The sequence below is a fragment of the Adiantum capillus-veneris genome, chromosome 30 (assembly GCF_014529385.1).
Source record: "Adiantum capillus-veneris isolate H3 chromosome 30, ASM1452938v2, whole genome shotgun sequence".
NCBI lineage: Eukaryota > Viridiplantae > Streptophyta > Polypodiopsida > Polypodiales > Pteridaceae > Adiantum > Adiantum capillus-veneris.
The window spans coordinates 37,649,751-37,786,943 of record NC_140960.1 but is presented as its reverse complement, the minus strand read 5'-3'; the positions used below and the strand labels follow the sequence as shown (position 1 = coordinate 37,786,943).

The 137,193-nt window shown below is 42.3% G+C and overlaps 2 protein-coding genes across 2 annotated transcripts; both read left to right on the top strand.

Moving 5' to 3' along the window:
• The first annotated feature begins 23,733 nt into the window (after positions 1-23,733).
• On the top strand, positions 23,734-70,694 carry LOC147417817 (Pyridoxamine 5'-phosphate oxidase family protein). The gene is made up of 7 exons (XM_086507567.1): positions 23,734-23,969; positions 24,048-24,097; positions 24,171-24,228; positions 24,318-24,350; positions 41,493-41,588; positions 70,063-70,227; positions 70,309-70,694. Exons 1-7 carry the CDS (start codon positions 23,880-23,882, stop codon positions 70,423-70,425), a joined length of 609 nt encoding a protein of 202 aa, XP_086363693.1. The 5' UTR covers positions 23,734-23,879; the 3' UTR covers positions 70,426-70,694.
• LOC147417818 (uncharacterized) lies at positions 66,189-66,867 on the top strand. Its single transcript, XM_086507568.1, has one exon. It carries the CDS (start codon positions 66,189-66,191, stop codon positions 66,705-66,707), a length of 519 nt encoding a protein of 172 aa, XP_086363694.1. The 3' UTR covers positions 66,708-66,867.
• Positions 70,695-137,193: the final 66,499 nt, after the last annotated feature.

Here is a 137,193-nt window from a genome sequence, read left to right as displayed (position 1 = left end):
CACATAGTCAATGGCAACGATAATATATCGATATTAAGTGCTACGAGATGCCGACTAATTGAGCCTACAAAGTCCAACCCCCATTTTTCAAATGGTTGAGTCACTTTAACAGGATGTAAGTACATCTGATCCTTTCGTTGTGCGATCTTGTAACATTGGCATTCATCACATCCTTTTGCAAAAAGTGATGCATCTTTGAATAAGGTAGGCCGCCAATAGCATGATTGCAACACCTTTGTAGCTGTTAGTTTCCCTGAGAAATGTCCTCCAGCTATACCCATGTAGGCTTTTTGCAGTATGTATAAATACTCTTCCTCACGGACACAACGTCTAAGAATATCATCCTTCCCTAGCCTGTAGAGAGTTCCCGCAATGAGAGAATAAGGTTCACATTCTTTTAACAATTTTCAATCTATGTCCTTACGAAGCTCTTTGGGTGGAAAACCATTAACTAGAAAGTTCACAATCTTCTCACTCCATTCAGGTATGGTTTCGATTAGGAATAGAGAAGTATCGGGCAATTCATCATCAATTGTAGTAGGGGCTTCACCATTGGGTATCCGAGACAAATGATCTGCCATGACATGTCTTTTACCAAGTCTCACCACAACAGTAAAATCAAACTCAAGGAGAATTAACAACCATCGTGTAATTCTTCCCGTGGAACAAGGTTTATTTACTAGATACAACAAGGCTTGATGATCAACATAGAAAACAAACTTGTTGGCTAGAAGGTAGTAGCAAAATTTCTTCACTGCATAAATCATACCTAAACCTTCTTGCTCTATAGTGGTGTAGTTTCTCTCGGCATCATTCAATTGACGACTTGCAAAGCTAAGGGGGTAGTCCAATTTATGTTCTCTTGGTTGAGCTAGAACACAATGAATAGCAAAGTTTGACGCATCAAGATGCACATGGAAAATTACATTCCAATCGGGAACTCGTAGAATAGGAGCGCTAGTCAAGGTCTTTTTTAATGACTCATAAGCATGGTCACACTCCACGGTCTAGTGGAACTCAATAAGAAGCTTGTACAAATGACGAGCTATCTCGGCAAAGTTTAAAATAAATCGTCGGTAATAACCAACATGGCCCGTGAACCTTTGAATTCCTTTATAGTTTGTAGGTGGTGGCAATTCAGCAATGGCTTTCATTCTGCTCTCATCTATGGAAATCCCATTTTTGGACACTATATGCCCTAGAATGACTCCATGTTTAACCCAAAATTGGCATTCGAAAGGGTTTAAGGAGATGCGATACAATCTGCACTTCTCAAACACTTTTCATAAGCATGATAGATATTCTTTCTAAGAGGAATGAACACAAAGGTCATCTAAGAAAGCTTCACAAAACTCCCTCAAATATTCTCTAAAAGCAGTGTTTATTAATCTTTGAAAGGTAGCGGGGGCATTGGTTAAGCCAAAAGCCATAACACGAAATGCAAACACTCCAAATTCGGTTATAAAGGCTTTTTTAGCTGGGTCCTTGAGCGCAATTGTGATTCGATTGTAGCCAGAGTATCCATCTGAAAAGCTATAAGCTTCCTTCCCTGCAACTCTTTCAAGCACATGTTCTGAAATGGCAAGGGGTAATGGTCCCTCCTAGTGGCGGCATTGACCTTCTTGAGATCCATGCACACTCAGAGTTTCCCATTCTTTTTTGGCACAATCACAATTGGAGACACCCATTCTGAGTGCTCAATAGGGTATATGGATCCACATTTCACAAGCTTTTCAATCTCTTCTTGAACGATCTTTGTATATTTAGAATGCATTGGGTAGGGTCGTTGCTGAACTGGTTTAGCCATGCTATTCATGGGGATTGTGTGTTGCACCACAGAAGGTGGAACACCTTTTATATCATGGTATGTCCAAGCAAATATATCCTTGAATTCCTTGAGAAGTTCCTTAAGTACACCACTCCTCAGTTTCCATCAGATCTTGGGCAATGAAAACAGGTTTGGACTCTTCTCCTGGGTCTGCTAACTTTATTTCCTCAACTATCATTAGAACATCATAGACTCCATTGCTTCCATCAATAGGTTTTCTTTGAGGTTTTGTATACACAACCTTATGTTCCTCTGTGGTGTAGGATTTGAAATGTTTAGGTGCAGGATGTAAGTCTGTGGGGTCCTGTTGTTCTGTGGACTGTGATTTCACTTTCGATTCCTTTTGTTGTTGAGCTAACTCTCGATTTTGTCGTCTTCTTACGGTATGGCTCAACTTTGGCCTCTCTGTAGCCTCTAGTTGTGCGATGTCAATGGGTTGTGGACTACATCACATAACGCTATGAAGGTATTCACCCCAGTTATCTTCCAACTTTCGAGGAGCATCACATGCCCCTATATAATTAAGCCATTCTGCGGTAGATTTCTTTTCGTTTATTCTAGCATGCACATTTTCTTGATATCGTCACCTCTTATATTTATTACTCTTCTTATTTAATTTTTTATTATGGCCGATCTCTAGTGAAGAGTCACTAGACGAATCGCTACTTGTGTCTTCTGCTCCCTTGGATAGATTATCATCTAGGGTACCATTGGGACTTGAATGGTTTGTCCCCATATTTGCACTAAGATTTAACTCAGATTCTTTGTCCTCAGAGTCATTTTCAATTGATGATTCTGACCCCAAATCGTGTGGGCTATAGTCTTGTGAGGTGCTACTAGTTCCAATGCCAGTCAGACCTTCATCTTGTAGGTCATCAGAAGCTATATGCATTGCTTCTAGCATATTTATGGGTGCGAGTGGTGGCATTTCATGCCCCTCATGTGTTACCCAGGTCATCCCCTTGTTTCCCCAAGTGTCTATGGTTGCTACTAGGTGGACCCAATCTACATTGTCTGACTCAGTCATTCCAGGTAGTACGTCCATATAAGGAGAATCTTCCCCAACATCAGTGTCCACTTTACACGTGTAACAATACTGCAATGGGGCCAAGTGAATTATGGTGTCAAATCTATGATCAATTATAAATCTATTTCCTAGAGGATGTGCTCCACCAATTACAAGATCCACTCGAATGACAGAATCTTGGAACTGCAAGTAGACATGGTTTTTAGACCATTCATGCACCATTTTCGTTTCCCTCATGAAAGGACGTCCTAAGATCATCTCATATGCCATAGTGTGCTTGGAGAAATCCATAACAATAAAGGTAGTTCTTATTTTATGATTAAAGACCTTGATCTTGAGATCTTCTAGAATCCCAATAGGTTTTACAATAGACCCATTGGCCATCTTTACTACTATGGTTGTGGTTCCAAGGTGAGGTCTTTCCATAGTTTCCCATCAATTTTTAGTCACAATGCTAACCCCAGCGCCACCATCAAGGATTCCCTTCACAGTTAATCCCTTGGCAGTGATTGGTATGGTTGCATTGGATTCATCTCCCTCAAAGTATTGTCCCAACTTGTTAAACATGTATTTCTACAATAGGGTTCTCATCTAGGTTGGGTTGTGGATCTAAGTGTTCCTCCTCTATTGGCATCTCCCTAACTCCATCCATTTGTGCAAATTGTGGTATCCTGACCTTCAGTTCTCCACTGAGGAAAGCTCAAAGAGCTAAGAATACCTCAGGGTCTCCATATAGTTTGGACATGATGGTGGTTCTAACCTCTGAAGCCATGAAATCCATCAATTTGGCAATATTTAAGGACACCTTTTGGGCTTCAGTCCCTTGACGTGGGGAAGATGGGATCTCCATTTCTTCGATAGGGTCAGATAGTCCCTCTGTAAACATTCTTTCCAACAGGAAGTGAGTACGCCCACTTTCCTATGACTTTAAGTCACTTTCTTCATGGATGACACTAGGTATGGCTAGGGGTCTATGGACTTTCTGAGGTTGTTGTTGCGTAGGGAACACTGTGTCTGTAATCTGGATCTGCCTAGGTGCTGGATCTAGATCCCTTTGGGTATATTCTACCAAACTCCTTGATTGCTTGACCGGCTCGATCTCCTCTGTAGGGTTTGGATAAGTTCCTATCTTCTTATTGGATCCTGGCCATTGTGGCTCATGAGACGATCTTCCTTGTTGGTTTCTTTCCTAGTGGTCGTTTTGATCTCCATGGTTTCACCTGAATAAGAATCCTCTTCAACGTCGTTCACATATACGTGGTCGTCACCAGTCCCTATGTTAGTCTTTGAACTGGGGTTTGACTTCGCTGCTTTTTGTGATCTCTTCCTTCATGTTTTCTTCTTCAAAGATTGGGCAATTGATGCTGTGTCTCTTTCTTCAAGAATATAATTTTGTTTTTGGAGCATCGATCATGTGAGTATGTTTACTGGTACCACATGTGTACTTTGTGATGGCTCCTTGGTAACCTCAATCAAGTTTAATGGCGTGATCTTTGGTGCATTTGGATTATTTGGACATTGGGCAATCAAATGATCTATGCCACATCGATTACACATGGGTATCGGCATTGTAGACGTGCTCGCTTGATTGGTTTGCATTAGTGCGGCGTTCTTTTGTAGCCTAATAGGACACTCGGCCACATGATGTGGACCTCCACACTCATAGCATTGAATAGGTGGTCCCTTGGCAGTGTAATTGATATTTTTGCCTCTTGCAGTAAGAGCAGTTACTTGATAAACAAGTAGCTACTTGATATTTTGGCCTCTTGCAGCAAGAGAAGCTACTTGATAAACAAGTTTGACTTGTCTCTAATAGTCCTCCATGTAGTATTGTGCACTTTCTTCAAGCGCATCAATCCCATAGGCAATATTAGGGTCTATATCTTCCTCATAGCCTTCCAAACAAGCAATAGATGAATCACAACCCACTTGATTCACAGAAGTGATTCTCCGATGTGGTGGTTGCGGTCCTAGCACTGGAGGTGGTAAGGGTGTTGTTTGAACAACATTTTGGGCCCTAGGGATCATATGTTGTGACGTTTGTTCAAGAGGTGGAGCCGGTATCAATGTAGGCACTCGAGGTGTGTATGTCCATGCTAAAGTTGGCCTATTGGCCATCGCGCACTTAAATACTATGCAATCCTTAGCTTGATGAACATACCTCCCACAGGCATTGCAATTCCCATTGAATTTCACTTTAAAAGTAGGGTATTCACTGGTACTATGCGGACCATAGCATACTGAGCACCATTGTTGCTCCCTTCTTGGATACATATGATTGTTTTGCGGAGCACGATTGTCTCTAAGACTCTCTTGAATGGCCTTGGTGAGATCTGCTAAAGTCATCTCATATATCTTTGGCTCCTTAGCAATAGGCTTTAGGGCCATTGGCTGATGCCCCGATGCTTGCGAGCTAATAGATTTGGGCTCAACAGACACTCTTTTTTCTTGAATCATTAAATTATCCTCCGATTGGATCACATTGGTGGTGATACCTCTAATGACTAGGCCATTGTAGATATCCTCATTTCGTAATCTCCTAATGAATCTATCAAGCAATTGATTATTATTGTAGCGCTCATTTGGATCACAACGAGAATTCAAATGCTTCAAGTGACTAATAAAGTCTCTCACCGACTCTCCTTCCTCTCGTTGGGCTTTCTGGAGTTGAGAGGCTACACCCCAAAGCACTCCCTCTCGTATGTATTCTTTCAAGAACAGTCTCCTAAGAGTAGGGTAAATCGTTTTTTCTTCCACCCTTAGGGTTCTATACCAATCCCTTGCCTTCCCACTTAAGGTTAGGCTTAAAGCATTACTCTTATGTAGGTCATCGTGTTCTCCTAGAGAATCGCATATCTGTTCACACACTTTGATATGCTTTCTCACATCCATGACTCCACTAAGATTTTGTGTGAGCTTGGCTATTTGTACTGCCTTACTTCTAGGTTCTCTATCAGGCCTGTTATGCATATTCTCAGCAATAGATCGACCGATAGCTTGAGCAAATGTTGCCAAGTCACCTAAGTGAGCAGGCACCGTGGGTGAAGGCGCTCCAGAGACTACATGTGGAGTAGGTATTGGCATTGGGCTTGGCGCATAGGAAGCCCTTGGGTTCCACGTTTGATACGGTGTTATGCCATGTGGCAGCCCAAAGTTCATATGTGTGGCCCTAAGCATAGCAGACGTCGGATGTGACATGATAATGCTAGCTAGTATGGTCCCATGGAAATAAGAGCTTGGGTGTTGTGGTTGTGGAGCATAGATTGTTGAAGCAATGGGAGGGGTAGGAACTACATGAGTGCGAGGACTCATTGGTGCATACAATTGATACACACTTGTAGGGGCTGTTGTCGGCATTGAGCTACCATGTAGCGGTGCTTTACTAACAAATGAGGTCCATGGTGTATTTTTTGGCATGCCCATCATTGGGGTAGGCATGGTAGCAATGGTGTCATCAAGGGAAAGATGAGCTAGACTTGGAAAAGTAAAGCTATCACTTGTGGGATCAAATTTCACTGAGACCCCTTGCGAAACAACATGTGGAGGATCCTTCAGACTTACCGAGGGAGTTTCCATTTGTGATAAGGTTGGTTGTTTAGCCTTCCATGTATCCAAGAATCTCGTGAGGCCTATTGAAGGCATGTGGATCCCCTTGTTCTGTCTCTCTAGCTCAATAAACCTATGGATGACTTCACAAACTCTTTGTTGTTGATCCTCCACACTAGTAGCACCCGTTGTGGATTGTAGGACATCTAACCAACCCACATGATAGGTGTGACATGTGTATAGGTCGGTTAGAGTTTTCGTTTGTAGTTTGTACTCCTAGTTCTCATTTAAGAATGCTCCATCTAGGATTGAGGTGCTAGGGGTGTCCTTTGAACTAGATGCAATGTGGCTCTCTATGGGTTGACCCTTAGTAGTTGCTTATTCAGGAGCACTCGATTGCTCTCCTAGCAAGGATATTGACATAGGGGCTTTCGCTTTTAACTCTCTTTGTTGTTCCACCTTGCGTAAGCTCTTGATTTCCTTTTCCCTAGCTGCAATGATATATTGCTCAACCTCTTGCACTTCAGCAAGGCTTCTACCATCAGGTAATATAACCTCGAAGGGGAATAGCTCTGAAGAGTCAGGGGGTGCAGTGCATGGAGTATTCACATGCACATTCTCTAAGAGCATGGAGTCTACGTTGGTCATGAATGGCGAATTTACTTTCCTACCCCCTCATTTACATCGTTAGCTCCATGTTCCAAGCGAGTGGCTCTACTAAAGGTTTCCTTCAAGCAGCTAAGCACTCTCGGCCCGGACTGTGGGCCCATGGCATGCATGTTGGGTTCCCGCTGAGGGCCTAGAGCCTAAGGTAGAGGAATAATGAGTGCGCGCGTAAACGGAGACACTCTCGATGTGCTCTTTCTCTAGCACACAACCAGAGCGTGGGTGCATGTGACCTCGACACTCTAGAGGTGTTGGTGAGCGCCCGTGAAGGCCGCTCACCTAGTTTTTTAGGTATTTACAACCCAATTTTTTGTATTTTTGGTCCCTTTTCTAACCTATTCACATAATATTGCGTGCGATAGCTCAAAACGAGTGCCTTGGCTAGAGGAACATATCGTGCTTTATAGCCCCCAATTTGGTTACATACAACCCTCGGAATCCTAAAACTAATATTTTCCTAGGTAGGGAGAGGACTAGAATTAGTAAGTCCAAAGGGTGAATGTGAAGAGGATGGTGGAGGACTTGAGGAACTTGTTCCACATGCCCTCATTCCTTCTTGTGGGGGTAGGGTATATATATAAGAGTGAGTCTAGTATTTATCATAAGCCTGAGGACTGAGGCCTGGGCATGGGCTTGGGGAAATGATCTAGATCCCGATCCTAATTTTCGTAGAGCACACTCACGTCTCATGCTTAAATATATTTTATTTTTTTAATTTTTTTGGGCGATCGCCGCGCGCACGCAGTTTCAGTGGCCTTTTTGGGACACACACACATACTACACTTTACCTACTCTCACTACAAGAGGTTGTGTGCTCTTGTGATGCTGTTAGCGACGGAAATACACTGGGTTTTTATAACCCCCGGCGTCGCTAAAACCGTCGCTAATAGCGTCGCTACGAGAGCGTCGCTATATGCGTCGCTATGACCGTCGCTATATAGCGACGGTTATAACGACGTTTACACAGAAGTCTATAGCGACACTCATAGCGACGTTACAGAGCCATAAATAACGACGGTTATAGCGACGCCAGAGAGAAATTTTTTTTGGTGACAGGGCATTGAATGCCCTGCCACCCATCAACCATATTGTACTTGATTCACTTTTTTAAAAAAGTGCAAGGATAGATAATAGACCCAAAATAGTCACCCACAAGACGCATTGTTTGCAAAATTGACAAGCGTAAAATTGACAATTGTACACATCATAGGCAAAATGAATTGATTGGCAAATGTAATAATGACAATTGTACAACATCATAGGCATAAAGAATTGATTGGCAAAATGAAGTGCGGTGACAAATGTAATAATATACATGGTTCAAAAAGACGTATAAAATCCGTCTCATGATACATAAGCTATGAGAAACCCTAAACTAATGCTATCTAGCTACGGCTAAACTGACGTCGTCTAGTCAGACGTCTCATCGTGTCCAAGCGGTGTATCTGTCGGATTCTGCAAAAAAAGACAATAAGACAGCTTTCAGTAAGTATAAACATATAACGACATTTATAAAACAATACAAAAAATAGAAAAGAGTAAACCCTAATACTAACCATGCCGCCGCGAGAACTGAGAATGTCCATCAGGGCGTTTAAGCCCTTCCTGCCTGCGTACTCGCGCTCGTACGGTGTGGGATCACGTCCTGTCATCGACCACTATCAAAACATACAAAGATTTCATTATGTTAGAATTAAAAAACTCATAAACCCTAAACTATCGAACATAAAGAGCAATGCGAAAACACTTACAAAATCGGCCTCAAATGATGCCCATCCACCGCTCCCCAAGTGGTGCGAGCTCCCTGCCTCTACTCGCGCTCTGGCTGCATCCTTTTGTTGCTTCCACTTGTCGGGATTCTCGCGCGCTGCTTTCTTCGCATTCTTCCAATCTTCTTTGGCCAGCCAATCTGGCCTATTCCACCCATGCTTGATTGCTTTTTGCACTTCGGAACGCTTGTGTTTGTAGTATTCGCGCATTCGAATCTTCATCAGGTCTTCATTGAAGCGCCGATCCCGTGTTGGAACGAGAAACTCATCATGAAGTATGCTAATGACTCTGTTTTTTAAATCACTTGGTACTTCACTCCATTTGTTTAGTATGTAGTGTCTAAACAGCTGAGAGCAAAGACCACGCATGCGCGAGATCACCTTCTTGCCGTCATCATCCATGATGATGCCGCCGCTGAAGTCGACGGAGTAAGGCAAGCCCTCTGGCCGGTGACGCGTGAACCCGGGTGTCCCGGCAGGGGTCTCTAGCGGCGTGTCGATGGGGGTACGGATGTCAGGTGTCTCCACCGGCGTCTGGGCCCCGAAGCGAGGAGTGTCGAGTGGGGTGGCTCCAGGCGGAGTAGGTAGAGGTGTGTAGCTGCTAGGAACAGTCAGCCGCGCAAAACCTGGCGTAGATGGCGATGCTGTGGCTGGTGTGGGGACGGGCAAAGAAGGGGAGGGTAAAGAGCCTCGTCGAACACGAGGCGGTGTGGAGGCATCGGCGGCGGAATCCCCACAACAACCGCCACCACCACCACTCGAGCGCCGGTGTCCAGACGAGTCGGAGCGCGCCGAATGCTCCGCAAGAGAGGGAGATGCGGATGGAGTAGGAACGCGCGATGATGCGCCAGAGCGATGACGCTCCACGTACTACTGTCTCTGCTGCGGTGACAAAGAAGAAAGAAACTCCTCATCATCCATACCTGCATTAAACACACGAATATTTAAACTTAATATTGAATGAATAGAGTAGACAATGACGCAAAGACCATTAAATACAACGACGTAATGACGCATATAAATACAATGACGCAATGAATTGAGTGATAGAAGAGGCAAGTCGAAAACTCAGAATTTTCAATCAAAAGATGTGAGCGCGAGTAGAAAAGAGCTTAGAGAGCCAGAGCTTTTACAACACGGAGCAAAATTGTTCAAATACAATATTTGTGGCTTTAAGAGATCTCTCTCTCATCCTCGCATAACTTCCTATATCTATATAGAGCTCTCCGTTTAAACACATATCCTCTGTTTCATTTTATAGCTCCTCTGCATGCACCCCATATAGAGTAGTAGCATCTTGATGCTCGTCTGGCACCACCGTAGCGGCTTCTGATTGAGCATCTTCTCTGATCTCCTCCATTGATGCCGTTGTGATTGGCACATGGTAGCCTTCATACGTCCTTGCACTACGAGGGGCTACCTCTATGACGTACCACCAGTTTGATGTAGACTTTGTAGGATGAAATATTACCTGCCAGAGCCACATAACTTACATGAGAGCTTTCAAGCACATAACTTGTAAAAGGGGGATGTTAACTATTTACATACTTACTTGTTCACAATGCTCGGGTAGTACGAAAGTGTCTCTTAGGTCAGTCCATTTCTTAGTAGAATCCACCTCAAGAAAACCAGATTCTCCTCTACGCACAGTAGCGTTGCGACCCTCCATGATTATCTTGAACCATTGCACGTCGAACAAGTCGACAAAAAATCCTCTGTAATCGATCCTCAAAATCTCTTGTAGCGTGCCGAAGTAAGTGAGTTCCGCCACCACTGGATCTGCATCAGAGGAACGTCGTCGACTAGACTGTTCAAATTTTGCCATGATTCCACAATCTTGAGTAAAACGCTTTTTGTCGATCTGTTCCACCCTAAAATGTCGACCTTTACACCATGCTGCTGTGTATGACTTATACTACAACGAACAAAGATTATGAGTGGCCGTTCAAACGTTTAGAAATAAAGTCACTAGCTAGTCGTACATTGCAAACTTACCTTGGTCGCGCAACCCCGAGAGTACTCCCACTCTTCCTCAGTCACTTCGTCACCGCATTGTTGTGCGCTTTTCAATTGGTTGTGCAACCATCTTAAGCTCATGAATGTTGGTAGGCTCTCCAGAACCGTCGGATAGTGCATCGGTGGTCGTCTTCCCTGTCTCCACTCGATTCGTGCCCTTTGTCGCTCTTGCTTTGCATCCTCATATTGTGAAATCCACTTTTGCATCACTGGATTGTGAAGCATGCAAAATCGATTGATTTTAGCCTCTAGATCTTCCGTCATCTTCTTCTCAACACCAAGATTGCACATGACAATCCCAAATATGCGCTCATCATCTATGGTTCGCCATAGCATGTCCCGGGCTTTATCAAATCCGTCTAGCCACTCTCCAATGTACACTAGGGACTCTGATACCAACCAACCTTCTGCCATGCTACCCTCCGGACGTGCCTTTTGACGCACATATCCCTTAAGCGTTTTCATGAAACGTTCTAAGAAGAACATCCATCTGGAATGAACTGTGCCAGCTATTTCCACCTCATCAACTATGTCAACAAGAAGATGCACCTGAATGGTTAGCATGGTAGTAGGAAAATGTTTCTCAAACATGCACACAAGCTCCGCAGCATTTAGTTTGGCGAATGGTATGGAGTCTACGTTGATCTCCTTTTGTGAGATCCATTGCACCAGCTTTGCAAGTTTGTAGATTGTGTTACGGATGTCGAGAGACAAACATCCCTGAATGGCAACCGGTAAAATAAACTGTAAAGTATGAGCAGCAATGATATTAAAGTCCACATTTTATGCAATGATATTAAAGTCCACTATGAACGTACCTGACACATTTTATGCCAATCGTGTGACTTCAAACCGGTAAGCTTTCCTTCTTTAGTAAAACACGTTCGGAGCGAGTGCATTACGCCAAAGGGGGTCCGCAAAGATCGAATGGTCTCTTTTACTTTGCGTTCTTGGGCTCCTGTGAAAATCCATGGTGCTTTAGGGAGTTTTATCGATCCATCAGACGCTGTTTGCGGCCAGTATTGCTCCATACGATCCACATTTCTAAGGTCAACTCTGGCTCCCAAAGTATCTTTCTTGCCAGTCAGCTGGTCCCATAGTAGATTACCCACATTCTTGAATATGTGCATTGGATCGAGCAAGTGATTGATCATGAGTCGGGGCCAGTATGGTAACTCGTACCATAGAGATAGTCTCTTCATCCCTGGAGGCAATCCGTCATCGCACATCTCCTTCTGCTCTAACCATGCTTGTGCAGACATCCTTGGTGGCTCTCTTCCCAAAAAGCCATCGCGTAACACATGATTCTCTGGAAGATACGCTTGATGACCTTCGTAGATTTGCTTCTTCAGTGAGGGCGCCCTACGTGCATTCAGTTTAGGTCCACATGTGACACATGCTCTGTATCCGCTTGTTTGAAGCCCTGCATGTATCCACATGATAGTAGATCAACTATGGGAAAAAACAAGATTTACAGTGTCTGAGTGAGGAGTGTCAATAGATCACCTGAGCATTCTGTTAGCCCGGGATAGTCATGCATGGTCCACATTAGAATGCCTCTGATCAAAGCATTCCGTCGTCTTGTGTGTCGGCTCATATCCACCACCTCTATGCCAATCCACAATTGTTGTAGCTCTTCCAATAGTGGACGAAGATACACATCCATATTCTCCACTTTATATCGCCCTGGCACAATCAAGCTTAGCCATAGGTGCCCCTTCTTCGTAGTCAACCACAGGGGAATGTTGTAGTTGACGATGACAACGGGCATACACTGTAAGATGTTGATCTTTGACCAAATGGATTTACGCCATCCATAGCCAGGCCTAAGCGCAAATTTCGAGCTTCCCTGGCAAAATCCGACCATGTTCCATCTATATGTTTCTAGGCTAAGCAATCTGCAGGAATTCGTAGCACACCATCCGAAGATTTATTCTCCTCATGCCATGATGCTAGGGCGGCCATGGACTTACATTCGAAGAAATGCTTCATGCGAGGAAGCAGAGGAAAATGTCGCAAAACCTTTTGTGGAATTTTTGTCCCGTGGAGATCTACTCGATATCTTTCGGAATCACATTTCGGACACTTCTCCATGTCTATGTATTCCCCTCTGAAAAGAATGAAGTCATTAGGACAAGCGTGGATAGAATTGTAATCCGTTTCGCAAAATCTTTCTTGCTTCATCTCGGGAATCTGGCATCACATTGTCAGCTGGTAGTATGTGCTATTTAAGCAATCTACACAACATAAAAATACGATACAGTCGTGTAAAAATCTATCAGATCATTATACATTTAGAGTTTTATTAGAGTAAACTAATTGTAATAGATCACCTGAAAAGCGTTGTGACGCTAGTGTCACTCCATCCAAACTTTGCCTGCATGTTGAGAAGAACCAGGAGTGCTTTCAATCTAGACATACATGCTCCATTATACAATGGCGTATCGGCTTCACTTTTCATATCATCATAGATAAGCCTTTCTGAATCCATGATCGTCTCGATCATTTCATCAATCTCGGGCTCAAACATTGCCTCGTTGGGAATGTGCTCTGCATGATCATCCCCCGAGCTGTCAGAGGCTACATCTTGTGGCCTCACATATGCTGCTTGACCAAAGCGCCTGCGAACACGTCTATTGGGTTGCAAGATTGCTGCTTGTTGGCCAGCGTCAGAGTCCGACGAGTTATAATTGGCAACAACTTGATCTATAATAGATGGATCGAACTCGCCAAATTCGCGAACGTGCTGCAAAGAAACACGTCTTGTTCGTCGCACAGCATGCTTGCATTGATTACAAGGACATAAGACCCTCGTTGAGAGATAGGTGTTTCGGTTGGACGGTCCCACATCCTCGTCACTACTCATAATGAGGATAAAAAGAACTAAACTAACAGGGATTATAAGAACCTTAAAACTGATTTAACACATAATTTTTCACATAACTCGGCAAGAGTTGGCATTCTCATCACTAAAGATGTGAGAGTTAACTTTCGGCGGTGACGCTGCCTCATCTCCATCCACATCTGACAACAACAATTTGCCCTTTGGACCGTTCTTGCTCTTGTTACTAACTTTGAAGTTGCTGTTGAATGACTAGAGGTTGTCTAGATGGTCATTGTCGGGGATGTAGTGACTCTTGCTGCCCTGAAGATCCACCTTCTTCCCTATCTTTTGAAGACATTTCACCAGTACTTTTGGATTGACGGAGCCCACCATGAGTGAAGGCAGCAATACCCTATATTCCATTGAGGGCTTTCTTCACCCGCTTCATGCAGGCATCGTAGTCTATGGAGACCTAAATCTAATCTAATATAACGTAAATCTAAATCTAGCGTAAATAAACGTAAATCTAACTAAAAATAAACCTAAATCTAATCTAATTTAACTTAAATAAACCTAAATCTAATTTAACGTAAGTCTACATCTAACCTAATCTTTAACGTCTTTTAGGATAGTTTCCTACGACGTTATAACTCTCTTCTTCTTGTGTGTGTGCGCGTGTGTGGATGTGTGTGACAATAAAAAGAGATAAATGGTATAACCTTTCTATCACCCATGCCAAGTATGATAGATTGGTTATGCCATTCCCCTCTTGAATAATAGGTCTTGAGTTCAACTCCTCGTCGGCTAGATCTTTAGGTCTTTTAATTTTAATTAGTTTCCTACGACGTTAAATTAGTTTCTCTCTCTTTCTCTCTCAATATGTGTGCGTTTTTTTGTTTATGCATGTTTTCTCTCTCTTTTCCTCTCTAAATGTGTGCGTTTTTTGTTTATGCATGTTCTCTCTCTCTTTTCCTCTCTCAATGTGTGCGTTTTTTGTTTATGCATGCTCTCTCTCTCTTTTCCTCTCTCAATGTGTGTGTGCATTCTTTGTTTATGTATGTGTGTGTGCGTTTTTGTTTATGTTTGTACTCTCTCTCTCTCTCTCTCTCTCTCTCTCTCTCTCTCTCTCTCAAAAACACTATGTGTGTGTGTATGTGTGTGTGTGAGAGAGAGAGAGAGGGAGAGAGAAAGAGGGGAAGGGAACATGAGAGTGAGGAGAGGGAAGGAGCATACCTGGCTCTCCTTCCTCTCCTCGTGTGTGTGTGTGTGTGTGGAGAAGAAAGAGAGAGAGAGAGAGAGGGAGAGGGAGAGCGTTACCTGCTCCTTGCTTGAGGGCGCCGAAAAACTCAGATCTGAGATCTGAGTTTTTGGGCGCTCTCTGTTATTTTTTTTAGCCTAGCCGGCGTCGCTATGAGCGTCGCAAATTTACTTGTAAATTTTGCGACGCTCATAGCGACGTCGGGAAATTTTTTTTTGAACGTCGCTAATATGAATAGCCTCTTGTAGTGTCTCCTAACTAACCTAACCTTATCTCCTCTACTCTGATAACTAAGCTTAACTACTCTGCTAACTACTAACTGACAATGAAGCTACCTACTATGCTAGTTACTTACTCATTCACTAGCTAACACACTAACTACTAACCGTGCAAATAAAAAAACTATGTAAAAACAGACATTGGCATAAAACACTCATTCACTACTAACATACTAACTACTAACTGTGCAAAAGATTATGTGCAAGGAGACATTGGTAGAAAATAGAGATTATGCAGGAAATAAAAACTTGCAAAAAATAACTTCTTCTTCTCTCTCTTCCTTCCTAACACAAACACTCATAGAAGAAGCACAAAGCGCTTCTTGACCTTAGGGATATCTGCTTTTTGTTTTTTTGTTCCATCAAGTGATGGAGGTGCTTGAAAGAAAATCGAGTACTAGCTTAGAAGGAAAGCTTTGACAATATTCTTCAGTGTTGAACACGAGATGAGGGATCATAATGAGTTGATTTTGAGGCTTTAGAATGAGTTGATGTTGATGTTTCATCTTGAACTTTGGCTTCATCTCGAATGCACAAGGCATTAAGGTATGTAAGTGTTGAGGTCAAACGACTTCATCAACATCATTTTCCCCATTTTGACCTTGACATGAGCATGTATACTCAATTGCAAGACTATGAAAAAAGTAAGGATAGAAGAGCATAAGATAAACCAATAATGACCATTTCATTGTCGCCATAAGCCAAGAAAGCATTGTCAATCGCCATTAGGTTGGAATCGTGTAGTGAAAGAGTAGTGCCATCATTGACCACATCTTCATTCTAGTTATATTGAGTCTCAAAAGTGCGGCACGAGGTTGAGTTCCGATTGTGAGCGAGGCGGCTATGGCGGGCAGCGCACAACGTGCATGGTGCAAGGAGCGGGCATTGACGTGCGCGCACACGCACACGCACACACACACACACACACATAGAGAGAGAGAGAGAGAGAGAGAGAGAGAGAGAGAGAGAGAGAGAGAGAGAGAGAGAGAGAGACTTGGTCAGCCGACGAGTAGAGAGAAAGAGTGAGAGTGGGTCTCTGACGTGGCGGGCACTTAAGCGAGTAGAGAGAGAGAGAGAGAGAGAGAGAGAGAGAGAGAGAGAGAGAGAGAGAGAGAGAGAGAGAGAGGGAGAGAGAGAGAGAGACCACTGGCCCTGCGGAGCGGAAGAGAGCCGGCTCAGAGCCCATGTGCACAGAGAGTGGGATAGAGTAGTGGATGTGAGGGAACTGTGTGTGTGGCGCTCACTGGTGATGGCGGGGGCCGTCACCCTTGGACGAAATAGAGAGAGAGAGAGGGAGAGCACCCACATGCGGTGCTGTCGTGGGCGGGTCCAGCAGAAGAGAGAAGGGCCATGAGTGGCGGGGCTTGCAGGCGACGAGGGAGAGAGCAAGTGGTGCTGATGCCTTGCACGCTAGCAACGAGAGAAGTGGGAGAAGGAGCGTGCGCCAGTTTAGCGTAGGTGGGGTCGGGTTTGTCACAGGCCAGAGAGAGAAAGTGAGAGAAAGGGCATGTGTGTGTGTGTGTGTGTGTGCGGGCATTGATTGCGGGAGGGCGTGTGTGTGTGTGTGTGTGTGGTCCAATAAAACAAAGAGAGATTGAAGGCTTTTGTCGGGCAGTGAATGAAGAGAGAGAAAGAAAGTGAGTCTATCTTCAACGTTGGCAAAGAAAGTGTGTGTGAGAGAGAGAAGCAGAACTATCTTCGGCGTTGGCAGAGAAAGTGGGAGAGAGAAAAAGAGTTGGGTGGGGATGAGAGAAGGTATCCTAGTCGCACTCAAGATGGCTATAGGAGGCTTTTTTTCTTTTTAAAATTTTTAAACCTTAATTCACCGTAAGGGAGTGTTCTCACGGAAACAAAACTTCACAGTCGATTTTTGCTTAGAAAAGCCTGAAATTTGTCCATTGAGTCCGCACGATCACCAAAAAAATTGTTGGAGCCCTAAGCTGATTCAAATGGCCAAACCAACGTGGCCCTAAGCCGATTGAAAGAGGTCAACCCTAAGCGGATTTACACGACCAAATCTATGAGTCCAAACCACATGTGATTAATCTTAAGCAAGTAGCCTCAAGTGGCTAGCCCTAAGCGGATTGAGATGGCAAAAACCAACCCGGCCCTAAGCAAGTTTAGAGTGGCCAACCCTAAGAGGCTTACATGGCCAACTCTAAGCTGCCAAACCATAAGCGGTGAACCCTAGGTGGCTAGCCCCAAGTAGACCGGTTTAGACCGGCCAACCCTAAGTGACTTCACATGGCCAACTGTAAGCGGTCATACCCTAAACAACTTCAATTAGCCATAAGCAAACTGAGCTTAGCCAAACCAGGGCGGCCCTATGCTGATTTAGAGCAACCAACCCTAAGCGATTCTATACGACAAACACTAAGTAGCCAAACCCTAAGCGGCTAGCACTAAGAGAACTAAAACGGACAAAACCAACCTAGCCTTAAGCCGGTTTAGAGCGGCCAACCCTAAGTGGGTTCAGTCAACCAACTCTAAGCAGCCAAACCACGGTTAACCCTAAGTGGCTAACCATAAGCAGTCTAAAACGACTAAACCAATGTGACCTTAAGTGGCTAACCTTAAGTGTCTTTAGTCCTAACTCTAAGTGGTTAGCTCTAAGAAAATTGAATTGACCAAATCAACATGCCTATAGTCTTACAAGCAGCGGGTTTACAGTATGGGTTTACATTGAACGGTCCAACCTAATCACCTCTATACGGTCAATCTTATGCCACTACAAATGATCAACCCTAAATGTCTTCAAATGGTCAACCATAAGATGCACTAAATGATGATAAATGTTTTCAAAATGCATTGCACACATGCGATGCACAAAAAACGGTTTACCTTAAGCTAAATCATTTTGAACTTAATATTTAATGAAATAAAAAACACGATACAATATACATCTCATCACAAAAATACAAAAAAAACTCAATGCACCCAAAAAAACTAAAAAGCATAAACAAAATAAAACGTACCTCGTAGTTTAGAGATCAAGAAGTACAAAGATGAGAGCCTGATGAGGGCACCAAGTTGACACCACAAAACCATGCAAGTACAAAGCCACAACAAAAACATAATTTCACATCGAACATTTTCAACGAGCGAGGAAGAGCAAGAGAAAGTGAATTGTTGCTTGCAAAGAAAAGATCGCCGCAATCACCAAAAACGAGGATCATTGCAATCATGAACGTAGCCAACATTGGAGTTATGTACCCTCTTTTCACCTACAATGTGTTTGTGAATGATACATATGTGCAAACATGAAAGGGATATAGGAGGTGGAGGATAGGGCATATATTGGAGAGCGTACGAGAGAGAGAGAGAGAGAGAGAGAGAGAGAGAGAGAGAGAGAGTGGGGGGGGGGAGGGATGATACACACAATGTGTTTGTGAATGATACATGTTAAGAGACAGATCGAACGGACGCCCACATGGTCGGACACATAGCCGGACACCACGTTTGTAGTCAATTATTTTGCCGAGCTAGTGTAGTGATACTCTGCGTAAATCCTGATTAGAGAGTAGCTGGTCAATTCCTAGAGTTGTAATGCTATCATGATATTTGTAAAGGTCCATGTGAGTCGGTCAATGGCCATTTAGAATGCCCTAGGTATAAATGTCAATAAAAAGGAGGCTTATCTTCAGAAGAAGAAAGAGCTCTGCTGTACGTACGTTCAAGCTACGGAGTTGCTCCAACTTGTAATCAACTTTCTTAACGGTTGGGTAATCAATTTTTAATTCCAAAACTTGCATTGTGTTCCTCTCTCATTGCTCTTTAATTCAAGTGTAAGCATTGTCAGTTTTGATGTGGTTTGCGACTATGCGTCTGTGAGCTATAATTGCAGATTTGAATGCTTAAATCATTGTTTTTAGTCGTTTTGACCATAGGCGAGTGTTCTTAGACCATAAGGCAACCTTTTTGGACTGATCTGTTGCAGTTTTCAGGACCTTTTTCATGATGGATCGTGATTTTGGTACCTTGTCAAATTGTAACCAGACTTGGTAGGATAGTGCCCCTAGGTGTCCTAGACCTCCTCCTAAAGTTTCGTTGCACTTCGAGTCCATTCGAGTGCCGAAATGGCATGATGACCTAGAGTTGTGAGAAAGAACATAGACAAATTTCCTTGATCATTGAGTGTTGGTTTGCTTGTAGAGTTGTTGCGTTTGCTTGTTAAGGTTCACTTCTTGAGATTGACAATCTCAAAGAGTCTCCGTGCCCCATCCGAGTCACTTCCCTGAGTATTGACATTATGTTAGTACCAAAAAGCTATGTTGCAGATGTCTGTCGCGACGACCAGCTAACATTGGCGCCGTTGCTGGGGATATGATCCTTAGATGGTGAGTGACCTAGTGCGTATTTAAAGTGTTCTTATTCGAAGATTTGTCTCTCCATTCCATTTACACTTTAGCAGTGAAGCAGCTAGACACGGGGTTTAGTACTTGATAAAGTCTAGAAGTCGAGGACTTGCTAGATCTATTCTTGAGAAGTAAAGAGGGTTGTGAATGAGATAGCCAAAAGCATTTCATTCTTTGATTTTTTCACTACTTTCAGAGTGCTGTTCCATTTTCTGTTTCGACTTTATTTTGTACCGTCCTGTTTGTTTTTGTTTCATGTTTCATTTCGGTACTAAGGAGTAGGGTAAGTAGAAACTACCACCATTAAATTTGGGCTAAAAAATTGAGGGAAAAAAGGGTGAAAACCATATTTTGGCCGGAATGACCATAACTGTGAAATTCTAAAAATTTGATCATAGAGACCTCAAAAGTGACGTAAATTTAAAAATTTGTGGATCAAAGGCATCAACATACTCTCTAGAAACAATCTGGAAAGTTTGGCGAGAATCTGCGGAGGAACATGGATCACAGTCCATGCAGAGACCAAATTTGCAAAAAAGTGACTAGTTAGATTGAGCATCAATGGGATATTTCTCTGATCAAGGTTTCTTCAAAGAAAAACTCAAAAATCACATCAGAATTGATTGTTAGGGCAAAGGCAACAAAAACAGGGATTCATACACAAAATTGGGTAAATCTTGAGATTTTGGGATCCAAATTCAAAAAGGGGTGAGATTTGGCTTCTACAAGGAATAGAGAATGTACAGAACAAAATTCATGAAAAAATGATGTCAAACATGGATCACGATCCATGTACCTTTTGACATTTGGGACTGAAATTTGACAAGTACATCCCTGATAACTAGTGGAACAACTTTACCAAAAGGGACCATAGCAAAAAACTCAAAAAAGTTGATTAAAACAAAAAAAATATGCCAAATAGCCAAAAATCGTAGGACAAACAGAACAACTTGCTTTTGACTGACAAAAACTAGTCCAAATCCAAAACTTTTGATACCATAGCATCTATTAATCATGCTGAATCTGGTACCAAGAGAAGTCAATTTGGGATCCAAACATGGATCTCGATCCATGTACCCATAGTGACAGTTTGACTTGAAACTTTCCAGACTAGTAGTGCATACACAAGGAAACATGTCCCCAAGTCCATTTTTGGGAAAAATTGAGCAAATTTGGGTCAAAAGGGAGCAAAACAGGTGACAAACTAAAAAATGCAATGCAGATCTTGTACTGGGCATTTGACCTCTCAAACCAAGTCCAAATCCAAAAAGATTTGAGATTTAGTTATGGACATAGTCAGGAACAAACTCCTAAGAGATCAAATCCAGATGTGGTTGAACATGGATCATGATCCATGTACCTCAACTCCTAAGAGATCAAGTCCAGATGTGGATGAACGTAGCCAACATTGGAGTTATGTACCCTCTTTTCACCTACAATGTGTTTGTGAATGATACATATGTGCAAACATGAAAGGGATATAGGAGGTGGAGGATAAGGCATATATTGGAGGGAGAGAGAGAGAGAGAGAGAGAGAGAGAGAGAGAGAGAGAGAGAGAGAGATTGAGATTTTACTTTTAGTAGAGTGGATCCATCCATGCCACGTCTATGGAGCAATGTGGAAGATGAACGTAAGGTGTCTCATACACTGCAAGGCAAAGGAAAGCAATCTACTATGATGGACTCAAAGTATGAAGCAAATTGTGAATACATTTTGTATAAACAATGCATAGGTCATGTAAAAGTGATTGATTCAATGTGTTGAATCAAGGAATCAAAGGGAAGTAGATTGACAAGCATACAAGAGAGCAGCTCGAGCAAGAGGAGCAAGGCGGATCACCTTTCTACCCAAGCTTGCATATCTTCCAAAGGAGTGGACCATTGAGTGATTACATGATGAGATGGAACGTTAAGAATGTGAGAACGGTACACCAATTTATTTGGAAGAATGGGAGTATGCAAGCGGATGTCTACCAAGGGTAAACTTTCAACATTTTTCTATTCTACATGTGGGTTAATAGTTTCTTTATTAAAATTTGTAGTGATTTTTGTCCCCTTGTAGTTCACATCGTATAATGATATGTGGTCATGTGGAAGTCACTTCCGTATAGACCACATTGATGCATGAAAAAGCACTCAAGATAATGGTGTTATTACTAGATTTGAGAGTGCAATGGAAGAATATTGTGGTGTCTTGACAAATATAATGAAGATTGGCTACCAAACATTCCATGTTCTTGCAATGGATATGAAATGATTGAAAGAGCCTATATCTTGAGGTGAAGAAGCAAATGTGAGTAGGCACACAAGTGGAACAATTGCTATCTCTACATGTAGCTGGGAGGGAGAGAAGGGCTTACTCATTTTGCCATAACATTGCGAGCATGTATGATAATGTTTATTAGATAAGTTTCATTCTAGTTTAACCATGTTGATTGTTTGTGTATATGTGCAAATGATGTTTTCCATCTTGATTGCAATGATATCAGCTGGTGGTATATAATTGAAGCTTCACTTTGTGAAAAAGCTATCTATGAAAATCAAGACATCGAACCCATGGTGGGGCTGGTGGTTCTCGAAGAGTAAGATGAAGAGGAAAGAGAAGTTCTAGGAGAAGAGCAAAGAGATGATGAAGCTGAAGGCCTAGAAGATGAGGAAAGAGAAGAGGAGTTACACACGGGGTGATTGTCAGTGTAATTAAAATTGACCACTTATCTCAACAAAGTATACTTGTCAACAAATTGGAGGAAATGATGGATACCTTGGAGGATGACACTATCCAATGCAATGAGGATAGCAATGACAATGGCTCAAGCGAGACTATGGGTTTTTTCATTGGTCTCATGTCAATGGGCATTGAATTAGACCATGATGCTTGTAGGGATCTTTGTAATGATTCTATTGAGATTTAATGTAATCACAAACAAACCATTAATGTTCAACGTGCCCTCTTATGACAATAGCACTATGAATTTGTTGTGTTTTGTTATTTTGCTCATGCTTTGTGGTATTTGTGCACCGTGCACCCTACACATAGGGTTTTTAAGTCTATATGTCAAGTGCTATGACATACTTGCAAACATTGGAAGCAAATTTCAATTCTCGGGAAATTGGCTTTTTTTTTGTAAAGTTGCTACAATCACAAAGCATGATAGTCATGCGGATAGATACAATGAAATTGTATAAGAGACGATGATGGAGATCACAATATATATGATCGACACGATGGTGAAGACTGTGGTAGACATGATCGACATGAGAGAAGGTATAACAAACGAAGAGACCATGACAAAGAAGATGAATATAGAAGGGATCAAAGCCACGAGAGTAATGATAAAATATAACTCATGTAGTAGGAGCAGCGTAGGACTATGACCGACACAGTAGAAATGATCGACACGGTGATGGAGATAACGGAATACATGATGGACATGTGAGAAGGTACGAAAGAAGAAGATACCATGATAGAGAAGATGTCTATAAAGAGATCTTAGCCACAAGGATAATGATCAAAGAACTCACAAAGACCATGATGATCGTATGAATAGATACAATGTATATGCTGGAAGTGATGACAAAACAGGTCACATAGGACTTTCTGGAATTATCATCATAGAGGAGGATGAAATGAGGATGAAAAATGGCTCTTAAGTACGAGTTACGTACCTGCCACACTCGTGGGTGCTCATGAGAAGTACCATTTTGCAGGAGAATCATCATGATGCCACTATTTGTGAAAATTTGAAGGTAATAAATTCCTCCCAATGCATTGCAAATTCAAAAGGAAAGTGACCCTCTAATACCGAAGGCCTTGAGCATGCGTGCAGGGGAAGGGCACCTTCCCTACAATTTATAATATCAAGGTGAAGACGGTGCCACCTCTCCATCATGCGTATGTTGGGTTTTTCTTTTTCTTTTTGATGGGCACGACATATGAGTATGGAATGCAAGACTATATTGGCACCCTTTTTCCTTGTCATTATTATTATAGACATATCTTGACCTCTAAATTTCCATTCTTGAAAGTTTGAATGATTGATATGTATATATGCACTTTGGGATCAATTTTTGACACAAAATACAGGTTCCATTGGAGCATATTGGCTAGTGCTTTACTTCATAAATGTGATTTGAACTGAACTTTTCTCTACACTAGTTTGAAGCAACTGTCTTTGCCAAACTTCAAGCTGGTGGAAGAGTGCCAAGTGTAGCTTTCGCTGTTCTCTTGTATATAGATATAGCTAGACAAGTGCATTTGAGTATACAACGGGAGGACATCGCCGAGTGGCGCCATGCAGTAGGCGCTCTAAAGATGGTGGAGAGGGCTGCTCTCTGGAGGCAGCTCCTAACCTCCTCCTTACAATCTAATGCTCATCTTAAGCATTCCTCTTATTTTCAGCTGGTAAGGAAGCTTCTGTATGCAGTAGCAGTTTCGTGTCTTGTTTCTCTCTGTTCATCTTGCCATTTTTGCGCTTGCAAGGCAACCGTACGGAGAGATGGCAGGCCTGCAAACCGAACCGTTGTTTTCAGGTGCTTTTTCACTACCATTGTTTTGCTTTGTGCGAGTGCAAAAGGATGTGATCATGCTACCCTTCATTTGCAGGGGTTTTGTGGAAGAATTCAACATACTCCAGTTCACCACGGACTGTCGAAGTGACAAGGTTCTTTGTGTTTTGTTGGTGAATGTGGAAACACGTATCAGAAAATGCTACTCCACTGACACTCTTCTTTGCTTTTATCTCTGGCTCAGATTGAGGAAATACTACATAATCCAAGAGGAGAGGTAAACTCCACGCTCTACAAAGTTTAATTTAGCTTAGTAAGGTTTCAACCCCGCTACTTGGAAAGAGTAAAGCTTCAACAAAGGTAGTAATCAAAGTGCAACACAAAAGTGAGATTTGGGTGATTTGGGACTGACAATACAAGGAGATGTGTGCATGTACGTTGCTTGCCGTAATTAGAGTGACAGATCAGAGTATGGGAGGATTGCCATTATAATTGTCAGAGCACTTGTATCCCACAAACTTAAGATATGCGTTGTGTGTGTATCATGTGGACAACACACATGTATCACACGTATATCTGCCTATCATAGTAGGGATACTTACGTTACAGGACATGGCATCCAAAGGCTCATTTTCTGCTTTTTGTACGGATGGTTAATGGATGCTTTCGCAAGCTTTTTGTTGTTTGGAGAGTCAAGGAGAATCCATGGCGACATGAATGATGGGAACATTTATTTGGATACTCATGTTTGGTGGGTAATGCTTTTAGCATAGCTTGGTAGAAAAGATTGTTAGCTGCGTTGATTGAAATTTGGTCCATTCATGGGTTTCTTGGAAAGATGATGGGAAGGAGCGGTTTTGTCAATTCAAAGCTTTGCAGAAGCCATAGAAGGTGTATTATGCAAAGTTCGTTTGCTTGTATAAATGTGTTGCCAGATGTATAACAACATGGAGAGGTGAGACAATGGAATAGAGAGAGAAGATGATGGGAAGGAGCGGTTTTGTCAATTCAAAGCTTTGCAGAAGCCATAGAAGGTGTATTATGCAAAGTTCGTTTGCTTGTATAAATGTGTTGCCAGATGTATAGCATGGAGAGGTGAGACAATTGAATAGAGAGAGAAGAGGCAAAGGGTCAGTGAGGTACCCCAAACAAAGCTAGCGAGGATACAATGGTGCCAGCTGGGGTGTCAAGAGGCTGATGACCCAACGAATTCTCTAGCTAGATGAGTCTTATGAATACATGAGGGCCACTTCAGCAATTTGTGACATCCCACCTTCTTGAAAGAAGAGTAGTCATCGGTAATTATATTTGCAAAACAACTCAAGTTAGATAAAAAAGATCCGAGGGTCATTTCGAGGGTCAACCCTGAGGGTCATTCAATTTTCTTATTCCATATCGGAGCTCTTGATATTTTGGCGTAGCAAAATTAGCCATCACACCTAGACCGCGTTGATTTGCAACGGGTGTCTCGATGCACTAAAGTTACATACCCATGCAATCTCACCCGATTAGGAATATTCAGTGATCGTCACGCCACAATACAACACAACTGATTACAGATGCATGTTACATAACATAGGAACATACATCCGCCGATGAACACTCCTCCCGCAAATAACTACGAAGGTCTGGGCCATAAGATAGTCAACGACTCCCTCATGACTCCTCTGGTAAATGACCTAAAAAGATCCAGGCCATGAGATATAGAGGCCTTTTACAACCAAACGCTCCCTAGACCGCAATTTGCATCACTTGGAGGTTCCAAGAGTACAAATAAATGTTTTTTAGACCGCAACCAATTTTCTTTCCAATACTCCTCCTAGGAAAGCCCGAGCCAAGAGTAAAGCACCATTTCGTCTTGAATGCTCCTCCCCTAGGAAAGCTAGAGCAATGAGTATCCAATTTTTTTTCAAAAGTATTGAAACCAGCATCAAAACCAAAATGAAGCAATCCCAAATCGGCACCGAAACAAGTTCAATTTAGATTAATTCTATTTCAAACAGATTTTTAAAAGAGTTCTGAAAGAACCTAAATACAAAGAAATTTATTCAGTGTTTGTCTTTGTCAGTCAAACTTTCAAGACGACGAATTTGTCTTTCTGCATCAATGTGATGGTATGGTTCTGGATCTGGATGGTCGCATCATTCTTGTTGTGCCAAGGCATGCCCAAAAGAGTGTCGCAATTGCCTAACTTCATAATGTGGAAGTCTGCCTTTCCATGGTCAATTAGTGGGACCACGTTGTGATTCTGTCTTGTAGCTAACTTGGTTTCAATTTTGAGTCCTTGTGAATCATAATCCAAGTCCATGTGCTTGAGGGATCTTTCTACTATCGGAGCGGAAGGTTTCTTTGAAAAGTCGAGGCTCTTTGAGGACATGTATTGAACGTATGCCCTATTTGAAAACATTCAAAGCATCAGCAGTCTTGTAACACGGTTTCTTGTTGACGACGTGTCAAATGAGGCCTTTGAGGCTGCGTTTCATGAGACTCCCAAGGATTTGTTCGTTGTTGCTTGAAGTTCTCGTAATTGGCCGGAGTTGCTTCTATAGTAAGCTCTAGCTTTCCTTTCATCAGTTTGTAGCCGACTGCTGCAAGGTCCATAAGCTCTTGCATGATTGATACTTGCTTGAACAAACAATACTTCTATAACGGTGATGGCAATCCACCAGTCGCGGGAAGGTCCATAAGCTCTTGCATGGTTGATACTTGCTTGGACAAACAATAGTCCTATAACGGTGATGGTAATCCAATGGTGTATCGTTTGCACTGGCCCTCCAAGGGAATGAACTTAAAGAAAGACACCGGAAGATAGATGTCGAGAAACCGTTGCTTTCTATCGTCCATGGTCTCGGTGGCAAGCATTTTCAAGTTGCCCCATTCCGAAAAGATCTGGACTTCAAAGAAAGAAGTCATATAACTGCGTGCAAAAATTGTCTTGAAAGCTTGCCATGTCCTTGGAGCATGTGGTTGTGTCGCGATTGAACTCCACCACTGCATAGCATTATGTTAAAGAAATCATCTTTAAGAAATCCCACTGCTGTGCAGAAATCTTAAATTCTTTTGTATAGTTCCCCAAAGCATAGTTGTTGTCAAATTACTGTACAAACTACAACGTTCTCTTTCGATCTTTCACCCCACAAAAGGTGAAAAATTTTATTGTCATGCCACCATCTTTGAAATCCTTCAACTAATTGGGCGCGTACCTCGGGTACGGATAATAAGGATATCCATACGGGCTCCAAGTGGAGGTGGTCGTGGGGGAGGTGGTGGCTTCACTGGTGGCAAAGGCGGTTGCACTGGATCAAGGTCAGACCGCTGCACCATATTCCTGAAGACTCCCCCGATCGAAACAGACAATCGAGAAGATTGTCGGTTAGAGGCTCTCGCACTTTCTGGTGCCGGAGGACGGGGTACCACCTAAGGCATCAAAGGGGGTAACATGTAATTCAGAAACTGTTGGAAACGCTCCAGCATCGGGAGATTCTATTGGAGATGCTGTGAAAGAATGCCCGAAGCTCGTTGAGGAGAAACTGCAGATACTCTGTCAAATCCAGAAATGCCATGGTGCTGTCTGTTCTAGGTAGGACCGGTATGCTTTGAGAAACGCGCACAATTGGAGCTCTGATACCACTATAATGGGAGGGCACTACGTGCCAACAGAAAAGAATAGGCGAGACAACTTTTAGTACTGAGAGAGAAAGAGAGAGAGAAGAAGAAGAAGAAGAAGAGAGTTTTAACGTCGTAGGAAACTATCCCCAGAGACCTTAAAGATCTAGCCGACGAGGAGAAAGAAAGTGCATGATACACGAGACGAGTGGAAGAGTTCCATCCCAAGAGAGCACTAGCCCCAAATCCTAGCGTCCCTTTCGCTATTTCTTTATATTGCTTGAACTTAGCACAATGCCGGTACTCGTGCTCTGTACTTCCACGCGGGAACGTGTCAGAGTGTGAGCCCCCTGCACATATTTAAAGGCCCTTGGCCCTCTATAAGCAGTTTACATGAAAAGCATTAACCCCAAAAGCTTCTGATCCAAAATCATCTGACCCAAAGGCTGCGTTGCCAGCACAAAGTTCGAAAATCCGTACAACTGCAACGTAGCACTCAACACAGAACGCGAGCGTCCATACAGCTTGTCAACGCAAATTACGGGATCTTCTCCACAAACCTGCCACATCATCAGTTGGCTGTGCAATGTTTTTGTGTATATGTGTTGCTTTATTTTAATCCTAGTTACTTGGGCCCCATCGGGCAGGGTCCCATAAGTCAAGATAACTTTTAAAACATCTTTTAATGTCTTAGGCCACTCGGCAAGGATCTGTAAGTTGGTGAGAACTTCTTCCGACCCCTTGGTCGAGATCTGCAGGTTGGCTCAAGTCTTCAGTGGCTTGACACGTCGGCAGTTTGTGACACCCCCCCTTCTTGAAAGAAGAGTGATCATCCGCAATTTCTGTATAACTAAAAAACAACTAAAATTAGCTCAAAAATATCGGAGGGTCATTCTGAGGGACAATTAGCTTTTTCATTCCAGATCAGAGCTCTTGATATTCTGGCATAGCAAAATTAGCCATCACACCCGACCGCACTGATCTTGAACGAGTGCCTCGATGCACTAAAATTACCTAGACAATCTTACCCAATTAGGAATAATCAGTGGTTGACACATCAAAATGCAACACAAATGCTCACATATGCATGTTTACAAGACACAACGAACATCGCCGCTAAGCACTCCCTCGAGACAGATAACCTAAAAAGGTCCAAGCCATGAGCTCAGAGGACTGATACAACCAAACGCTCCCCTGCTCGTAGCCTACGTCGCTTGGAGGTATTAGTTTACTGGAGAACTTGAAGTCGAGTTAGCCACAAGGCAAACTCAAAAGACTGTATCCCTCATTGGTTCTCTTCCAGTCACGGGCTCTTCTAGTGACTATATAGGGATACCATGGAAAAGCGGATTTTCACATCATGAAGCTAGGCAATTGCGACGTTCTTTTGGGCACGCTTTGGCACGACAAGAATGACGAGATCGAGAACCGTACCATTACTCTGATGCAGAAGGACAAGCTAGTCGTCCTCAAAGTTCGGTTGTCCTAACAAATCCCTGAATGAATTTTCTTCTTGTTTTGTATTTAGGTACTTTTGAACTTTGTCTGAGAAAAACTGCTTGCAATTTGTTTGAAATGGATGGTGTCTGTTTTAAACATGTCTTGGTGTTGATTTGAATTGTTTGACTTTGGTTTTAATATTGGTTTCAATGCTTGTTGATTTAATTCCGAGTGGAGTAGTGAGAAATGTTGTTTGGTATTGTCTGAACCTTGGAACGACGCAGACGGGATGTTTGAGGAGCGTTTCGTTGTATACTTGAAAACCTTTGAAGAATGTAGACAGGATGTGTGGGGAGCGTTCATTGTACGTTGAAAAACCTTTGAATGACGTAGATGGGATGTTTGGGGAGCGTTTAGTTGTATGCTTGAAACCTCCAAGCGACGTAGGCTACGATTTGGGGAGCAACGTTCGGTTGTATCAGTCCTCTGAGCTCATGGCTCGGACCTTTTTAGGTTATCTGTCTCAGGGGAGTGCTTAGCGGCGATGTTCGTTGTGTCTTGTAAGCATGCATAAGTGAGCATTTGTGTTGCATTTTGATGTGCCAACCACTGAATGTTTGAAACCGGCCTGTTCAATCCAAAAAGGGCGGTAGACCTTAGACTTAAACTTTATTTGCTTTCACCCATTTAATTTGTCGCCCACTTTACTTGTACTTTCAAGACACAACAAAGGGGAAAGGGATACAGGCTGCTAGATTGCACCTGTATGAGAAGACCGACACCAGATTGGCCCTTAAATTAGGTACCCTTTCGGTATTTCTTTATTCTTTAACAGAGGGAATAAAAGCTGTGGTTCCCTACAAGCTGCCCCGCACAATCTTGGCTGAATTTCAACTGTTCTGGCCTGATTTCGGCAGCATAATTGTACTAGGACCCTTCACAGTCAGTATTCCCACACATTGGATGACTTTCCCTACGCATACGGACACTTTCCAAAACCTGGTGAGAATCTGCAGCACGCTGAATTCTCTGTTTTCTGCCCCGAAAATGCACGAGATCACCTGTACAGCGGTCCCCTTGCATCCTCGAACCTCCTGGGGGTATTAGGGTCCGTTTAGGGCCAAAACCCTAAACCTGCAAAAATACACAGCAGGCTGTAATTTACTGTTTTGGGCTCCGTTTCGCGTGCCGGTCGCATCCGTAGCAAGTCCTCGAGCTCCCACACCTGTAGGGCTACTTGCCCTTTGAATTGGACGAGATTTCTGGCATGAAACCTCTCCGAATTCACCTGTACTTGCGGGGTATTAGCCGCTAGCTAATCTAGTACCTGTGCAAGAGGCTTTTGCCTCGGCAATCGCGCATGAACCCACACAACTGTACATTGGTCAATTGAAAAGCCCACTAGAGGGGCATAACATACTGCCATATGGAAGAGAGAGGGCAGTGCGTAGTGTGTAGGGCATCACTCCTGGCACCACACTGTACATAAGAGGTAAGCAAGCACTCCATTGAAGCTCTCAACCTGTGACAGAAGCTGCAAATGAGCCCTCCTCCCTTCAAATTCAGCGCCACTTCTTCCTTGAGGAGGCAAGTGCACAGAAATGTGCCACTTGGCGCATTTACAAGCATTTTCCCGTTTTGGGTTCGCCGCTTAAAAATATCCTGACCGGTTGCCAAGTTGACTTCGCGGCAGAGTAATAAAATGTTCCCCTTGTCATTCCAGAGGTAATGACGCGAATACATTTTCAGGTCCCAAAATAGCAGTTCCCTAAATTTTAGGAGATGCTGCCATTGTATCTTTCTAGGTCATCCGACCCTCTTTGTACACTGTAGCCACATCAAAAACTGAAATGTAGCTCTTGTAGCAAAGGATTCCACATTGGCTAGTCAATGACCCCCCTTTGGCTAACCATAGTCCTTGTCCAACCTTCGTGCTCTCTTGCCCTCAGGCCTCGACTCCCTCTGAACAGTTCCACACTAGCTATGCAATGCAGGGCAGTTAGATTTCCCGAGGGGTGTTTCCAAAAAGTGAGTAAATAAATAATAAGAAAGAAATCAACAAAAAGGATAGATAGTAGTCACACGGTGGTGACATACCCCCCTCTTGAAATCTCAAACGTCCTCGTTTGCATCTACGTCGTACATGCTCACAGTCAACACTGATGTATTCAACACCTGTCGACACATGTACGACACATACATGCTCATTGTCAACCGTGATGTATTCAACACCTTGTCGACACATGTATTGCCTGTGTGTGAATCTTGTCCCAATGACGTAGTGGTAGCTTCGCACTGTGGCATTGCTTTGAGTCAGTAACTTTCCAATGACAAAATGGTAGCTACGTATTTTGCCACTGTCTTATAGTACACGTTGGGCCCAGTAACACTTTCAAGCATACCCAAACCGACAGTTTAAGAATGCAGTTACACATGTACCCTTTAATAGAAGCAATTACTGTATCCTTGACAAACTGACAAGAAATACTCACTTCTATAGCACTAACCAAAGTTTTGGACATTCCATAAGAGCAATTGCCAAACTGACAATCTGTACATCTCTAAGATTCATGTAAGAGGTATTTCATTTGAGCTCACTTTAAATACCATGTACATCATTTCTTTCAGAAGCCATTGTCACAGTGACAATCCATGTAGCTTTGAAACTCAAGGGGTCAAGGTAGGTTGCAAATCGAATGCTTCAAGGTAAAGTGATAACACAGTTGGTGACTCTGCAAGTTCACCTTCTTCCATCCACTTAGCATCCATTGGTGGATAGTTTCTGAACTTTACCAAGTAACGCCTAGCAACCTTGCCTTTCACTTTTCTTTCTTTATGTGCCAAAATCTGTTCCGGGACCAAGATCTCGTCAAGTTCCTCGACTTCCGGCTGATCTTCAGCTGGTATATCTTTTGGCACATCACCCACATAGGGTCTGAGAAGACTCACATGAAACGCATTGTGAATCTTCCAACTCTCAGGCAATTTCAGCCTATATGCAACATCATTGATTATATGGCATACTTGAAAAGGCCCATAGTAACGCATGCTGAGCTTTGGAAACAATCTTTCCTTACCCTTCATCTTCTTTAACCTTGCCTTGTCGAAGGCGCAGAAGCACCCAATCACCAAGTGAAAATACCACTTCACGACGGTTACGATCAGCTGCTTTCTTTTGCTTTGCCTGAGTCTTTTCTAAGGCCACTTTGACCTTCTTGTACATTTCATCCATGTCCTGAACATACTTATCTGCTTCAAATATCTTGTCCTTTGTATGCAGTATGGGAGGAACTTTCTTGCCACCTTCAACTATCTCAAAAGGTGCCTTGCCAGTTGATGAATGCACTGTATTATTGTATGCATACTCCACCAATGGTAAATACTGCCCCCACTTTCCTTTATGCTCTGACACCTAACACTTCAGCAGATCTAGGACAGTAGAATTTGCCTCTTTTGACTGCCCATCTGTTTGAGGATGAAACGACGAAGAGAATTTGAGTGTTGTGCCCATATTCTCAAACAAGCCTCTCCATAACAAACTTGTCATGCATGGATCATGGTCGCTAACAATCGACTGTGGCATGCCATGATACTTGAAACTATTGCTCATAAACAAGCGTGCCATCTAATCTGGCTTTATCTTCTTCCTGACGGGAATAAAATGAGCCTGTTTGCTGAATCTGCAAATGATGGTCCAAATACCATCGTTTCCTGTCTGCGTTCTCCGAAGATCAAAGATAAAATCCATAGCAATACTTTCCTATGGTTTATCTGGAATAGGTAGTGGTTGCAATAACCCTAGTGCCTTTTGCCTGTCAAACTTGACCTTCTGGCATATTAGGCATTCTCGCACAAAGGCATCCACATCTCTTCTCAATGTAGGCCAGTAGAAGAATGTCTCAACCGCTTTAACTGTAGCATCGATACCACGATGCCCTGCATACGGTGGGACATGACTCTCTTCCATAACTTTGCGTCGCAATGGCTTTGTGACACAATCTGCCATGCATCATCATGAACCCATCTTTGAGAAGATAGTGTTCATGACGTTGTCCATCCATTAGCTACTCGAAGACCCTTGCAAAATCTTCATCATTTGCATACTGTTCCCTCATATCATCAAATTCATGATGATAGGGAATTGACACAGCTGAAATTTGTGGCTTCCTTGACAAGGCATCAACCACAACGTTCTTCTTGCCTTCCACATGCACAATCTAAAAATGGAACATGGACAAGATATTTCCCCATCGCATATGCTTCTCATATAACTTTGCCTGTGTTAAGAAGTATCGCAAGGTCTGGTGATCCGTTTGGACAACGAAATCTGCACCTAGCAGGCAGTGTTTCCAACTTAAAAGCGCATGAATCATGGCCTGTAGTTCTTTTTCATAGACTTGCATAGTCTTTTCTGGCCCTTGCAAGATTCTACTCTCATAGGCTACTACCCTGCCATCTTGCATTAGCACTGCACCAATGCTACTACCGCAGGCGTCGCACTGGACCACAAATAGCTTCCTAAGATCTGGCAACACAATGACTGGATCTGAAGTCATTTTTTTCTTTAAGAGATTAAAAGCTGAAATCTCTTTCTGTGTCCATCTAAAGGTAACTGCCTTCTTTTGAAGAGCATGTAACGGTGAAGCAATCTCAGCGAAATTTCGGATAAACCTTCTGTAATAGGAGCATTGTCCCAAGAAGCTTCGGACATCGTGCACCGTCTTCAAATCTGGCCATGACTTGATGGCTTCAACTTTAGCAGGATCCATTCTGACACCATCCTTTGAGACAATGTGTCCGAGAAAATGAATCTCTGCCAGAAAAAATTCACTTTTCTTTGCATTGATGAGCAACCTATGGCTGCATAGCTCTGTGAACACAATGGCCAAGTGATGCCTATGCTCCTCTTCATTCTTTGAGTAGACTATCATGTCATCAAAGAATGTACCAACAAACTGCTGGTGTGGACGGAAAATTCTGTCCATCATCCTATTGAACGTAGTAGGAGCATTTGTGAGACCAAAGGGAATCACTAGAAATTCGTAAAGGCCAAACGTTGTTCTAAAAGCAGTCTTGTGCACATCCTTTGATCTAATGTGGATCTGATGGTACCCACTCTTTAGATCTATCCTGCTAAACATGGCTGCTCCTTCTAATTTGTCCAGAATATCATCAATTCTAGGTATAGGGAACCTATTGTTGATGGTATTCTTGTTCAGTGCACAATAGTCGATGCACATACGCCATGAGCCATCCTTTTTTTGCACCAACAACACTGGAGAACAGAATGGAGATGAACTGGGTTGAATTAGCCCCTTTTCTAATAGCTCCTGTACTTGGCTCATTATCTCTTTCTGCTGAGCCGCACTAACCCTGTACGAGGCTTATTTGGTGGGCTACTGCCTGGTACCAAATCTATCGCATGGTCTTCGGGTCTCTCTGGCAGTAATTGAGACGGTAATGAATCGGAAAAACAGTCACTATATTGTTGTAAAAACATTGACCTTTCTTTATCTAACATAGATAAATTTGATTCATCACAATCTGACACTTCACGTACAAAAACCAAGTATGCAGAAAGATGCTTTTTCATTACAGAAGTAATAGCAAGAGCTGATACAGTCGGAATAGACTCCCCTTTAAGCTTTACATCCAAAATGTGAGTCTTTCCCCTGCTCTGTACAGTGATCTTTTTGTTGTAGGCATCCATGATTCCCTGTACACGAAACAACCAAGGAATACCTAGCAACACATCACATCCGTTCAGTGGCATGATGTAAAATTCTTCAGCATCTACATAGGAGTGGATATGTAGGCGCAACTTTCCGATGATAGGTGTCACAACCTATGTAGGGCCAGGACATGCGAAACTTGCCTCTGCTGTATACCCCATCTCTTCAGGTCTGATGCCCAACTTTGAAGCCAATTCTGGGGAAATGAAGTTGGCTTTGGCACCTGGATCAAAGAAGATAAGCACTGTTTGATCCCTGACCTTTCTCCATGCTCTGCAAAGCTCACTTGCATCTGAATTTGGCTTGTCGCCCACCATATCTGGCACTAGACCAGTCATGGGCTTCTTTCCTTTCTTGTCCTCCTTGTCTTCAGAATCAGCTGGCCTTTTCCTTGTAGGATAATTGTAAGCAATGTGGCCAGGCTGCTCATAGATGAAGCATTTGTTCTCTGACCTCAGGACCTTCTTTTGCTCTTCTGACTTGCGAGGAAAACGTCTTTTCCATTTCTTTGCTGGTCCCTTTTCTGATTTAGCTGTAGCTTTGCCTTTCCCTGCGTTGGCTGGCTCCTGAGTCCCTTTAGGAACCTCATTGGGAACGTACTTCTTCGCTGAATTTTTCTTGGCTGACCCTTCCTTGACGCTAGTATTAAATTCACAATCTTCTCCCTTGAGCAAACCATTGCCAGTGTTTGCTACCCCCATGAGCTGCGTCAAAGTAGTGACTTTGGTCTTCGTGCAGTACTTTCTCAATCCTTTGGGTAGGCCACAACAATATTTTTCAATCTGTTCTGTCAATGGCACAAACCTATAGGAACTTACTGGAAGTAGAGCTTTCCAAAACTTCCGATTGTAGTCATCCAGATTCTTGCAAGTAGCAGCATTAAGCTGGTGCCATTCTGTCATGACATCTGCTTCAAAGTCATCAGATAACCATGCTGCTGCAAAAATCTGCTTGAAGTAAATCCATGTGGACGGAGCTTGCCCTTGAAGCAATAAAGTTGTCCACCATTGTCCCGCATTCCCTGTCAAGAAAGTGGCTGCCTTGCGGACCTTTGAAGCCTCTGTAAAGTTTCCCCCTGCATAGGCCTTGTCAAACTGCTGGAGGAATGAGAGCCTTCTTCCTGTCATCAAACCCTGTAAAGGTCGTGAATGTCATACCTTTGCCATCTTCTTTGTACGGAGGTGGCCTCTCCAGCGACGTTAAGTTGTCATATGGAAGTGACTGAAACATGGGAACACTGTTAGGGTTCATTTGTGTTCCTTGACCGCTATTAAGTTGACCTGGAAATGCCATATTTGGCTGTTGATTTAATATTTCAGCCATACCAAAATTTGCTTGTGGCATCCCAAATTGGCCCGGAGTGCTTTGAAACCCTAGTAGCATGCCCGTGACACCATACATGGGGTTAGGCATCATTGTTTGAGCACCCGCGAACACTGTTCCTGTCGTGTGAAACTGATTTCCAGGTGCATGACCAGCCATGCTCCGGAATACCGATCCACCTCCAAAATAGCCAGGGTGTACTGAAGGTGGTGGGAAGACTTGTTGTATAGCTTGTAGGTTGCTTCCCTGCCTATTAGAACGAGCTATAGACTGCTGAAAAGTGGCTGGTTGAACTGGTACAGCTTGAAAGACTGGCATCTCAGCCACGTGTTCTTGCACCTTAGGCATAGGTTGTGGAGACTGCATGTTCTCCGTCAAGTGTACAGGTGTTTCCATTGACTCTGCAGTATGAATCACATGTGCTCGAGCCTTAACAGGCTTTTGAATATGATCCAGTGACCCAACTTGCTGAGACGGACGAGGAGGTTACAGAAAGGCTAAAAACCTCGGGTTCTGCATTACTTGTGTGAACATAGCCACAGCAGTAGCCAACTGGGTCCTGAATATATCATCATCCGATTGTGGTGGTCTTGAAGACTCACCCACTTCATGTGTCTGTTGACCCTGCGAAGAGGAAACCTCTTTAGTCACATCATCTGGTCTGTCAGTCATAATTGCAATTTCCTGTGACTGGTCTATGATCACCTGTGTCTTCAAGCCCAAACTGACCAAGGCTCACTTCTATGGGAAAAAGTGATTTAATCCCGGCGATGGAACCATGAAACTGGCCTGTTCAATCCAAAAAGGGTGGTAGACCTTAGACTTAAACTTTATTTGCTTTCACTCATTGAATTTGTCGCCCACTTTACCTGTACTTTCAAGACACAACAAAGGGGAAAGGGATACAGGCTGCTAGATTGCAACTGTATGAGAAGACCGACACCAGATTCGCCCCTAAATTAGGCTCCCCTTTCGGTATTTCTTTATTCTTTAACAGAGGGAATAAAAGCTGTGGTTCCCTACAAGCTGCCCCGCACAATCCTGGCTGAATTTCAACTGTTCTGGCCTGATTTCGGCAGCATAACTGTACTAGGACCCTTCACAGTCAGTATTCCCACGCATTGGATGACTTTCCCTACTCATACGGACACTTTGCAAAACCTGGCGAGAATCTACAGCACGCTGAATTCTCTGTTTTCTGCCCCGAAAATGCGCCAGATCATGGGGGTATTAGGGCCAAAACCCTAAACCTGCAAAAATACACAGCAGGCTGTAATTTACTGTTTTGGGCTCCGTTTCGCGTGCCGGTCGCATCCGTAGCAAGTCCTCGAGCTTCCGCACCTGTAGGGCTACTTGCCCTTTGAATCGGACGAGATTTTTGGTGTGAAACCTCTCCGAATTCACCTGTACCTGCGGGGTATTAGCCGCTAGCTAATCCAGTACCTGTGTAAGAGGCTCTTGCCTCGGCAATGCGCATGAACCCACACAACTGTACATTGGTCAATTGAAAAGCCCACTAGAGGGGCATAACATACTGCCATATGGAAGAGAGAGGGCAGTGCGTAGTGTGTAGGGCATCACTCCTGGCACCACACTGTACATAAGAGGTAAGCAAGCACTCCATTGAAGCTCTCAACCTGTGACAGAAGCTGCAAATGAGCCCTCCTCCCTTCAAATTCAGCGCCACTTCTTCCTTGAGGAGGCAAGTGCACAGAAATGTGCCACTTGGCGCATTTACAAGCATTTTCCCGTTTTGGGTTCGCCGCTTAAAAATATCCTGACCGGTTGCCAAGTTGACTTCGCGGCAGAGTAATAAAATGTTCCCCTTGTCATTCCAGAGGTAATGACGCGAATACATTTTCAGGTCCCAAAATAGCAGTTCCCTAAATTTTAGGAGATGCTGCCATTGTATCTTTCTAGGTCATCCGACCCTCTTTGTACACTGTAGCCACATCAAAAACTGAAATGTAGCTCCTGTAGCAAAGGATTCCACATTGGCTAGTCAATGACCCCCCTTTGGCTAACCATAGTCCTTGTCCAACCTTAGTGCTCTCTTGCCCTCAGGCTTGGACTCCCTCTGAACAGTTCCACACTAGCTATGCAATGCAAGGCAGTTAGATTTCCCGAGGGGTGTTTCCAAAAAGTGAAAGTAAATAAATAATAAGAAAGAAATCAACAAAAAGGATAGATAGTAGTCACACGTTGGTGACATCCTAATTGGGTGAGATTCCCTGGGTAATTTTAGTCCATCAAGGCACTCGTTCAAGATCAGTGTGGTCAGGTGTGATTGCTAAGTTTGCTATGCCGGAATGTCAAGGGCTCCAATCTGGAATGAAAAAATTGATTGTCCCTCGGAATGACTCTTCGATATTTTTGAGCTAATTTCAGTTGTTTTGCAGATATACAGTAATTGCAGACGATTACTCTTCTTTCAAAAAGGGGGGATGTCACAAATTGCTGACGTGTGTGGCCTAACATTTAAAGATGTTTTAAAAGTTATCTTGACTTATGGGACCTTGCTCGATGGGGCCCAAGTAACTAAGATTAATATAAAGCAACACATACACACGCAAAAGTATTGCGCAGCCAATTGATGACATGGCAAGCCTATACGGCAGATCTCGTAATTCACGCTGACAAGTTGTACGGACGTTCGCGTTTTGCGCTAACTACAGACTTGGCAGTACGGATTTCCGAACTTTACGTTGGCAGCGTTCGGGTTAGATGCTTTTTCTCTAAACTGCTTTTAGAGGGCCAAGGGCCTTTAAATATGTGCAGAGGGCTCATACTTTGGCACATTTCCGCGTGGAAATGCAGAGCACGAGTACCGGCATGGTACCGAGTTCAAGCAATATAAAGAAATACCGGAAGGGGCGCCAGGGTTTGGGGCTAGTGCTCTCTTGGGGTGGAACTCTACCACTCCCATCTCATGTGGCGTGCACTCCCTCCCTCTTTCAGTTCAATTGTTTTGAAGTACTAAAATTTGTTTCGTTTGCTCTTTTCCGTTGGCACGTGGTTGGGGCCAGTGCTCTCTTGGGGTGGAACTCCGCCACTCCCCATCTCGTGTGTCGTGCACTCTCTCTCAGTCAATTGTTTTGAAGTACTAAAAGTCAAGGGCATGTGAATGGCCGTCCTTTAAAAAAAAAAAAAAAAAAAAAACCAACAAACAAGGAAGGCGACAGTTTCCAAGAACTGCAAAATCGAGTGTGTTCGTGAAGGCGGTCTAGAAGAGCAAGGGAAGGGAACTGAAGCGGCTAGAACCAAGGGGAACAGCAAGGAGCGGGAGAAAGGAAGTTTACGCCCTCACCCACACTCCCTTTAGTCAACTGCTTTGGTGTTCGTACTTCCGCTCACGATCTCGACGGAATTAAGAGCACATGGTGTCATTTGCAGTCAGTTTTTGTATCTATATTCCGAATTCATTAAGTTTTATCAGTTTGAGTTTCCAAGTAACTTTTGAGTCATTTTCCTTGCGTTGTGCGTCTTCCTCACCTTTTTTCACAGCGAGCAGCTCGGTGCTGACCCGGCTCACCTCCCAAACGCATATTTGATTACAAGAAACAAGGGATTAGGATTTTTAATCTTGAATCCCTACCAACTTTGGACTCACCGGCCAAGGGGCCTAAACCCTACAAAGAAGGATGCCTAAATCTGCTAAGATGGCACCTGGAGGTTGAGCCTAAATCATGGAAAGGTCTATTGACGTGGCACTTGTACGTATAGGGTGTAAAACGCGGAACTGGTATTTGGCGCTAGCTTTTGGGAGCAAAGATTTTCATGTATTGTGCTTTTAGGCCAAGGGCCTTTAAATACGGCCTTGGGGGCTCACTTTGGCATTCCAGTTCGTGGAAGCGGAGGATGAATCTCCCGGCTATTGTACCTTTTGTGAAGCAAAAAGAAAGATATACTAGAAGGGTCGCCCAACTCTGGGGCCACCTCCGCTTTGTGTCGACTCTACCCCCCCCCCCCCCCCCCCCCCCCCCCCCCCCCCCTCTCTCTCTCTCTCTCTCTCTCTCTATCACCCAAGTGTGGTAGATTGGTTATGCCATTTCCCTCTTGAATAACAGGTCTTGAGTTCAACTCTACAACGTTAAAATTCTCTTCTTCTTCTGTGTCTCTCTCTCTCTCTCTCTCTCTCTCTCTCTCTCTCTCTGTTTTCAAGTTTTGTTGTTGCAGTTTCTCATATGTGTTGCTATTGATTTCTCACTTAAGTGTCCAAGCCTGTTACATCCTCTGGCATAGAAAACGAATGAACGAGCCACCTCATCTAAGAAGCTAATCATTGGGCAAAATGGGCTAAAAATTCATATAGATGTGGGAGCATCACAACATTGTTGAGCAATTTGACCATTCTTGATAAGAACATCCTCAGTGATGGGAGGTTCAAGGATGCCAAGAAGCATCAAGAGGGAGCAAACAAAGAGTAAGAGAAGGTGCGGCCATTGTAGACATACAATCATGATAGGCTACCTAGGATACCGCCATCTGGCGATGACTTATATCCAACAGAGATCTGTATATGTATCTATGTACAAAATTGGGGAGCTCAACCCTCTTTTATGAATCATGAGTTGCTGAAAAGAAACATGCTCAAAACCAAGCAAGTTACAATATTTGCATATTGCTCTGAAACCATACAGGTTCAAGCAACCCATGTTGTGAAAAGGATCTGCATTGAGTAGATCCATATGGCTGCTTCATCAGCTTCCATATGCTACCATGCCAACACTGCCACATCATCCATCCATATCGCCATGCCAGTGGCATCTGTACAGCTGCCATGTCAGCACTGCTGTACTGCCATTTCAACAAATGGTGACAACCTATCCTCTGCAAAAGTGACCTCCGTAGTAACAGCATCCCTTGCACTTATTTGCGGACATCCACATCTGCATCAGTTGTATTTTTCTGGCATACTTCTTTCTTCAAAAGCCACCTCCAAATCTTATGGCATTAAACTTCTCTTTTTTCTTCACATGTTTGAGCATAGCCAACAAAAAGCATTGCTCTACTTCTAAGCCATGGTCATGTTGCATTGAGTTCAAGGTACTGGATCTTAGGTAGAAACACAGGATTTAAAACGGCTTCAAACCTTCTCTCTGGTTGGAAAGGGAGAATGCTGTTCTCTTTGATGATGCATAAGATGTTATTCAAGACTGGATTTTCTGTATTGCGTCTTGTTCATGTTGTGCATGTAAAATACACACATGCATGCATGATTACTGATCGGTCCCACATGGTTTGATGTAGTTTGGGAATTTTACTTGACATTTAAACGATGCTGATCATCTATCTTGTTTGGGATTATTATCTTGCAGATTTGTTGGTATTTTACAGATACCTGGGAGCAGTTCCGGATACAGGGGATTTTGGATGTCATAAGCAGCTCTGAGAAGGATAGCAGGAAAGCAAGTGTAAGTAAATGCTAATTGCTCATACATGCACATTAATTCATGCGTAGGCAACTCTGTCCGCTCGTCATCCTTCCCTGTCTATCAGGTCAACCTATGCCTTGCCTAGGGTTTCTAGATTATTGTTGTCATGCTATGGCCATATGTATGATAAAGGTATGGTATTGTAATGTAAAGTTTGTACTATGAAGCATTGCAGCATGCTTTCAAAATTATAGTGGAATCTGTTTTTTTCGTTTTTAACCGAAAATGTGCAATAACAGTCCTATGGCTGTACCACTATTTCATACCATCTAGATTAAAAAATCCTAAAGTAATGTTACTCAAGGTTCTGAAAAGAGATTGCCTGCAGACCAGATTTTGACATCTTGCAGAAAAATCATTGAGGACATGTCTTGACTGTTGTTGGTAGAGACATAAGGAACAGCATCAGCTTGAAATTTTATGGTGGAAAACAGTAGAATGTGCTAAACATTGAGAGTTGCATGTGATATCCATTGTAGGCACACTCACATACGGGTGTTTGCTGATGTATAGAAATCGTAGGAGTGTCTTTAATCTACTTCATACATGATATAGACGACATGTACACTAGCAGAGTACATGATGGATTTCTACTTATGGATCCCTAAGCGCCCATGGATACTCTCACACACAGCTTGCCTAGATGGCCGCTATACATAGCTTCTACCACCGAGTCCATTTCGGGGAGCCTGCTAGATCTGGGACTATGGCTCAAAGCAGATGGTATGATGATGAGTATAGAGCTCTATACTAATGCCTCCTCATACAAAGAGCCCTGGGGCTTATCATAGAGAGGGAGACCAGCAAAGAGATGAGGAGGCTCACCCTCCATAAAAAAGTGGGCTTTCACAAAGACACGAGATGGAGATGTACCATATCTTTTCGAGCAGAGAACGCCCCTTATCATGGTAGAGTGTCAAAGAGCCACACACATTGACACCCATTGTTGACCCACATATGTAACAGGCTTTGGCACCCAAGCGAGAAATCAATAGCAACACACAAACAAAAATTGCAACAATTGAACTTGAATAGAGAGGAGAGAGGAGTCGACAGGAAGGGGCTAAGTTCCGCTCCTAGATGCACTGACCCCAAAGATTGGTGCCCCTTTTGGTACTTCTTTCTTTATTGATCACAAAAGTAAAATGGCCGAGGATCCTCTCTCTCCCAGTGCTCCCAAGCTAATCTACCAGAGAAGGGGACCCCCCCCCCCCCCCCCTGCTTATAAAGGTTCTTACAAGCCCTCGATTGAGCACCAAAAGCCTTGCTTTTCGTCTTCCCAAAGTAGAGCCCCAAAAGCCTTTCGCAAAATTCTCATGTTCTTGGTTGTACGGACTGCCACGTGGCAGACCGTAATTTTCGGCGCGATTGTGAGAATTACCGCCAAGTCATGCTTATGCAATTTTGTGTAGCCTTGCTGTATTAGGTATTTGCCCAAGCTTCAAGTGGCTAGGGGGTCCTAATAGTGCCACATCATTACACTTGTGACATAACCCCCTCTTGAGAGGAGTAATTGCCCTCGAGTACACTTGCAAAACAGACAAAGGATAGAAAACAAGGTCAGTAAACACCAACCCTATGTACCTATGCACTAGACAACACACATCCAGGACTTGCACAAAGACTATAGTCACTTACTAGTCACATCATTATCCCCGTCGAGATCTCATATGAGAATTGTTGGGTCTAAAGGCCCTTTGGACACTTTGCATTCACATATTTTTATTCTTTTATACTTTGGGTGTGAACCACCCCTAGGGTCACTTAAGTGACTCTCATAAGTTGTACCCTAGATATAATAAAACACAACATTTTGATAAGTGTGCCTAACAGCGCACGAAACCTGAGCGTAAGTTTTCTCTCTTCTCTCTTTGTACAGCGCTCTCTCTCTCTCTCTCTCTCTCTCTCTCTCTGCCCGTTGACCTCCCAACATCCATCACTAGCCCCTCTCCTTCCTACAAACTGGTATCAGAGCTTGGTTGCCAACTCCTGGACGCAACCCCTCGTGAAGAATCAACATTTTCTCTCTCCTGCGCAGTTTTCTCTCTCTAAAAACAGCAGCGCAGGTACTTTCTCTCTCCCCCCCGAACTCGAGAACGACGATACCTCAACATACTGGTGTATATACGCTGAAAACAGGTCATTTCGGGTTGTTTTTCTTCAAAATCAGGTATTTTTCTGCCAATTACAGCAAGCACAGGTGTTACAGGCACTTTTGGGACACTTTTGGCAACACCAATTCACCCCACAGAATTGGGGGGTCTGGCTCTATTTGCTGAAATTTCATTAAATTTCAGCAAATTGTCGCTCTAAACTTGGTGGTTTTGCACATTTGTGCAAGATTATTCAAGATTACTACTTACAAGTAGGAGAAATTTGGAGGATTGGAGTTGGGAAATTTGGGGATTTTGCTGATTTTTCAGAAATTTTAGCAAATTGCTCAGTAAATTTTGGAGGCTTTTGCTGAGGTGATGCAATTCAGGACAATTTGTAGCATGTATCACAATTTGTGGTCCTGTTGGGCAGAGTTTGGGACTCTTTTCACATGTACAAGAGATGTATGTGATAAACACATGTATATTACTTGCAGAATGTTCCCTTCAGAATTGATGTATTGCTGAAATCACATGTTGCAGTTGCTTTAGACCTCTGAGTTTTGGGTCTCTGCACATGCTTTTTGGTGATACCACTGCAGTGGGAGTGTTCTTGCATTTTGTGTGAAAATTTCAACATTTATATCTGAAATTTATCCCTGTTTTATGCTGCTTATGCATATTTACACTATCTTCTATGCAGTGCCTTTGTTCCTGGCTTATTTATGCTGATTTTTGGGCAGTAATAGGCTGTTTTCTCAGCTATTAATTTGCTGTCATAAAATTTCAGCAGCATATTTTTGTGCGTTTTGCCTTGAAAATGGCTTCAAATGCATCTACCAATAGTAGTGAGTCAAAGTCTTTTGACGGCACAAGCTTTGATTTGTGGAAGGAAAGAATGCAAGGTATTCTATTCCTTAAAGATTGCGAAGATGCATTGCTTGCGGCAAAACTTGAAAACTTGTCAGATGCAGATTGGGCAGAGCTGAACAAAAAGGCTATTTCTTATATCAAAATGGCTGTGTCAGATGATGTGCTTACTGACATTAAGCGTCTTGACACTACACATGCTCTCTGGGAGAAGTTGACTAGTTCGTATAAGAATAAAACTCCTGTGAATCAAGTCCATCTCATGCGGAAGCTTGTAAACATGGAATTAGATGAGGCAAGGCCTGCATCTGAGTACTTGAATGCGTTTACAGGTGTTTTGAGTCAGCTTCAGGATTCAAGGCTGCAGCCATTTGATGACAAGTTGAAAGCTATTTTTCTTTTGATGACTTTGCCTGACAGGTGGGAAGCGCTTGTTGTGTCATTGTCAAACAATGTTGCTTTAACCTATGATGGTGTAAGAGGCTCCATTCTCAATGAGGAGATTAGGAGGAAAGCCAGTGGTGAAGGTAGTGGCACAGCTTATTATGTAAGGGGACAGGTCAGATAAAAGGAACAATGTGGCCAATAGGGGCAAGAGCAGGAGTAAGAGCAAGGGAAAATCTCAAGACATAACTTGCTATTAGTGTGGACGCAAAGGGCATAAAAAGCCCGATTGTAGATTTTACAAGCAAGAGCTTGAGAGGAAGAAGTAGCAAGCAGGGTAAGAAGAAGAAGGATGCAAAAGATGTTAAAGGTGATGATGACACCTCTTCTTCTTCTAAGAATGTAGGCAAGGCCAATGTGGCCTCTAGTGTGGTCATAGAGGAAATTGTTGATGTGGAAGAAACACTTGTCGTAGCGTAGAGTGCTTTTGATGATGTTGTGGCTATGGCAAGTGATATGTACATCACAAAGCGAGATCTTATTGATGCTTTCCTTTCAGCACATGATGGGCTGTCTCAGTCTTGGATAGTAGAGAGTGGTGCCTCATTTCATGTAACTCCATCTATGGAGTCTTTTGCCACATACATTGCAGGTTGCCTGGGTAAAGTTTACTTGTGTAATAACTATGCATGTGACATCGAGGGTGTTGGCACCATTCACTTGGCTTTGGAAAATGGCAAAGAACTTGTTTTGCATGATGTTAGGTATGTGCCTGGCATTAAAAAGAGCTTGCTATCAGTTAGGCAACTGGATATAAAGGGCTACTTCACTACTTTGGTGGTGGCTTTTGGAAATACAAAAGGGTTCTATGCTGATTGTGAAGGGCAGTTAAAAGGGAACTTTATACTGATTGCATTGCAAGGCCTTTCCTGGCAAGTTTGTTGCTATGGCTGAAGTTCATTGTCCCAATGGAACTTTGGCACAAGAGACTTGGCCATATGAGTGAGAAAGGATTAAAGGTTCTCTTCTCTCGACTTGGGTGTATGTACTTAAAAACAAGAGTGATGTTTTTGATGCCTTTAAAAGATTTCATGCTTTTGTGACCACATAGAAGGGTCTTAAGTTAAAAGCCATAAGAATAGATAATGGGGAGAGTATGTATCACATGAGTTTAACGTTTTTTGTGAGATGCATGGTATTAAAAGGGAACTAACAGTCCCTTATAATCCATCATCTAATGGCGTGGCTGAGAGATATAATCGCACAATTTGTGAGAGTATATGTTGCATGTTGTCCATAGCTAATCTTCCACAGGAATTTTGGGGAGAAGCTTTGAAAACTGCAGTTCATGTATGCAACCGTTCGCCAAATCGTGCTTTGGACAATGGCATCCCTGAAGAGTTTTGGTCTGGCAAACCTGCTTCATGTGACCATGTGTGTGTATTTGGCTGCGAGGCATTTGTGCATGTGTTTGTAGATCAAAGGACTAAGCTAGACATGAAATCCATCAGAGGCGTCTTCTTGGGTTATGGAGATGAGGGTGACATGGGTTACAGGGAATGGCTACCTGATTACAGGAAGGTTGTACGCAGCTGAGATGTAGTATTTAATGAGGAAAAATTGCTACAAAATGCTACACATGTAGACCATGACAAAAAGAGAGTTAAATTTCATAATGACCAGCCAGCCATAAAGCCATCTTTGGCTGAAAATATGGTGCCTATTGATGCTGAAAATGATCAGCAACCGTTTGTGCAACAGCCAGAAGAGAATGGACAGCAAATAGATGCACAAAATGGGGTAGAGCACAATGACCAGCAGGCTGAAAATGATGTACATCAGGGTATTAATGCTGAAAATCATCCGGTAAACAATAACGGATATATTCCTAAGGATATAGATCCTTTGCCTGCTAATGTAGATCATTGGGTGAGGAGGTCTACGTGTCAGAAACGTCAACCAGAGAGGTTTCAGCCATCTTTGGATTGCATTTTGTTGACTAATGAGGGAGAGCCTCTTACATACAAAGAGGCCCAGTCTTGTGAAGAGAAAAGTAAGTGGAAGCTTGCTATGAAATCTGAAATGCAATCACTGTATGCAAATAATACATGGGAGCTTGTGCACTTGCCCAAAGGTAGGAAAGCTATTCCTAACAAGTTGGTTTATAAGATCAAATGTGTTGATGACAAACCCAAATACAAAGCACGTTTAGTTGCGAAGTGTTATGCACAGAAGGAAGGCATAGACTTCCAGGGGATCTTTTCACTTGTAGTGAAGATGTCTACTCTCCGTGTGCTGTTTGCTCTATGTGCTATCTTGGATTTGGAGTTGGATCAAATGGATGTGATCACTGCTTTCTTACATGGTGACTTGGATGAGGAGCTGTATATGCTACAGCTTGAGGGCTTTGTCATTCCAAGGAAAGAGCATTTGTATGCAAATTAAAACGCAGCTTGTATGGGCTAAAACAAGCCCCTAGACAGTGGTACAAGAAGTTTGATACTTTTATGCTCAATCATGGTTTCAAATGCAGTCAACCGGATCATTGTCGCTACACTAAAAAGGCTCCTGATGGTAGTCTATTGTACTAGTCTTATATGTAGATATGTTGATTGCTGGCAAGCATAAGGAGACTTTGAATGCTTTGAAAAAGGAGCTGAATTCAGCTTTCTCAATGAAAGATTTGGGTGTAGCTGAACATATTTTGGGTATGCGTATTACGAGGGATAGAAAGAAGCGAGACAAGTACATCAAGAAAGTGCGTAAGAGATTTAATATGGCTGATGCTAAGCCTCTTGGTGTGCCTTTACCACCACACACAAAGCTTAGCAAGCATGATTGCCCAAAAGATGATGCAGCTGCCTATGCTATGAAAGGTATTCCTCATGCATGAGCCTATGGTTCTTTGATGTATGCCCTGGTTGTTACACGACCAGACATTGCTTATGCAGTGGGAGTTGTTAGCAGGTTTATGTCTAATCCAGGCAAACCACATCGGGAGGCAGTGAAGAGCATTTTCGGGTACTTAAAAGGTACACAGGACACATGTATATGTTATGGCAAGGGTACACTATCATTGCGGGGATTCTGTGATTCGGACATGGCAGGTGATCTTGACACTGGAAAGTCTACCAGCGGGTATGTATTCACACTTGCTGGAGGTGCTATCTCATGGTGTTCAAGGTTACAGAAGATTGTGGCACTGAGCAGTACAGAGGTTGAATATATTTCAGCCACAGAGGCTTCTAAGGAAGCTATTTGGCTTGGCAGGTTGGTCAGAGACTTTGGTCTTCCTGCATATGCTCCAGTGCTTGGTTTTGATAGTCAAGAGTGCTGTATGTCTCGCTAAGAATGCCATGTTCCATGCTCGTACCAAACACATAGATGTGCGGAACCATTTTATACGACAGGTATTGGATGATGGCCTTGTCACACTGACAAAGGTCAAAACATAGGATAACTCTGCAGATGTTCTCACTAAGTGTCTTGCTAAGACACAACATAAGCATTGCTTACACTTAATGAAAGTTGCTCAAAGGTACCACATCGGGCCTTTAAGTGGGAGGTTGTTGGGTCTAAAGGCCCTCTGGACACCTCTCATACACATATTTTTATTCTTTTATACTTCGGGTGTGAACCACCCCTAGGGTCACTTAAGTGACCCTCATAAGTTGTACCTTAGATATAATAAAACACAACATTTTGATAAGTGTGCCAAACAACACACAAAACCTGAGCATAAGTTTTCTCTCCTCTCTCTTTGTACAGCGCTCTCTCTCTCTCTCTCTCTCTCTCTCTCTCTCTCTCTCTCTCTCTATGCTCGTTGACCTCCCAACATCCATCGCTAGCCCCTCTCCTTCCTACAAGAATCATGATCATTGTAACCTTTTTTTTATAGAAAGAAGATCCTTCCATTAGTTTAGAAAATTGCCAATGGGCTACAACCTGTCCCTGCTAGAGAGGGCTACATCAAGATGTGGGGACGGTCTCCCATGAAAAGGTAAGATATGTACAATGGTGGCTAAATCAGGATATGGGAGGAGGAAACAACCACACTGGTGGATGGTATTGCCATCTAGGTGCGCCATGAACCATGGTGAAGAAGGGCCCTGGTCGCCAAAGAAGGCCTCACGGTGCTCCCGCATGCGGTCAAAGCTTCCCAGAAGTCTCTAAAACTAGCCCCTGAGTGTAGGAATCAGCAAATGTCACGTACAATCTCTGCCGGTGGATGGGTTGAGCCTTGAAGATGCAGAAGCAGGGGCTTTCCAGATGAACCAGTTTCAAGTTGCAGATGAACCAGTTTTAGGTTGCAAATGAGCTCCCAGCAACACTCTCTATCTCTCTCCACTCCTGAGGAACAAACTTTGTGGCGGGCTGGTGTAGGCCGGCCCTCTTGCATCACAATCATTATGCTGACTAAAGCCATCTCAAGCATGTTAGGGTGTGTGACATATTCCACACTGCTTATGGTGCCCTTCCCTAAATAGTTATGCATGCCTAGACATCATAGATGATGCCATCCATACACGCATGACCCATAGAGGTTTCTAGACCCAATACACTTGCATATAAGTCTATTTGGAGGGTCAAAACAGCTCCTAAAAAGGTGCATACGAGTTTTGCCCATGATCCTCTCCATTTGGGTTGATTTGAAGAACCTCTTAACACCTCACAGATGATGTAAGCAAGATACATCCTCCCACTCCTATAAAAGAAGCCCTATTCACACACTTTGAACCCATCTCTATGAGCCACACTTCTGCTACATTTGTATCCACCATTTACATTTAGTTTGATTAATCTACTTTATGTTCTGCTACTTGCATTAGTGTTAATCTCTCTCCCTAAGCTCTTGTGATTAACACACTAGCTACAACATGAATGACTCACTATCGTTTTCGCCATACCCAATTTCTTTCATGTGGTATTAGAGCCTGAAGGGGATCGGGGAGCACCACAGACGAAGAGTGTGAGAGAGAGAAGGAGACACACAACACATATATGGGTGGGGAGACTCCAAAGAGTGAGCAGCCCCCTATACACTTATGCTATGTATAAGGTATACAAGTCAGTGGGCGCCCAGACTTTGGGCGGCCGGGCAAGGCACAGACGCCTATACCCCAACAACCTCCCACTTAAAGGCGATTGTGCCTTTAAGCAAGGGAACCTAGTCTAAAGACTACAAAAGGTGAGAGAAAACCGCTCTCAACCGATGCCCACTGGCTGGCTGTGATCGTGTGCATCCTGCTGTCCTGCTCCCGTGTAAGTCCATACACCACCAGACGTACCGCACACGTACTGCAAGTATGTACGCAATACCTGCATATCTCCCTCGTGCACTATGCCATCATCAGTCAACAAACGACTGACAACCCCAACTGCAAATGCTCCCACTGCAGCTGCGATATGCGGTCTCAAGATCAGCATCTCATACATGAGACCACCGAATGCCGATGCAATGCTAGCGAGTCCTGCTAGCTCTACGGAGCATGCATCAACATATATATCCCTGGCAATAGGCATCTCTGACTGACAAGGCGCGTCGGCCACATGCACTCCTGACTGTCCTCAAAAGACGCATCAACCTGTCGTGCAACCTCATAGCAAACCAGCTGCTCTAGGTGTCTGCTGGAAGACATATCCTGCACAACTATATCCCCATGCTCACTTTCGAGCATAGAAAGGAATGATTGCATAATCGCTGACGTCTCAGCCTCCTTTGCAATCATCCACTGCAAACATGACCACTCAATCTGCTGTGACTCACTAGAGCTCTCATGCTCTAACTCCGTATGCATAGACTCTTGCACAACGTCCTCCTGTCGTGACTCACTAGAGCAAGACCGCTCTACCTGTCTATCTTGCATAGAAGTATCTCGCACAACTGACTCTCTGCTTTGCTCAATCACTAGCAAAGCATGCATGTCTGACTCTGTCACCTCTTTGTGTGACTGCTCAAGTCGTGCCCCAATTGTGTGCACAATGAGCTCACTACTCTGCACTCCATGCAAAGTACCTTGCAACCCATGAGCAAAAGAGACTCGCCTGCTCTCTGGCTCTCTACCTGGCTGCATGATCACAGAGACAACACAGTCTCTCCCGTGATCCACATGCAATGGGTAACCTGTACCACTCCTGGCACCTCTCGCAATCACTAGCGAACCCAAATGCATCACAAAATCTCGCTCTCGTAGCGAAATCTGACATCCACTATCCCGTAACTGTCTGACTGAGATCAAATCCCGTCTCAGATCTGGCACATAACGCACATGACGCAGGGTAAATCTCATACCACTGGGCAAGGACAAACATACGTCTCCTGTACCCTCAATGTCATACACAGCACCATCAGCCATGTGCACACAATCAAGTCTCCCACTAGAAAACGTGCTAAACCACTCACGATGCGACGTGACATGGAAAGTAGCATCTGAATCTAGTAACCAATGTGAAGACAATGTGCAATCCGATATGCAATCCGTAGACATAAGATCGTCTGAAGACAAGCTAGATGTAAATGTGACATCGCCGTCACAAGCATACTCAGTAACCACCGTACTGATCTCACTAGCATCTGTCATGCCCAAATCTGCATCACGCATCTGTCGCCTCCGTTGTCTCAAACGCCTGAAACATCGATGCCTAATGTGCCCTCTATGTCCACAATGCCAACATGTCAAGTCTCTATGCCGTCGAGACTTGCGTGTGGGACCAATCTCTCCCATGGACATAGAAGTGGGACTAGACTCCCCAGTAGACATGGATGCCGCATACATAGCATGTAAACTCTGCCATAAAGCATGAGTTGTAGTCTCCCTCGAGACCTGCCAGTCAACAGACTCAACCAGATGCAAACGAATCGTAGACATTGCTAACTCATCAAGATCCTGCCAATCATCATCACGCATAGACTTGGGCTTCGCCGATAAACCACACAAGGTTTATCCTGCCCCAAATCCGCCAATGCAACAAGCATATGCTCCTTCCAAGCAACAAAATCTGCACCATCAAACTGTGTCAGACCATAACGCTGGAAGTCAAATGAAAAATCAGTCATAATGCTCGCAAAAGAGCAACCAACAATGAGTAGCAAATGTCAACCAAATCAGCCCTAAACTGGCTCGAATCGCATCAACAAAAGTCTGCAAATATGGCTCAAAACCTGATGCAAAGTTGCACCAATAACCGTGCAAAACCTTGCACAAAATCACAAGTCAATATGACTCAATCGCGCATAAATATCTGACAAAATTTTGGCAGAGTCTCCTTTGTAACTGGAGCAAAATCTCAATAGTAAACCTCAAAGAGACAATAATATATGCCACAATGGCCAATCCGGGAATAAACTCGACCGGAATCACCTCACAAAGTCATACATATGAGCATACCCGCTCTTGCCGGAGTACCACTCAAATAATCTCAGCCATAAACAAATACACAAATCCATATATGGCATACATAAACCGCCAAGACCATGGCAACATAGCTCACTCTCGCATGAGTGGCTCTCTGGACAAATGCATATCCAAAAACCTGTGTATACCTATGAATTTGCTGGTTGTTGCAAAAAATACTCCGTGTGTGTGAGATATACCAAAAACAGTGTTTTTGGGACCCGAAAGTGCACAAATAAACCTGCTGCTGTACCTGCTGTAATTCAAAGCATAATTTCAGCAAATAGACATCACCATCGCGTCCGGAGCGTGCCAAAACCCTGACCTAGACTCCTGGATCATGTAGATTTGACTCAGTATGACGGAGCTACGCAAAAAATTGCGTTTTAGAGCCCGAAAATGGCAAAAACAAGCTGCACACAGTCTTGAACCTGCTCCTTCTCCACTCTGCGTGATGCAATGTCCTCTCAATGCAAGCTCCAACGCAAGAGCTCTGCCACAACAGCATCCAAGCACTCGAATGTCAAGCTCTCCTCCGCCGAGCACTTCTCTAACGAGCTCCACTGAGCTCAAAAGCTCCTCTCACCAAGGAAGCCGCAACCGCCTCCTCGACCAAGCTTGACCACACCAAGCTCCTAAGCTCCAAAGACAATGCTCCTCAAGCTAAAATCGCTCTCCGTGAAACTCCGCGATCGAACTCCACCGTCGAGAGCGAGCGAGCTATCGCCTCGAAGCTCTCAAAGCAGTCGTGCTCTCCGCGGTCACCATAGCTCTGATACCAATTGAAGGGGATCGGGGAGCACCACAGACGGAGAGTGTGAGAGAGAGAAGGAGACACACAACACAGATATGGGTGGGGAGACTCCAAAGAGTGAGCAGCCCCCTATACACTTATGCTATGTATAAGGTATACAAGTCAGTGGGCGCCCAGACTTTGGGCGGCCGGGCAAGGCACAGACGCCTATACCCCAACAGAGCCGATGGTTCATACCTTGGCCTATTAATCCCTATTGCATCAGCGTTCTAAGTTAATAAAATCCTACTCTCTAATCACCACTTGAGCATGAGTATGCTCCACTACCCTTTGGTGAGGAGAAGGTTACATTTACGATTTTCATCTTCAATTAGCCTTTGCATTTACTGTTGTTCTGCATAATTTCGATCTTCAATTTAGTTCTTTTTAGCTCATAATCCGCGTGCATCACTTGTGTGTGGAGGAAGCGCTCATCAAGAGCTTTCCATTGAGCTTGAGCATGATAGTTTTGGGTGTAATTAAGCTTCACGCTCATGAGGTGGAAGTGCATGAGCTTTTGCCTTGAAGCACTTTGGTTTTGTAGGTTTAACAACCAGAAAAATCGGAGGGAAGACCATACAAGCCAACGTGGGCGTGTGGTTAGCTTACTATATTGAGGGTGCTTGACTCATAAAGGTCTCGAGATCAAGGCTATCTATGATTCTTTTGGTGAAATTAGTGGGTGGATTCAACGCTCACCAAAAGATCAAGCAACGCAACGTGACAGTTTTGAGCCCACGCCATCAAAATCCAAGCCAAGTGCTGTAAACCACTACGCCAAACAAGCCTGTGCGCTACTTGCTCATCCGAGGCAGTCACCATCTGCCACTTACACAAGCAAATTTGCCAGCCCTTGAGCTTCACTGCCTATCAAAGCTGACAACCTTCACGATCTGAAGCAATTACCCTTGTGCTCGCGTGCTGCTTAACAACACCTGTTATGTCTCGCTCACAGGAGAGGGGATCTAGTCTATGACACCTTCAATATGGGTGCCTAGTGTCCGGACATACGTAGTGTGAACCTGGCCAATGTGGTCGGTCACTTTTATAAAAGGAGGCCAAGGCTTCATTTGCAATTATCGACCCCCACTTGCAGAGTGCCAGTGGTTAGCTTGTGAGGCTAGGAGTGCGGAAGGCTACCTCGAGGAGTTGAGGCTCGGTGGTATGGGACGCCCGGTCTTACAAGTGTACGCCTACGTCCTCGGACGTTGGCCTCAATGAGTGGGTGTTGCCAGATGGTGGCTATGGTTAGGTGGTTCGGTCCGACGTGTGTCCATAGGCAGTCCGTGTAACCGGGAGATCCTCCCGCGTGTTCGTTTCATGATATAGAGCCGGCTTGGCTGCAGGAAGGACGATGTGCACACCTATGGATTGGTTTGAGTCGAATAACCTTAATTTTATGTAATTTCCAATGTTAATTGTTGAAATTACTAATTTTTTCTCTTACGATCAGTGTGCAGGTGATAATTTATACATTGTTTGCTGATTTTTCCGAATTTTCGTACAAATCAAAGTATTATGTGTGTGATTTACTGATTTTGCAGATAAACAATGAAATTTCACTTTTATTTTACCGATTCGACGAAAATCAGAGCATTTACAATTTAACTTACTAGTTTTCTCCAATAAAACAGTGCATTCCTCACCTTTTTCACTCTCTCAAAAAAAATAAAAAAAAAATATAGAGAGAGAGAGAGAGAGAGAGAGAGAGAGAGAGAGAATACCTCTCTTCTCTGCTTGTGATAAAGTTCAATGTTGCTAGATCTCCACACCAGTGTTACCGAGGAACGCATTCCCTCCGGCAGAGCTTGGTGACGTGGAACGGCCCGGAACGTGTGAGCATTCTGGATGGGGAACCGACCGGAAAGGCACGGTCAGAACGGCTCAAACGGGCATAAGTGGGCAGTTTTTTAAAGTTTAAAGATGGGAGGGGAGCAAAGCTTATAAAATGCACCCCCCCCCCCACCTCTTTCCTTCACGCAAGCTCTCAAGCTCTCAAGCTCTCAACCAAAGCTCTCAAGCTCTCTCTCTCTCTCTCTCTCTCTCTCTCTCTCTCTCTCTCTCTCTCTCCATTGCTCTTACGGTCTACCCTCAAGCTCCCTCTCCCTTGCTCTCAAGATCTCTCTCCATTGCCCTCAAGCTCTCTCTCCCTTGCTCTCAAGGAGTGAAGCCTCTATCTCAAGCTCTTAAGGAGTCGAGCATAATAAGGTTGAATGGTCTTCAAATCGTGTTTTTTGTGAGTATTAGAGGACTCTTAACACTACTTGTATTCAAACACATAACGCTAAAAATTGCATTATTTGGGTGTTTTTATGCCTCCCGTTTTGCGCCATTCCCGTTCCCCCGTTCCACGGGAAGGCCCGTGGCCGTTCTCGTTCCACGTTCTGGGTAACTCTGCTTCACACACGCAAGAGAGAGAAACTCCATGGGTGGGATGTGAGAGAGAAGAAGAAGAGAGAGAAGAGAATTTTAATGTCGTAGGAAACTATCCCAAGAGACCTTAAAGATCTTTCCGCGACGAGGAGAGCTGAACTCAAAACCTCTTATTCAAGAGGGAAATGGCATAACCAATCTACCACATTTTTGAGAGAGAGAGAGAGAGAGAGAGAGAGAGAGAGAGAGAGAGAGCTGCCAGCTTGGGGAAAACGCTGCCATTTTGGCGTGGGCTGCCCACGTAGAAGGAATTTCGCTGGTCTTTGCACGAGGAGATCTGTCCCTCTCTATGCGTCGCTTTTAGGAGAACTTGCCTTTGCAGACTTCCTATGTATACGATTTTTTCCCCCTTTGCGTTGAATTCATTTAAAGGGCCTTTTATTTTAAATAAGCCAGGGACTTTTTTTAAGGTATGAAGCCTGTACTTCATCAAAAACACTAACAGAGAGTTAGAAAACTCACATAAAAACTCATTTTTGAGTACTCTGCTCCTCTCCCAAGCCTACTTTCTCCCATCTGCTTGCGCTCCCGCCATCACCTGCCCACCTCCAGACGCTCACGCTGATGCCATGAGCTTCCCGAAAGTCGACTTTTTGTGAAGGAAAAGAATAAAAAAGCCTTGTTTTTGTGTGGAAGTTCCATTTTTCCACTATGTTTAATTATGGATTCCTTCAGCTCAGGTGCACAACGCGAAAACACGCCAGGTAACACTCAAATTTGGTTCACACATGGTCTAGGCGGTTCTTGGTTAAATTCAAGAACTATCTTGCATTGGATGCTAAGTGGATGGAGGAGGAGGACCTGGCAGATACTCCTCAGATTGTGAACCTTTACCTTGAAGCATTTGGTCGGGTATGCACAAGAGGGGAGTCGCTCCACTCCTTTGTCAACAGATTGCCCCGATTTTTGATACTAAAGTCATTGATGTCCCTATTGGGTTTCACGGATACTGTGGGTTGACAGTATTCTGCTATGATGACTTTAAGAAATGGAATTCCCGATTATATGATACTGATTTGTACTTGACTTGTTTAAGTGCAGGAACTGATAGACGAAATGATTGCAGCATTTTGGTCTGATACGATCTCGATAGACATGATTGCAATAAGGATTAGTTAATTGGACATCTATGAGGTTGCGACTGGATCTAGATGCGATTGCTAAATACGTTACCGATTAATCATGGTGTGAGATCTGAATGAATTTTGAATGTGATTTGTCCTGTGATGTCCTGTGATGCCAAGTGATGTCCTGTGATGTGACTGTCGATTGATACATGTGCTAGATGTGTGCTTCTAGTGATGTCAACAGTTTATGGCCTCTGTCTGTTTTGCAGGCGTAATCGAGGGCGATTCCAATGCTTTCAAGAGGGAAGTATGTCACAAACCGGTGACGTGGCATAGCCCTAGACACACCATCAAGTGGGTAGCAGACCGGACACACACAGCAGGGGATAGTCCCGTGAAGTGCGGGTACAGGTTGACGTGGCAAGTTTCGGAAACTACGGCGGGAATTCCGCTGACAGTGTTGACGTGGCGGGCATATGGACCTTCGCTTTTCACGTTGTAGCTGTACGGAATTTGCGTTTTGGGCTGCTGAAAATTCTACGCAAATTCTTTTTTGAAGCTTTTGGACGCTATGCTTTATTTGGAAGAGCTTTTCTCCTGAAAGCTTTTGGGGCTCTGCTTTTGGCATCCCTTGTAAACCTTTAAATAAGTGGGTTAGGCTCCCACTTTGCAGAGCATCTGGACGCAGAGTCTGAGAGTGAGAACCCTCCCACTCCCTTGTACTTTGAGCACATATTTAATACAAAAAGAAATATCGAAAGGGACGCCAGTCTTTGGGGCCAAAACCTCTTGGCACGGAACTCGGCTGGGCCATGTCGAATCTAATTGTGAACTGTTTTGGAGTGAATTCCTGTCGTGTCGCGGTAGATTCTTGACTTGGAGTGTCCAAGTTTGTTACAACAAGTGACCAACCTAGACAAAATATGGAAAATCCCCCCACATGCCTAGAATCTAGAAAAGGCCAGGCATAGCCACAAAGAAGCTCTCACTTACTAGATCCAGACGGGAAATTCGAGGAGATGACCTCCAAAACTTTAACACTAGATCCTTGGTACACGACAAGACCAGGGATTTGAGGCCTTCCAGAGTGAAGAAGGAATTTGCAATGCTAGTCCACCATTGCATCAAGCACACCATCTCTCTACAAAGAACCGCAACTGTAAGGTGCAGCGGAACTTGGAAGTGAATGTTGAACTTTGCTCAAGATGAGTGTTCCGAACTGTGCTCAAGGTTCCTTTTACTTAGGGAAGGGAGAGCCTTCCGTTCTTTAATATGAGAGTGCAATGGACACAAACAAAGTGAATGGACACTATGAGTGAAGGTACATGAGACTGAGAGATAGAGAGAGAAGAGAATACGACACCAAAATGTTGTCAAAACCCTCCTCCAAAGGCCCCACTCTCTATGGCGAGAGCGGTCTACTATTGATTGCACAAATCTCTACAATGCTTGGACTTGCCGAGGATGTCGATGACGATGAGGACGAGAACGAGACGGGATGCTAATGGCTGAAATCTGCAAATATTTATCTGCTGAATACTGACTCTATGTAGGTGACGATGTCGATGACGACGATGCGACAATGACATGCTGAAAACGCAGATGCTGAAATCTGCGTTTTCCGGGCTGAATCTGCAAACTACGCGGGATCTGACCTTGCGGCGAGGATCTGCTGCGGGAAGGTGAGATCTGTGAGGTTCGGGACTTCTTCTGCGGTAACTGATAGCTAAAAACTGAAAACGCTGGTTCTAGGGTTGAATCTGTCGCGATGGAATTGCAAAACGCCGAGGCTGATCTACAAATAAAAAACGCTAGGGCTGATTTGGTTCCTGCAGTAGAAATCTGCCAACGCTGGGAATCTGTTGTCTTCTAGGGAATCTGCTAACGCTAGGGCTGATCTGCAGTCTACTGTCGCCGTAAATCTGCAAGAGCAAAAACGCTGGCTGATCTGATGCAAAAAGGCTAGGCCTTCTGCAAATGCTGAAAACGCTAGAGTTGTCGGGGGTCGGTCTTGCTGAGAAGTTGCCTGTTGAGCAAGGTGCTCTTGTTGCCTCTTCTGCCAGAAAGTGCTAACTTTGGTTTGCTTATATATTATCTTAGCAAAATTGACCTACCTACTTTCCAACAAAAGTCACTTAAAAATAATAAGTGAAAAATGTCAAAAATAGGGAAAATAGGTCTATGCATTGTAAAAATGCTACTGATGGGATCTGACTGGAAGCTGATGGTCATGCTGTGTGCAACCAGAGGATATGCATCTAATCTAAGTGTCTCGACATGCATGGTCTGTGAACAGACTCACAAAAGTGTCATATCACTTCCTAAGCTAGGCTATTTGAACCCCTGTCATGAAGTAGCTTGTCCACGTACACATAGGGTTAGATGTGCACGTGGCATCCCCTCCTTTTCAAAGTGAGGTACTGGTACCGAACTGTATGGCGTCGAGGGAGATCGTCAACAACTTCTGGAATCTTGGAAAGGACTCTTCGCCGGCCCACTCTGATGCGTGGGTCATGCGATACTTGAACTTCATAAAGGTCTGCAACGCTTGCTTCTTTGGGCCACGCTGAAAGCGACACAAAGTCTTCTGTAGCTTCTTGAATGCTTCAATTGCGTCTAGAATCATGCTTCTTCCTTCTTCAAGAATCTCCATGGCTGAAAATATTTCTGAAACCACTTCCAACACAAAAACATGAACATACCTATTCCATGTAAAGTGACTGGAAAAACTCGTCTTTTCTAAAGAATGTGCATGCAATGTAGATGAACAAAGAGACGGAGTGCCAAACCGTTCATCAAACACATGCAAACAATGAGATCGAATCTTGTCGTGCTGATCTAAATCAATCAACTGTGGCAAAACACAATGGAAATGCCCATGCTTGGTGCTCATACTTTCTTGTGCTCTTTCTACAAATGTGTCGTGCCAAGGAAAAGACATGGAATGTGACTTCCTTGAATGTAAACATTTCATCTTTTCATGAGTAATCCGCATACATCTGTGCTCATTCATGAGTGAAATGTGCTCAACTCAACGTACAATATGTCATGCCTAGGAAAAGGGATCACATAAAGACGCTGACTAAAATATAGGAGACAAACACGAATGAAACTCTTGAACAATGCGTGCTGACTAATCATGCGAACACATAGTTCTTTCTGTAAGGGTTCTTTGGACCTAGGCTCGAGAGCCAAGATTAGTTCGTCGTGTTTGATCAAACCTTCTTGGGGGGGTTTTTCTGTAGACCTCGACTCGAAAGCCAAGATCGATTCTTCGTGATCGATCGAATTTGCAACGAGGTTAGCTTCGCTAGAAAAAGCATCAACTAAACCATCATCCTTGTGAACAATCATGTCTAGATCATACAAATCATCATGCTCGTGAGAAATCACATCTTGATCATCATGCTTGTCATTGTCATTCAAATCATCATGCTTATCATTATCATTCAAATCATCAGGCTTATCATCATGTAAATCATGTGTGTCATGCTTTGGAGAAGAAGAGACCGAGAGAGTCTCTTTTTCCCGAATCTCTTGCATCTGTGCTTGCACTTGAGAAAAGAGTCGCAACATCTCTTTCATGTGTCGGGCGCTCTGTTCGGCCGCCAAGCGCGCTTGCTCACGCTCACGCTCCAAGTCGGCCTTTCTTTTTACTTCTCTTTCTGCTTTTCAGGCTTCCAAGTCGTACTTACGCTCTATGGCTACCACTCTTTCTTCGTAGTCACGATCTATGGCTGCCCTTCTTTCTTCGTGTTCTATCGTCCCGTCCATAAACAACTGCGTCAACTCCTTCATAGGAGTTAGTGCAATCCTTGTCGTAGATGGGGAAGGGGGAGGGTCAAACAAACCTCCTGGTGGGGAAAATTCTTCGCCTCTCTCATGCTAATCACCTTCAAGCGAAGTATCCATTCCGCTTCGAGTGATGACCATCCAGCGAAGTCGTGGGTTCTTGTGGTCTTGGGTTCTTAAGTTCACGAGGAACTTGGGGGTCTTGGTTCTTGAGGTTCTTGAGTTCTTGAGGTTCTTCTTTCGCTTGCAGTCTGCGTTAGAGAAGGATCTTCTCTTCAGCCTAGTTCTGCTCTTTTCCGCGGACGCACCCCTTGGCGGCCTTGCGCTCACACCAAGGTTGCTTTTTCCCACCTCACGTTGATTGGCCGGCCGCTAAGTGCATGGTCCGCTCTCAATGAGTGAAAAGAGGCACAAGGGGAGGCTGGACAAGCCCTTCTTTCTTGGTATTCCTGTCACTCTTCAAAAACACGATTAGGAATCGACACGCCCAAGCGAACTTGGGTTCGTGCGACCTCAACAAGCAAAAAATTTCTTTGGTTCTTGTGGTTCTTTCCTTGAGTGATACAGAACACTGCCAAAGCTCTGATACCAATGTAAGGTGCAGCGGAAGTGAATGTTGAACTTTGCTCAAGATGAGTGCTCCGAACTGTGTTCAAGATTCCTTTTACTTAGGGAAGGGAGAGCCTTCCGTTCTTTAATGAGAGTGCAATGGACACAAACAAAGTGAATGGACACTGTGAGTGAAGGTACATGAGACTGAGAGATAGAGAGAGAAGAGAATACGACACCAGAATGTTGTCAAAACCCTCCTCCGAAGGCCCCACTCTCTATGGCGAGAGCGGTCTACTATTGCTTGCACAAATCTCTACAATGCTTGGACTTGCCGAGGATGTCGACGACGATGAGGACGACGACGAGACAGGCTGAAATCTGAAAACGCTAATGGCTGAAATATGCAAATCTTTATCTGCTGAATTTTGACTCTATGTCAGTGATGATGTCGATGACGACGACGACGCGCTGAAAACGCAGATGCTGAAATCTGCGTTTTCCGGGCTGAATCTGCAAACTGACGCGGGATCTGACCGTGCGGCGAGGATCTGCTGCGGGAAGGTGAGATTTGCGAGGTTCGGGACTTCTTCTGCGGTAACTGATTGCTGAAAACGTTGGTTCTAGGGCTGAATCTGTCGCGATGGAATTGCAAAACGCCGAGGTTGATCTGCAAATAAAAAATGCTAGGGCTGATTTGGTTCCTGCGGTGGAAATTTGCTAACGCTAGAAATCTGCGGTCTTCTGGGGAATCTGCTAACGCTAGGGCTGATCTACTATCTACTGTCGCCGTGAATCTGCAAGTGCAAAAACGCTGGCTGATCTGATGCAAAAACGCTAGGCCTTCTGCAAATGCTGAAAACGCTAGAGTTGTCGTGGGGGTCGGTCTTGTTGAGAAGTTGCCTGTTGAGCAAGGTGCTCTTGCTGCCTCTTTTGCCAAAAAGTGCTAACTTTGGTTTGCTTATATATTATCTTAGCAAAATTGACCTACCTACTTTCCAACAAAAGTCACTTAAAAATAATAAGTGAAAAATGTCAAAAACAGGGAAAATAGGTCTATGCACTGTAAAAATGCTACTGATGGGATCTGATTGGAACCTGATGGTCATGCTGTGTGCAACCAGAGGATATGCATCTAATCTAAGTGTCTGGACATGCACGGTCTGCGAACAAACTCACAAAAGTGTCATATCACTTCCTAAGCTAGGCTATTTGAACCCTTGTCATGAAGTAGCTTGTCCACGTACACATAGGGTTAGATATGCACGTGACAGTAACGCCAAGGATAGACAATCCTTTCCACAAATGGAAACCATGTGCGTACAACTGTCAGCAGTGTCCACCAGGTCCTAGAAACCTATGTCGTAACTTGGTCTGTGTGTAAATTTCTTGGTTGAAATTGAAAAATCCCCATGGAATTTCATTGGCTCTTATATTTCAAGGTTAAAAATTACGCATTTAGTTATAAATCCGGTTGTATCATTTGCTTGACGTGAAAAATCGAGGCCAAAGAAATGGCTTTTTTTAGCAATGCCTTCCCTGCCTGAAGAACTACCTATTGCATCTCCTACATCTTCTCAATGCGATCCTTCATGGACTTTGATTGCCGAGGGTCTAAAGTCTGCAACAACTGTATCTCTAGGTGAGCTCTCTTCATAGACAACATCCTATTGTAAACTTTCTCCAAGTGGTTCAAGATCTCTCAAGCATTGGTCATGCTGCGAACAAGACCAAGTGCCTGCCGAGTACAATTTGGGAAGATGATCCCGATCGAGGGGCCTAAACCCTAAGAAGCAGTAGCAGAAGAAGAAGTAGCAGCAAAAGAAGTTTTACCAACGTGCAAAGTCTCGCCAAGTGGCCTATTTTTAAAGAAGAGTTCCGACCAACTTATGGGACCCAGTCCGATGGGACCTAAAGACATTAAAGCAAAGCAAGACAGGCACAACGAATTCAAATGATGACGTGGCAGCAGCTGTACGGATGTCCCACAATTTTTTGCACTGACATGCTAATGTGGCACCTGTACGGGTTTCTGTGAAATGCGCTGGCTGATTTGCGTTGTGCTTTTGGGCCAAGATGCTTTTAGAACTTAAAGCTTTTCCGGCATTGTATTAAGTTCAAGCAATATAAAGAAATACCGAAAGGGGCGTGAAGGTTTGGGGCCAGTGCTCTCTTGGGGTGGAACTCTGTCACTCTGCGCACATTGTGCTTACTTGATTATTGATAAGTGATCAGGGCTTGATAACAAGCTAGTTTTAAGCTTTATGTATGCCAGATGTGGCTTTAAAGGGCCAACAAATGCCTTAATGATGCTAAAAAAGAGTATTTTTGAAGTGAGCGCAATGGACTACAACTGTAGTACTCGAAGTGCTCTACAGGCTTGTCTTTACGGCTTGTCGATTGGAGCTACAATGAGGAAGTTATGACAGTTTGAAGTTTGAATTGATTGCAGATTCGTACCGGATTGGGCAGCTGCTGATGAAGGGTCAAGTTGCTATGAATGCATGGGCTTGAAGTGCTCATCATATGGAGCATGTCGGTCTTCTCAGATCAGCAATCGGAGTTCTGGTTGCCAAGGCCCAAGATATTGCCAGTTTAAGTTTCATCGGTGGCCAGTTCTGTGTCAGATTGGTCACCTCGGTTGATGTGCCATCTGAAGGTTTTGTAGCGTCACCCAAGGTTGTACCAACACGTACGTATTGAACCGTATTGTACGGTACGTCCGTACTGATCCGTACAGTACGGTGCCTTTTTTTTAAAATTTTATTTTAAAAGCCCTTTTAGGCTATCTGGGATTCGTTTTGTGTGTCATTTTCGTTGCACACTGCCGCTGCAGAGCGTTACAAAGAAAGTGCAAAACACTGTGCAGAACCAGGTCCCCCCCCCCCCCCAAAACTCTCTCTCCCCCTCTCCCTCTCTCTCTCTCTCTCTCTCCAGTCTCTCTCTGCGAGAGAATACGAAATGTCTGGACTCTCACCTGTGACCCATTATTTGCATGTTTTCAGCAGGCCGTTTTCATCATGCCGAAACCTACGAACCCTTTGTGGAAAGAGCACACCAATGTAATTGAAGTTGTGAATACTCCTGGGCAGGCTGGATCAGGTTGTTGCAAGTGGTCATGCAAGTACTGTGGTTTCATGCTGTTGAGTACAATCACTCGAGTTGTGATGCATCTAACTGGCATCAATTGCACAAATAATTGTGGCAAGTGCAAGAAGGTATCTCCAGGTGTGCGGGAAGCATTGATTGCTGAGAAATTCCCTGCATTTGCAACAACAGACAAAGGAAAATGGCACAACAAACAGAAGACCGTTTGCAAGACGCTCTTCTTGGACAGCTTGGTGACTCTTCTACACAGGTGGAGGAGAGCTCAGGGTCTCAGCAAATTGGAAACAGGAAGAGGAAAATGAGGAGGTTGGTGATGTGCATGTGCGTAGGCAGACCACCTTGCCTTCTCGTGTGCATTCTGTGTCTTGGGTACAAGAGCGTCAGAAAGTGGCTGAGATGGAGATTGTTCGCACTCTCATTGAGTGCAACATCAGTTTCAATGTCTTGAAGACTGAACAATGGAAGAGGATGGTGAGGTCCATTGCCCAGATAGGTGCTGGTGCCACAGATACATGGTATGGCCTCGATTACAAAAAGATGCGCACCACAGCACTGGAGGAGCAGAAGGCCTTGATAGATAAGGCGCTGGTGCTTGTTAAGGCTGGATGGCAACAATTTGGATGCACCATCATCTCTGATGGATGGAGTGATGTACGCAGGCGACACATCATTAACATACTTGTGTCTTCTTGTCTTGGTACATATTTCTTGCGTGCTGTGGATGCAAGAAAGGCAGGAGATAAGATCACAGGTGAATTCATTTTTGAGCATATTTCAAGGGCCATCAATGACGTTGGTAAAGAGAACGTGGTTCAAGTTGTCACAGATAATGCAGCCAAGTGCAAAGCTATGGGAGAAATTGTAACGACACAGTTTCCTCACATATTTTGGACTCCATGTGCAGCCCATTGTTTAGATTTGTTGATGGAGGACATAGGCAAACTGCCTTGGGTGCAGCCAACAATTTCAGAGGCTACCAGATTGACCACATTCTTCCGAAAGAAGCATCAGGCCTTAGCCATCTTTCGTAGCCATAGTACCCTTGATATGGTGCGGCCCTCCAAGACCAGGTTTGCATATATGTATTTGGTGTTTCAAAGACCCTCCAAGGTGAGGGATCCACTGTTGTAGACAGTTGTGGACCCAAAGCGGAGAAACATGGCTCGTGCAAACAGTGAGAACACCAAAGCCATTTAGAGGCGTGTGTTGGATGAGTCTTTTTGGACAGAGGTCCATACCTTGATAGTGGCTTTGTAGCCAATGTATGTCTTGCTACGAGTCACGGACATGGAGGGCTCGACATTAGGCCTTGTCTACCATCTCTTCAGGCAGATGAAGAGCCACATCACGGCATGCCAAGCCTTGACTCAGGAGCGGTGAGTGTCAGATTTTTGCATGACATTCTTTTTACATCTAGGCCATGAATCCATTGCTAATTTGAGTGTGATCATTGCTGATTTTTTTGCAGGCGAGATGATATCCTATTCTTTATAGATAGTAGGTGGAAGTTTATGAGCCGTCCTATTCATGGGATGGCCGCTTTACTCCATCCTTTTTACAAGACCCCAGAGTTGTTTCATGAGAGTGATCTCCTCACACTAAAGGACGAGTACATTAAAGATTCGTTTGAGGAGCACGAGTAGCTGCCAATAGATGCAGAGATGTGCAAGTACATGAACAACTTGGGGCCATCGTTTTCACGTCAGGTAGCATTGCGTCCAGAGGCCACCAGTTGTCCTCTCACTTGGTGGCAGAGTTATGGTCGCCAAGGTCTTCCATGCCTGACTACTATGGCTCTACGTTTGCTCTCGCAGGTATCTTTTAAATCTCACTTTATTTCTCTATCTTGGGTCTTGCACAATGCGTTTAAATCGTGCCAACGACACTGGCAATTGCTTTAATGTACGATTGCTCAACGGGTGCTTGTGAGCGCAACTGGAGCACTTACTCTTTGATCCATACCAAGATCCGGAATCGCCTTAGCACTTCTCAGTTGGAGAAGCTAGTGTATTGCAGGGCCAACATGAGGCTTGTGCGCTCTTACCACGCTTTGGGGACACCCAAGCATGTAGTATGACGATGTAGTATGACATCCTATGTATATGTTTCTTATTTACACTATTGTTAACAAAATGTACATTGTACAACAGGTTGATCCCTCACGTATCACGCTGGTAGTTGATCCTACTGTGGAGGAGGCGGACCAGCATATCAGAGATGAGCAGGAGGAGACAGTACGCATGCTTCATAGAGAGCTAGAGGATGTCGATCGGCGTGTGACAAGGTCTCGTGCACGTGCTTACAACATTCCATTACGCCTCCAGGATACAGGTGAGGGGAGTGCACGACGGAAGAGCATTCGCAAAGGCAAGCTACCCATACGTACTCCTCGGCAGCGTGCGAATGAGGCAGTCCGTCTCATTCACACTCCAGAGGGAGAGGAGGATAGTGATCCAGACCCAGTTGGTGCAGACGAGGCCACATATGCTATGGTGATAGAGCCAGAGTTAGATGACGAGGGCAATGTCGTGGCAGATGGTGACATGCTCTTTTCAGCATCTTCTTCTTCTTCTTCTGACGATGAGTTTCACCAGGCACTAGTGACTGGTTACTAGTCTAGAGTCTAGACATTTTACATATTTCAGCAGGATGTTGTTTTTTATGTACGCTCTAGCAGGAGCCATTTTGGCTTGACATTTGTCATTATTTTGGTTCCATCCTTATTAGCAGTTTGTGCCATGTGGGCTACTTGAGTCTTGAAGCAATGTTTGTACAGTTCTGAGTTTATTGTCACCAACTTACCTTTTGTTCAATTGCTTGAAGCTTCATGCTTGAATGTTTGTCATTGTTCTGAGTTCTCTTGTAAGCAGGTAGAAATGTTTTTACGTTGTTCAATGTATATTGTTTCTTGAAGGTTGGTACTTGTTTTGAAGTTAAGTGAATCTCTAGTGGATAATGTGTGTAGTAATGTGTCCCCAAGTACTTTGCAGGGTATAGATTGGTTAACCCTCTAACGAGGAAAATAAATTTTTCTTAAATTTCCTCTTATTTATTGTTTTTTTACAAAGGTACGTATTTTTACGTACCTAAAAAATTTATCCATACGGCACGACGTACAGTACGTACAGTCACGACCCGTACAATACGTATGGTACAACCTTGGCGTCACCAGGGTTTGTATGGAGACTATATGGTGAGTGAAGGTCAAAGGAATTTACAACTTGCCAATCGGAGTCCAAAGTTGTAAGATATTAATGCTTGAAGTCGGTGACAATGACCGATGATGAGGTGCCATATGACTTTTGGCAGGTTTGGCAACCTCAGATAGTGCCCGTTAACGGCTCAGATTTTCAGATTGTTGTGATGAATAGTGGTCGAGTTGACCATACCTTGTACTACTTTTTTCAGTGTCGATGATATAGTGCTTATTTGGTCTAAATTGCCTTTCATCTCTGTGTTTCTGCTCCTTCCTCTCCACCACCTCTCACAGCCAGAGCCCCCGCCCGCGCCTTCCTGGCTCACCTTTCGAACACAAATTCCCTGACATCGTGTCGTGCATCTCTTTCAGTTCACTATTATTTGAAGTGCTGTTCAGTCTGTTCTTTTCCGTTGACACATGGTGCTCGTCCCCTTTCCAGAGACTGATCCGTAGGAGCCTTTGGCCGCTCAATCTCGTCGTGCACCATCAAGATCAGGTTGTAGGTCTCCGATACCACCTCCATAAGCAGTGTCTAGTCCTGGTAGTTGGTGGCATGAAGCTTTTGATCCTGTGAAAACACCTGCAAGCACAATGGGGAAAGAAGAGAAGAAAAATGAGAATTTGAATGTACACGTGGGATGGAAAGAGGACAAGATTCCAAAAGAGGATGCATTGTCTATATACATAAACATGGGGACAAGAGAACAGAAGGATGCTTCAAGTCTAGATGTCAACAAATGTCGCACCTTTAGGGCGAGAATATTTTTGGAGGAAGATCTCACCTTGCTCAAGTAGCACTTCAAAGAAAATGCATTCCATGTATCCTCGGGGTAGCAAGAAGGGAAAATGGGTTGTTTACAGATATGGTGGGGGTGACCAGCATGGAGAAATGGACTGCATGACAGTGCGCGACCTATGGGACCATGCTAAGATTTGCAGTATGAAATTGTAATGGATTACTTCGGTTGGATGTGGGTGCTTTTGAGGAAGCCTTAAAGGACGGCATATTGTTCAATATTTAGAAACTCATTGGTGTAAGATGAGGGCCTTGTGTATAGTCTCTAGGTATAGGAGGGAGTCAGTGAGACTCTAGTATCCCATGAGCTTCTTTCCTAGCAGCAATAGAGAGTCAATGTCACAAGACGGGCACCACGTGCCAATAGAAAAGAACAGACTAAACAAACTTTTAGCACTTCAATAACAACTGAACTGAAAGAGAGAGACGACATGCGACACGGAGTGGCGGAATTCCACCCCAAAGAGTATTGGCCCCAAACCTTGACGCCCCTTTCGGTATTTCTTTATATTGCATCAACTCAATACAAGCCGGTACTCCAAACTCTGCACCTTCTCCACAGGAAGCATGCCAGAGAATGAGCCCTTAGCACATATTTAAAGGCCCTTGGCCTGTGAAAAGCAGTTTACATGAAAAGCCTTCAAACTCAAAAGCTTCTGGTCCAAAAAGCAAAGCCAAAAAGCAGCCAGCGTAAAATCCGGAATTCCGTATAGCTGCCACGTCAGTAGTCAGCGCAAAACGCGGAAATCCATATAGCATGCCACGCCATCAGCCAGCGTGATTTTTGCAAATCTGCCACATCATCAGCTTCGCAATTCTTGTGTGTGTGTGAGTCCTGCTTTAGTTTAATTTTTTGTGTCACTTGGGGCCCCATCGGACGGGAGTTGGTAGGACTTCTTCTTCTGTTACTTGTTCTTCTTAGGGTTTAGGCCCCTCGGCCAGCATCTGTAAGTTGGCTCCATTCTTCAGGGCTTTGACACGTCAGCAGTTTGTGACAGTCAAGAGGAGGAGTTGCATCCTAATAGACAGGTAGTACAGAGGAATGACGATGCTCTTCTTTATGTGGTGCTTTGCGCCTTCTATCTCTGCATATGGTAGCCCAAATGGGCAATCTCCTTATGTGATCATGGATGATAATATTATGGAGTACTCGAGAAAGGGAGATCATGTTAGTTGGGGACCTCAATGCAAGGACAGCTTCTTGTTAGGTTACCTTTTCAGGGATTTTTGTGAGTAAAACCATGCATATCTTGGCATCGAGAGTTTATGAAGGTTCAGGTAGATGCACCAAGTATGGTAACTCTCTCCTAAAGGTGGAAGCTACGCATGGGTTTGCCATACTGAATAGCCATACTTCAATGGCATAGCTAGGTGGTCATTGTCAAGAGAAACATGCTACCCACATTCGCAGAGTGCAAGCACAATGGATCATCTACTTGCCCTGCTACTTGATCTTTTATCACATACCTGAGAGCTCTCCACGTCAGAAAGATCCATTGGAATTGTTGCAGATCATGCACGCTTATCTTTCACAGTAGATTGCCGTGTCACTATACAGCCCATGGATAGCCAACAAAGATGTTCTTATCCTATTTTCTAGTTTTCTAGGGAGACATCATCGGTCTAGGTAAGAAGATACAAGCGAGCTTTCATAAGCTATTTCAATCATTAATGTTCAAGAATGTGATCAGTAAAATGCCCATAGGTTGCTAGCAATACAGTTATCAGAAGCAGTTTTCAAGTCATTCCAAAAAGCCCTCTCTGTAAATGAGGTCCTTCGTCCAATTTTTACAGTTTGTGCTTTGTAAAAAGGGCCAGGAGCTGGCTTTTCCTGCCTGTTCGCAACCCACGATTGGCATCTCATTAACTTGTAATTTACCTTGTGCTTTTTATTGATAGAGATTTTCTTGCTGAAAAAAAGCAGCAGAGGTGGGGTCTTCGTGAGCATTGAATGCCAGGTTGTTTGAAATTACAGCTGAGAGAGAAGGCATGGTTTGACTCCTCCGTACGATCAAGATCACAATTTGTTGGACCTGCACCAAGGTTGCCAACATTGCATAGTTCTTCAACAGAATCCAAATTGGCCCCATCACAAGGCCCAGTGGACGCTTTTTGTCTTGTTTTACTTCATCCTAAGGAGGTAATAGATCAGTAATTTTGTTGTCTAGTTTTGGGGGTTTTATACATCGCAGTCGGGCATTTTGCTTTTTGGTGTAATCAGGTCGATTATTTGCATCTCAAGAAGAATCAAAGGGTGATTTTCACACGCGCTTCATCCAACAGTACCATCGAGTCAGACAGTAATGAGACTTGGAATCAGCTAGAGGTCAATCCCTAAGCTGATCATCAGAGTTTTGCATTTGCTGTCATCGATCCTTGTCCATCAATGTAAAATTTGGAGCTAATTCTTTTGACAGCCCCATTTTAAGTACATGATAATTTCTGAACTGTTCCATTTCCTCACAAAATAAGAATGTATGAGTCTCACTGTTGCGTGCCAAACACTCTGTTGCGAAGTAAGGGATTGAGCATACATGATAGAAGGCCCTTGGAGGTCTTGCCATGTTATCTTGAGGCCTTATTAATGGTGCTGGATGTGATTTGTAAGTCTGGTTAATAATTGGGTGTAATAGGTGTAATAATCTATAGACCATTTTGTACATTCAAGCTTTTGATCTTTTTGGCCTACATCAGCCCTTAGTAGACTCGTGGAACTTTTGGGAGCGATTGCAGACCATTCGATTAAGCTTGATGAATAAGACCAGCAGGGAAGAATAGTAGATTGTAGAAAGAGTAATTTTTGCAAGAAGACCAGGTCTAATTGAAGAAGCAAGCAGGCAAGGGTTGTACACTGAAAATGATTATGAATGATAATTTTGAAGAGAGTACAAAGGATATGTGATATTGTAGCCATTGAGCTTCAAATTAGAAATATTTTGGTAAAAAATGAAAAGTTCAAAATTCACTTTAAAGTGTGATGTTTAGAATTAGTGTTGAGTAGAAAATATGGTTAATAGATCTCGTACAGAGTTTTACTCACACTTGAAAGTTAGTCATAGTAGATTTAGTGATTGCTTACCATGTGTAGAATAAAAAATCACACTTGGAAGTGATTTAAATTAACTTAAATCAATAGTTATTTTCGTGTCGAGTCATGCTCATACTTAAAAGTAACTTGGTAGATTTAGTCTATGGTGCTTGTCAAGTGTAAAGCAATGCTTCCACTAGAGGTGATTTAGGTAAGTGGAATAGTAATCATTTGCCTTGTGTAGAGTTTCACTCACATTTGGAAGTGCTTTAAATAGGGTACATAAAAATTACATGTCATGTGTAGAGTTTGACTCACATTTGGAGGTCATTTAAATAGGTTTAAGAGATTTAAAATTGTTTCACATGTAGAGTTTACTCACACTTTAAGGCTATATAGATATAAGTTAAGTGATTCATCATGTGTAAAGTGAAAGCTCACACTACACACTGAAGATGACTTTTTAAGATTTAAATAGCATTATATTATGAAATGGAATTTCTAAAAAAAGCTTCAAAATTTAGGAAATGATAGGATTATGTTTGTGGATGTCGTAAACGGTTGTTGATTTTTAAATAAGGTAGCAATGGCAATGATTTGATTTTTAAATAGAACAACAATGATTTGTATATATTGAAACTAATTTGATCTATAATGTTGATAGATAGTTTTGTTTATGTTCACAGATCCCTTCATAATATGGGGAAAGAATATGAGGAGCCGATTAAATGATAGTAGGAAAGACCTCATCGAAGTTGAAGTACAAATCTTGTGGTCATAAATTTAGTGGGAATGTACATAGAATAAAAGAACATGTGTTCAAAATTCTTGAAAATATGTTACCTTGCAAAAACTCTCCCAAAGATATTCAAGATAAATTTTATGAATGGATGCTCAGGGCAAAGAGAATATTTGTTAAAAGAAAAAAGAAGGCCAATCCGAAAGTGATTAATTCACCGATTAAAAGGGATGTGGAGATGACTTTTGAAGATGAAGTAAATGAGCACGCGTGTACATACGAGGGTGAACAATATTCCCTCGCTACTGTTGCAGATAATCAAGGGTCTGATGGCTTGAACCCCACACCTTTCACTTCTTATTTAAAGGAGTGCGGTGTAGCGTTGGTTGGTGGTGAATAGACGCATAATGGTTTTGTTTTGCATCAAGCAATGTGTGCTTGAGCTACATCTCAAGTGGACCCAAGATTTTGTTGCATGCGGAATTTCGTTTAATGTAATCCATAATCTTATCTTCAAGGATGCTTTGATGAGCCACAATAAAGAAAGGATTTGTGGCATATGATTACAATAAGATGCGTATAGAATTTTCAAATAAATCAAAACGTCATCAACGAGTATTCTACATACAATTTTTGAGTACGTGCCACAAAACGGATGTACAATTGCTTTTGATGAATGGACAAATTGTCAAACCATTGATAAATGTGATGTTGATTTGTTCAAGGGGATCTATATTTATTAAAGCAATTGATACATACTTGAAAGAAAAAACAAGCAATTTTTTAGCAGACAAATATGAGCGTGCAATTCAAAAAGTTGGTAGGCCCAAAAATGTTATAGCTATTGTCACATACAATGCATCTAACTATATAAGGTATAGAGCGTGCAATTGAAATCAAGTGTGCACGTTTTTGAAAAAATCGTGAAGGGGGAGAATCCGTTGAAAATGCTATCGCTTTTTATGGGGTGAAGAAGAAACACCAAGGGCGTGGTTGTTCCAGAAGCCGCCAGAAGCATCTCCATCTCTCTCTCTCTCTCTCTCTCTCTCTCTCTCTCTCTCTCTCTCGTTGTGGGTGGTGGGCAGTTGGAACGTGCTCTTTCTTTCTACCAAGTGGGGGCCATGCCACTGGCCTCTAGTACTGCTAACCACCTTTGCTCGGGTCTACAAAGGAGCAGGGCCAAGCAGATGAGGCTAGGGCTTTTGCAACAGATGGGTGTTTGCCTCTGTGTGTGTGTGTGTGTGTGTGTCCCTATGTGACTTACTATAAAAAAAGTGTGTCCTTGTGTGTGCATGCAAGAGAGCTGTCCGCTAGTACTTTTGTGGGCATGCAGAGTCCCATTGGGTTGCAACCACAAGTCGTGTTGTAGCGGGCAAATGTGAGGGTAGAGAAGGAGAGCGAGGGAGGAGCAGGTCACGAGCACTACCAGCGTTCACTATGTATGCAGGGTCGTGGCCACCAAAGGGGGGGGGGGGGGGGGGGGGGGGGGGGGGAGTATCCCAGAGGGATCTTGGGAGGTAATTGATCTTATATGGATTCCATGTGTTTTCTTCACTTAGAATTTTCTCCCTAAAGACTTTGAGAAAGTGTCTTCAGTGATAAACTCTAATAGACGCTAATCATGTCGTCAAGTTCATTAGATATCATGCTCTTACTTATGCTCTGTTTATAACTAAATCATGTGACAAGAATCTACAGATTTTTTGTGAGACGCGGTTTTCAACTACGTACTACATTCTTGAAACGTTGCAGCAAGTTAAGCCAGCCCTTTATAAAACGGTTACAACTAGAGGATTGGATATTTGGATTGTTAAGTATACCTGCTGGAGGTTGCAGCCACCAATTGCTATCAGCTTGTGAAATGTCCAGTGTTCTAGAGATGTGGAAAAAATTGTCACTGTTACAAAGCCTTTCGTTCATCTAATGCGCTTGGTTGATAAAGATGCGTTCATATTTGTGCAGGTCTATTGGTACATGCATGAGGCTGTTCGCAAGCTAAAGAAGAGTACGTCCTTTCTAGCACGAGAGAAAAACATGATGTTATCCTTTATTGAGAACATCTCAATTACACACCCCTTTATATGGGGCAAGCTTTGTGTTGGATCCTAAGTTTCAAATGCACAATCAATCTACTAATAATGAGATCATCAATGCTTTTAAGAAAGTGTGCGTAGGGGATGCAGATGGTATGGCACATAGATGCAATTAAGACATTGAGTGCACTTATTTGGTGGAAGAAATATGGAGGCAAGAAAGTGGAGCTACAACACGTGGCTTTCAAAGTTTTGTCAGTGGTGGCTACCTCTTGTGGAAGCTGTGAGAAACATTGGTCGTCTTTTGCTTTTGTGCACACTAAGAAAAGAAATCGATTGAGTCATAAATAAGTTGCAGACTTAGTGTGTCTTTTGCAATATGTGACTAATGCACAAGCCGACAAGGATAGCTACACGAGCTACAAAGCAAAGCCTTGGAGGTTTTTAGACCCATGAAGAAATTGTAGGTGAAGCCCACGGTGATGATAGGATTGAGTGGGATTCGGAAGATGTGACTTTTTAAATGTGGAGGAAGTGGATGATATGCTACTTGCGATTGACACTTAGATAAATTTTAAGCACTCCATTTTTGTAATGACTAACACTTTTATATATGATGGTCCATTTTTGTAATTATTGCAGAGCTATACGTGGGTGAGAAATAAATCAAACCTTTAATCAAGTAAAGCCCTTGGGTATTAGACATGTCCCTCTCTCTCTCTCTCTCTCTCTCGCTCTCTCTCTCTCTCTCATACATCAACTAATTTCATTGATTTGGTTATTACAAAGAGTGGACTTTTACAAAAATGAGCAGTTACAAAAAGAGGCATTTACATCAAAAAGATCTAGCTTAGGTCTTGAGTGGAATCTCCCATGATCTCTGATAGGCAAAACTTATATGTTCCAATATATCCTCTTCCAAGGGACCAAACTTTACCTTGTATCTTGCTAATTTTTGCTTTAATCTAGCATTCTAAGCTTCAAGTGTCTTGCAACAAGCATGCAATGATTGTGTAGTCTCTTCTTGGCTGGCTGCCTTGAGTAGCTAGTTGCTCAACATCGGGGAGATAGGTGAAGTCCTTCTTGCATGAAGGCTCTCCTTGATTTGCCTTCTGAGCGTGGAATCATTTTGCTAGGCGCCCCTTGAAATCCCTCCCATGCTAGGAGAATCATCACAATCTACTCTGCGCTCCACAACATAATACTTGTAGCATTGTTGCACAAAGTAAATGGCTATCTAATTGTTGTTTGGGTTTTGCATGTACACTTGTAAGAATCTAGTGTGCATATGTTCCACCAAGATCGCATGTTGCAAGTCAAATATCTTTAAGGGAGGATATCCCTTTGCATTGTCAATGGCTCTGAAAAATGTGTGTTGCACAAAATGGTTTAGACAAATTTTTGCATTCCTTGTAGCTCAATGGTTCTCCATTGTGGTCTAACTCGTCCAGTTGGTGGGATCATGTCAAACCTCTTAAGTCGCCTTTAGCAACACGAATATCCTCCTCTTTCTAGATTTGTATAGAAATCCCAATTTGCATTTGGATTGTGTTGAGGTGGTATGATATCATGCTGAGGTACATTGTCCATCAATAGATAGCACAAAGCACATGTTAGCGACATAAAATATGCATGCTCTTTAAACCTTTAAAATTTTCAAAATTTGCTCTAAAAATGTTTAAAAGTTTGAGCTTGAAATAGTTTAAAGCTTACACTTGAATTTCTTTAAAGACCCAACTTGAAAAAGCATTACACAATTGAAACAATGGCACAAAACTTATGATTCATTGATCATTCAATCACCAATTGGCCGCAAGCTAAAGTAAGTTACACTATTGTAACCAGCATTATGGCCTCCATTCATACAAAAAAATAAATCCTATGCCTTAGGCCTATTTAAGAGATTCCTTTCTTTTCCTAGGATGCTATGTTGTAGCACATTGGACAAAAAATCTTGTTTCTCACGTTTAGAAGATTGTAGCATACACAAAATCAAGCGTTTAAGAATCCAACACAGTTTGTATACATCCAAGGCTTTAGTGAAAAGAGAGGGGTTTGTGTTTATGTTAAGAGTTGTCCATAGATAATATCTCTCGTGTTATGCTATTGCTTTCGGGGATAGTTGCAGCAAGCGAGGAAATGCATCCTTGTTGTTTACGACAGTGCTTGATCCCCAATCAACAATGCCGGTTTATACACCTTTTATGCCAAAGTATATCGGTCTGTTGCGAGTACGCAGATCACTGTGTAGGAAGTCATGGCTGTGCAAAAACGTCAACATTTGTAAGAGGGAAATTGTGATTGGCAAGATGTTACTACTCCAAATCTCAAGAGGTGTATTGAAACTCTCTTATAGTTGGTTTGCATCCATCATGGTGGCAAGGTTTTATCCACTGCTCCAGGTTGACAGTGTTCCATTTGGAAGATAAGCATAGGCTTAACGCTATGGCATGCAAGGCCTTTGGAAAGGATCATGCGACGATGCTGAATAGCTACGATAGTACCCTCTTCTAGTGTCATCTCTGTATGGGGGATTTGTCGTGCGACGTGAGCTTGTAGATTTTGGCTGTGTACATTGCATCCCTAAATTCTATATGTGTCACTCTCACCTGCTTCACAATAGCAAAGTGACTTTTATCGTGCGGCATGAGCTTGTAGATTTTAGCTGTGTACATTGCATCCCTGAATTCTAGATGTGTCACTCTCACCTGCTTCACAATAGCAAAGCGACTTTTATCGTGCGGCATGAGATTGTAGATCTTGGCCGTGTACATTGTATCTGTGAATTCTGGATGTGTCACTCTCACCTACTTCACAACAACAAAGTGAATTTAATCCTGTGGCATGAGCTTGTAGATCTTGGCCATGTGCATTGCATACCTGAATTCTAGGTGTGTCACTTCACCAAGTTGGGGATCCTATAGGTAAAAAAAGGAAATTTCACCAAGCAAGTGAAGAATTGGGGGGTTAAGCTTTCATCGAAAGCAATCTCCTTTGTGATAGAGGGACATGTAGATGATGCAACTATTGCCAGAATTTGGGCTACATATTGAACTATTGCTTCGTGAGAAACATGTACTTCCTCTTCACTCCTTGGATGCTTGTAGGAGTATTCTTGTCTTTCTTTGCCCTTGAGCTCTGAATGTAGCTACAAAATGAGCTGCATCCCTGATCTAGAATTCGTAGAGCAGTTTGATCTCAGAATGTTAGATGCTCTCGAACGTCCTGACAATCTGCCCTAAGAGCTACTTGATCGCTACATGCATGCCTCTATTTGTCAACGTGATTGGGTCAAACTTAGTCAAAGAAAATGAAGCTTCTAGGTTGCTAAAATAGTGTATCGCAAGCTCTGTAATGAAGTCCTTGAACTTCGATGCAAGCGGATTAAATGCTCCTCGTACATGATCCTGTGTAACATGATATAGGTAGAGTACAAGAGCATCAATGACAAGTTTACGATGTGTACCTGACAAATTTGTCTCTACCATGGCTGGAATTTTGAAAAGTAAATTACAGAAACAAATCTAAATGTTAATGCATGAAAATGTCATAATAACTACTAGTGAATAGAAAAAATTGATGATGTCAAACATAAAGATAGAAAGGTCTAAATTGATTCAAGTAATTTAAAATAAAAAATTTAAAGTGATGACAACCATTTCTACAGTGCAACGCGGAGGTCTGTACAATCAAGGACAAGGTGTTTATTAAAACCACGGTCCTCCCTGTAGTGTGATGTGATGGTCTACACAGTCAGGGAGGATAATACAAATATACAAAACTCATTTGAACTCTAAAGAACAATATGTGACCTTGTCCAAAACGATCGATTGCAAACTTAGTCAGAAATAGAAGATGTGCACAATTGGTACATTTGCCAATTGCGCATATGTGTCATGAATGAAAATGCAAACAAATTCACTAATGCAACCCTTAAGCAAGCTTGTATGTGTATTTAAATATGATAGATGTTCAAAGTGCATAATACTTTTATTTCTTACCAATTTTGTAATAAAATATTTTGGACGAGTTATCAATTATTTCACTACAGGTAAGTAAGTGTGTATTACTCCTTAAGTCCTCTTCAATGCGACGCGGTGGTTTGCACAATCAAAGACAGACCGTTTTTTTTATATTTAAGTCCTCACTTGAACCATTGAGATCTATATCTTGATTCGCTATTGGTGATGGCCTCCAGGGCATCCCAAGTAGCCTCGACGTGTCTCAAGGTCATCAGACGACGTTGTGGCAAAAAGCTAATGCTTCATGTAAGCTTGTGGGTGCACATTGCTAAAAATGTGAAGAAAATGTCATTTTATAGCCCTTAAGAGGCTTTTACTTTAAAATTAATGTGAATAGATATCTAATGCAACATGACAACCACCTCATACCGTTTGGCACACTGTAAAAAAAGAATTACAAAACATTAGATTATAATGCTCAACAACCCAAAGAAAATACACTTCAAAATCATATCAAAAACCTAAAATTCCTGATAATATTCATCATTAGAATTCCAAAATTGCAAAATATGTGGAGGGAAGAGAGTCGATGGTAAAATATACACACACATGTAAGCTTGTGGGTGTACATTGCTAAAAATGTGAAGAAAATGTCATTTTATAGCCCTTAAGAGGCTTTTACTTTAAAATTAATGTGAATAGATATCTAATGCAACATGACAACCACCTCATACCCTTTGGCACAATGTAAAAAAAGAATTACAAAACATTAGATTATAATGCTCAACAACCCAAAGAAAATACGCTTCAAAATCATATGAAAAACCTAAAATTCCTGATAATATTCATCATTAGAATTCCAAAATTGCAAAATATGTGGAGGGAAGAGAGTCGATGGTAAAATATACACACATTTTTTGTTGTTGAAGAAGATGAATAAAAATATGTTTACATGTTTATGGTAGGATAAGTGCTCTCCCTACTTAGTTCATTAAAGACTTGAATTTTGCCAATAATGAGTTGATGGATAAATCTATTCTCACTTTGGTTTAAATTTAAAACACACAAGAATACAAAGTAGATGTGTCTAAGGTTGCTTAGGTGCAATGCAATCTTCAAAATTTGGACACGTTGTCGTGCTGTGACACGTACATAGTGGGAACGCATGTTACAAGATCTATCTTGTAACTTTTTAGATACATAATTATCTTTCCTATAATGTACATATGTATATTTAAGTATAAGAATAAGCCTTCTATCTCATCCTATTATTTTTCTCAAGGGTAACCTATCCTTACTTTACCATCAGAAAATACTATGGGAAAAGCATCAATAGCTCCGTCTCTTTAACTTGGGGCAAAAAGCATTGATTCTTCATTTCTACTATTTCATTATCATCTCACACCCTAGCTAGATCCTATATCTAGGGTAAACTCCAATATATATATATATTCTATGTATTTTTTATACTTTTCTTATATTTCTTTTTAAATAGCTACTAGGAGGGAATCAAATCCTAGTGGGACACTAGGTGGCATGATTTCAAAGATACACTTATTTTAATGCATTATTGCAAGCATGATTACAAAACTTTGTCAAGGAGCGATGTCATGCTTTCATATGGCATGAGGTGTCCTTTGGAATTAAATGAAAGTCTAGGCTAAGGGGACCACGGGAAGACTTTTGCTGCCAGAAATGGACCCTATTTTGATGAATTTTTTACACACGGTTCAAATCTGAATTGGAAAATGATTTTAAAATCAAATCGTAGCTAATGAGCTGAAGTTTCTGCCCATATTTTTACTTTTTTATTTGGAGCCACGGTTGAGGAGATATGACCAAAATACTGGACCCCTGTCTGCCACATCATGCAGGGACAGCTCATTTCCAACTTTTCCAATTCCTATTCACACTGGCTCTTCTCTTCTTGTGTAAACCATTGGGGGTTCCCTTCACCTATAAAAGGGGACCTCTTCTTCCTTGAAAGGAACTCAAGCATTCAAGCCATTGATGAGAGGAATTCTTGAGGGAGTGAGTAGTAATGCCTAATTGTACTTAGCCCCATTAACATAAGCCCAAGCCTACACTTTCTCCTAGAGAAGACTAGCCATTCTTGTACGCTATCCTTGGAAGATCAAATCTAATCAAAGAAGGTGTTGTACTTGGCGTATCAATCAAAGTGGAGTGCTCCCCTATTCTTCTCTCTCCATCAATAATGGTGCCGAAGGGTTTGTTAAGTAAGATGTGTTCTACATTGATGTTTTCTTGATATCTTGTTGTTTTTTTTTTCATCTCTAATACGACATATATATATATATGTATGTATGAATGTATCTAATCTCATCTCCTTAACCAAACCTATCCCTCTCATTCTTAGTAATTCATCCTCTCTGCAAATTCTAGGTTCTCTTTTCTACAGGTACATCTCTCCCCGCAGTATCCTTATTGCCTATGGGCAAGAATAGGGCTTGGGAGGGAAACTTCTCATCTCTTCACTTCTCTCATATCTATATTTCTCACATACTATCCTAGATGAATAACCCACATGATGATCATTTCTATCGCTTTCACTCTGTACGATCTATTAGAATTAACGTATGGATTAGCCAAAAAATACCACTTTCAACAACGTATAGTGTTTCTCTTTGGCCCAGAAAGGCTTAATGAAATACTTCTATCACCGGATCCCATCATACTACCTCTCATAGACTATAACTTTTCTTTTGACGTAAGCGTAGTTATCTTGCTATGAACCAAGAGGATTTGTACACATAATTAATCCCAATCACTAGACAAAATATATATATTATGGTAAGCACAAAACTACAATTCCAAAGAACAATTCGTAGCCTATTTGGTCAGTCAAGATTGAATGCCATTAACTCATCTATTAACCCTTTCATATTACCCATGATACGATATGACCATAGCCTTGATGTTTTCATTTTCGTATTGTTTTGACATTCTCTTTTGTGTTCTTTCTTTGTGTGTGTGAGTGCAAGAGAGAAAGAGTGAGTCTTCTTTGATTGCACTTCTTTCCAAACCCTAGTCTTCATGGCATCTATGGTTTAACTCCTTCATATAGTTTTTGTTGAGTTCTCTCACAAACTCTCACAGCCATAAGCCCGGTGCTTTCCTGGCAAGACCGCAAATTTCTCGACATATTTTTGGTGAACCCGACGCGAAACTGCCAGGGTGAGATTTTGTGGATAACCATGGGTGATCATGTTGAGCAACAAGGTATGCATTTTGACCCAGCAACAATGCAAATGTTTCAAGCATTTGCAATGTTCATGCAACAACAACATGCCATTGAAAGAAGGGAGATTTCAGCAACGAAGGCCATATAAGCAGTCGTCAATAGAATGGATTAGTTCAATGGCAAAGATGTAACCAAGTACTTACGCGAGTATGTGAGGGAGATGGAGCTGCATCGCGTGTCAGAAGGTGAGATGATTCAAAGCTTTGAGCTAGTTGTTGCTCCAGAAATTAGAGAGCATGTTAGGGTAATTAAAGATGGGCATGGGAGAAATTGGGAAGAACTCAAAGTAGCTTTAAAGGAGGAATATTTCATGGAAGACTCTGAGAGAGTGACCAAAAGGACATTCTTAGAATGGGTAGTCAAGCCAAAGCAAGGACTATCAATAACAGAGCTACTTAGGGAATTTGAGCGGTGCTATGCACAACTCACCAGGACAGAAAGGGCCACACTAGATGCAGAGAAGACAGATCTTTTCTTACAAGCTGCAGGTAAAGAGTTTCAAGAAAATTTGGAGCTTCTTCTTGAAGATAAAGATGCTGAGCAAGGACTAAGGACCGACTGGAATGAGGTTGAAGGTGCTGTCTCACTGCTTGCCAAACGACAAAGAAGAAGGGACAAGATGGTAGTAAACACTACAAGTCCTTCCACCTCAACTTCTGACAAAATGGTAAAGCCTACTTTTATCGCTCCTAAGTTTGATGAGTCCATGCTAGATGAGCTTGTGAAGGGAATGCGTGACTTGAAGGTGAAGTTTGCAAAGCTTGAAGAAAAAGGCCAACCATCAGGGCCACTTCCTAGGCAAAGACAACAGCCCAAAGAAGGGTTTGTTAATAGATGTATTTGGCGTGATAGTACAGACCATGTAAGAAGGGATTGTGATGATTTTAGTGATGCTTTGTCAAAAGATGTTGTCTTTTTTAAGGATGGTAAAATCCACTTAAGAGAGACAGGTCTACCCTTGAGAACTAACTTTGGGAAGGGGGGAATGCAAACCTTAGTTGAAGATATGGCAACTAAGCATGCCACCTCTTCAGTTGAGGCAGCTACTTTTGGAGTAAAAATTGAACATTTTTGTGATGAAGAGGTGAGTGACCATCATGGTCAAATTTGGCCAAATGTCATGCAATTAGCTAAAAAGGGAAAGCTTACAAAAGAGATTCTACATGAAGCAGGTGATTGCATACATCTAGAAACAGGATGGAATGATCCAGTGGACTCATTGTTAGTGCATGCCTACATTACAAAATGCCAACAAAATGAGGCAATTGTAGAAGAGAAGCGCATACGTGAGAATGCTGATGAAGGACCATCAAAAAGAGCTTCTAGAAGTGGGGGAAGAAGCGACTCAATGCCTTCTCAAACACCCTCAACACAAGGAGCATCTCCACCTGAAGTACTCATGGAGGAGTCTACAACAGGAAAGAAGAAAGTGCCAACGAAAGGTAAGACAAAAGGCCCAACTTATAAACTACAATCTGATATTGAGGTTGCTACATATTTAAAGAAAGTCTTGGAGGAAAGGATCTTGAATAGCAAGATTGAGTTTACTCTGGGAAAAGTTCTTGGCATTGCAAAGCGTGAATTCCATCAGGAGATCATTGACATCATCAAGAGGAAGAGGCAAACCCTTGCTGAAGTTTCTCGTCCACAGGTTGAAGGTAAAACCTCAAAGACACAAGGGATGCAACTGCAAAATAAGGAGAATGATGGAGCTGTGGTAGGATGCTACCAATCTAGTGGGAGAGTGAAGCAAGTGCATTTCTCAAATGATGATGAAGAAGTTGAAGATATTCCTAGGAGTTACGATTCACGAAGTCATTGGGCAAGGGCTACTACAGAAACTTTGGTCAAAGTAGGTGATCTTGAAGAGCCATTTGTTGCCTTGATTGACCATGGTTCAGAAATAAACATAATGTCAAAGAGTCTCTACAACAAGTGTAAATGGCTGATGGACATAGATCATGGCTGGATGGTAAAAGTGGCAAACAATTCATCCAATGAATTGTATGCAGCATGTCCAGGTGTGTAGGTAACAATAGGTGATGTAAAGATTGACCAAAACTTCTTTGTATAGGATACATCTTCATATCATCTCATCCTTGGACAGCCCTACATTATGGGAGTTCGAATGGAAACAAAGGTAATGGATGATGGTTCAGCATATGCTAGGATACGTAGCAAAGATGGTAAACGAGCTGTCCAATTTCTCACAGTTTGTGTGAACCATGAAAGAAATCGTGACAACCTCAGAGAACATCCTCTACCAAAGGTGAGCAAAGAGTTTCATGATCATAGAGAAATGATGGGTTTTGGCCAAGTACCATTGTAAAGCAGGATTGCAATGGTACAGAAAGAAAAAGGGTCTCGCCTGATCCAAAAATAGGTGAAGCGTTTTCAACGAGCTCCTTGGTAACAAAGAATGGATCAGTATGTTTTACAAAAGTTGAATATTTGAAGAGATGGGAGAGGCAATATGTGCATCATGTACAAATAGGCATGAAAAAGAGTGGGTTGCTAGAGCCTACTGAAAATGTTTTGGGTTTGTGTGAACAAGTTTCTTTTGTAGATACTATGGGTGAGCTTGATGCTATAATGGGGTCTAATTTGCATCTTGAAAATGAAGTTGTGGAAGTTTGCTCTATGGAAATGTATCAAGTAATAGAAGCCTTTAAAGAAAGCCAAACAGTTGGCTCGGAAGTCCGTGTTGAAACTAAATACAAGAGTGTAGCAAAGAAGGTGAAACCAGTAGCTTCACCCTTACCACCCAACAACAGGGAAAAGATTGAGCATGCTTCTTTACAACCAAGTTTGAGGAATCCTAAAAAGATTGGGCATACCTTCACAAAGGAGTCTTTCCAAGACTTGCAGATTGGTCGCAAGGAGTTTCTAACACAGGAGGAGACAAAGTGCTTCAAAGAAATGCTTTCAAAGCATGGTAAGGCTTTTGCCTTTGAGCCACATGAGATAGGATGTGTTGATCCTTCTATTGTAGCTCCTATGGTAATTTTCACAATACCTCATGTGCCTTGGAATCTGCGGCCTATTCCGGTTCCAAAGGCTCATTTGCCAAAGTTAGTAGAGCTACTGAATGAGAAAATCAAAATGGGAATCTTGGAGCCTTCTTGTGCTCCATACCCAAACAGGTGGTTCACAGTTCCGAAGAAGAATGGTTCTCTACGCTTCATCCAAGATATGCAACCAGTGAACGAGGTGACAATTAGAAATGTAGGTACAGGTCCAATTGTGGATGAGTTTGCAGAGGCATTTGCAGGGAGGGCAATCTACTCAATGGGGGATCTCTACTCAAGGTATGATCAATTTCAGCTTGCAATCGAAAGCAGAGACTTGACAACCATGAGGACACCTTTGGGTTTGGTAAGGATGTGTACCTTGCCACGGGGAGCAACCAACTCGATTGCACATATGATGAATGGGATGAATAAGGTCTTACGTGACTTTATTCCTCAAATCACAATGCCTTTCATTGATGATTTGCCTATCAAAGGATGTGAAGAAAGTGACAAAGATGAAGCTTTGGATCTCAAGGGATGTCGCAGGTTTGTGGTAAATCACATAAATGATTGTGATAAAATTTTGTCTAGGTTGGAAGAAGTGAATCTTACATTGTCAGGGAAAAAGTCTATGTTTGGTGTCAATGAAGTGCTTATTGTGGGGCACATGTACGGGCCATATGGTAGGAAACCTTGTCCAACAAAGGTAGATGCCATCCAAAGAATGAAAGAAACGTGCACTAGGATCACTGAGGTTAGAAGGTTTCTGGGAGCACGTGTCTTCTATGTTATTTGGATTCCACATTATGCACATGTAGCTGATCCTCTTTATCAGCTGCTTAGAAAGAATCAGAAGTTTAAATGGACAGAAGCACATGTAAAATCCATGAAAAAGCTAAAGGAGTTGCTCCAGTTAGCAACAACTTTGAGAAAGGTAGACTATGAGTGTCAAAGGCCAGTAATTGTGACAGTAGACACCAGTCCTATAGGGATTGGATGGGCAATAGGGCAAGATGACAAAAAAGGACACAGGTATGTGGTAAGATTTAGAGCAAAGGTGCTAAGTGCTCGCCAAGAAACTATCCACAGATAAAGAGAGAGTTATGGGGTATGGTTACAGCCTTGAAAAGTGGAAAAGAGTACCTAATTGGTGCATGTGTGGTTGTAGAAACAGATTGTCCACCACTTCTTGGGATGATTACAAGCTGCTCAACACCAGACATTGCTATGTTGCGATGGATTGCCTACATTAAGTCCTTAAATCCCGAGTTTAAGCACATTGCAGGTAAAGACAATACAGGGGCAGATATGCTATCAAGGGTAAGGTATGAAGATGAGTCACAAATGATTGATGAGGGAGATGATGTAGGTACAAAGTTCTATTCTATCTCTCATGTCAAAGGTACTTGAATCATTCTTGAAAGAGCTTTATGAAGGTGATTGACTTTTTATTGGAAGCTACTTGAGTACTCTAACAAAACAGGATGATTGGTCTGAACAAGAATTCAAGAGGATACGTAGGAAAGTATATGGGTACTTTTTGAGGGATGGTTACTTGTGGAAGCATCCTAAACAAAAGGGTGCTACACCACAACGGGTTATATGCAAAAAAGAGACTCAAGTAAAGCTCATGCAAGAGTTTCATGAGAGTCTATGGGCTGGACACAGGGGTGTGTGGACAAACTTCTCCAAGTTGAAAGAAAAATACTGGTGGAAGGGTATGTATAAGGATGTATCTCAGTTTGTAGAGTCATGTGTAACTTGTCAAGTGTATTCAAATGTTCGACATCGTGATGGATTGCACCCTACATATCCACTAGCCATGCACTATAAATGGGTTGTGGATCTAGTCACAATGCCTCTAGGACTCTGGCAGATGAGATACTTGGTTCTTGCACGAGAGGACCTAACTAACCAGGTTGAATCATTAGCATTAAGAGCTAAAACCACAGAAGCTGTGTGCAAATTCCTTCTTGATGAGGTGATTTGCCGTTATGGTTGTGTGGGAAAGATCACTGCAGATAGAGGTGAGCTGGATGCCGAAGAAGCAAGGGAGTTCTTTTCTAGATTAGGAATCAAGCTTTCTCTTACTACAGCTTACAACCCTGAAGGCAATGGAAAGAGTGAAAGAGGGCATCCTCCTATCATCAAAGCTTTGGCCAAGGCTTGCGAAGGAAGAGTTGGTGAGTGGCCAAAACTGTTACCATATGCTTTATGGGCTGATCGTACAACACATAGCTCAGTAAATGGCTACATGCCTGCGGAGCTAATGTATGGTCAAAAGCCAGTGATACCGATTGAAGATACAATTCCCACATGGAATGTACTACCTTGGTAAGAGGGGCTTAGCAGGGAAGATCTCCTTGCACTGCGTATAAGGCAGCTAGAGAGAAGACCTGGAGACATTGAAGCTGCAAAAGAATGACTCAAAAATGCAAGGTTGAAAAACAAGGACTACTTTGATAAGTGACATCGACTCAGGAGCAAAGCAATTGACAAAGGTGACTGGGTTTTGGTGTATGATAGTAGCCTTGATAATCAGCACACAGTCATCCGTAAGTTTTCAAAAAGATGGTTTGGACTGTACGTTGTAATGTATGTACATGAAAATGCTACTTACAGCTTGTCTGAACTAGATGGTACAAAAGTAAAGATTCCCATTGCAGGAAAAATGATCAAAATGTTTAAGAGAAGAGAAGACAATGATCCAGAAGATGTTGATGAGGAAGAAGAGCAAACCACAGGTAAAGATCAAAGTGAAGATGAAGCTTTGGAATCATCCAGTGAAGAATAAAGCAAGGAAGATGTACAAGAGGGCTGATCTTACAAAGAAATAATGTGGCACATACCGGAGGATGTGCAGGTTTAGAGGGGGTGGATGTCGTGCTGTGACACGTACATAGTGGGAACGCATGCTACAAGATCTATCTTGTAACTTTTTAGATACATAATTATCTTTCCTATAATGTACATATGTATATTTAAGTATAAGAATAAGCCTTCTATCTCATCCTATTATTTTTCTCAAGGGTAACCTATCCTTACTTTACCATCAGAAAATACTATGGGAAAAGCATCAAAAGCTCCGCCTCTTTAACTTGGGGCAAAAAGCATTGATTCTTTATTTCTACTATTTCATTATCATCTCACACCCTAGCTAGATCCTATATCTAGGGTAAACTCCAATATATATATATTCTATGTATTTTTTATACTTTTCTTATATTTCTTTTTAAATAGCTACTAGGAGGGAATCAAATCCTAGTGGGACACTAGGCGGCATGATTTCAAAGATACACTTATTTTAATGCATTATTGCAAGCATGATTACAAAACTTTGTCAAGGAGCCATGTCATGCTTTCATATGGCATGAGGTGTCCTTTGGAATTAAATGAAAGTCTAGGCTAAGGGGACCACGGGAAGACTTTTGCTGCCAGAAATGGATCCTATTTTGATGAATTTTTTACACAAGGTTCCAATCTGAATTGGAAAATGATTTTAAAATCAAATCGTAGCTAATGAGCTGAAGTTTCTGCCCATATTTTTACTTTTTTATTTGGAGCCAGGGTTGAGGAGATATGACCAAAATACTGGACCCCAGTCTGCCACATCATGCAGGGACAGCTCATTTCCAACTTTTCCAATTCCTATTCACACTGGCTCTTCTCTTCTTGTGTAAACCATTGGGGGTTCCCTTCACCTATAAAAGGGGACCTCTTCTTCCTTGAAAGGAACTCAAGCATTCAAGCCATTGATGAGAGGAATTCTTGAGGGAGTGAGTAGTAATGCCTAATTGTACTTAGCCCCATTAACATAAGCCCAAGCCTACACTTTCTCCTAGAGAAGACTAGCCATTCTTGTACGCTATCCTTGGAAGATCAAATCTAATCAAAGAAGGTGTTGTACTTGGCATATCAATCAAAGTGGAGTGCTCCCCTCTTCTTCTCTCTCCATCAGTAATGGTGCCGAAGGGTTTGTCAAGTAAGATGTGTTCTACATTGATGTTTTCTTGATTTCTTGTTGTTTTTTTTTTCATCTCTAATACGACATATATATATATATGTATGTATGTATGTATCTAATCTCATCTCCTTAACCAAACCTATCTCTCTCATTCTTAGTAATTCATCCTCTCTGCAAATTCTAGGTTCTCTTTTCTACAGGTACATCTCTCCCCGCAGTATCCTTATTGCCTACGGGCAAGAATAGGGCTTGAGAGGGAAACTTATCATCTCTTCACTTCTCTCATATCTATATTTCTCACATACTATCCTAGATGAATAACCCACATGATGATCATTTCTATCGCTTTCACTCTGTACGATCTATTAGAATTAACGTATGGATTAGCCAAAAAATACACTTTTTCAACAACGTATAGTGTTTCTCTTTGGCCCAGAAAGGCTTAATGAAATAATTCTATCACCGGATCCTATCATACTACCTCTCATAGACTATAACTTTTCTTTTGACGTAAGCGTAGTTATCTTGCTATGAACCAAGAGGATTTGTACACACAATTAATCCCAATCACTAGAAAAAATATATATATTATGGTAAGCACAAAACTACAATTCCAAAGAACAATTCGTAGCCTATTTGGTCAGTCAAGATTGAATGCCATTAACTCATCTATTAACCCTTTCATATTACCCATGATACGATATGACCATAGCCTTGATGTTTTCATTTTCGTATTGTTTTGACATTCTCTTTTGTGTTCTTTCTTTGTGTGTGTGAGTGCAAGAGAGAAAGAGTGAGTCTTCTTTGATTGCACTTCTTTCCAAACCTTAGTCTTCATGGCATCTATGGTTTAACTCCTTCATATAGTTTTTGTTGAGTTCTCTCACAAACTCTCACAGCCATAAGCCCGGTGCTTTCCTGGCAAGACCTCAAATTTCTCGACAACGTGCAAATTGACTCTTTGCAAATTTGAACCTCATTCTTATTGACATGGTTTCACTCTCCATGGGTTTCCACTTTGAAAACCTCATGAATCCCTTCGTCTTGAAAAATCTCCTTTGTCACTCTTAGATTCAAAGCTAGAGTCGAAGCAATTTTGCAAAATTTGTCCACTAAAATTGTTGTTTTGTACTTTGTCTTCATTCCATTTTGAGTATTGGAAAGCTCGATTTGCATTAGAGTATGTGATGCCTCCATCATGTACTTCTTGGCCCCTAGAGTATGCGCATTTACAGAAACACACTCCCCTACAACTAAATCTCCTTGATATCCACCTTTATACAATTTTTGCATCTCCTCCAAAGCAAGGTTTTTGCCAACCTGCACTGGCCAAATGATTGGTAGCCTCAAGTTGTGTGTCAATATTGCTATCCAAAACATGGTAATGTAACACATGATCATAAAAAAACCAAAACCATGGACCATTCCCCTTGGATGCTTGCATTAATCTTCCAAAGAGGGATCCAAAACTCCCACACTGGATCTTGCAATGAACCTACGACATGTTCACTCTCCATTAAACATCCCACTACAAGAAACTTTGCTACATATTCAACTGTGTCAAATAGCCCACATTGCTTTGTGATCTTTCTCTCTCTTACCATAGGTCCACCCTTTTCATTCCTCTCATCAAGTGTGTTTGAGGGACCCTTCACCTATAAAGTTAATCTTCCTTGGCCAAAGACCTTTGGTCACTGAGTTGTACTCAAGTAAATGAGTTAATTGATCCTCTACATTAATCACTTATATTTGCAACCTCTTTCTCTGAAAAGTTTCCTTATTGTCTATTAGAGTTAAGGTCTCTCTATAGCATGGTATTCCCTCTGTAGCTTCATTAACTAATGAGTTGCATCTATTGCTTACCCGTACGACAAGTCATTGCAAGGATGGGCCCTTCCCTAAATGTTTTCCCTTTATGTAAGAAATAGCCTTGTTCTTTGAGGAATAAATTATTTTAAGCTAGCAGTGCATGCATCAAACAAAAATATATGCTTCTTGAACCTGTCTCCTGTCATTTAGCTCTCGTTTTATCGCTTGTACTCTCAATTTTTTTACTTTCAATTAAACCTTTCCTTTTTATAATGAAAATATTATAATTTTTAAAAAATTACTTGCTTGATCAAGTTTCTTCATAAAAGTTTCTCTCTCTTATGCGATAATTGATATTGGTACATAGCAAGTATATGTACCTTTGAAACGTACAGTCAACCATCTCGATGAAAGTGGCTATGCATTGGAGGAGTGTTTGTCAAGTGTTTATAAATTGAGTGCCACCTTGCCAACAACACTTCTTTATTGATAGCAAACCTATTTATTGATTTAAGCAACTCCATCGTTGATGGGGCTGATGTGTCCAAGTATGCAAGTTGTCATTGTTCACCGTTTGCAAAAAACCAAAAACACCTTTGAGGTCTAAATCACACAAGAATACCTAACAAACATCATATCCGACATTGATTTTGTCATGGTTGAGTTTCCACTACCATGGGAAAAGTGCATGAGATAGACTCAACGGAACTTGTGAAGACTTTGTGTATTATGTGATTCCGTCAAATGAGACATGAAGTAAATTGTTCATTCATTATAGCATACACTCTCACAACATCCATGATGACACATCCAAGTCGCTCACAAAGAGAATAAAGGAAATGGCAAAAAAAAGTGCTCGGTGTAAAGTCAAGCGTGAGCCAAAAAAGTGCATATGTGTGGCAAAAAAAAGTGTCCATCTCTCTTCTTAGAGCTAAAGATGCTGGCCAAAAAATTGGGGAGCAATAAGTCCACTCTATTGCAAAGGAGATGGGTCCCTTGGTGAGAAACAATTGATAACCAATACATTGCATTTACTATTGGTCTTTATCATTTTGAAATATGCTACGCAAATGAATATTGTTTCTAATCCTCTTTTCATTGAATTTTTCCACTAGGTTTTGATGATATGGTGTGGCAATTCGGTGTGGCCTGACCAAGGACTCATTTGGTATCAATGCACTTCTAAATTTGAAATGAGATTACACGTATGAATTCTTCCAAGATAGTAGATTTCCAAAACAAGACAAAGAAGGGAAAAAGGGTTTTTTTCCAAAATGTCCACAGTGGGACCATCTTTAGGTGCCGACTTGGTGAACCGTATGAGATGGAATAAAACGGTAGATGTACACTACGCTTAAGTTCAATTTGATCACATTAGGTGGGTTGAAGACTGGGTGACAATGGCATGTCATGTATATGATCCAAGGTATGTTTTTCAAGTATACTTAATGTTATAGTAACCATTGCCTTGCAAGAAATTAATTTTCATTTGTGTATTGAATAGCATGCAAAACCTCCTCATCATAGCAATGTAGAAATCAAGGAAGAAGACATGGACTCCCAATGCCTTTTCTGGGATTGCCTCAATGAAACGTTGGCCAAACATGGTTGTCAACAACTGGTAAATTTTTTTTTGGTTTCATGATAAACTAAAATGCATTACGCCATGTGTTCAATGGAGGCAAGGGCAATGTGATGAATGGTAGGGTCTTCCTTTTTCATTGGAAACAAAGCATGCATGAACACAATATATAGCCACACCCTCATAAGCAATCCACAAAGAAATGTGTGAGAATCGGAGACAAACATAGTCCAAAGAAGCAACTGCTGCAGGTGAGGCTTGATTAATACGATAATCGTGGGACTAAGTGATTGCATGAACAAAAACAAGGTTTTTATTGACGTGATCATGATAATGTGATTACATTAATAACTCTAGTAATTACACAAGAAAAAGACGTGATCACATTAATTGTTAACGTGACTTTAATGGTGACCTGCAGAAACCCATAGAGCCGGTTAGCCCTCCGGGTAAAAGCATATTCCCTGAGGGCATCTTCAATATCTTGGGGGTAAGGAAGTTTGGTCTTGAGCTTTCACTCACTTCATCTTGACCTTCTGTTCCTCCCATAATTTGTCCCACAGCTCTAATTTGTCATATCGCAGGTAGGAGGGATATCTTCCTTTGTCTCTGCAACATACTTTCATATTGCCCAACACTGTCCTAACCTTGTAGTGGGGGTCAAATTCTCAAATCCCTGTTGGAATCAACAACTCATATTGGCCTTCACCTCACAGCCTACGCTTTGTGTGCTTCCCAAATAGCGCTAGTGAGGTCCTTAATGAAGACGTCACTTTCACTAATCTGCTGTATGCAACCATCTGTACATGATGATATTGCCAAAATACATTCTTTTTGAATGGCAGGCATAATAATAATTTTTTGATATGGCATCATTTTAGCACTGGACAATAAAAAACAACATATCAAATGCAAATTCATGGGTGCACACTGCATTAACACCATCACACTAGTTCAGAAAAACCATAACCATGACTTGAAGACTTTAATAAATGTGCACGATTGTTACCATATACATGTGGTAGTGATGTGTGTGAACACACTAGGACCGCCGGGGCATTTTTTCCCTCTTTAGGAGGTTTTTCCCCCCGTGCATTGTATATACGCCCATCACTCTAGGGCTATCTATCTTTCCATTGCACACTAAGTAACACACTCTCTATTGTGTGCCTTGAGCTTCCTTCGTCTTCTCCAAGCTGTGTGTGTTTCTCTGCAACCCTAATTCCAACAATTGGTATCAGAGCAGGTCACGTCCTCCCGGGCTTAGTCGCCAGCTGCTCCAGCACACACCTGCTCACTTTCTCCGATTTCAGTGAGCTTTGGCAAGCGTTCGCAAGTCGACAAATATTTTGGGAGAACTCGAAGAGCTCGGTCTGCTCAGAATTTTGATTTGGGCTCATTTCGGCCTCCGTTTCCACTACGGGCAGTACTGCACAGGTTATTTCGTCATTTTGTGCAGATTTTCTGTCAGTGCCGTTTTCTGCATAACAGGTGCCTTATAGTCTTCTACGGTTTGTGCTATATAGCACAAGTTGTTCCCGCTCCATTTCTCCTATTTTCGGGCAGTTTTCACATCAGGTGCAGCATTTACCATGGCTGACAACAACAACACAGATGTGTTCAAGATGTTTGCTGCTGAGGACAGGTTGGATGGGGACAACTACCCTATGTGGGCTTATATGATGCAACACGTTCTTGTGTCAAAAGGTGTCTGGAACATTGTGCAGGGCATTGATGTACGTCCTGGTTCTGAAGATGTAGGTGATATTGAGGATGTTGCAGGTCTTGCTGCAAGGATTGCAGCTGTTAGAGTTGTTTTGCCTACAACAGAACAAGCTCGTTGGGATGTTAAGGATGCGCAGGCTCATGCATTGATTGCGTTGTCTGTGAAGCGCACCATTATTCCTCACATCCGTTCAGCAAAATCTGCAAAACAGGCTTGGGATATTCTAGCAGGTCTTTATGCAAGCCGCAATGAGGCTAAAATTGCTTTGCTGCGTAAAGAGCTAGAGTCGAAGATTATGCATGAGGAAGATGATATGGACACTTTCCTTGCTAGTGTCAAGGATATCAATGAGCAACTCATTTCTGCAGGTGAAGTCATTTCTGACAGTTCCCTTGTGCAGACTGTTCTTGATGCCTTACCAGATTCCTACCAGACTTTTGCTAGTACTTGGAGACTGATGACCCAAGGAAATCCTGAAGTTGTCAAGTTTGATGCATTATGCACATTGCTGTTGCAAGAGTCACTTTCTAGAAAAAACAGGACTAGGCAGCGTGCAGTTGAACAGGCTTTTATTGCTTCTCAAAGAAAGGGTGGTAACAGTAATGCAGCCACTTCTTATGGTTCTGCTGCGAGTGGCAAAAATTCTGTTCCTAATGCTTCTACTGGCAGCACTTCGTCTGGCAATTCTGGTGATAAGGGCAAAAAGAAGATGCGTTGCCATTATTGTAAAGCCAATGATCACTTGATCAAGTCGTGTCCTAAGTTGAAGGCCAAAGAGGCTAAGAAGAAAGAGGGTGGTTCCACTGCAAATGCTGGTTCCACTACAAATGCAACCATTGTTGAGTCTTCTGTGAAAGGAGATTGTGATGCTGATGTTGATGCAGAATGGGCTTTTAGCGCAGAGTGCACTTACAATCCTGCTGTCCATGATGCATGCTTGTCAGTTGCTGCAGATTCACATGTGTGGTATTTCGACAGTGGTGCTACAAAGCACATTACCTCACATCGTGAATTGTTTACCTCTCTCGAGTCTGTCCCTCATGGGAATTCAGTCACTTGTGCCAACAACGCCTCTTATCCAGTTCAGGGAGTTGGAAAGATTGTGCTCACTGCTGCTAATGGCAGTTCCTTCACACTTGTTGATGCACTTTATGTACCTGGGATCAAGAAGAATCTATTGTCTGTATCCGCACTTGCTAGACTTGGACTTGTAGTCAAATTTGTGGATGACAGATGTACAGTTCATGATCTCAGTTTTGGTGATGAAATTGTTGCATCTGGGCTTTTGTGCCGTGGGCTGTATAAGCTCACTTTGTATGACAAGTGTGGACAAAATTTTGCAAATGCTGTTGCAGATTCAAGGGCTATTTCAGATGCAAAACTTTGGCATGCACGTTTTGGTCATCTGAATTTTGCCAGTTTGCTGCGTTTGCAGAAATCTGATATGGTTGCTTCTTTGCCGCCTCTTGAAGCACCTATCAAACATGTTTGTGAAGGCTGTATTCTGGGTAAAATGCAGCGTTCTAAGTTTCCAAAGGATGGTTCAGTTAGGGCTACATGCAGGTTGCAGCTTGTGCATAGTGACGTTTGTGGGCCCATGCAAACTCCGTCCTTGGGCAATTACCTGTACTTCGTGACTTTCATTGATGATTACTCCAGGCATGCGTGGGTATTTCCGCTTAAAGCGAAGTCCGAAGTTTTTATGTGCTTCAAACAATTTTTGGCTATGGCTGAAAATGTCTCAAAATGTACTATGGGCACCCTCCGTTCCGATCGAGGGGGGGAGTATATGTCTCATGAATTTAATGCATTTCTGGCTAGTCGTGGGATAAAACACCAATGTACAGTGCCTTATACACCTCAGCAAAATGGTGTTGCTGAGAGGAAAAACAGGTCACTAACGGAAATGGCACGATGTATGGTCAAAAGTCAAGCTTTGCCGCATTCTTTTTGGCTTGAGGCCATCATGTGTGCCACTTATGTACTTAACAGGTGTCCTACGAAAGCTTTGCAGTCTATTACTCCATATGAAGCATGGCATGATAGAAAACCTTCTATTGAGCACATGCGTGTTTTTGGCTGTTTGGCATATGCTTTGGTGCCACAAGTGCAGCGCAGAAAATTGGATGATAAGGCTGTCAAATGTATTTTTGTTGGTTATAGTGCTGAAAGCAAAGGTTACAGGTTGTATCATCCGCAAACAAAACGTATTTTGGTTTCACGGGATGTAGTGTTTGTGGAAGATTCTGTTCAACCCTTGCTGTCATGTACTAGAGACAGTAATGTAAGCTCACAGGACATTTATGACACTTTGTTGCCTCTTTTCAGTGGTGGAAATACGAATGTAAGTTCCAATGAGGCAAATGTACAGCCTATGGGGGTTTCTAAAAATGTTTTAGAACAGCCTATTACTGATGCAGATGTACATGATGTACTTGATGAGGAAAGGGCTGAAAATGAGCAGGCTAGAGGTATGCCAAAATGGCTGGTGCACACTTTGCGTGACAGTAAATTGGATGCACCTTTATCTAGTCGTACTCGTTCAGGCTCTCGCCATGCATCTTATGCATCAGATTGTTATGCTTTGGCTGTGTCTAGTTTACATGATGTTGAGGAGCCTCTGTCTTTTGATGAAGCACAGAATTCAGAAAATTGGATTGCTGCCATGAAATCAGAATATGATGCACTTATAGAGAATGACACATGGACTTTATGTGATTTGCCTCCTGGCAAAAAGGCCATTGGTACGAAGTGGGTTTACAAGTTGAAACGCAAGCCGGATGGTGAGATCGATCGCCATAAGGCTCGACTTGTTGCAAAGGGTTATGCACAACAAAAAGGCATAGATTATGAAGAGACTTTTGCTCCCACTTGTCGTATGACTACTGTGCGTTTTCTATGTGCATTGGCAGCTCATTTTGGTTGGGATGTACATCAATCAGACATTGTTACTGCTTTCTTGAATGGTGACATATTTGAGGAAGTTTATGTAACGCAGCCTCGCGGTTTTGTCATAAAAGGACAAGAGGACAAAGTGTGCAAATGTAAGAAGGCTTTGTATGGGTTGAAGCAATCTCCTCGTGCTTGGTATGAGAAAGCTGACACTCATTTGGTTAAACGAGGCTTTCGTAACAGTCCAACAGAAAGCACATTGTATGTAAAGCGTGAGGATGATGTATTTCTCATTGTGGTTCTTTATGTTGATGATTTGCTGATCACTGGACCAAATGAGAGACATATTGCTGAATTTAAGGCTGATTTGAATGCTACTTTCAAGATGAAAGATTTGGGGCTGTTGCATCATTACTTGGGTATACAGTTTAAGCAGTGTGATGGTGGTATTGCCTTGTGTCAGAAAAGTTACATAGAGACATTGCTATGTAAGTTTGGACTTGAGGATTGCAAACCTATTGCCACTCCCATGGAAACAGGTTTGAAGTTGAGTCTACATGATGCTGGCGATCCTGCTGATGTCACTCTTTACCAAACTGCTGTTGGCTGCCTCATTTATGTATGCAACACGAGGCCAGATATTCAGTTTGCAGTCTCGCAGGTCAGCAGATTTATGCATAGCCCAGGGTCTAAGCATTGGCAGGCTGTCAAGAGGATTTTCCGCTACCTTAGTGGCACTTTACATCTTGGCTTGTTTTATCCCAAGGGGGGATCATTGTCGCCAGACTTACATGCTTTTTCGGACTCAGATTGGGCTGGTTGTTTTGACACGCGAGTGTCCACAAGTGGTTTTTGTTTCATGCTTGGCAGTTCATGTATATCATGGTTGAGCAAGAAGCAACCTACTGTGGCCACTTCGAGTTGTGAGGCTGAGTACAGGGCAGTCTTCACAGCTACGGTTGAGTGTGTATGGCTCAGACGCCTTATGGCTGACTTGGGTGTTGGACAGGACACTGCCAACACTATCTACACTGACAGTCAGAGCGCATTGGCAGTTGCGAGGAACCCAGTTTTTCATGCTCGCACAAAGCACATTGAGGTGCATTACCACTATGTCAGGGAGAGGCTCTCAGCAGGAGAGATCAGCTTGGCTTATGTGCCAACACAGGACAACCTTGCAGATCTTTTCACAAAGGCATTGTCTCGTGAGAAGCTTGAAGCTTTCCGCAAAGCTTTGGGCTTACTCCCCTTTGTGGACTGATCCTGTCCTCAGGGCATGGCACTTCCCTTTACTCATGTGCCAGCTCTCGTTCACCGCATCACTCCAGGGGGGATTTGTTACCATATACATGTGGTAGTGATGTGTGTGAACACACTAGGACCGCCGGGGCATTTTTTCCCTCTTTAGGAGGTTTTTTCCCCCGTGCATTGTATATACGCCCATCACTCTAGGGCTATCTATCTTTCCATTGCACACTAAGTAACACACTCTCTATTGTGTGCCTTGAGCTTCCTTCGTCTTCTCCAAGCTGTGTGTGTTTCTCTGCAACCCTAATTCCAACAACGATTATATTGATACACAATGGAAACAATTTTGACTTTAAAATGCAATGTTTACTCGTGTAAAATGCAGGGCAAACAAGTAGTTTTTAAGAACTTCATCCAAATCAAACAATACATGTTAAAAATCTAAAACATTTCAACATATTGTAAATTTATTACTTATATTTTTCAGCGTGCACTCTCACACTAGTTCAAACAAAGCATACAATGACTTAAAGATTTCAAAAAATTGTGCAAGATTATATTTATTCAGGTTGATAATCATTTTGAATTTAAAATGGTATATTTACTCGTGTAAAATGCAATAAAAATAAGTCACTCCTAATAAGATTCTCCAGATCTAATAGAACATGTTTAAAACCCAAAACAATTCAAAGTTTTTCGATAGAACATAATACCTTAGTTTATATTTTGCACATTATCATGATCCACTTCAAAACAAAATACCACTTGGAAGATACATGCATCGTGATGTACATATTGCCAATTTTATTTTAGCTTATTGAAAACATTGAAAGTATACAAACCAATCATAAATTGCAAAGAACGTCTTGCTCTTTAAAAAGATAAAAATGAATATTTAACATGCAAATTGTGTGCATATACTTTTTTACATAGAATTTATGTGAATGTAGCATTTAAAATAGCAAAGATGATTGATGAATAAATCATTCTTTTGAATATGATTAGCTAGTATATATTTTTGTAAGAACACTTAAAAACAACAATATCAAACAATTCAAACATTTGAATATGAAATACTCTTCACGGCTAGGTTACCGACTAAGTATTTCATATACTTAATATTTAAAAAAATGAATTGCACATGCACATACAAATTATATGGCTTTCGTACAACTAGGTTAACGATCTGAATGCCACATTTATGCGAAACTAGATGCTTCTAACAAACGACAATCAATTAGTTGCGTTACCGATTGGGTGCTGTCCGAATCTAAAGAGAAATAATGGCTTGCATAGGAGCATCATATAGCCGCGTTACCGATCAATGCCCATATGTTTTTTTGGAAAGGGGAAGGGAAGTTGACTCACCATAAAGATACTAGAATCACTGCATACCGATGTAGTACCCATACAGTGAGCCAATACTTGTCACAAGGACACCACATTCCCCCCGTCACCAAGGTAATGCCCCCGTGGTAAGCACTGTTTTATAGAACAGCTTACACACACACTTGCATTGTGTGGTAAGGTACCTTATGACTACCGTGCAATACAACAAAAGGTACGCTACCACACAATGCATACACACACACAACACATACCCGAGTCGTGTGGTCAGGTACTCCGCTACTGCCGCGCATCTGTCGCACGTGTCAAAGCAAGGGACTTACGGTACACTGTGTGTGAGCCACAAATAACTGCAAGCACACAACCAGACTAATCTAGCAAGCTCTACGCTCTACACTCTACGCTCTACCCAGACTCACCGCCCTACGCTCGCCTTCGTGGAGGATTCCTTGCCGCGAAGAAGAGGGAGCTACCATCGTGTCACGCTCAACCGCCTCGCCACCGTCGTGCCATCGCAATGCTCGATCTCTCTCTCACTCTCTCTCTCTCTCTCTCTCTCGCATACACACACACACACACACACACACACACACACACACACACACACACACACACACACACAAGGAGATGAACAAGAAGATGGAGATGGAGCAAGAGCACTCTTCAATTGCACAAATGAGAGAATGAGTCATTTTTAGGTTTATGTGACTTTTATATGAGCTCGTCCATTCACACTTGGACGTCCATGCTTAGCCAAATAACCCTTGAATGTTCCAGTTAGAGTGCACCTCTCATTGGAGATCACTCTTACCCTTTTCCTATTGGACCAACAAGCCCCAGCCCATGAGTGGACACCGGTGTTTAACATGCCCACCTTCCTGATGTAGATTCCGTCCTCGGAATATAATGCCGCATTGGGATCCACGATAGGAGTACCTGTAGCAAAAGAAAAACAACATTGTGAAAGCTCAAAGGCAGTATGTGCAGGCATGCAATAAGTGAGATGCATACATGATATTTTAGGAAATGCAAAAAAAAAATCATGAATTGTAAGATTGCCAACTAGAACAAGCGTAGTACCTGAATGAAATGCAATTGAGTTAAGGTCTATTAGGTTGACTCTAAGAGAAGTACACAAGAGCTAGGGCTAAAGTAAGTACTAGATTGACCAACGTTGATTAAAAAATGTCAACTAAAGAGTAGTTAACCCTAGGAATGATTGTCGGGGTGTAAAGACTAGTGATCTTGTCACTTATATCACTTAAGTGTGATCAACATCAAATACAAGAAAGTTTGTTCTACTTGCTTTCTCTTTTCTCTTTTCCCCCCCTTTTTTGTTGTTGTCATAGTTGTACAAGTAGCTGGGGAACTCAAGGTCTCAAATACCAGGGAGACTCGAGGTCTCAAATACCAGCTTGAGCATAAGCTAGCCGGGAGACTCGAGGTCTCAAATACAAGCTTAACACATGGACTTTAATAACACAAGTCACACTTAGGTGGAATAAGCTTGAGAGAACTATATCTTCATAGCTTAAAACATTAGTAAAGTTATTACAATTAATAGACTATTTAGGAATTAAAGTCAACAATTAAGTGGCTTAGTTTAGCCTAAGGTCATGATACCTACTTAAATCCAACTAATAGACCAAACTCAAAGAGAAGAACAAGGTACTAGAAGTTTGAAAAAATTATAGCATCCAAATTGGCGATGTCACAACTTTATAAATTTTATACATTGTTAGAAACTCAAATGACAAGATGCAAACATGTAACTATGGAAAGCATAGATAAAAGGAAGTAGTACACCTGATATAATGGAGAGAATCCGTTGTAACATGTAAACATCCATTGTCATTGTCCTTCGAAGACATCCTTATGTAGTCACAAACTACACAATAGTCACCACCAAATATTCACCTTCCAGAGACACATCAGTGGGAAGAGGTACCAACCCTTATTGAACACAATTAAACAACATAAGGAACCCTAACCTAATTATTTGCACTCCCCCTAGATAGTCAAGGGAATAAGATATGGTAGAGATTGGGGGGGATCCTAAGGCTAACCCCTATCCTTGTTGTCGAGAAAAACAAAGTCATCATCCGTGAGACCATATGTGTCATCCGTGTAATCATGTAAATTGTCTTCATCATTAGAGGCACCAATGTTTACTAATAACGTCACTAAACGTCTATAGTCATCTTGGTCAAAAGGGTAGGTTTGTGCAATGGGAGAGATGCTCTCTACTAAGTATGGATCAGTCGTGGTCAAGAGACATATCAGCCATTCTAACTCCTCGAAATTCCTCTCACATGCTAGCGTACCTACCAAATCCCATTCACAGGCAAGCACCGGAAAGACCATGTGAAACACTTGTAAAAAATAACGAGAGTACCTCTCACCCAAGGAAAGAGAGGATGACTCTAGCGTATTAGCCATATCTGTACACACATATAGATGATGGTTTAGAGTGCAGATATTATAAGCGTTGTGTCAAAAGGTCTTGTCCTTGTGCATAATGTGTTTTTATGATTTTGTGTTATGTATTGAAGTCGTAGGTTTCCAGATTTTTTTTTTGGTGGCTCTTGCTCTTTTACTTTCTTAATTTTGTTTTTTGTGAGTATAAGACTTTATATATACATTCCCCAAGATTGGGAGATTGAGAGGTCAGGGAGGAAGGTTGAGAGGGAAGCAAGTGAATGATGGATGTCAGCAAACACACCCTCCTTCCTTGGGTAGATCATACCTTTTGGAATGATGTCGTCGCCTTTTGAAACCAGTTGTTCCAAGTTGTTATGGATGAAGGCTTTAACCAATAGTTTTCGACCGCCCTATGCGTTTCATCTAGTTGCAAAGGTGGTAAGGTACTCTCCCATGATTTTATTTGCGACGTTGTTGTAGGTGGTGAACTTATAACGAGAGGTGCAAACTCTTTCTTGTTTGTATGGATATGTACAATGGTAGGTGGAGGTTGTGTCGAAGCTTCTATTTTCGTATATGAAGTACATGAAGAGCAAGAAGCTTCATTTGACTTCCGTGTTCGTGAGCTAGGTGAAACAAATCGTTCTTTCTTCGGTACCCAAACTAGCTCTGGAGCGGGTGTGTAGCATTATGTGTTTTTTTTCTTTCCGCAATTGTCAATTTGTTTTGGAGCTACAGGATTGGGCTCACATGGGTCAGGTGACAGGTAAGAGTATAATTTACTTATTGGCACCCAAATTTGATCATTTTCTTCATAGTAGCCTTGGGTTTCCAATAGTTTTTTAGGAATCCAATGCAATGTTTCTTTACATTTCTTGGGGCGAGTGGGACGTCTCTTACTAGGCTCCTGTCTTTTAGCACTAGCTATGGTCGCTAAAGAAGCTTTAGGGACCCACTTGTATGTTTCCTTTGTTATATTAGGGTGGGTCTTGTGTGTCTCAAGCTTTATTTCAACTACAACAGTTGAAGCTCTAGAGAGTTGGGCTATGGGGACATATGGTTCAACCTCTTGGACATGCAATGTTTTGGGTTTTATTTCCTTAAGAGGCAATATCTCAGGGACTATGGCTTGAGTGGCAGGACTTAGAGTTAGTTTCTGAGTTGTGACACCCCTAGTCCCCCAATCAATAGTGCATTTGGTGGCTATCATCCTCGTGTGTCCTAGGTTTATATTACCTTCCATAGTTCTAGCAGGCATGACCAAAAAGTTTTGAGCTACAAGCCCATTGTCATAACGGACAGAAGTGTGCCAGATTCCAAAGACCGCAATTTTTTTCTTGTTGACACCATTGACTTGGATTATACTCTCAGATAGAGGTGGCTTTCCTAATGGGCAGCAAAATCCATAGGATAACAAATTATGTTGAGCTCCGGTATCCAATAATGCTCTATATAGTACTCTCCCATAGAGTCTATTTTAGTTCAATTGGATATCGTAGAGGTGGCTCAGATTCCAATGAATCATCATTAGTGTCTTCAAAAAATGCTTTCGTGATTCCCAGATTAGCCTCTCGTTGGCGTCTAAGACGTTGTGGTCTTTCTCAAGCCTCAACTCTTGCTTGGATCTTTTTAAGCTCTACCTGTTCTTTGGCTGCTTTCTTTTGATGGACGGCTTGTAACTCTTCCTAGCTTAGAGGATCATAGTACCTTTTAGATTTACTCCCATTGAGAAATCCAATAGTTTCAACTCCATCTAGAGTCTCCACACAAATTGTTCCTTGTGGGGTGATTTCACATACTCTAAATGGTCCTTTCCCCGCATATTTCAACTTTTTCTTTTTGTTACACACTCCATACATAAGGACTTTATCACCAACATTGATATCTTTGTTCTTTACATGACGATCAAACCATTTCTTCCTCCTATCTTTCTCCACAAGTGTGTTTTGCACAGCCAATTGCCTTTCTTCATCTAACCTTTGGTATATAAGTGCTCAACTAAAGGGTTACCATCCCAACCTTCTTGTGAAGCTACATGCAGACTAGGAATTACAAAATCCCATGGCATAACTGCTTCTTGGCCATATACCATTTTGAATGGTGTATAGTTAATAGCTGCTTTGTAAGAAGTACGATAAGCCCATAGGGTCGAAGTCAGCTTCAAATCCTAATCTATGCGATGAGCTTCCACCGTTTTGGTCAAGGTAGAGATTAAGGTGCTGTTGGTACTCTCAGCTTGGCCATTTGCTTGTGGATAATAAGATGTGGACTTATGGTGAGCTATCATGAAGTTGGTAGTGAGTTCTTTTATCACTCCATTTATAAAATGAGTGCCATTGTCACTCACAATCTCAAAGGGACAACCAAATCTTGTAATAATGTTCTCAAAGAGAAACTTGGCAGTTGACCTTGCATCAGCCTTACGTGTTGCCCTGGCTTCCGCCCACTTTGTCACATAGTCAATGGAAACGGTAATAGATCAAGATTGAGTGCTACGAGTTGCTGGACTAATTGGGCCTACAAACCCAAAACCCCATTTTTCAAATGGTTGAGTCACTTTAATAGGATGTAAGGGCATCTTATCTTTTCATTGTGTGATCTTGTAACGTTGGCATTCATCACATCCTTTTGCAAAGAGTGGTGCATCCTTGAATAAGATAGCCCACCAATAGACCGGTTGCAACATATTTCTAGCTGTTAGTTCCCCTGAGAAATGTCCTTCGGCTATACCCATGTGGGCTTCTTGCAGTATGTATAAATACTCATCCTCACGGGCACAACGTCTAAGAATATCATCCTTCCCTACCCTATAGATAGTTCTTGCAATGAGAGAATAAGGTTCACATTCTTTTAACAATTTTGGAGCTATGTCCTTACGAAGCTCTTTGGGTGGAAAACCATTAACTAGAAAGTTCACAATCTTCTCACTCCATTCAAGCATGGTCTTGACTAGAAATAAGGAAGTATCGGGCAATTCATCATCGACTCCAGTAGGGGCTTCACCATTAGATATGAGAGACAAATGATCTGCTATGACATGTTTTTTACCAGGTCTCACCACAATGGTAAAATCAAACTCAAGGAGAATTCAAAACCATCGTGTAATTCTTCCCGTGGAACAAGGTTTATTTACTAGATACAACAAGGCTTGATGATCCACGTAGAAAACAAACTTGTTGGCAAGAAGGTAGTAGCAGAATTTCTTTACTGCATAAATCATAGCTAAACCTTCTTGCTCTATAGTGGTGTAGTTTCTCTTGGCATCATTCAATTGACGACTTGCAAAGCAAATGGGGTAGTCCAATGTATGTTCTCTTGGTTGAACTAAAACACACCCAATAGCAAAGTTCGATGCATCAATACGCACATGAAAAATTACATTCCAATCGGCCACTCGTAGAATAGGAGTGCTAGTCAAGGTCTTTTTCAATGACTTATAAGCATGGTCACACTCCGCGGTTCAGTGAAACTCAATAAGAAGTATGTACGATGGACGAGCTATCTCGACAAAGTTTAAAATAAACCGTCGGAAATAACCAACATGGCCCATGAACCTTTGAACTCCCTTATAGTTTGTAGGTGGTGGGAATTCAGCAATGGCTTTAATTTTGCTCTCATTCGTGGAAATCCCATTTTTGGACACTATATGCTCTAAAATGACTCCATGTTTAACCCAAAATTGGCATTTGAAAGGGTCTAAGGAGATGCGATACAATATGCACTTGTCAAACACTTTTGATAAGCAAAATAGATGTTCTTTCCAAGAGGAATAAACACAAAGGCATCTAAGAAAGCTTCGCAAAACTCCCTCAATTATTCTCTAAAAGCAATGTTTATTAATCTTTGAAAGGTAGCAGGTGCATTGGTTAAGCCAAAAGCCATAACACAAAATGCGAACACTCTAAATTCAGTTATAAAGGTTGTTTTAGCTTGGTCCTCCAGCACAATTGTGATTTGATTGTAGCCAGAGTACCCATCTAAAAATCTATAAGCTTCCTTTCTTGCAACTCTTTCAAGCACATGTTCTGAATATGGCAAGGGGTAATGGTCCCTCCTAGTGGTAGCATTGACCTTCTTGAGATCCACACACACTCTAAGTTCCCCATTCTTTTTTGGCACAATCACTATTGGGGACACCCATTCTGAGTGCTCAATAGGGTATATGAATCTGCATTCACAAGCTTTTCAATCTCTTCTTGAATGATCTTTGCATATTTAGGATTCATTGGGTAGGGTCATTGCTGAGCTGGTTTATGCATGCTATTCATAGGGATTGTGTGTTGCACCACGGAAGGTGGAACACCTTTCATATCATGATATGCCCAAGCAAATATGTCCCTGAATTCCTTCAGAAGTTATTTAAGTACACACTCCTCAGTCTCTGTCAGATCTTGGGCAATGAAAAGTGGTTTGGACTCTTCTCCGGGGTCTGCTAACTCTATTTCCTTAATTATCACTAGACCGTCATAAACTCTATTGCTTCCATCGATAGGTTTTCTTTGAGCCTTTGTAGACACAACCTTACGTTCCTCTGTGGTGTAGGATTTGAAATGTTCAGGTGCAGGGTGTAAGTCTGTGGGGTCCTGTTTGTTTACGGGTCGCCGCGACGGACGTCCATAGCATAGCTCTCATGCATCAACATAAAATATCAATACAAGGGAAGCGACGAGGATGAGGCATGGAAACTCACTAGGGTGTCATTCCTAATGAAGTGAACTCGATGAGATGCAACTACCAACTCTACAAGCAAATCATACGCACTAAAGCCAAGTAATCTACCTATGTCTTTCTACACAGCTCTATAGTCATCACGCTCGTTTACCATGCAAATCATGTCGGATTCGCACGAAACTTGAAGGGGAGCTATAGGGGACTATTTAGAATCTATCCTATCACTGTCATAGCATTCTGGAGAGGTACAAAGATCGCGATCGTTCATCCCAAAGTCATCAAAAACAATGAACAGATGATTCCAAAGGGTCGTTTTAGGGTCCCTGAAGCCTCTTCTAGGGTCAAAACAACATAAAATACGCATTTTAACACTCAAAACAGCGATTTAAGGTCTCAAACACGTAGTTGAACACCTACACCAAATCTTGAATGCTTACACTTGAATGGAAGAGCAAAGTAAGAGGAACATAATGCAATAAACGAATCTAAATTCGGATTACCGTAGCCACAGTAGCAAAGATTACAAGTTGGAGCAAGAGGAAGCTCTCAAACGTACGCTGTCTTCTTCACATAAAAGAGGATTGTGTTCAAACTTACAAAGCTGACCTTTATAGTTTAGGTCTTTACAAATGGCTTGTCCGGCCAAAAAGTCATGAACTTCTAACTGGATCTCCACTCTACAAATGCTCTCGAAAAAATGATAAAAAATTTCTTTACAAGTTCTCTGCTTAGAGAAGCTCTTTTACAAAAGGGTGAGATTGCTGCAAAAGTGTAGATTCCCTGAAAAATATGACTCTTTCTCTGGAAACCATCGCTTCGTCCGCCAAACACTCCCCCCTTCCTTATCCTTGCACGTCCTCATGCATGTTCAGAGCTTTGGTCGTTGATGGGGCTCCAAGGAGGCAAGTTTTGCTGAAAAGCTTCGCGTACGGAGTACAGCCTCCAGGGCTTCTTGATGTTGTCTGAAGGGGTTTTCACTTAATGTGTGCTGGTATGCTATGTACCGTGCCTTGAGGTCCTTCGCCATAGGATGAAAGATTCTTGAGTCGATTTCAAAAAAACTTGTGAACGAAGGCCTCCTCGAATGTCTGCAAGTAATGTGACGGCAGTTACATGAGTCTGGAGTACATTGCCATCAGGATATGTCGTGGTGGTGAATCTTGCAAATCCCAGCAAATTCCTCGATGCCCTTCCAAGAACAGATTCCACGGATGATCGTCACCTTCAGTGTCTTTGAACACCTGGATGCAGGTGACGATCATTCGGGATATCTTTACCAGCATCTGACAGGCTATGTCGGGGACATCCCGCAGCAAAGTGATTTTTGAATTGAGAGTGTTGACTACATAGGCTACTATAGGAGGATTTTGTGCTATCAGGACTGGGTAGTTCAGTCTCTGTCTCTTCGAGCCTCTCCATGCTGCAAAGTCCTTCCATGTACTTCTTCAAGGGACTGGACAGAAGGTAGGATCTATTTGGATGTGTTGAGGAGCATTGTGGTAATGTGTTAGATCTTGTAGTCTCTTGTCCAGCCATTTCTGCCTCCATTTAGGGTGATCTTTGATGAGAGCCTGAGCTTCTTCTGTTGTTAGTGCTACACCTTCGTAATTTCCTTCTTTGTTTTGTGGCAGGGTTGGCCGCATCTTTTCCTTCCATAAATTGGCTTCGTGGCATAGCAAAGGAAAAGGTAGGTAGTCATGGCCAAACCCTTGTACCTGCTCTTCTGGCTGTAAGAATGCCAGTGCCGCTGACTCCATTATCTTTACTTCATAGAGCATGTATTCTTTGGCTGGACCTTCTGGCATCTCCTTAATACTTTCAGTGAGCTCATCTCTAATATCCAGGCTTGCCTCGGCCGATCCCTATCCTTGTTCTCCTTCATGTGAAGTTTCAGGCAAGTCAGGCATGTCTTGACTAGACAGCAGTTGCGGTTGCACCTGGGCTTCGTTTGTTCTGATTTGTTGTTGACAAATCAAGTCTTCTTTTTATTTCAGTAGTGTCTCGCTGATTTGCTTCTGTGTCTCTATTTCGGCTCTTGCTTTTGCCAATTGCTGCTGTAGCTCTTTTATCTTTTGCTCGTTGGCCGTCGTCTGGGCCATCATTCCGGATAAGAGCATCTGTCTTTGAAGTTTTTCTTGCTCTAGCTCCCCTTTCATTGCGGCTATGGTGTTCACTGTTGCAGCATTGTCTGATGTGGAGACCAATGCTCCAGCAGGTTCCTGGTTCGCCATCAAGGTTATTAGCGTACTTTTGACAGTGAGGTATGAACTGTTAACTCTTTGGAACCTTGCGTTTTTGTAATCGAGCTGCTCCATCGCTTTCTTTACCCTTGCTGTCAAGTCTTGGAATTCCTTTTCCTTGGTTGGTCAACTCAGTCCTGACATCCACCAGGTCTTTGATCAGAGACTGAGCCTGCTGTCGCTCAATGTCTCTTTCCTTTGTTGTGAGCTCCAGTTGTGCCCGCAGGCTCTCTAACTCCTCTTGCCCAGATTTTTGCATGTTTTGAGCCTCCTGTACCAGCCTTTCCTTTTCTTCTAGCACCACCTGCTGGCATCAGAACTGTTTTTCTAGATCTTGCAAGGTTTTTCTGTAGTCAAATTCATCCATAGCCTGACAGGCTTCTTGATACCCTATTGCTTTAGGAGGGGGCACAGACTCTTTGTGTGCAGATGATGGAGGAGGAGGTGGTGGTTTTTGGGTTGATGGAGAAGGAGGAGGAGGAGGAGATTTCAGCGAGGGAGGAGGTGGTGATTTAGGCGAGGGAGGAGGTGGTGATTTCTCCACTTCTTGTACATGCCTCTTTTTGGATGCATCTTCCCTTGGTTGTGAAGCAGACGCGTCCGCTTTTCTTTTCTTTAAAATATTTATTATTCTTTGGCGGGTCCATTCCGCTGCTTGTCGTGCTTCCACATTCTTCTCTCTTTGAGCTTTCTTCAGTTGCTCTGCTTGGTTCGTGTCTTCAGCCACTTCTTTCTCCTTTGTTCCTTCAGTGGATTGAGAAGAAACGTCCACTTCTGCAGCCTTTTGTTCCGCTTCTAATCGTTGTTTTTCAGCCCGTATGCGAACTGCATTTTCTATTCTTGCTTGTCTTTCCTTCTCGAACCTTCATTTTTCTGTTTGTTGTGTTGCATCAGCCCTTGCCTTCTGTCGGCCCGCAACTTTGTCCTTCTTTCCTCAATTCTTTGTTGGGCCTCTACATATGCTTTTTCAAGTTCAGACTGCGGCACTGTACTTCTTTCCCTCTTTCTTCTCTCAAGCGGTGTGGTGGTGTCTTCCTCCTCGCTTTCTTCAAATTCAGATGGTCCTTTGTCTTTTGACCCTTGAGAGTTTCCCTCGTCTTCAGTCTCCGTATTTTCTTCATCACTTGAGCTTTTGTTGGATGCCTTGGCCAAGCGCGATGATGTTGCGCTAGTGGTCGTCCTTACTGAGTGAGCAACCAGCTTTGCTTCCTGAATCAAGGCTGTCTGGGAACTGGCCGCTGGCAGGTCTTCCATCATTCCCAAAGCTTGGTATGCTATTCTTGTAAGCATTGGCTCTGCACTCATGTAGCTTTTGTTTTTTACCGAGCCCTTCAAATTTGCTTCGACCAAGTTCTCCAAGATGTAAGAACCATAATCGCATCGGATGGTTCTGTTTTCAACTGTTGCTAGAGCCATGACCACTGCAATGTGCAGGATCGGCTCGGTGTAGTGAGGAGGCTTTTGTATCCTGAAATGTTGAGACATCAATCTCATTGGTAACTCCAGCTCACCGTATATCATGTCACTGTACTTGTACTTGTTTCCTTTTGCTTTGATAAATGCCTTCTCGTTATCCAGTGACTTGGCCTTTGCCAGCAAGTCGTGTTTCCCTGTAAGGAAGTGGAAAGCTTCATTGATGATGTCTTTTGTGATCTCTACTTTCACCTTTGAACCATATTTGTCGATGAGCATTGCTTGCCCATCATACTGTATCGAGCTCATGAGTTCGTGGACCCTCATGTAGTCTGTTCCCCATGGCTACAATCTGAAAAACTGCTCCAAATGAATAGCCCGCATGGCTTTGGTGACCTCCGACCTTCGGTGGAGATTCCATATTTCCCGTGGCATGATAGTCGTCTTTACCATGTCACCATCAGCATCCCTAAACTTCGTGATGAAAATGTGAGCAGGGATCTGAGCTAGTGTTTCATTTGAGATGTGAGCTTTTTCGTTTGTAGAGAGCTCATCCACTTCATATGGTGCTATTGTCCACTGCCTTGCTTGCTTTTGGCGAGGCATTCTATGAAATTAGAATCACAAGCTGTCAGGATTTTCCTTTCGCAACCAGTAGCATTTAGACTTTTAGTAAAAAGAAGTTCAAAATTTAAAACTGATCATAACTTGAACAAATCTCATCCATTCTTGTCCATATTTCACCAGTGGGACTAGGAAGACTAGAGCTATGACTGATTGAAATTTGAGCCAAATCTGGGCCTGAGGTACACCGATCGCGATCGTAGTACAGAGGCCAAAATAACATTTGATCACATGAGTGGTTTGCTGATAGCTAGAGGGTCATTTTGGTCCACTCTGTCTTTTATTTGAACCACTTTTGAGTTTATAAGTCCCAATTTCAGATTACAAGGGAGTTTTGGACTAGACTTTGATTTTTCATGGGTTTTTGATGTCTAATTGGCTTGAAGCTTGATGTGTGACTTGAACAAGTTGTGTACAAGAGATCTGTTAGATTTTGGTCAAAATCTGATGCTGAGGTACATCGATTGCGATCGTAGTACCTGGGATTTTTTGGGTGAAAACTAGATGGCTTTAGTCTCCTATGCCTGCCTAGCCCACTGATGATTTATTTTCAATTTTGGACTTAAAATGAACAAATTAGAGAAATTTTTCATTGTTTGACCTTATTTTACTAAGTCTAACCATATTGGGTTTTCTTGATGAATTATGGCTAGAGCCTTGAGTTAGTTGATGTTAGTTTTTGAGCTTTCACTGCTTCCATTATGTGTTGCTATCATGAGCCTACTCCGGTGTCTGATTCTGACTTGATCAAGCACTTTCTACCCCGTCTTGGGAGATTTTCCAGACTTGTGCATTTTTCACGCATTCTTTGGATACCCATGGGATATTTGGGCATCTCTAAGTCGCCTTTAGTCTTTGACATTAGTTCAGCCAAATTCTTCCCTTGTGTGATCACTCGAGACTGAAATGGTCATCTCTGTCCTTGTAGGAGATTCTGAGCTCCATTCAGGGTTTTCTAATGTCGTGCTGACTCCTAGTCGGACAGGTATGCCTTTCAAACCATCCGTCATAATTTTTAGTCGAATTTTGGTAGTTGTAGGTCAAATTTCCCGATTCGGGTGTGTTTGACAGTTTTGGCCCATTCTATGAGCAAACCTTGTGCATTTCTTATGAAAATTCAAGAGAGTGTACTCCTCCATGAGTTCTAAGCCTGGGCCATGTCAAAATTTCTAAAATCTGACACTAGGGGGCACCGATCGCGATCGTACCATAGAACCCAAACTGATTTTTGACACCTGCAGGTTGTTGGCGAAGTTGAGAGAAGTCCTTTTGCAATTTCTGTGCCAAGTTTGGTCAGTGGGGTACACCGATCGCGATCGTTGTACCACCACCAAACTGAAATTTGATCACATGGCTTTGTTCCTGAAATTGTGGGAGCACATTGATGTGTTCTGTCCCTGAAAAAGTTTTGTCATGATGCCTCTAAGGGCCCTTGACCTATTTGACTCAATCCGACTTTGATTTGGTCAATGCGCCTGTTTGTGCGATGTTTCGCGCTTGCATGTGTAATACACTTGATCTTTACTTGACAAGGAACATACCTGTGAAATTTGGTGTGAAATGCCGGCTCCGATCGTCCGTACGGAGTAGAAATGTGGCAGCTCACTCTAGGTCAAGAAGCTCTCCTCTTCTCTCTCATAATGGAAATTGAACAATGAGCTAGATTTTTGGCCTACCTGACCTATATCTTTCCGAGGTTTTTGTGAAATAGGGCTGATTTTCCTTACCTTTGATCTTGAGATAATTTGTATACCACATGTGGGTCAAACCGCTCGTCACTTTGGTGTCGTATCACCGTTTGATACGATTCTAGGAAAATGTGGTCATGATCATTAAGGCTAAAATTCGACGTCTTCAAATTAGCTTCATATCTTCCATGCTTGATAACCCTATCATGATACTTCGATGTTTGCTTCCAGAACTTGATTCCAACACTATGGATCATATATTTTTTATTTTTGAAGTTTTATCAATAAAAATTAAGCGAAATAAATTGAAAATACTTATTAACTGGCGAAAATTAGCCAAAAATTATTATACTCACCCCTAAGCATATATTTTCACTAGAAGCATCCCAATGCTCTAGATTTTGTCATTACAGCTCATTATTATGCTGGTTGGATGATAAAAACGCTAAAAAATGCCAGATTTTGATCAAATTTATTCGAAATTGAACTCTAAAAAATGAAAAAAACAAACAAACACACTCATTATGTACATATATACACGTTGGACCCCTCAATGGTCCTGACTGATGCTAGATTCAGCAGTTACTCTCCCCTTCCTAAACTGAGTTGTCCCGGACGAAGGTTGTGTGCATGTGCATGGGTTTTGAAATCTGTGTCTATGCACGGCCGTGTAATGTGGCCCTATCCTCATATTTGAGATAATGCATTGGGTAACAAAGTGTTGTGCAAGATGCGGGGGCTGAATGTAATTTTCAGTGGCTTTGGATGGCGAGGCTAGCTATTTATGGAACAGAAGAGCTTGCAGTTGAATTGCTCTCTCCTTGATTGTTGGTTTTTTGATGGCAACTATTTTTGGAACCCATTTGTATTCAGTTTTTTTCATATTTGCAGATTTTAATTTAGGTTCCTGAATTTTCTTAGGTTTCCATTGCCATTTTGTTGGTTTAGGCTTCCTGGGTTGTTTTTTTGGTCTCCATTCGATCTTTGTCGCCGAATTGTTGGTTGTCTCCAGCTTTGGTTGCCATTTCCACTCTGGATTAGCTCCTGAAGGTCTTTGATATGGTGCTGCTGTCGTCGAAAGTTGTGACTTGGGCAGCCATATCTGTCTTTGTTTGTTCTGCATGACGGTTTTCTTTATCCATACTTTTCGAACAGCCGTTTTCGGTGTTTCTGGCTAATGAGCTAATTGTTTTTTGTCGATGGGGATAATCGGCCACGAGTGATCTGTTTTGGCAAATGGCGTCATGTACGTGTTAGAGTTGTGTGTGTACATCAGTGCATGTTCTGACCATTCGGTAACTGCATTGTATGTTCTCATCCATGGAACTCCCAAACATAGTGATTCTCTAATTCCTCCGTCTTTCATTATGAGAAATTGATGAGGACAACTATTTCCATCAATATTGATTGGTAAGTTTACTATGCCCAATGTTGGCATTTTTTCCCTGTTCGCGGCTTGTAAATATCGTGTGGATTGCACTAGGGGTTCGTCGGTAAGCATCTTGTAAGTGGAGAAGTTGACCACATTGACTCTTGCCCCTGTGTCAATCAATGCTCGTTGATATCTGCCATTCGGAAGTCTGACATTGATGCGAACATCGATTCCTATTTCCCATCGCTCGTCAGTGTGATATGATAGAAAGAGGAATTTGAGCCGTATCTGCTGGTTGAGGAAGTCTTTGTTGTTGTAATTTCTGTTTCCGCTTTAAAATCCTGATTCTGGCCTCCTATGCTTGAGCCTTTGTCTCATTTACTTTGTCTTGCGCTCCTTCGTAGCGTGGATTTTGGCAAGCATCTCTGAGGTTAGTGGTAGGTTGTACTTCTTTAATTTGCAGCCACTAATCCAATTAGGCATCTCCTCTCCCTCTAATGTCGCAAGCTTAATGGCACCGCTAGATGATATGTCATGAATCACAAAGGGTCCATTGCCTCGCTTTTTGAGTTTTCGGGAATGTTGTTTCAGGGTATACAATAAGACGTAATCCCCCGTAGCAAATTCCTTGCTGATAACATGTTGATCAAAGAATGATTTCATGTTTTGTTTTTGCGTGTAGATTGATACAACTGCTCTCAATCTAGTTTCATCCAGTTTTCCCCGGATATCTATTTGATTGGATAATTCATGGCCCATCCATTCTAATTCTTTAGCTACCCGAAGTGTGTGGATAAGAAATTCAAGTGGCAAAATTTCTTGAATTCCATAAACCATGTTGAACGGAGTCGTTCCGATTGAGGTTTTGTACGCTACTCTATATGCCCATAAAGCTGAATGTAACTTCTGATCCCAGTCGGCTATCGATTCACTTACAATTTTTGTGAGAATTGTCACCAAAATCTTGTTTGTACTTTCTTCTTGGCCGTTAGCTTGTGGATGATAGGGAGCTGACTTCTTGTGAATTGGAGCGGATATCAATCTTTGCTTCAAAGTTTGAAAAGATTTCTTGCACTCATCTGTCCACTCAAATTTAGTTATCAACGTGTAAAGTGGTTTCGCAATTATAGCGTATGAGTAGATAAATCTGTGATAATATCCACAATGGCCCATAAATGCCTGTACTTCCTTTACCTTTACTGGTCGTGGTAGATCAACAATTACGCTGATCTTCTCCATGTCTGTCGAAATACCATTTTTGGACACTATATGTCCCAATATTTTGCCTTGTCTTACCATGAAGACACATTTCTCCAGATTCAGGCAAATCCGATACAGTCTGCATTTGTACTTTGGTCAAGTGCTCTATGTGCTCTAATCTCACGAGAGAGTGAACGCACAAGTCATCCATGTAAATTTCTAAGAACTGTCTTAGATATTCTTTAAAAGCATGACCCATCAGCCTCTGAAATGTGGTAGGTGCATTCGTTAAGCCAAAATCCATTACCCTAAATGTAAAAATGCCCCATTCAGTTACAAAAGCCGTCTTGTGATGATCCTCTGGCTTTATTGCGAGTTGGTTGTAGCCTGAAAAGCCATCTAAGAAACTGTAAGCTTCTTTTCCTGCCACTCTTTCTGTTACATGATCTGTAATGGGTAGGGGATAGTTGTCCCGAATTGTAGCAGTGTTTACTTTCTTGAGATTGACGCACACTCTCAACTTTCCATTTTTCTTTGGGACCACCACAATCGGTGAAACCCACTCAGTGTGCTCAATTTCGTAAATAAACTTTGTCTCTTTCAGCTTATCTATCTCCTCCTTGATCTTCCTTGCAAGCGTCTCATTGTAAGTATAAGGACGTCGTATGCTTGGTTTGACATCATTCTTAAGGGGTATTGTGTGTTGACAGATACTTTGATCCACCCCCTTAAGATCTTTGTATGACCATGCAAACACATCTTTATACTGTTTTAGAGTAGCTATCAAAAGCTTTTCCTCTTCTTCAGTAAGATCCGTGGCAATATATGTAGGTTTTGGATCTTCTCTTGGCTCCACTAGATCTATTCGTTTGGCTTTTTCAGAACCATCATATGATGTTCCCGTTTACTTCAATTCCCTAATCAATTGTTGGACTATGATTTTTCTATCTTGTATGGTATACTTCTTATAGTGGGACGGCACATCCATCTTCTCAGAATTCGTGTCCTCATCTGTTTCCATTTCAGTTGTCCATATGTCTTTGAGGGTCTGTTTGAGCTTATTGTACTCTGCTTTCCTCTTTGTTTTGGTCATTCTAGACCCTGTTTCCCCCTCCTTATGTGTCTCAGTCGTTTGCTTTTCACGCTTGTTCTTCTTGTTGTTTTTCCATGGTTTAGTTTTGATAAACCGGCTGGTGACCTTGTCTTTGACACAATTGTCAGCATTAGATATCCCGTTTTGTCATCAACAAGAGGCGTGGGTTTATGTTTATTTGCTCTCGATTTCCTTGTTCTCGTTGATCTATACCGCTCATGTCGACTAGGTTTTTGGTTAGGAAACTCGTAAAACCTGTCTGGTCTCGACATATGCTGCCTACTCGTCTCTGATCCACTTGATCTTTCATCATCAGCATCTATCATTTGGATTTCATCACCCAGTGATGGAAGGTCACCGCTTAGTGAATCTGTGAATTCCTCCTCTGTTTGATTCCTATCATCCACTACAGATATCTCATCGACTATTCTTTTACACTCAGTCTCACGTAGTGGTTCTTCTTGTTCCTTGCTATCTGATCCTGACTCAAGGATGACGCTAGCCATTTGCAACGTTACTAGGTCGTATCCTTCATCATCACAAAATTTTGTAGGCGTGCATTCTTTAACACATACATCCAAGGTTGACAATATTTGAGTCCACCCAAATGGCTCAAATAAATGTTCAGGGAGATAAGCCTCGTCTTCTACGGACTTTTTCAACACACATTGCTCTTTGATTAAGTCTCCACAATCAGATGCTCCACACATCCAGACATGTGCTTTCGTTTGTAACTACGTAGGTATTTCTTTTCCGTTCACGGTGGTTGAATCAAATTCTTGCACTGTTGTTTTTGCTACGTCTCTATAGCTGTGATCCTTCATGTTGATTTTCGTTATTAGCTCCTCATGCCTTAGGTAAATTTGGTCGTACCCCCAATCTTGTATCATTTTGAGTTGACGCATAAAAGGTCGCCCCAAAATAACTTCAAAGTTGTTCTTTTTTTCAAAATCTACCACGGCAAAGGTGTGCTCATAGTTAATTCCACACGAAGTTACAACTATTTGGTCCAGGACTCCCAACGGTCTCTCTACATACCCATTTGCGAGTTGCAGTTTCATTCTCATCTTCTGAGAGCTGGACGGCCCCATTTCTCCAAGATTTGCTTTGTAGCAATTGCAACTCCCGCCCCACTGTCTAGGATAGCTATCGTCTTTATATCCTGATATTCGATAGGTAAGGTTGTATTACCTTCCTCACCTTCACAATAATCTCCGACCTTGTTTATGGGCACAGGTTGGGCTTTGGGTTGACCTTCCCGTAGGGTTTGTCTAGCTTGTTTTTCTGTAAGTCCTTGGCTTGGGCTCTGGTTACCGCATTAATCTGGATCATGGGTTCGGTTTCTGATCCACTGCTTGCACTTGGTAACACCCCCACAATATTCATAGTTACTTTTTTCTTGTTGTCCAGATTCCTTGGGCAATCTGGCAGTATGTGATTCACACCACACCCGTCACAAAACCCAAAAATTTTCACTCTTTTGCCTTTGAAAGGACAACTACGCTCCCAATGATCTGTACTTCCACAGTTATAGCACGGTCCAATTGGTGGTTGATTTTGGGGAGGTGGTCCCATAGGTTGTCCCGCCCTATTAGGATATCCTCTTGATTTGTAGTTCTGGTTCGCAATGAACATTAGCGTTCTTTCGTCCACCAAATATTGATCCCTTGAAGGTTGTGCTACACATGGTGGTGGTGCCATACCCTTGTTATTTCTCCATGGTTGATAGGCTTCGTCTGCATGCATTTGTGGTTCAGGTTCAATTACGTAAGACTCATTCGGTTCCTCGTAATAAGAAATTTGAGGTGTATTATTTGTTCCTGGTGATGCTTCTTAAGGTTGAGCATACCTAATCATGGCCTTATTTTCCTGTGCTAAAGGAGGTTGTTGACCCAACACAGGTTGAGATATGTCTGCTCCTGCTACCATATTCACATTTGGCCCAACTTGATATCTTGGAGGAGGTGGCTGGGGTGGTCTTACTGGAGGTCCATATGGTCTTTCCCTCACATAGTTTTTGTTGTAAAAACACTCATCCGTGCCATGGTTCCTCCATTTTTTCTCTATGGCGCACCATTTCAGTACTCGTCCATTCGCAACTGGTACTTTCAGCTGTTGCGTGCACCACGGCGTCGGGTGATCCCCCCCACATATGTCACATTTCCTCATCTGAGACTGTCTCATCACCGGATTTAATCTCATATGTTGCTGTATTCTCTTTGTTACTTCCTCTATCATTTAGTCAGCTGTCGAGATCAAAGAAGCCTGAGTATCTTTCTTGGTAGAGGGTTTACTCTTAATAGATGAAGAGCCACTAGTTACTGAATTAGTATCCTCTGACACTTCCCCATATGCTTTGTAGTTATCAACAAGATATAATGCTTCCCTTGTAACTTGTTCAAATGTGCTACAGGCTTTCAAGTGACGGTCCTTTTTCAAGGTTTCGTTTCTAAGTCCTTCAATGAAGAGCACATACAATCTCTTGTCCTGCGGTAATTCTCTCCTTGGACACCTCTCAATGTATTGCTTGAATCTCAAGGATGCTTCCTTCACTTTTTCGTTCTCCTTTTGTTTAAAAGCATATATCTGTGCCCTTGTTTGAGCTCACAATGACATCAATCTTGAGCCAGAAAATCTCTCCTTACTCTTCAAATCCATAGTATAGCTTGCCTCGTATGCTTCTTCACTTAAATGGTACTCCATTGTGCCTCTTAGGTGAATTTTTTGTCTTTTATAAGTACATTGCATCAAATTCATCCTACAATAAGAAGCATAGAGGTGGATTAGATCCTACACACAATGTATTCAAGACACCCCATGCACACATAATGCAAATTATACTCACCTTTCACAAAAGTTGTGCTACCAAGAACATCGGAAGTTTAAGCCACCTTGACCGGTTCATGGCAGTTCCCTTTCAACTTTCACTTTATCTTCCTTGTTAACTTTGTCCAATAAGGATTGTGCATGCCCTAGCTTTTGCATCATAAAAACATCATGCATGATAGTGTGTAGTACATGGACTCATGTTATCTTAATTGATATCATAACAAATATTGTCAAGCAACCTTAAAACTTAGAGTGCTATGTAGCGATCTTTCATTCGTTTGATAATTCAAACAATAAAAATTAAATCTGCCAACAAAAGAGAACCCTACTTGTTGATCATGTCAAGTACCAACAAAAACTCCACCACCTCTTGAGGATCGAACTTTACGAAGATACACTTAACCTTTGGTGCAGTGAAATCCTCCAATCGCTCATGTAATACCCACTCCATGCATGGAGCCTGTGATTTTCATTCCATACCATGAACATAATTTTCTCCATGTGGCTAAGCTCCATAATTTCCCTAATTTGATTGTCAAAAGTTGCGGACATGATTAGCTCTCTTTTGCAAACATTGCGTCTATCAAGGTTATAGAATATTGACCATGATAGACCTCAAACACATTGAAGAAGGACATCGTAAAGTAATAGACTCTCTCCACTATCAAAATGGAGAGCTCAGCAACACAATAAACATTTGTTCTAATAGCTGAGCTTGTCCAAAGATGACAAATAAGAATCCGTGGTATCAATCCACCCCACCTAAATGTGACTATCAACCAAAGAGCTAATAAAATGTTTAATGGTTCATTATCCACATTTTGAACAAAAAATGTAACACACGAGAGAGAGAGAGAGAGAGAGAGAGAGAGAGAGAGAGAGAGAGAGAGAGAGGGTCAGAGGGGTTTAGAGCCCACGTAGAAGAAAGAGAGAGAGGGGGCACATGGATTTGGAGAGAGAAGTAGGGAAGGGAGGGGGAGCTAGGGAGGTAGAAGCAAAGCGGGACGTAAGAGAGAGATTGGAGAGAGAGAGAGAGAGAGAGAGAGAGAGAGAGAGAGAGAGAGAGAGAGAGAGAGAGAGAGAGAGATATTTTATTATCGTCCTCGGAGGTCAAATATGACATGTGGAACCAAAGTTACATGTGATGTAGTATATGTATGGCTGATGAGTGACTCTTGATGCTTCAAAATTGTGGTGATGAGAGTCGTAATGGAGAGCCCACATTGTGGCTGGGAGAGGAAAGTGTGTAGGTCTAAGTCATGCTGAAAATATGAGAGAAGCAAGTTTGGATGTGACCAAAAGCTGAGCACTCTAGTAGTGTGTGGTACTCAGACTCTTGAACTTGCGGTGAGCATAATGTGCACAGTTGGGTCTTGGGAGATACCACAAGGGCCAAAGGAAATCTTGATGTCGTAATGTTTATCAAATCCTCCTAGCCATAATCCCACTGCGATGATGGAAGAAGGGAATGATTTACTCCCATATAAGACTAAGGGCCCTAGGTAACTTGTAAAGTTAGCCATTAATGTTATCAACACACTTAGCCTTAGTTTGCTTATAAAGTCATGAAACCAGTGGTTCGCGCTTTCTTATTTCTTTCTATCACTTAGCTCTTTACCTGAGCTTGGCAAGTCAATCTTTCCATTCTTTTTCTCTATAGGTTGCTTTTTCATGGTTTTACTAAAGTCAAAGGAGCTAGTGCATTCTTTTATTAAGTGCCCTTGGTCCTCTTTAAAAAGCAAGTGCTTGCCTTCTTTTTCTTCTAAATCACTAGTTTGAATCCTAAGCTTATAGCTTGAGCCTTTCATTAAGCTCTTCATGTGCTAGACATTCAATTTGTAGTTGTTTTTTTGGATTCATCCGGAGGTTAGGGTGACAGGGAGTTTATGGCAGAGATGGAAACAATTGGATCAAGGCATACTAACCTCATTCCTTCCTTTGTTGTGCTACTGTAATGCAAGGCAGCTAATGAGAGGTTGCTCATTTATGAATACATGGAGGATGGAAGCTTGGACCGTTGGCTTCATTCTATGGCAACAACATAAAGCAAAATAGTCACAATGAGCTTAGTAAGGAAAGTCAAAAGCTATCTGCTTTTGACATGATCAAGCCAAGGGTTTGCTATTCTTACGGAAGTATTTCCCCACATTTTCTATCAGAACCTTAAAACAGCAAATGTGCAATGACAAGCTATCTATTGAGGTACAAGATGTAATATAGCATAATGTCTGCATAGAAACGTGTACAGTTGCACCTCTACTTTGGAAGTTTGGAGTTCTGCTTATATTTGAGGGGTGAACTTCTCTCATGGTAAGTACTGAACCCAAGCCATACTATATGAATGCATTTCTACTAAGTTCAAAGACCTTTAAGCTACTAGAATTGTCATGCACCTACTCTTTTATATACATGCCATTGGTTCTCCCTCAAGCATTGTGAAGTAGTTTTCTTGTACCCATCATTTCTCCCACCCTACCTTCTATTACATGCCTCTTCACCCATCCAACTAAGTCCACTCCCTCTTTCCCCTCATATCGCATGTTAGCACTGCCATTATTGGTTGCTCCTATTGATTGATGTAGTATGCCCTTCAGTCACTAGCTTCAAGAAGACCACCCCAAAGCTGAAAACGTCACCTGACCTTGTACATTGGAAGGTCTGGCAGTACTCTGCAGTACATACCCAGGTGTCCCCACCAATGCGCTCACAATAAGATGTGTGTCATATGCACTTACTAACCGAGCCATCTTGAAGTTGTTAAGGCCTTAAAGGTGGTTATGCTCTAGGTGGAGAATGGAGCATTTGACCAAGTTGCCTAGGCTGAAAGAGATAGTGCTTGTAAGCTTGTTTTGGCCAACAACAAAGAATGTTAGGCTACCTTCACTAGATCCTGGAGGGTTAGGGATGTAGTATGGTACAATGTTTGCATAGAAATGCTAAGGTCGCATCTCTAGAATTTTAGAATTTTTCTTAGCCTTAAGGGGTGAACTCCTCTCATGGTAAGCACTGAAGTCCTCTCATTATCGACATTTTGGACAAAAAATGCAACACGCGAGAGAGAGAGAGAGAGAGAGAGAGAGAGAGAGAGAGAGAGAGAGAGAGAGAGAGAGAGAGAGAGAGAGAGAGAGATATATATATATTTCCCTCTTAGATTGTTTATGATAAACATATGCTTTGAGAACATCAAATGCCAACTAGTTGTATATTTCAATCTTCCCATCAAATTGTGGATGAAATATAGAAGAAATTTTTTGAACAAAGCATGCCAAAAATAGGATGTGAACTTTGTATCACGATCTAACACAACTGATTTAGGTAGACCACTCAATGGATACCAACACTTTAGCAACAATCATGCAATATCTTGCGCAGTACCATTGTCCTTGCACACACACACACACACAGAGAGAGAGAGAGAGAGAGAGAGAGAGAGGGTTTTTATTAAAAATAAAAATATATATAATTTTATTTTCTTAAAAAATATATTATTTATTTAACTTAATAACCAATTAAAATTGGTTTATTAGATAAATATACATTTTTTAAGTTTAAGGATGAGTGAAACCTCTTTTTCTATTGATATATGGCAAGGTTTGTGTTGGGACCATGTTGTTTTCAACCAAGTCATGATGCCACCCCAATGGGCAATGTAGACCTCTCACCAATCTAGCCATGAATCCATGTATGCAAGGTTTTTGTCCAAGGATTTGATATTTACGTAATTACCAAAACTTTTGTGTGATCACAAGGTCTTATTGACACATTTACATAATCACACTTAACATGATCACAAACAAGCCGGTCAAGAGCAACCTGGAAACCCACAAAAAACCCGCCAGGGTATTTAGTTTTCCTTGCGGGCCCGTCGAGAAAACCAAGTAGCCTAGCGGGGCCGTAAAATAATATATATAGGGCCTGATTGAGCCTGTTGGGTGTTATTCCTTGAGCCATATTGTGTGTGTGTGTGTGAGAGAGAGAGAGAGAGAGATACGACCGCCTTCGTAGGTACGTTGAGAGGAGAGGGGGTCGTATGGGAGTGTGCTCTACGTCGCAGTGTGTTAACCATTGGCGTCCACTTCTAGTAGTCATGGGCCAGGGCTTGTCGGTCCAATAGGAAAAGGGTAAGAGTGATCACCGATGAGTGGTGCACTCTAATTGCATTCAAGGGTTAGTTGGCTAAGCATGGGCACCCAAGTGTGAATGGGTGAGATCATATAAAAGTTAGCTAAAGCTAAAAATGACTCATTCTCTCATTTGTGCAATTGAAGAGTGCTCTTTCTCCATCTCCATCTTCTTCTTCATCTCCTTGTGTGTGTGTGTGTGTGTGTGTGTGTGTGTGTGTGTGTGTGTGTGTGTGTGTGTGTGTGTGTGTGTGTGTGTGTGTGTGTGTGTGTATGTGTATGCATGCGAGAGAGAGAGAGAGAGAGAGAGCGAGAGAGAGAGAGAGAGAGAGAGTGATTGAGCATTACGACGGCACGGTGGCGGCGAGGCGGTTGAGCGCAGCATGGCGGTAGATCCCTCTTCTTTGCGGTGAGGAATCCTCCACGAAGGCAAGCGTAGGGCGGTGAGTGACACACCCTTGCTCTCTTGAGCTTGCTAGATTAGTCTGGTTGTGTGCTTGCAGCCATTTTTGGCTCGCACACAGTGTACGGCAAGTCCCTTGCTTTGACACGTGCCACATATGCACACATTTTTGGCGCCGTTGTCGGCGAAATGCCCTGCACTAAGCTCGAATAGCACTCTATGCTGCTTTGTGGTGCAATGTGAAATGTAGGAAAGGTAGAGAAAGAAGGTGTGTGGCTTGTTGAGAAGGATTTGTGAACTTTGTTTTTGTTGCAGTGTATTGTTTTCTGTTAATAAGGTGTTATATTTTTTGTTGTAAGGTACTATTTTCTGTTGATAAGGTGTTAGCTTTAAGGTATTAGATCTATAATGTTAGATCTGTAAGGTACAGTAAGTAGATGTATTAGTTAACTAGCTGCAACTAGTTGATGTAGTACTGTGTTAGTGTGTAACAGTAGCTCTGTTAATTGCAAGTAGGTAGGTTAGGTGTGTGTGTGCTTGCGCGATGGCGCGATTACGGCGACCTTATCCAAAAAAATAAAAAAATAAAAAAACAAAAATAAATAAATTTTAAGGTAGGACCATGATCGGGAACATTTCCCAGGCCCAAGCCCAAGCCCAATAGGTCTCAGTCACCCTTTGAAATTACTTATTTTAGCCTCACGCCTAAGTAAAAATCTACCCTTTTGAGGACACCACACGCTCTAATCCAAAAACCGATCGTAAAAAGACATTAAAAAACATTAAAAAACGAGTGAAAACGGGGTGCAAAACGCTCAAAAAATCAAGCGGTTAACCTTTGAGGGTATTCGTCGACGCTTGTAGGGTGCCAAAGGTGCATGCATCTGTGCTCTGGTTGTATACTAAAGGTCAAGCAACTAGCAAGCACTTCGACTTATGCGGGTTCTCAATACCCACCTACCTTAGGTTCCGGGCCCTCGGCGGGGACCCAAGGTAGTACAACCCAAGACCCAAACATAGCGGCTAGTGACTCTTCATCTGACTACGATATTATGGAAGGGCATCCTACACCAAACCCCGAGCAAGTAAACAAAAACGTACCTGTCAGGGACCCACAGCCTGGATCTAGTGTGTTAGTCGCTTTATATAAACCTTTAGTAGAGCTACGCGCTTTGAACCTGTGGCTAGTGAAGTTAACGAAGGTGAGGGAGAGGTAGATTCACCTTTGGTATCTCAGGGGGAGCCTATACTTCCCAAGAGTGTCCACATCGATATCCTGCCCCTTGCTTTCATGGAAAACCCTGCAAAGCCATCACTCCCCCAAGTTCTACTACCCGATGGTAGGAGTCATGCGGAGGTGCAAGAAGTTGAGCGCTATATGCAAGTGGATAGGGAGAGGGAAAATGGAGAGTTTCCTAGAACAATGCCGATCCATGAAGGGAAAGACCCCTGGGACAACAGGCATAGCAATCAAGTGCTCCTGAGTTAGTAGGCAATGTGGGTCAAACTGTGAGGAGCAACAATGATTCCACCTCAAGGGAAACCTCTAGTACCCCAGGCCTAGAAGGTTTATTTCTCAACAAAAATTGGGATATGACCTACAAACTGAAACCTTGACTGACCTATACACGGGTTACACATACCATATAGGTTGGTTAGAAGTTGTACAATCTACTTCTAGCGGCACAAGTCTAGAGGAGCGGCAATAGATAGTCTGCAATGTCATCCATAGCATCATCCAATTGGAGAGGCAAAACCAAGGGATTAACATTCCTTCAACGGGCCTTATGAGATTCTTGGATACGGGCAAGGCAAGACAACCGACACTATCACAAATGGAAACTCCTTCAGTGAGTCCAATGGACCTTTCATATATTGTGTCACCTGGAGTTTTGGTACAGTTTGAACCCACAAGTAGTAGTTTTACTTTTCCAAATCTAGCTCATTTGTCTCTCGAAGACACTATGGCTATGATAACTACTCCGGTGATGAGTACAAAAAGTACACCTTGGACCTCGTTTGTTAGAACTGCACCTCTACCTAGTAGCACAGTGCCCACAACAATACCTACAGGTGTGCATCAAGCCTATGTACCTGTCGCACCTCATGCCCACGTAGCTCCCACACCCCCAATTATGCCAAGGTCTCGCACTCCGTAATGACATTATCCGAGCTCTTATTCAAGTGGGGCCATACCATTTAGCAATAACATGTCATACCCGTCATCGGCTATGCCTAGGGCCACACCTATGAACTTTGGACCACCACGTGGTACACCACCATATGAGGTATGGGACGCGAGGAATGCACGTATGCCAAGGCCAAGGCCAACTCCCATCCCACATTTAGTTCCATGAGCCCTTGCACCTGCGGCCACTATACCTGCTCATTTAGGAGATTTGGCAGCATTTGCTCAAACCATCGGTCAATCTATTGCTGAGAATATGCGTAACACGCCTGATAGAGAGCCTATAAGTAAGGCAGTACAAATAGCCAAGCTCACACAAAAATTTAGTGGAGACAGGGATGTGAGAAAGCATATCGAAGTGTTTGAACAAATATGTGATTCTCTAGGAGAACACAATGACTTGCATAAGAGTAATGCTTTAAGAATAACCTTAAGTGGGAAGGCTGGGGATTGGTATAGAACCCTAAGGGTGGAAGAAAAAACAATTTACCCTACTCTTAGGAGAGTGTTCTCGAAAGAATACATACAAGAGGGAGTGATTTGGGGTGTAGCCTCTCAGCTCCAAAAAGCCCAACGAGAGGAAGGAGAGTCCGTGAGAGACTTTATTAATCGCTTGAAGCATTTGAATTCTCGTTGTAATCCAGATGAGCGCTTCAATAATAATCAATTGCTTGATAGATTCATTAGGGGATTACGACATGAGGATATCTACAATGACCTAGTCATTAGAGGTATCACTACTTGGGAAGCAGTCACCACCAATGCGATCCAATTAGAGGATAATTTAATGATTCAAGGAGAAAGAGTGTCTGTTGAGCCTAAATCTACACAAGCATCGAGGCATCAACCAATGACCCTAAGGCCTATTGCTAAGGAGCCAAAGATATCTGAGATGACTTTAGTAGATCTCAGCAAGGCCATTCAAGAGAGTCTTAGAGATAATCGTGCTCCACAAAACAATCATATGTATTCAAGAAGGGAGCAACAATGGTGCTCATTATGCTATGGTCCGCATAGCACCAGTGAATGCCCTACTTTTAGAGAAAAATTCAATGTGAATTGCAATGCCTGTGGGAGGTATGGTCATCAGGCTAAGGATTGCATAGTATTTAAGCGTGCGATGGCCAATAGACCAACCTTAGCATGGACAGACACATCTTGAGTGCCTGTATTGATGTGGGCCTCACCTCTTGAACAAACGTCACAACACATGGTCCCTAGGGCCCAAAATTTCGTTCAAACAACACCCTTACCACCTCCGATGCTAGTACCACAACCACGACATCCGAGAATCACGTCTGTGAATCAAGTGGGTTGTGAGTCCTCTATTGCTTGTTTGGAAGGCTATGAGGAAGATATAGACCCTAATATTGCCTATGGGATTGATGCACTTGAAGAACGGTCCACGAACAAGTCAAACATGTCTATCAAGTAGCTACTCTTGCTACAAGAGGCCAAAATATCAATTACACTGCCAAGAGACCACCTCTTCAATGCTATAAGTGTGGAGGCTCACATCTTGTGGCCGAGTGTCCTATTAGGCTACAAAAGAACTCCACACTAATGCAAACCAATCAAGCGAGCACGTCTACAATGTCGATACTCATGTGTAATCAATGTGGCATAGATCATTTGATTGCCCAATGTCTGAATAATCCAAATGCACTAAAGATCATGCCATAAACTTGATTGAGGTTACCAAGGAGCCATCACAAAGTACACATGTGGTACCAGTAAATGTACTCACACAATCCATGCTCCAAAAACAAAATTATATTCTTGAGGAAAGAGACACAGCATCAATTTCCCAATCAAGGGAGTAATGGTGGAGGCTTGTTGTCCCTTGAAAGCTGTGTCAGCAGTTACACTATCTCCCATCTCAAAAGCTTGAATGTCCAACTTGGTGGCCAACTCCGTTGATATGAAGTTGTGAGTAGATCCAGGGTCAAACAAGATGAAGGCATCATGTTCCCTTACCTTTCCCCAAGCATAGGAGAGGAATGAGCCTTTGCAATGAGTATCCTCTTTTGGAGCTTCAACCATGGAAGCTCTAGGAATGTCATTGCGTACATTTCTCTTGGGGCAAGAACGATAACCATGTCCTTGCTCCCCACACTTAAATCATTTATGGTCTTTACGAAAGGCCTCTAATTATTTGGGAGAGCTTATTTTCACCTTTGTAAGCTCCTTTCTCCTTGGGCTTATTGTTGTTGGTGTTGGTGTTCCTTGGGAAGAGTTTTGAGCATTGCACTTCCCTTTAACTTTATTTTGATCCTTGTTTTCCATGGGCTTGAAATTTTTTCTTGCCCCTTGTTGGAAATTGATCCTTGAAGCAACCATAGTGTGGTGGATGACGTCTGTGATAGTGCTAGTCCGTTGTGAGTTGACATACTCGGGCATTTCTTCAGGTAATCTTGCTTGATTGATGCACTTGAAGAAAGTCCACAATACTACATGGAGGACTATTGGGGACAAGTCAAACCTATCTATCAAGTAGTTGCTCTTGTTGCAAGAGGCCAAAATATCAATTACACTACCAAGAGACGATCTCTTCAATGCTATGAGTGTGGGGGTCCACATCGTGTAGCCGAGTGTCCTATTAGGATTCAAAAGAATGCTACACTAATGCAAATCAATCAAGAGAGCATATCTACAATGCCGATACTCATGTGTGATGTGGCATAGCTCATTTGATTGCCCAACGTCCGAATAATCCAAATGCACCAAAGATCACGCCATTAAACTTGATTGAGGTTACTGAGAAGCCAACCCAAAGTACGCTTGTGGTACCAACAAATGTACTCACACGATCGATGCTCCAAAAACAAAATTATATTCTTGAGGAAAGAGACACGGCATCAATTGCCCAATCTCAAAAAAAAAAAAACACCAAGGAAGAAATTGCAAAAAGCAGCGAAGTTAGACCCCAGTTCAAAGACCAACATAGGGACTGGTGAGATGACCCTGTATATATGAACGACACTGAAGAGGATTCTGATTTAGGTGAAACCATGGAGACCAAAACCATCACTAAGAAAGAAACCAACAAGGAAAATTGTCATGATCCACAATGGCTAGGATCCAAGAAGAAGATTGGAACTTATCCAAACCCTACAAGGAGATCGAGCAGGTCAAGCAATTATGGAGTTTGGTACGCAAAGGGATCTAGAACCAGCACCTAGGCAGATCCAAATTACAAACACATTTTTCCCTACGCAACAACAACCTCACAAAGCCCATAGACCCCTAGCCATACCTAGTGTCATCCAAGAAGAAAGTGACTTAAATTCATGGGAAAGTGGGTGTGGGGTTAGCATTGTGACTAAAAATTGATGGGAAACTATGGGAAGACCTCACCTTGGGACCACAACCATAGTAGTAAAGATGGCCAATGGGTCTATTATTAAACCTATTGGGATGCTAGAAGATCTCAAGATCAAGGTTTTTGGACATAAAATAAGAAATACCTTCATTGTTATGGATTTCTCCAAGCACACTATGGAATCTGAGATTATCTTAGGACGTCCTTTCGTGAGGGAAGCAAAAGTGGTGCATGATTGGTCTAAAAACCTTGTCTACTTGCAGTTCCAAGATTCTATCATTTGAGTGGATCTTGTAACTAGTTGAGCATATCCTCTAGGAAACAAATTTATAATTGATCATGGATCTGACACCACAATTCACTCGGCCCCATTGCAATATTGTTACACATGTAAAATGGACACTGATGTTGGGGAAGATTATCCTTATATGGATGTACTACCTAGGATGACTGAGTTGGACAATGTGGATTGGGTCCACTTAGCAGCAACCATAGACACTTGGGGAAATAGGGGGATGACCTGGGCAACGCCCGAGGGGGATGAAATGCCACCACTTGAACCCTTAAATATGCTAAAAGCAATGCATATAGCTTCTGATGACCTACAAGATGAAGGTTTGATTGGCATTGGAACCAGTAGCGTCTCACAAGACTATAGCCCACACGATTTGGGGTCAGATTCATCAATTGAAATTGACTCTGAGAATGAATAATCTGAGTTAAATCTTAGTGCAAATGTGGGGAAAAACCATTCAAGGCCCAGTGGTACCCTAGATGACAATCTATCCAAGGGAGCAGAAGACACAAGTAGCGATTTATCTAGTGACTCTTCGCTAGAGATCGACCGTAATAAAAAATTAGACAAGAACAGTAAGAGATATAAGAGGCGATGATATTGAGCAATGTGCATGCTAGAATAAATGAAAATAAATCTACCGTAGAATGGCTTAATTATATAGGGGCATGTGATGCTCATCACAAGTTGGTGGATAACTGGGGTGAATACCTTCAAAGTGTTATGTGGTGTCCACAACCCATTGCCATTGCACAACTAGAGGCTACAGAGAAGCCAAAGTGGAGCCGTACTGTAAGGAGATGACAAAATCGAGAGTTAGCTCAACAACAAAAGAATTGGAAGTGAAATCACAGTCCACAGAACAACAGTGTTTGGCAGACGAAGCAATGGTCACCAGAGAAAGAGTCATATTTTTCAGGGAGTCTACACTTTTGCGGCAATCTCACCCTTTTGTAAAAGAGCTTCTCTAAGCCGAGAACTTGTAAAGAAATTTTTGATTATTTTTTCGAGAGCATTTGTATAGTGGAGATCCAGTTAGAAGTTTAGGACTTTTTGGCCGGACAAGACATTTGTAAAGACCTAAACTATAAAGGTCAGCTTTGTAAGTTTGAAAACAATCCTCTTTTATGTGAAGAAGACAGCGTACGTTTGAGAGCTTCCTCTTGCTCCAACTTGTAATCTTCGCTACTGTGGCTACGGTAATCAGAATTCAGATTCGTTTATTGCATTGTGTTCCTCTTACTTTGCTCTTCCATTCAAGTGTAAGCATTCAAGATTTGGTATAGGTATTCAACTACGTGTTTGAGACCTTAAATCGTTGTTTTGAGTGTTTAAATGCGTATTTTATGTTGTTTTGACCCTAGAAGAGGCTTTAGGGACCCTAAAACGACCCTTTGGGATCATATGTTCAACATTTTTGCTGACTTTGGAATGAATGATCGTGATCTTTGTACCTCTCCAGAATGTTGTGACAGTGATAGGATAGATTCTAAATAGTCCCCTGTAGCTCCCCTTCAAGTTTCGTGCGAATCCGACATGATTTGCATGGTAAACGGGCGTGATGACTGTAGAGCTGTGTAAAAGGACATAGACAGATTACTTGTCTTTAGTGTGTATGATTTGCTTGCAGAGTTGGTAGTTGCATCTCATCGAGTTCACTTCATTAGGAATCACACCCTAGTGAGTTTCCATGCCTCATCCTGGTCGCTTCCCTTGTATTGATATTTTATGTTGATGCATGAGAGCTATGCTATGGACGTCCGTCGCGGTGACCCGTAAACATTGGCGCCATTGCCGGGGAATGCACCTTAGGTGATGAGTGACCGAGTGCGGAGTTAGCTTCCTTAAAAGAAGATCAATCCACAAATCCATTTTACCCCTCAGTTAGGCTGCTAGACAGGGGTTTAGGGCTTAGTGGATCCTAGAGTCAGTGGACCGGCTAGATCCTCTCTTAGGAGATTTAGGGAGCTGTGAGTGAGAGTGTTCAAAGCATTTTTGCTCTTCAATTTCTCTAATTCGATTGAGTACTGAAATCTCACCCAAAATCTGTCTTGTTGTTTGTTTTGTTTGATTCATTTCTTTATGTTCTTTCATTTCTGTACTTAGGAGTAGGATAAGTAATTCACATTCCAGACAAATTTGGGGCAAAAGTTAGAGTCGAGAAACCAGGAAACCATAACTTTGGCAAAAAGGCCATAAGACTCTGAAATTTAGAAAATCTGACCAAACAGGGTTGATATTGATTCAAATCACCAAGTGGTAGCACAAAACACTGTAAAACACTTGTCAAAGGGAGGAGACAAAATTTCATCAGATTTGGCTCTAGAAGTACGATCGGCATCGGTGTACCTTTGTGTCAGAATTGTACAAGATTTGACATTTGCCTTCCTTATAAGGTTCTTAACAAGTCTGTCTAAAGCAACCACACCCAAAAACATCAAAAATCAAGGAAATCAGGCCACTTGGGTAAAGCTAGCCTGACAAACCTAGAAACTGTAAAATCTTGACTTTTGGTGATCCAAATGCAAAAAGACTTGGGGGATAGCCTTAAAACATCAGTGTTTACAAGCATGCCAAATTTGGTTGAATTTGGGCTCAGAACAACGATCGCGATCGGTATACCTAGACCTTAGATTTGCACCAGATTTGATGAGTAGACTCTTCAAGGGTATACAAACATAAAATTCTAAAGGACCTAGGGTCAAAAACCACAAAAAATTGGTCAAAACCACTGGATACAGATCCAAGTCAAAAACTGCTAAACTGGCATAGAAATTGACTTTCAGTAGACCAAAACACATCAAAACCGGGAAGAAACTATGCAGAGGGATAGCCTGTACATAGGACAAACCTAGGTAGCTTTCATATCCCAAAACAAACACTAAAATCAAGTCAAACTGATAGATTAAGGAAAACAGACACTTCCAACCAAGAACTGGTAAAAGCTTGACTTTTTGGGGTTTGAATACAAAAGTACTTGGTGGGTAGCCTTAAAATAGCCTAATGAACAAGATGGTGAAGTTTCATCAAATTTGGGCACTGTACTACGATCGTGATCGGTGTACCTCTGTGCCAGATTTGACTCATTTTTGACATGTTCATAGACCTAGACTATTTAAGATATCAAGAGTTGTCAAAACCCAAATTGGACATACTGCCAATAATCTACAAGCAAAAATTGTATTGAAGTCATTGTGAAGTTGTTGAATCTGCTGATAGTTGGAATGATACAGTGATCTCATAGCCATCAAGTGTATTCATTTGCAGAGACCGGTCAAGTAACAATCCATGCAGTCGTGAGAGTTGGAAGATCACGCCATCTCCAGGTAAGAGGTTTGGATTCAATCGGTAAATTCCACTTTCTTTATGTTTTTGAGATCGGGAAAACAAATCAACAACCAACACCAAAATTTAGCGGATCAAACAAGTGTTTTATCAATGGAGGAGAGTGTGAACCAAGGTGTAGTACGACCGTTAGAGCCGACCCTTGAAGAAAGTATTTTCGATACTTCTTCAGAGAGATCTTACGAGTATTTCACGGAACACTTGGGACATTTAAAACTAAACAAAAGAGAAAACATGGCAACAGGACCATCAAAACCTTCAGCCACAATGAAGCTATTGTTCATCAAGTATCAGTATGACAACAAGCAAGGTGCCAAGATCTACAAAGATGGTATGGACCGCTACTGTGTGAAAATAGAAGATAGACCAAGTGAGTTCAAGGACGTAGTGCCTGTGAGCTATAGTGGAGATAGGTACCTAGATGACGAAGGTATCATGTACTTGGTAGTCCTGAATCCTAACATTGTGGACAAGTGGGGATTGATGGGCACGAAAGCCAAAGTAGATGAGGAACCTGAGGAGAAAGCACCAACAATGAGCTTCCCTAATGCGAGGTTAAGGCGAGAAAATGAAACTTTGAGAGTCAACACAGACAACATCTACGTGGGGTTTTACAAGTATAATAATGGAGAGGAAGATCTCTATTATAGATGCGAGGAACCCTACGTCGGAGAGTTGACAAAGCGGAAAAGACTTTATGTCTTCACCTACACAGAGAGTTCAGAAACGAAAATCGCCGCATACGACAAATATGGAAGACGATATGCAACAATCGATAAAAAGGAGTTGGAAGAATATACGTACTTTGGGGGACCACTCCACCAGTATTATGTCATTCCAAGCCCACTGAGACCAACACCTACAAATGTCATGCCAGACCCGATGGCAACAGATGGAGAGAGGACTCATGTAGCTGATTCTTTCAGTCAACCTCAGTATTCTATGCCAAGCCCCATGGGAACATTACATTCCAGAGAATCAATGGCTACAACGATTAAGTCGAGACACGGGAGCATCCATCTATGGTCACAGACCATAGATGGATGAGGCCATCCCAGGTAACGAAGTGCATGCCAAAGAAGTATAGTGGATCAGGGGATCCATATGCCCATGTGTTGCTCTTCAAGCAAGTCTTAAGAGCAGAGCAGATCACTAATTTTCATACTCAATATGAGGGATTCGGGCTGACCTTGGAAGGGACGGCGTTAACATAGTTTCAACCTTTGAACCCTGAAACTTGTCCGAATATTGAACATGTATTACGGGAGTTCGCGGAAGAATTCTCAAAACAGGGTATAAAGCATAATACTGCGTCACTTTTTCACGAAGTGCATCTTCATCATAGCTTAGGGAGAGAAGAGATGCAAGATGACTCCCTTTATAAGGTCTGAGATTGCACGCACAAATGTCAGCCCTAAGGAGTGATTTATTTAAATTATGCATGTGGTTGTTCTTTTGCAACCTATTTTAGCATTATATCATCTTTGCATGTGTAGAAAATATCATTTAGTGGACCTTTTGGTGGGGGCCGATGTAGCAATGATAGAGGTCACCATTCCAGCACAAGAGAAACCATTTTTGTAGTGGCTAAGAATTCATCTCTACTAATGGCAATTGGAGAGGTGAGTATAGTGACACTTGGATGAAGTAGATTTAAACATAGATATGAGTGTGGTGTTACTTATTTTAGTTTTGCAGGGGTGTATTGAGCATGTGTGGAAAGGATGGAGTTGAAAAACTCTATAGTAAGGAAGCTCCATCTATGGACAACACGTGATTGGGGCTTGTCTCTTGTCTTTGACTTGATGAATTTTCTCAATAGCCAACCCCACTGCAATTGTATGTAGATTAACTATTGTACATAAGCATGAAGGGACTAAACCTTGTCGTAACATGTTGTACCATAATATAAGCAAACTCCAAAATAGGGAGACAACCTTCCCCATCGTATTGCTTCTTGTTAATGTATGCTCTTAGCATATCCTATAGCAATGGATTAATATGTTCAATGTGCCCATCCGTCTCATTATGATCCACATAATAGATATTGAGTTTCATTTCTCGACGTTTAAACACGGCCTTGCCAAAGTGACTGTTAAACTTGGAAGCAAGATCAATCTTAATATTGGTCGACAATCCGTATAACCTATACAAATTTTCAACAAACAATGTGGATAATTCTAGAGGTTGTAATGATGGATTGGGTTGGAATAAACTTACAAGGTTTAGTCAACCCATCTACAATCATCCATACCGAGTCATGACCTTGTCCGATGCTTGGTAGACACACCATTACTCCATAGAGATATTGCACTAAAAAATGTCATAAGCTATAAGATGCATGAATTTGCATGCCATGATAGATCATTAGGAAGAGAATGGGGTCTAGGAGGGCCTCTTTATATGGCAGTTTAAGGAAGTCAAACCTTTAGTATAAAGAAAGTAATCAAAGGACAACTTTTGAATTCAAACATGCAAAATGGCTAGTTTATTTGAATTCAAAGTTTTCCTCCAAAATAAAATTCAAAATCTAGCAGGTAAAACCATATCATGTAGCATATTCATGGAAAGAGATTGACGTGTAGATTGCAGATCTATGATCTTTGCTCAAATTGAAGATCATATGTGGGAGTTATGGAAGTCTGAAAATCATAAAATCCACTTTCTTTTTGGGAGAAAAGTGCTCCTTTGACCACTCTTACACATCTCTTACACACCCACCATTCTTGCACACATGGCGTACACCTATTCGTCAAATTGTTAATCACCTACATAAGCTCATGGCAAATGAAGAGGCCCTCCTACACCCCATCATTTTCCTAATGTATGCCATTGGTAAACACTAGGGCCCATAACATCTAGTGTGCATTAGTGGAACCTTATTTGAAATTGCATTTTAATGATTGGAATGGTTTATTCTTATAGCATACATGGAACCTTAGGGAGTAGATATGCAAACAACGCTTATAAGAAGAGTTAAATACTTCCCACCTTGAACCATAGTTATTCACAATAGGCTAACAAGTACGAGATATCCTTGGTAAAACATTTAATCCCACATTTAGGTGTAAATAATGAAACATTTTCATCGGTAAAACATTTAATCCCTAATAGAAAGTGATCATAATAGAAAGTGATCATAATCACATTTAGGTATAAATAATGAAACATTTTCATTGACAAGAGAGAGCCTTGCTATAGACAAAATAGGTATGAAAATTGCATCCTAAAGGTTCAAAATAACCCTTATAACTTTTTCTCCACATTGGCTAGACTGAAATTCATGAAATCTGTAATGGAAATGGCCTATAAACTTTAGGAATAGCGGAATTAGGACAATTAAAGAGAGCATTTTTGTGAGACTACTTTGAGAACATAGAGGCTAAACTTAATTGACAGTAGCAACATAATCATAGTACTTAATTAACTTGGCATGAACAATACTTTTGCAAGAGAGAGAGTTTAGAGAACTTGACAACAATTGAGGACCGGATTTATGTGGAGCCGGTCCCCCCTCCAATAGGCATTTGTATTATAGATTCTCCCATCAAGAGAGACTTGATACAATAAAATTTTTTGTGTTCCTTGTGACCTAGGTGATGCAATGAAGATGGAAAGATTCATGCATCACAAGCATAACATAGACTTTGTAAAAAGCATAAACATCCCCAGCCTCAGTCCCAATGCCTCAAACACCTTCAAAGGTGGAGAAAGCTAGCGGGGAATGAGGGTAGGGAAGAGGAAGAAGAAACATTCATAGGAGAAACAAATAGATCATCACTCTTCTTGCTAGCATACATAATAGCATAGTAATGAAAATGGAGAAGATGGCAAGCTTGAGCATTGAAGCATGGCTCTTGGTTGGATTTGCATCTCATAGCCAAGAGTGTTGGTGTAGGCTCTCAACTTCTCTACTAGCTTGGAGAAGGACATGGAGCTCTTGCACTTTGGACTTCACACAATGAGAATGTGTGTGTGAGAGATTTAGTATGAGAATGTATAAAATCAGCCCTTCTCTTGCTTGGTCGACCCCTCTCTCTCTCACATACATCTCTCTCTTGCTTGATCCCTATTGGCCCTTGCCAGGCTTGGCCAATCACATTAGGTGGTCATTTCAAGCAATAGCGGTAGCATTTGGACAAGTGTCCTATTTTCCCCTTTTGAGAGAGAGGCTTGATAATTTATTAATTAATCTAAATGCTCATTGAGCCCCTTTTAAGCCTGTCCAATAGGATTCATGCACTTCAAGAGGGTAACATGGGTAGGGGCTTGACATGTGTCCTTGCTGCCTCTTGAGGCTTGGCTTACCTTGTGTGTGTGTGTGTGTGTGTGTGTGTGTGTGTGTGTGTGTGTGTGTGTGTGTGTGTGTGTGTGTGTGTGTGTGTGTGTGTGTGTGTGAGTGTGTGTGTTCTCTCTCATTCCTCTAGCTTTGGGGCTTGCCCCCTCCTTTGTAGGGATTCCTTTTGACTTATGAGACACAAGCACCTTAGTCAAGCACGACAAAGCACCTCAAGCTTGGGTAGTGTTCCCACAAGCACTTCAAGCTCCCTACTTGGCAAGCATGACAAGCACCTCAAGCGCCTTAGTCAACAAGCACGACAAGCAGCTTAGTCACCAAGCATGACAAGCACCTCAAGCTTGGGCAGGGTTTCCACCTCAAGCTTGGCCCGGTTTCCACCTCAAGCTTGGCCCTAGCTTACCTAAGTTCAAGGGACTTTTAACACTAACTTTTGAAGGTCTTTAATGAAGATAACCCTAGGGTCTTTAAGATCCATTAGCTAGCCTTGCTCTTTGATAGACCATCTCTCATTTGGACCCCTTTACAATTGGCCCCATGTCTATCATACTTAGTCTTTTGGCATACCACACATTTTGAAACATACTCTTGTATGCCCACTTTCATGGTAGGCCAATAGAAGTACCTCTCTACTCCTCGAAGAGTTGGTTGAATGCCTCTATGCCCCGCATAGGGAGGAGCATGAGATTCATACATAATTTTCTCACGAAGGGAGTGGGTAACATGTAGCCTATTGCCATGGAGAAGATAACCATCCTACAAGGTGAATGGTTCCTCTTTCTTCCCCAAACCAAGAGTTGACATGATGTCTTTAAAGTCAGTGTCAGTAGTATGCTCATCTATCATAGAAGATAGAACATTGTGAGTTGCTATAGACACCACATTAACTTTTGGTTGTCATGAAAGTGCATCGGTCACTTGGTTGTGCTTACCAACAATGTGAGAAATATGAAAAGCTTGGTTTGCGCCATGAAGTACTTG

What these genes read in the sequence shown, in the direction of transcription:
- LOC147417818 (XM_086507568.1), top strand. Translation starts at nt 66,189, where the DNA reads ATGTATATGTTTCTTATTTACACTATTGTTAACAAAATGTACATTGTA.
- LOC147417817 (XM_086507567.1), top strand. Translation starts at nt 23,880, where the DNA reads ATGGTGGAGAGGGCTGCTCTCTGGAGGCAGCTCCTAACCTCCTCCTTA. An exon ending in ATTCCTCTTATTTTCAGCTG is followed by an intron (nt 23,970 to 24,047) that starts GTAAGGAAGCTT and finishes TGCGCTTGCAAG; the next exon opens with GCAACCGTACGGAGAGATGG. An exon ending in CGGACTGTCGAAGTGACAAG is followed by an intron (nt 24,229 to 24,317) that starts GTTCTTTGTGTT and finishes TCTCTGGCTCAG; the next exon opens with ATTGAGGAAATACTACATAA.